The sequence below is a fragment of the Myotis daubentonii genome, chromosome 18 (genome assembly GCF_963259705.1).
Source record: "Myotis daubentonii chromosome 18, mMyoDau2.1, whole genome shotgun sequence".
In the NCBI taxonomy this organism is placed as follows: Eukaryota; Metazoa; Chordata; class Mammalia; order Chiroptera; family Vespertilionidae; genus Myotis; species Myotis daubentonii.
In genome coordinates, this window is record NC_081857.1 from 30,439,293 (window position 1) to 30,547,823 (window position 108,531).

The window sequence follows — 108,531 nt, forward strand, 5'->3', positions numbered from 1 at the left end:
TTGGGAAGAAGCGGGTGTCCTAGAAAGGTGAGAGGGATGAAAATGCAATGAGACATCTGAAATTCCAGTGAGAGTATGGAATGAAGAGACTCCATCATTCTAGACTGACCAGAGGAAAATTATCGCCTCTTCCAGAACAGGCTCCGTCCAGTTATGCACTCCCCTTTCTCCACTCCTAAGGTAAACATACCCTTCCCTATACACACCCAATACTTATTAATTTGCATAATGATGATACGTTATGGACACATCTGCCTTAGGCCGTTAGCACAATCAAAAAAAGTTATGTAGCTGAAACCAGTTTGGCTCAGTGGATAGAGCGTCGGCCTGCGGACTGAAGGGTCCCAGGTTCGATTCCGACTAAGGGCTTGTACCTGGGTTGCGGGCACATCCCCAGTGGGAGAAGTGCAGGAGGCAGCTGATCCATGTTTCTGGCTCTCTGCCTCTCTCCCTTCCTCTCTGTGGAAAATCAGTGGAATATATTTTTTTAAAAAAAAGTTATGTAGAACCTTTTTTATGGTAATGGCTTTTAACAACGTAATTCAAATATTTATTGAGTCTCCACTATGTGCAAGGCACTGTGCTCATTTACATTGGGGACACAAAAATGAGCAAGACATCAAGGATCTTACACTTTAGTAGAATACATGAAACTATATCCTATAAGGCAGAACTCACATGTGCAATGTGTTACAATAAGATATGGCTACGAGAACATAAGCTTGCCTGGCACATAGCACACCTTCCATATTTGTTGGATGAATAAGGAAATATTAGGAGAATGTGGACTGTTTCAAGAAAGAAGTGCTGTTTAATAAATACCTCTTATGATAAACACAAAATGGGGGCAGTCCCTGCTATAATCTGACCAAGAAAATCCTCCATTCAAATTCCTAACATTGTGGCACCTGGTCTACATATTCAAAACGTCTACTGTCTAAATTGTGTCTGTTAGGTCTATTTATAAATAAACTAGAGGACCAGTGCACAAATTCATGCATCAGTGGTATCCCTTGGCCTGGCCTGAAGAGATGGGGCCGAAACCGGCTCTCCGACATCCCCCGAGGGGTCCCGGATTGCGAGAGGGTGCAGGCCAGGCCAAGGGCCCCCACCAGTGCACTGGGGCAGGGAGGGACCGCGGGAGGGCTCCAGGGCATGTCTGTCCCATCTCACCCAGTCTGGATCGGCTGAACCCCAGCAGCAAGCTAACCTACCGGTTGGAATGTCGTAGTGACTGGTTGGACGGTTGGACACTTAGCATATTAGGCTTTTATTATATAGGATATTACAGTCAACTTCTCTGTCTCCTCACTAATTTCTGAAGTCCTCAGTTTCTAAACAGGTGGAGAAGAGACATATTAGAATTATCCATCTCAAGACTAGAAAATCGACTCCTGAAACGGGAAACGTCCTAACTAGCTATATCTCTTGGGGATACCCTGGGTTTACAGTTGAAGATTTAGGCCTGGGCCTAGGGCCATACCACGGCCAAGCAGGTCTGAGTGTCTTGCACGCAGGACCAACAATACAGGTTAGCAAGTAGAGCCATTTGGCCTGAGCTTCAAGCATGTGAGGACCACAGATTTTGGCTACATCTCAGTGGCAAATTTGAGAAGGAGAATACGATGAGACTTGGTCATTTAAGTTGACTCTAATTGAACTCCATTGATCACACACCCCCGCCCCTTGCTAGATAGTCTGAGGTAGGAGGATAGATCTACAGATGAGAAGATTCAAAAATCTAAAGCTGTCTTGTTTTACCAAGGCCCTCCCAGGACCGGGTTATGCCCATCTGAGTCCTTTTAGTCTTATGGTGTTCAAAGGCATTCTCCACCCACAGTACAAGGCAGCCTTTTACTTCTGACAGTAACCACGAGAAGTTTCCAAATTTAAAAGCTGGTCCAAGTTGCTGGTCGAACTCATTTGTGACCACACTTTACAGACTTGCCTGAAAATGTAGGGGCCAGGAAGTGATGGGGTTGCAGTTGCTTTGTGCCTGTTTCTTACTCTGACCATCCACCATTCATTGTTGTTTGTGCAATTGCTCAATGGACTGCTTGTTTGGGGTCAGCCGGGGCTGTGTGGGTAGCAGTGTGGTCAGCCAGGCTGAAAGCCAGGCCACCTGGGTTTTGGTCCCAGCTCAGCCAGCCCCTAATCCATGAAGTGAATCCCTTCCTATTCCTCTGTGTTAGTTTCTCTGCCTAGAAACTGGGGACCTCTTCTGTAGTGATGTACAGCCATTCAGGTTGTCACTATGCTAAATGCTCAGTAGTTGTGATGTCATTGTCGGCAGCCAGAACACAGCCGATTATTATTATTATTATTATTATATTTTTATTTTTATTTTTATTTTTATTTTTTTGCTGACAGAAGAATAGTGAGTGGGGAAAGTAAAAGCAGCAGAGAAAATCCTACCAATGTACTTAGGACCACACACCCTCATCTGCCATTCGGTAGAAAGTTCTTTTCCACCCTGAAGGCCTGTTTTCATTTACTCATTTTAGCAATTCTAAGGTCTGTAGCAAGGAGCTCCTTGAGCTTTCATTTCACTTTAAGCAAGAGCACAAAAAATAGCCTTTCATTTCACAAGAGAAACTTAAAGGAGAGATTATTTCAACACTGGGGCTAATGCAGAGAGTAGGGGGAGACATTCAGAGAAAGCTATTTTTGCAGATAACCCAGGAAAACACACACACAGCAATTGTTTGCATTTATATGCTTTTGTGGTGGAAAAGAAAACCAAACCAAAATAATTTCCTTTCCACTACCACCGCTATAATTTAGACCAGTGGTTCTGTCAAGTTTCAGAAATTACATACTGTCTCTGCCTAAGACTCAGACTCACTAACTCAAAATTCTTGGGACTGAGGACCATGAATCTCTGTTTATAAATACCTGACTTTCAAAAAATAAAAAAATAAAAATAAATAAATAAGTAAATACCTGACTTTCGCCTTTCAGCCTCCAGAAGCTACGGCAACAGCAACCCCTGTGCCCGGGGTGAGGGGGGGGTGGGGGGGTCTCCGGGTTCCAGCCAGGCTCACCCGTCCAGTGGGCCATGGAGCTCCAAGCAGTGGATGGAGAGCATCCTGCACGTCCCAACCTGCCCACCCAGTGCCTGGCTCCCACTCCTTCCCAGCCCTGGAGATAGCAGCCCTCCTGCGGCTGACAGCAGTGACAGCATGAAGGCTCAGGGTCGGCTCCTGCTCTTCATCCTGTGCTCCGTTGGCTTCTCTGCTGCCTGTATCCTGCTATGCTGCTGGGCCTGCCTGGCCTCCTGCCTGACCCCAACCTCTCCAACTCCAGGCCCCTGGCACCAGGGCCCCTGCACTTCAGTGGATATAGCAGAGTGCCAGATGGGAAGCCACTGGTCCGAGGGCCATACTGCAGTTGTGCCATGGTGTCCAGCTCCGGCCAGATGCTAGGCTCTTACCTGGGCACCCAGATCAACAGGGCTGAGTGCATGCTGTGCATGAACCAGGTGCCCACCGTGGACTGACTCACTATGATCCTTGCCCTGGAGCTATGCGAGGAGATCGTGGTCTGTGGAATGGTCAGCGACAGTGACTGCAGGGAAAAGAGCCACCTCTCAGTGCCTTACCACTACTTCGAGAAGGGCTGGCTGGACAAATGTCAGATGTACCTGGCACACGAGCAGACACCCCGCAGTGCCCACCGCTTCACCACTGAGAAGGCCGTGTTCGCCCGTGGGCCATGAGGAGGCCCATTGTTTTGCCTACTGGTCCCGGAGAACCCAGTAGCCCCACTGCCCAGCCAGCTGCATTGCCTTCACCAGGCCTGCTTTCCATTCACACTCAACCAACATCATTTAATTTGTGGATCCTGCCCCTGCCATATGCCAGGTGGACCTAGGGTTCTTTCCTGCCCTACCCTGGGGACACTTAGAGCCATCTCAGGCCTTCGGACTTGAAGGGGAGAAGAGGGGGCCATGGTGACTTTTGTACACCCCTCCCCATCCCCGCTCCCTGACTAATCTGAATCTTAACTTCGGGGTTCATCCCGCCTCAGGTTCTATCCAGTGGCCTTTGCCTCCAGGGCTGAGGTCCCCCACTCACCAGCTTTGTGACCTTTGACCTTGTACCAGCCCTGGTCCTTCCTCTCTACACCAAGGTACATGCCCTTGACCAGAATTGAACCTGGGATCCTTCAATCCACAGGCTGACGCTCTATCCACTGAGCCAAACCGGCCAGGGCCCCATGATTTCTTTATAAGTGTAAGTTTGTACCTTTTGCCAAGACTGATGTGAAGGAGTTGACTGCCTATGTTTTCTTCTAGGAGTTTTTTTGTTTGTTTTGTTTTGTTTTGTTTTCTGACTTCTAGGAGTTTTATGGGTTTTTAAAAAATATTTTTTTATTGCCCTTCCCGGTTTGGCTCGGCGGATAGAGCATCAGCCTGCGGACTGAAGGGTCCCAGGTTCAATTCCGGTCAAGGGCATGTACCTTGGTTGCGGCCACATCCCCAGTGGGGAGTGTGCAGGAGGCAGCTGATCGATGTTTCTCTCTCATTGATGTTTCTAACTCTCTATCCCTCTCCCTTCCTTTCTGTAAAAAATCAATAAAATATATTTTAAAAAATATATTTTTTTTATTGATTTTAGAGAAAGTGAGATGGAGAGAGAGCGATAGAAACATCAATGATGAGAGAGATCATTGATGGGCTGCCTCCTGCATGCCCCCTATGGGGATCGAGCCCACAACCTGGGCATGTACCCTTGACTGAAATCAAACCCAGGACCCTTCAGTCCATAGGCTGACGCTCTATCCCCTGAGCCACACCAGCTAAAGCAGGAGTTTTATGTTTTTATGTTTCAAGTCTTTAATCCATTTTTAGTTAATTTTTGTATATGGTGTAATACAGTAGTCTAGGTTTACTCTTTTGCGTGTGGCTATCCAGTTTTCCCAATACCATTTATATGCTTTCACCATTGTATATTCTTGCTTTCTTTGTCATAGATTAACTGGCCCTATATACATGGATTTATTTTCGGTCTCTATTCCATTGATCTATGTGTCTGTTTTTATGCCAATATCATGCTGTTTTGATTACTATAGCTTTGTAATATATTTTGAAATCAGGAAGCATGATGCCTCCAGCTTTGTTCTTCTCTCTCAAGATTTTTGGGGTTATTTGGCATCTTTTGTGATTCCATACACATTTTAGGGTTGTTCTATTTTTGTGAACAATGTCATTGGAATTTCTATAGGGATTGTACTGAATCTGTAGATTGCTTTGGGTAGTATATACATTTTAACAATATTTATTCTTCCAATTCGTAAGTACAGAATATCTTTTTCATTTATTTGTGTCTTCTTCAATTTTATGTATTAATGTCATAATTTTCTACCTAGAGTTCAAAGCCCAACCTATATTATCTCCTTTTAAGGACTTCCTATAAAATCCTAAACTATAAATACCTTTATCAATCAATTGGAACCTAAAAATTGCCTCAAAATTATTTTTCACAAGTATTTGTTATTAAGCGAACTATTTAATCAATTAATGAAAAAATCTAGGAATAATAAAACAGCAAGGAAGAACAGTTCAGTGACACCATTTATGTTCCTGTATCTTGTAAAGGGGTTCCTAGGATTAAGCATTAGGGGAACTTCTAAATAGAAAATCCCGACCTCCAGGTCTGTAAACACTAAAAATCACTGGAGGTACTTTGCTGTAAATAGGACTTATCAGCTCTCAATTATTGCAAGTGCTAGTCCCCAGGAGAGCTGTTAGGACATTAACTAAAGGACTCTTGGCAAGATTGCGCGTTTCTGCTCTGGCCCTGACAAATCCCCCGAGGATGTAAGAATGGGCTTGTAAGGCCCTCAGACACCGAGCAACATGTAGGTAAGGAAGAGAAGCTGGGTCCTGCGGCTTTGCAGGGAGCAAGTGCTACCTTACCTAACTGGAATGCCAGCCAGGCAGGTCAATTTCATCTCCACCTCACAGGTGACACACCCTCAGGTTTGGAGGAAAAGCAAACAATTAGACAGCCAACACATTGGCTGGGACAATGAGGAGAGGCCAGGGGAATGGAGTGACTAAGTCACTATGTCCCCTGACCAGCTCAGCACTGGGAAGCGGGCCAAATTCAGGCTATTGGAAACCGACAGAGCATTCAGGGGACAGAAGAGGTGAGACTGCACTAAACTCCCCCTTTTCACGTGACTAGTGGCCCATGTTGAACTCTATAGGTACTGCACACTAAGAATGTTTTCGAAATTATAAATATAGTTTCTTTTCCTACTGCAGGGAGCTCGGAGTTGAGTGACTCTATCTAATTGGCGTCTATTAGAGCCTCTCTCAGTGATGTGCCCTCTGACTAGTGCTTTCCCGGTTACTGACCTGATCAGCATTAGGGTTATCCCATGTGGCTTATGGTCTGTGAACAAGCCTGCAGATCACAGCGACACAGAGAAGTAAATGGAAGACAACTTTTTCAGCTGAAAAAAAAAAAAAAAAGCTAGAATTGAAAAGTGTTACCATTACTTGGGTCACCTTAGATTACACTTACCTAATGTGTTAGGTAACCTTCCTAGTTCAAGAAGAGATGGATTGCTGAGGGATCCACGGATGAATAAAGTACTCTAGGAGCACCCAAGAGAAAAGTATAAGACCTGGGGGACATTTAAAAAGAAAGCTTTGCCCGGCCGGCGTGGCTCACTGGTTGAGCATTCACCTATGAACCAGGAGGTCACAGTTTGATTCCCAGTCAGGGTACATGCCCAGGTTGCAGGCTCGATCCCCAATAAGGGGCATGCAGGAGGCAGCCGATCAATGATTCTCATCGTTGATGTATCTATCTCTTTCTCCCTCTCTGAAATCAATAAAAAAAAAAAGTGAAGCATTGATATGGAAACAGAGGAAGGAAAACTGAGGAGCTGAATCACGAGAAGTGGCAGAAGAATCTCACACGTGCCAATTAGGAATGCTGCCCTGCCACAGTTTCTCAGTGTTAGCTCCCCACCAGGTGTGGCTGCCCTTCTCCTCTCCTAGGTCAGAGATCACACATAACTGGCAGCTCTGCTCCTGCCAGTAAATTATACTGAATATGGCACCAGACTGCTTGCCTCCTTGTCTAGATCCACTACAGGAGCAACAAAAGCTCAACAAAATGGGAATTGACACAATTCAGCAAATTCTGTTGATATTTTTAAGCTCCCACCCTGTGTAGGGCATACAAAGATACAATCATTGCCCTTAAGAAGCTTTCATGAGCAAGACTAGGCACTAGAAGTTCAAATGCTTCTGAGCTTGACACATGTCCTTCACCTTACCCAGGAAAGAACATGGAAGGTGGTGCAGACCATAAAAGGACAATGTGGTCTCCGACTACTGACATTTATTTCTGGAAGAAACTGAAAGGGTTGATTCTTACTACCCATACAGTACATTCTGTCATTGATTTCCTGCTTCCTACAACATGTTCCCTTTGATCTTTAGTGCCCTTCTCCCCTCCTCTAAATGAATAGTGTTTACAGACCATTATGCAGCAAACAGCATCTAACACTCAGAAAGAGAGCACTGAAGCACAGCCCAGTGGTGTTGCTCTGGCCTATTCCTGTGGGATACCCTCACCTGTGGACATACACACATCAGTTAGATTATATTGCAGATTCAGTTGCTACTAGTGTCCTTGCTTAAACCTAGGTGTTCTTTTTTTTCCACATGTTTGAGTGCATTGTCAATACCTCTATGCTGAATCATTATGTCTATTTCTTTCTCCTAATTACCATGGCTACAGTCCTAGCTCATTACCTCTGACCTGAACTACTGTAAAATAACTCTGCAACTGGCCTCTTGCCTTTAATCTCTTTCTTCTCTTGCTACCCCTCATGCCTTGCCTAAAACTAAGGTCTGGTCACATCATTCGCCTGCTCAAAAACCTTCAGTTTTCCTTGAAGAGAAATAATATAATTATTATTATTATTATAAGTATAGAACATTAAATAAAATATTATATTAATTATACGAGGCCTGGTGCATGAAATTCATGCACGGGCGGGGGGGGGGGCAGGATCCCTCAGCCCAGATTGAGGGAGGGTACAGGCCAGGCTGAGGGACCCCACCGGTGCAGATTGGGGCTGGGGAGGGACGTGGGAGGTTGGCCAGCCACGGAGGGATCGTGGGAGGGCTCGTGGGAGGGCTCCAGGGCATGTCCGGCCCATCTTGCTCAGTCCTGATCAGCTGGACCCTAGCAGCAAGCTAACCTACGGGTCGGAACGTCTACCCCCTGGTGGTCAGTGCACATCATAGCAAGCAGTTGAGCAGCTTTAGCATATCATTAGCATATTATGCTTTGATTGGTTGAACAGACCGGACACTTAGCATATTAGGCTTTTATTATATATGATGATTATTTAAAATATATAATATGCTATGGTATATTGCTTTATTATTATATTATAATAGGCTTATAATAAGAAGTATTTTTTTAATGTGGGTGACACTATACATCCCTGAAAAAATAAAAGAATTCAGAGATCTCACAGATTGCTTTGGGATCATTGTGTAAACTGAAAAGAAAATATGGTCATTTAAAACCCAAACTGACAATAGCTGCTTTTAAAGGAGATAATGTAATTCCTATAGCAAAGAAAAAATTCTTCACACTGCCTCCTCCCCCTCACAGAATTGCAAAAAGGGAGTGGTAGCCAACAGAAGTCTCTGTTGGTTCTTCTGAGGCTCAGAATGGGAACTGGAACAGATGATCCATATTTTAGCAGGACACATTCATGAGTCCTTGGCTATAATAAAATAAGAAAAATATCAAACAATAAAAGGGGAGCCCTATGGAAGGGGGTCAGGAAAATACAGAACCTTTAAAGGAAGAGAGAGAACCAAGCAACATGGCAATATAAAACTTCGCCATTGCCTCCATATCTGCAGCAAAGCCTAACACATACACAAATATCCTGTGTGAGGAATATTTTCTGGGGGCAATGAAATGAGTTGTTTCACGTCTTGGGGCAATGTTGTGCAAAACAATAACAGCACACTAGAGGTGGTGACATGATCCAACCCTTGAACCAATCAGTAACAAAGAAAAGCATTGGGCACACCCCCACCTCCAGAATTTCTAGGGGGCTCTAACTGTACAGGAGAATGGGCTTAAAGATATTTTGTTTGAATCTCACTGGTACCTTCACAGAAATATGGGTTACAATTTGATAAGAGGTGTGCATTCAATCCCTTTTTGCTTCCTTTCCCTGTGAGTCCTACAGGGGGCCCCATGTGGCACTCAGTACTAAATACATAAGTACTTATGTGATGATCAAGTTGACCTTCATTTTTCATTTTCCTTTCCTTTAAAATGGTCTGCTCAGAGGCCTGGTCCATCATGCGTTTTTTGCTCCTCCAGCGGTGGCCAGGAAGCTGTGTTCCCTCCATCCATCTGAATGCTGCTGGGGCCAGTGCCCTTCCCTCGAACTACGGGGTTGGAATCTGCCACAACCCGGAGATCAGTGGTATTCTGAAGGCCTTCTCCTCAGAGAAAAGAAAACACCAAGTTTCTTCCCCAGACTTATTGCCACCCACGCTCTTCCTTCCCTGGCAGGCCTCCCAGAGGTAAACTCTGCTAATAAGAAAGGTCCCAGATAATTAGGAGAGGAAATTGGAATCAAAGAGAGAAATAATGGAAGACACCATACGTGTGTCCTAGTTAGTAAAGCTAGTCTCTGAGCAGAACAATAGGTAGCTTCTGTGTGTTCCGAGGGAAGACAGTTGGCAAGAAGAGGCAGAAGAGGACTGAGGATTAGTAGTAGAGTAGGAGTTATAAAGGGTGATTCCCAGCTGCCCAATCATACCTCTCTCAGGCCCAGCAAGGGACCTCTATGTGCTGAGCCCTGAATTTGAAAAATCAGCCCAGCCAGTGTGGCTCAGTGGTTGAGTGTCCACCCATGAACCAAGAGGTCACTGGTTCATTTCCTGGTCAGGGCACATGCCCTGGTTACCCAGTAGGGGGCATGCAGGAGGCAGTGGGTTAATGCTTCTCTCTCATCGATGTTTCTATCTCCCTTTCCCTCTCCCTTCCTCGTGCTTTAAAATCAATAAAAACATTATATATATATATATATATATATATATATATATATATATATATATATATATATATATATATATATATATATTACCATTCTGACTCTCCTCTGGCTATATCTCTCCCCAGAGGATGAGGAGGCTATGGAATCAGGAGGCATACATATCTGGAGCCTGGGACCACCACCTTCCACCTCTCCCCCACACCTATACACATACTTCTAAGAGAGCATCCTCTGAGTTCCTGGGAATCTGGAATTCCCAGCCCAAATGTCCTGAGCCCCCTTCTAGGGCTTGTGTGGGCCTCTTCACAGGGTCCAGATTCCTGAGAGTGAACACCACCACTGATGGGCCAGCTCACCTCATTCCAGGCCACAACCCATGAGTCCAATAATTCTAAACTTGAACCTGGCCTTTCAAGTTGTTATAAAAGTATACTTGTCAAGGTAGAAGGATAAAATATATTTTATCTAACAACTTGTTAGCTTTATGAATAACTTAATTATTTAGACATATGGTGTATGGGTCTTTATTTGTACTTTGTCCCTAAGCCCCACAAATGCTAGGGGTGGGTCTATTTAAAATAAAAAGTGCTTGGGACTAGAGAACTGTGTATTTAAGGGACAGTATGCTTCTCTGCTAGTGATTAAAAATCTTGACTACAAACCTAGCTTTTTATTTACAGCTAATGATTTATCTGGAAATTTTTCTCTAAAGCCAAGTAGACCCCTATCAAATAATTATCTGTGTCTAAAAATCTCATTTTCATAACAAAATAATTATTGGCAGTTGTTGATTTCTTAGTTTTCAAACAAGGGTGTGGATTCTGGCCTCTGGTCTGCCTTATCTGGCCCAGCTCTGGCCCCTGCTGGGGCTGCCCCTCCCACCTCTTCTCTGCTTAGCTTCAGTCTCCCTCCTTCCATTTTCATCAGCCATTCTTCTAATAAAATAAAAGAAATATAATTTTTCAGTACACAATTTAAAATATATTTTTATTCAATAGCAAACAAACTGACTCATATTCCTTTCCCTCAAAAGGAAAAAAGCCTAACAATTTTTGTTAAGTGACTCAGATTTTCCCCCCTTTTGGGTCATATACTTTTAGTAGGAAACATGTTCCATTTTGCTATATCAAATAGTATATTGTTAAGGCTTTTGATGTCTGATTTTTTTCCCAATGGGGGTGAAGAGGAAGGGAGGCTAGTCTTTGGCAGGGTTCTCCAGGCTGGAAGGACTTGAGCAAGGTATTTACTCACAGCAGCTGGGAGGGAATGAAGCCAGAGGGTGGGTGTAAAACTATATTTGGGGAGGTGTGGCAGGGGTTAAGTATTATTCTAGAGAAGCAAAATCTTGTCATCAAGTCCGACGGGCAAATTCAGAGTCAAAAATAGTAGATGAAGTCAGAGATCAGGAACCCAGTAAACTTGAGTACAGTGAGTAAGGCAGGTATGAGGTGAAAGGGTCCAGGGCTACAGAAGGAAGCAGATGGTCAGAGCTCCGTGTATGGGATGAGCAAACATGGGCTAGGCCCAAGGTAGGTTTAGTGAGAGAGACATGACAGCCAGCCCAGTGAACCCAGACTCAGTGAATACCTTTCAGATGATGAAGTCGATTTACTAATTAGGAAACAATATTTATGAGGAATATATAAGATTTATTACAATATGCATATTGTCAGCAAACTCAGCATCTTTCCTGAGGCAGAAGGGAGAAAAAGGTGTGAATGTGGACATCTAAAATTCACTTGCATTGCAGGCAGAATGGTTACTCTAGACTTTCTCTTGCTACCAGATACAACCATCTAACCCAGTCATTTAGGAATACAGTTTTTTTATTCCAAAATGTAGAAAAATCTAACTCCCTTCTCCTTCCCCTCTTCCCACTCCCACCTCATAATCCTGCTTTCCAGCCCCAGAATCTGGAACTCAGAATGAGAGTAATGATGAGTCAGGGCAATGATGAGTCAGGGTTAGTTCCACAGCTTTCATCTGAAACAAATACTGTAAAGTCACATGCCTTCTTCTGAAGCAGCTGATCTGGCTGAGGGAGCAACTCCAGCCCCTTGTAACTGGGCTCCTCTAACAGCCACATCCACACGTGCTCACCTGAGCAGAGCACGTACTTCATGTGGTTCTCAGACCAGCAACAGGACATCAGCTGGGAGCTCACTGGAAATGCAGACAGCAGGCTTGTGGGGGTAAAGAGATACCACAGGCCACATAATGACATCTTATCACCGTATCGCTGAAACGGGTTCTGCAAACCACCACCAACAGATGGGAGCCTATTCTCTGGGCAAGTCAGTCAGAAGTCACACTCCTTTTACCCTGCTTATTCAACTCGCTAATGTCTCCCTGAATTCACCTGATATGTCCAACAGTATATATTTTTAAGATCCCAAGAGAAAAAAAAATACATGTCAATGTGCCCTATTACTAAAAGGTAGGAGGTACTTCTACTGAAAGACCAGTACATTATCATCAGTAGCATTAGCAGCTAAGGACATTGGCATCCAGTAAGATTTTATTGTTTGCCATAGTTGTGGCAAAACGTTTATCACAGTTAAATGGCCGTGGATAACCAGGCAATAGGAAAGACAAGGAAAATCCTCTTACCTGGTAAATATTCTGAAAGTAGAATCAGGAAGTCGTGACTTTAAATACAAAAAGGTACAGTAATACTTCCTGCTTCTTCCTACAAGTGTTAGTGGTTAATGACAGAATTTAACTACTTTGGCCAAGAGCAATTCTATTTCCTTTCTAGTTTGTTTTTATTTTTTTTTAAGAGTGGTTGTTGTTTTTTTATACATTTTTTAAATTATTATTATTGATTTCACAGAGGAAGAGAGAGGGAGAGAGAGATAGAAACATCAATGATGAGAGAGAATAATTGATTGGCTGCCTCCTGCATGCCTCCATCTGGGGATGGAGCCTGCAACCCAGGCATGTGTGGCCGTGACTGGAATTGAACCCCGGACCCTTCAGTCTGCAGGTGGACACTCTATCCACTGAACCAAACTGGCTAGGGTTCCTTTCTAGTTTTGACAAGTGCTCAGGGATGTGAAAGGCAAATATTTCTCAATGGAGCCCTATTACTTAGCATATTTTTAAAAAGGTACCTCTTGCTGAAACCGGTTTGGCTCAGTGGATAGAGCGTCGGCCTGCGGACTGAAAGGTCCCAGGTTTGATTCCGGTCAAGGACATGTACCTGGGTTGTGGGCACATCCCCAGTGGGAGATGTGCAGGAGGCAGCTGATTGATGTTTCTAACTCTCTATCTCTCTCCCTTCCTCTCTGTGAAAAATCAATAAAATATATTAAAAAAAAAAAAAAGTACTTCTCACACATTTAGCTGCACAAGTTAAATCTGGTCCCTGCTTAGCTTTTCTAAGCCCCTATGGTCTATTTTAGATTATGAACTATAATTCTCTTAATAGAGCCACTTTCTTTTCTTTTTAAAAAAATATTTTTATTGATTTCAGAGAGGAAGGAAGAGGGGGAGAGAGATAGAAACATCAATGATGAGAGAGAATCATTGATCGGCTGCCTCCTGCACCCCCCCCCCCCTCCACTGGGGATCGAGCCCGCAACCCCGGCATGTGCCCTAGACCGGAATCAAACTTGGGACCCGTCAGTCCGCAGGCTGACGCTCTATCCACCAAGCCAAACCGGCTAGGGCAAATAGAGCCATTTTCATTTTTGTTGTGAAGGATGAGGCCAGGGTAAATAATAATGGCTGAGGTAACAATTTTTCTGGCAGGAACTTGTCCCTGATTATTGCTCCTGCACTCTGGGGAATAAAGGATCTCACAGGCTTATGTGGGGACATTAGCTTAAGTAGGAAGAGAACAATAAAGAGGATAAGGGATTTGAGTACAAGGAGACAGCCTAGGAACAGATGGCTTTCTAAAGAGGGTTAAAGATAGTGATCATATGCTGTTTCCATGTTCTTCACAAAAGATAGAAAAATTATTCTTGAGCTTTTGGGAGTTTAGCTTGAATGACATTCTATAACAAGAATTGTAAAGACATAAATATAGATATTTGAGAACAACTATCTCAATAAATAGCAATAATTGCAGCTACAAATTTAGAGTACACTATTTGCCAGGTACTAAAGCTACAGGATTGGTGATGGTTTTGTCATTTAATCCTCTCAACCAAACTTCTTTTAACCCCAAATCCTCAGTGCAGTTTTATAAAACACCACAACCTGATCTGAGCTGAGTTATGCAAGGTAGAACATATGATGGACTTCAGGAAGAATTGACTGAAACCCAGGACTCAAATGTTTCCAGGATTCTCAGCAGCCTTCATCATGACTTCTTTCTACATTTGACCCTTACTCTCTCCCAGTACAGACTGGCTTCTTTCAACCAGAGAAAAGAACAGCTTCAGAGCCTCACATCTCATAATACTCAGCGCCGGAGAGGACCTGAGAGCAGCTTTCTCTGTCCAAGTTAAAAAATCTGGAAGAAGGGCTCTGATTGGACCATATCGGGTCAGGTGCCTATTATCAGACCGATAAATTATGTCTAGTGTGGGGGATGGAGAACTATTGTACTGGGGTCAAGTGTCCAGCCCTAGGCCAATGACTGTGGCCAGGAAATGGAGTCTTCTAAGAACATGGAGGCCTCCATAAGCATTACATGCTTGAAGAAGGAGAAGTGGTCAGGGCTATGCTCATACTTGGGACAAAACAGTAGAGGGGAAGCAGAGCTGGGAGAATCTGGTTACGGGGCTGCAAGGGACTCTAGAGAGCTGTGGACCAAGAGTGAGGCCTTGCGTGAGAACCTTCCAGTGTTCTTCAAAGGGAAGAAGAAGGAATGAAGACGTACATGTCCCCTCTTTTCAAAACATTTCCTTGAACTTGCACACAATATCTTTGCTTACATCTCGTCCAAAACCTGGTCACATGACCATACCCAGCTGCAAAGAAAGTCATATATGTATTATTTATTCTGGTTGACCACCTACCAGGTTAAAATTAGAGATTATTTTACTAAGGAGGAAGGTCATAAGGAATATTAGAAGAAAACTAGCAAAATATGTCATAAACTATACAATGTATGTATTATTCTTAACCATACTTATCTTCTTTGGGGCAATATTTCTCTCCTTCTGCAACCATGTGATTTTGAAGGGACTTGCCTTAAGAGTATTCAACTTCCCTGATCATAGAGATGAACTGACACAAGCTGTCTCAAACATAACATCCCCATCCACCTTGACCTCAGTGATTAGTGCAAAGATAACACGTAATCCACATTTCACCTACCCGAGGCCCTTGCTGGGATTTTCTGACTGGATTTTTCCCAGGTTGTGAGGTCATAAAGATATAAGCTCTGGGCTATTTATGGCTATTGTTGAAATACAGTGCAGCAACTTAAAAGATTAAAACCAACACACACAGAGAAGCAGACATGAGAAGAGAGAAAAATGAGGAGATTCTGAATGATATCTGAGCTCTTGGAGCCGTCATCTATAAGAACAACTCTACTACTGCCCTTTTTGCAGTTTGGCAATATGAGCCATACATCCCCACTCTTGCTTAAGTTCATCCCATTTGGGTTTCTGTAATTTGTAGTCAAAAGTATATTTATATTTTAAATTTATATAAATGTGTTTATGTTGAATTTATATAAATACACTTTTATATATTAAATTTATATATACTTTTGATTACAAATTTTAGAAATCCAAAGGGAACAAACTTAAGTAAGAAGCAGGGATATATAGCTCATATTTATATTTTAAATTTAAATAAATATTAATTTTTTAATGTAAATTAAATCTTTATATTTAAAGTGATGAAAAGCAAGGACCTACAACCAAGACTACTTTACCCAACAAGGCTATCATTTAAAATTGAAGGAGAAATAAAGAGCTCCCCAGACAAGAAAAAGCTAAAGGAGTTGTTACCACCAAACTAGTTTATAAGAAATGTTAAAGGGCCTGCAAGAAGAAGAAGAAGAAGGAGAAGAAGAAGAAGAAGAAGAAGAAGAAGAAGAAGAAGAAGAAGAAGAAGAAGAAGAAGAAGAAGAAGGAGAAGAAGAAGAAGAAGAAGAAAAAGAAGAAGAAGAAGAAACAACAGAGGAACAGTTAAAATAACAAAATAACAATCAATACGTACCTATAAAAATAACTTTAAATGTTAATGGCTTAAATGCTCTCATCAAAAGACATAGGGAAGCTGGATGAATTAAAAAAAAAATAAAATAAAAGGCCCATATATATGCTGTTTACAAGAGCCCCACCTCAGAATGAAAAATCCACACACCCAAAAGGAAAGGGATGGAAAAAGAGATTTCATGCAAATAGAAATGAAAAAAAAAAAAATCTTGGATAGCCATACTTATATCAGACAAACTAGACTTTAAAACAAAGGCTATATTGTAAGAGGCAAAGAAGGACACTCCATTAATATAAAGGGAGCAATCCAACAAGAGGATGTAACCCTTGTAAACATTTATGCACCCAACGTAGGAGTACCTAAATATGTAAAGCAAATCCTGATGGACATAAAGGGGGAGATCAAAGTGGTTGCCACTGGTATAGAAAAACACCTGTAATTTTTGTATTTGACTTGTCAGCTCTGATTGGTTTCAATAGTTTGCCCCTTATATTCCTTTCTATGTAACTCATCATGGCATCTTCAAATAAAGACGGTTTTCTTTTTCCAGCCCATACACCTCATATTGTTCTCACATTCATGCATTGATTTGATTTGCAATAAACGTTAAATAGTAGTGATGAATTCACTTGTCTGGAAGTTCTTTTAAAGTTGCACCATTAAGTATAATGTCTGCTTATACATTAAGAACTCTTTTTTTTTAAATCCTCACCCAAGGATATGTTTTTATTGATTTGAGAGAGACATCAATTGGTAGCCTCCCATATGTGCTCCAACCAGGGATCAGACCTACAACCCTTTGGTATATGGACAACACTCCAACCAACTGAGCCACTCAGCCAGGGCTATATATTTAAGAACTCTTTATCAAGTTAAGAATTTTTTTCTATATTTCTTTTTTTATTAAGTATTTTATTATGTAAAATACTGCATCAAATGTGACCACCTTGTGTCAAATCACCACCTTGTACACCTTAAACTTTCACAATGTTATATGTCAATTTTATCTAAATGAAACTGGGAAAACATAATAAAGCTCTCCCACTTTAACCTCTCAAGGTACATAGTATCTTTTTAAAATATATGTATTTTTATTGATTTGAGAGAGAGAGAAGAAGTGAAGGGAGAGAGAGAAACATCAATAAGAGAGCAACATCAATTGGCTGCCTCCTGCACACCCCTACTGGGGATCCAGTCCACAATCTGGGCTTTGTGCCCTGGCCGGAAATCGAACTGGTGACCCCCTGGTTCATGGGTTGATGCTCATCCACTGAGCCACACCAGCTGAGTGGTACATGGTATCTTTTTACTGGTAATGATCATATTCTAGTATTCCCTATCTCCCTCACTAAGTTATAGGCTCCTGATATGTTTTTTTTCATCGTATGCTTGATTGTGCCTAACAAGGAGTAGTCTAATGAATATTTGTTAAATAAATGAAAGAAAAATGTAAGTGGTATGAAAAAGCACTGTGCACCAGATGAGGGTTGAGACCGGGCCCAAACAAACCTTTTCTCCAGCGACAGCCATGCTCATTTCACTCCTCATTAACCTAGTCGGCTGTTTTTGGCTCAATGCTCCTCTGCTGTCCCACAGAGCCTGTTACTGAAATGCTCTCCCTTCCACCTCCATAAAATTTACTTGTCCTATTTTTTTTTTCTTCATTTCCTCAGGGCCTAGGTTTCAGCCAGCAAATCAGACAGACTAATTTTCAGTAATAGAGAACAGTAATTGGAGAAGCCAAAAGGAACACATGCCTAGGCAATAAGTGTGTGCTGCTAATAAACCATTGTGCTTTTTCTGATTATAAAATACATTCGTATTCGAGAAAAAAATTAGCCACCAAAAATAAAAGGAAATCCACCACACACACAAAAAAATCTCAGACAAGTCCTAACCTTTTGGTTTTAATATAGCACGGCAGTTAAGAGCCCAGACGCTACTGCCTAAGCTTGAATCCCATCTCCATACTTTCTAGTTGTGTGGCCTTGGTCAAGTTACCTAACCTCTCTGTGTCTTAGCTTTATCATCTGTAAAATAGGGGTCGTGATAGCATCTATTATTGCCCTGAGGATTAAATAAGTTAACATAGTAAGATACTTAAAACTTAAGATACTTACCCTGGTACATAGTAAGGTGTATGTTTTTGCTATTATTGTTTTGGCAAAATAAGACTGAAAAACTGACAGGCAGGCAAGGGATACATCTGTAAACACACATATTTAAAAAAATATTGGAATCATCCTTTACCTACACTTTTCTTATGCTTAGAAGTGCACCATGAATATCTTTTCACATTTTAACAGCAGGTGTTTCAAGCTGGTAAATCTGGGCAGAATTCAGATTTTTGCCATTTGAATTTTAATGCCTTCAGGTGGAGCATGAACTCTACAGTTTACCACAGTCCTCATCACTCACTAGTGTCTTATAGTCAGATGCTTTGCATATTTAGTTTACTTGCTAAGCACCTGTAGGCATTTGCATTTTTTATTCCAACATGATTATTAGTAATTGCATATTCTTTCATTCTGTGCCTAGGCCATACTTTACTTAAGCAATTTCTATTGTTAGGCATTTATCTGTTGTTTCTAGCTCACTATTATAAATAATGCTGTGAGGAACATAAACAAAAAGACTTTTTTATATACATCTCTGTCTCTTTTCCTTAGAAAAATTTCCTAAAAATAAAAATGCTGGGTCAAATTCTTTATTACATATTACTAAATTGCCTGACCACCCCCCCCCAAATGTACCATTTTAAATTTCTTTTTTTTTTTTTAATCCTCACCCAAGATATGTTTTTGTTGATTTGAGAGAGGGAGGAAGGGAGAGAGAAACAGAGAGAGAGAGAGAGAGAGAGAGAGAGAGAGAGAGAGAGATCAGTTGCCTCCCACACACACTCCAATCAGGGATGGAACCCACAACCTAAGTATGTGCCCTGACTGGGAATTGAACCTGCAACCTTTTGGTCATTGGGACAGTGCTCCAACTAACTGAACCACCCATCCAGGGCCCATTTTACATTTCTACAAACTCATTTCTTTGAACAGTTACTGATACTGGTATTTATCACCTATTAAACTTTTAAAAGGTCTAAAAATCAGTAATATGCATCTTTTAAATATGGCCTTTTAAGGACAAAATATTTTTTCCTCCAACCTCCCAATCTCATTCTTTTTCTGATTTCCAGATAACTAAGTGAAATAGTTGGGGGAAGATAAGAATCTTAGCTATGGCCTTAAATGATATCTAATATTACCAACTGTCTCTATGCCTCAAAGAACTTGCCAGTGTAAATAGCAGGAGTAAGCTATGGGATATCTTTAGTCTCTCCTAACCTCTATCATTAAGGTATGAAGTTCACATTACTGTAATTATTATTGTAGTAGTAATAACAGCAGCAGCTATCAGCCACTGCACACTTTATTATATTCAGGCACTGTAATAAGCACTGTACTTTCATTAATTCTCACAGTAACCCATGTGATAAGTATTACCATGAATATTATAACGGACAAAACAGAGGGTCACACAGGTTAAAGAAACTTGTTTCAAGTTACATGATAATTAGTGGCAAAGTCAGAATTTAAGCTTTGACTAATCTAACTCCAAAACCACAATACTAAAACGTCTCTAAGCATATTATCATTAATGATATATCTCCTTTATTTAATTTCTCAAAAGGCTTTCATATGCATAGTTTTGCTGCTGATAATATGTCTGGGACATAATAAAGAGGTATTGTACTGGGGCAGTCTGTCGCAGTATAATAATAAACACAAAAATCTCACGTGTCTATTGCTATCCATTAAGGTCATAACCGGTACCATACTTGCAGTTAGAACTTAAAAATTACTCACACAAGCACTTTGAGTTAGATTAGATGACAGCCCTATAGATTTCCCACACACGTAGGCTTCTCCTAGCTCCAGCAGGAATGCCAATTACAGAATTATGACAGGAGTTCTGGCCCACTCCAACCCATCCTCACTCAGCAAATTTGTTCTTTTTCTGTTCTCCAGCTGACAGAGCTACTTTAAAAAAAGAAATCATTTCTGCAAACATTTGAAACAGCTCATCCCTCTGGCTTTTAGCATAATAAGACTATCAGAATAATCTAGAAATCTGTCTTCCAATACTTGAATAAAAGTTCTTGAGTTTTTAGTATGAGTTGTTTGGGGTTGTGATGGCATTAGAATTAGGTCAAAAATATAAATCTAAATGTTGGCTTTGAGTTATCTAAAATAGCAAATTTTGAATACTGCAGTATTATTTTGTATTTGCCTATGCGCCTCTTGAAAACTAACTGCAACTTTAAGCAAACATCGTCAGTTGGGAGGGTCTATGGAAGAAGCTAGGTGTGGGAAGCCGCCGCATGCCAACACTGCCATGAGGGCGCACCAAGGAACACAGGAGGCCTTGAGTGTTAGCAGGGCTGCCGCTAGGCACTGATTGTTCGTGTTGAGATAGCGGTGGCTCGAAGCAATTTCCTGACCTGGCAGCCTCCGAGGAACTATTTACTGGACCTTACTGACCTTTACTGACCTTTGAGACTGTCTGTCTGCTATGTGCCTGCCTGAGGGCAAGATGTGTATCTAAAACGGAATAAAAAGCAGACAAGGCCAGGACTCAGTGCGCCTCTTCAGGAAAGAGGTTCCACCTGGCCCCACAATGCCTTCTAAATTCATATTTCTGGTGTAGCATTTTCATTTGTGCGTCGGCCCCTCCTTCAGATCCTGAACCTCGCCATGCAGGTCACGGCAGCATGGGCTTCTGAAGCATTGGGAAGCTGTTAAGAATACAATGGCAGCCTGGCCAGCATGGCTCAATGGTTGAATGTCGACATATGAACCAGAAGGTCACGGTTCGATTCCTGGTCAGGGCACATGCCCAGGTTGCAGGCTCAATCCCCCTGGTGTGGGTGGTGTGGGATGTGCAGGAGGCAGCCGATCAATGATTCTTTCTCATCATAGATGTTTCTCTCTCTCTCTCTCTCTCTCTCTCTCTCTCTCTCTCTCTCTCTCTCTCTCTCTCCATTCTTCTCTGAAAGCAGTAAAACTATTTTTTTTAAAAAGAAAACAATGGCAGATACAATTTTTCCAGAATTTCTAATTTTGAAAAATTCTCAGATTTTATCATTGGCAACAAATGTAATCAATTGTTTTCCTTGAAGTGATAGGCTCACTTTGTCCATTTCTGAGAAAACATCTGCCATATACCTATGCCTCAATATTCATAGTTTATCTGTTGGTTGTTCTGTGGCAGGCAATTAGACAGACATGAGCAGAGCAAGGGCAATGGGTCAGGTTCAGAAGGTCACCAGGGCAGAAGCCTCGGGTGCCTAGCCAAGGGCAACCTGGGAAAACAAGGACCTTGCCCTCAGGGTAACCTTTCCTTCCCTAACACATCACGGGTCATGCAGTTCAGAACCTCCCCTGACCTTTCCGCCAGGGCCCATTGCTAGCCATGCGGGTTAGACCCCCTGAGAGGGGAAATGAACAAGGAGGCCGGAGAATAGCCCTTAAGCCTTAACCCCCAGGACAAGGAGGTTCTGAACTGTATCAAATACATCTAGGCCTCGATTGTGTTTCAGCTCCAGGCCCAGAAAAGCAGCAAAACCAGAGAGGTGATGTCTTGACCAGCTGAATTGATTAATGACTCCCTACCATGGGGTGGACCAATCAGTGGAGGCCACAACCCTGAAAGGACAGACCTGGCAAGCTGATGAGTATGCTACTGAGACCCTCCCCTGGGACCTCCCCTAAGTCCACCGCCCTTAAAAGCCCTTAGGGAGGAGGACCCCACGCCCTCTCCCTCCCAGGAGCAGGTCTGTGCCTTTCCTGTGCTCCACTTCTTCCCCCAAGCACGTTACCTTTACATTTCTCTCCTTCTGTTAAGCTCCAAAGGCCCTTCCTTTGCCTCTGTAACTTGATTCCTGAGCCCATTTCTTCTATCACTAGCTTCTTCTACCTCTGTGACTTTCTCAATAAATGTTCACTTACAGTTTGAGTCTTGGCTCTGAATTCTTTCTTAGCCAGAACTCAAGTACCAAGGTTGCTGAACCAAGGTCCAGTCCGTCTGACCACACCGATCTAACACCTGGTGCCGTTTTTGCCGCTGCCAACAGTCTTTCCAGTAAAAATGGCATTCCACATCCAAGAGTGGCTAGTTCCGTTCAGAATTCAAACAGCTGCACAGTTGCTTTCCCACTAGACAGCCACCATACTTTGCTATGTGGCATATGTTCTTGTGTGTATTTATTTCATCACCCATAATATCAAAAACACATGTTCTCAGGGTTAGACAGCAGAGGGCCCAGGCCCAGGACACCACAGATGCTAGATGGCCAAAAGAAATGCCAGATAAGGTGACATCAAAAATGTTACCACCCCTCCACTCCCTACTTCAAAACACTGCAGTAGGTGATTTTATCTTCTAACTGCCTGCTTCTTTGCAGATGTTGAAACTACTAATTGAATGCAGTCGATCAAGGTGTGAATGCTATATAACCTCTCCTGGCGGTAATCTAACACCTTGGCCCTCACGGCACAGAGGCAAAGAGAGTTACTGAGCAACCTGACTGAAGAAGGAAATAGCTGGACCCTAACCCTCCACAAGCCGGCTTGTCCCCAGCTTATAAAGCCACTCAACAACCCCTGGTCAGAGCGCATACAAGAATCACCCCATGAATGCATAAGTAAGTGTAACAACAGAAATCTATTTTCTCTCCCCCCCCCCGCCCTTCTTCTCTCTGTCTAAAAAATCAATCAATGGAAATAAATAAAAATAAAAGCACCCTAACAGAGCCTCTCAGAGAGCAAGTTCAGATTCTAGAAAAGAGAAAAAAACAACATGCCAACCATACCCTTAGCACAGGGGTTACCATATGTGTATGTTTCTACCATCTCCCTTAGGTTTAAGTTTTTTGAATGTTACCAATATGTGCTGGGTAGGGTTGGTTTAATTATTATCTTCACAACAAACTTGCAGAATAGCTAACAGTGTCCCCATTGGACAGATGGGAACACTGAGGTCCAAGGAGTCAAGCCACACAACTGGTGAGAGGATAAAGCTGAGGTTGAGATCCTGGCTGCTTTGGGTTCAAAGTCAGTGTCTTTTCATGATATCACACTGCCTTCCGGATGAAATGTCTTTGCCTGATACTTGCTCATATATTGTTCTCTTGTGAGACTTTACCATGTTACTATGTCTTTCATCATTGTAATTATTATGATGGCTTGACATTCCAAGGAGTGAAGCCATTATTATGTAATCATTGCTGAAAATTTTATGATTATTAATAAAGCTATGGTGAATATAAGAAAAACTATTTTAATGAAATGACCCACAAGGAAGTAAATCCAGAAATAAAAATTATAAAATTAAGATGTGCTTTAAGGTGATTTTCATATTAATTAAAATCATTAATTTATCTTACTTAACAAAACAAGTATTTTTTCTCACAGCAAATTAACAACAGCACCAACAAAAGTGAATAATTTGAGCTCATTTACATCTTTTATTCATTACTAGAAATGAATTATTAATCAGGTAAGATTTAAACTGAAACCACATAAACCTCTGTGGTCCAGGCCTTTAAAAATAATGGTAATCTGCTCTTCTACTGCTCATATTCATCCTACAAACTGTAGTTCTTTTTAAAGACTATTTTAAATCATACATGAAAAAACAAGAGCTAGCAAAAAATAGATCAGATATAGTCCAGACAACTCAGCAGTTTAACTAATGAAAGTGATACTAAAGATCAATTTCCTAAGAAAGCAGGCTAGCTTTCTTGGTAGATCTCAAAATGTTCAAGAAGTAGCACAAAATAACACCCCTTCTTTCTAAAATAAATAAATAAAAGCTGTTTATCTTATTGCTCATTCCTTAATCTGAAGAAAAAGACTATTTATAGCCTTGTGTAAACACCACTAAAATGACAATAAAGGCATATACCTCCAGGAACAAATAGAATGGGCAACAGAAACTGGAAAGTCGGCTAATATGTAACTATTTTAGCAGAACTGACACTTTTTCACAGATTTCAGGCCTTCTCATACATCCCTTTCCCCCCTTTTATTTTTGCTTTAAAAAGTACATGAATTTTTGCTAGTTATGAAAAACTCAATACTCTGGTATTTGCTAGAGTATATAGAACACTGTTCTTCTCTTACTACATCTGAAGTTTGCATCGATTCTCTTTCATAAGCCAGATCCTGTTACTGACTCATAGCTAAGCTTATAGTCCTTTACCTAAGAATTGTTCTTAAATCAGATATTCCCCATACTGAGCCTACTAAACTAATCATAGGATTCCATACATTTATCCATTTTAAATTATACTTGTTTTTTAAAGGGTTTAGATACCTTGGATACTAATGCTTTCAGATACAAACACACACACCACAAGCTGTTCCCCATTATCCCTTTTCCCCTAGTGTTCCCCTCAGGTCCAGCCATAGGAACAGGCGCCTCCCACCTCAGTGGTTTTGCAATTGCTCTTCCTTTTACCTGGGAGGTTCTTTATTTAGATACCATGTGGCTTATTCCTTACAATTCCTTCAGGTTTTTGCTCTCAGTGAATGATTCACTGACCACCCAATTTATAACAGCAAACCTTACACATTCCAATACTCCTGCCTTTCCCTTCTTTAAACCTGTTTTTTCTCTATAGGATTTATCACCACCATAACATTTATTTTGTTTGTCTGAATGGCTTCACTAGATTGTAAACTCCATGATTAGGAATTTTGTCTGTTTTGTTTTAATGTTGTATTTCCATGGCTAGCACATAGTAGGTGTTCAATAAATGCTTGTTGAAAGAAAGAATACCCTCTAGCAACCAGTGTCAGGAACTAGATGTCTAGATAGGTGACCTAGACACTTTCCTCTAAGAACCACATAGAGAAATGACTTTGTGAAAGTTAAGTGTCAATTTTGATGTTTTAACTCAATTAAAAATAGCGGCATTAAATATTCACATAGCCCCGACCGGGTGGTTAAGTGATTGGAGTGTCAACTGGCACATCTAAGGGCCTTGGGTTTGATTCATGGTCAAGGGCGTGTACCTGGGTTGCAGGTTTGATCCTGGCCCCCATCAGGGCATGTTTATAAAACAAGTATAATTTAAACTCTCTTTCTTTCTCTTTACTTTTACCTCTTTCTTGTCTTAAGCCTTGATGCCATCACTTTACTTGCAGAAAGGATTAGTCCCTAAATACTCCACAGGAGAAAGCAAAGAAACATTGAAACATTGAGGTATTCAGCCCTTACATTTATGTACAGTCTTCCCTCAAAAAGTTGATAAAATCCACACCCCTCCACCAGGAATTAAAGAAGGGAGATATAGCCTTCTTCTTCCCCCACTTAAGGAAATGCTTGAACCAAAATTAAAGAAGGAATAAACAAGCTATCCCCAAGAACCTATTCATGGATAGCGAATAAAGGAGAGCCTTTCTTAAGAATTGTCAAAGACAAATGATTCCTGACCTTACACCATTTTGGGGGCTCCAGACAGCGCTAAAGCAGATCATGACGTTGTTAGATTTATATTAAGACTAGAGGCCCCACTGGTAGGGTCCCTAAGTGGCTGCTGGCTGCCGGCCAGGTACTCCCTCCCTTCCCGCCCCGCCCTGTCGAAGTGGTTAGAGTGTCAGCTGGCACACACCCTGGTGTCCCGCCCCCTGGTCGAACTCCCAGTGGAGGGGACAATTTGCATACTACGCTTTTATTGTATAGGAGGATGCTGCTTTCAGAAATTGAACAAGACATGTACAGTATGCAGATACAAAACAAAGAGAATGACTTCTCTATACAAAAAAAATTAACACTCATAGATTTATGAACTGGGGTTTTCCGGTCCATTTCCTTCATTTGAAAGACAGAGTACTAGTGAGCATAAATCATTTCTGAAGTTCATGCAGATATTAGTAGTAAAATATACTATAAATCAGATTACCTGGCTCTCACTTCCGTATTCTTTCATTCAATCAAGCTCCTCTCTAAACTGAGTGTTCCTCTGACAGGGAATTGAATCATTCTATAGCATCTGCGTTTAAATTATTACATCACCAGGAAGGAAAAAAACCTAATTTCCCAATATTATTCCTAAATTAGCTGTGGTGAGTCTGGATGTTATTTTATCCTTTCATTAGTAACTGAAATTTAAAGAGAAAAAACAATTTCACTATTAATTATATAGGGTGTTCCAAAAAATGCATACACATACTTTGAATAAAGGCAGTGTTTATTAAAATACATTTCATTTTCAAGATTGAGCTATCAGCTGTTAAAGTGTACATACATTTTTTGGGGGGGACACCCAGTTATATTTTGTCATAAACAGAAAACTGCCATTTGAAGTATAGTGTTCTGGGTATAAGCATAGATTCTGGTGTTCAGAAATGAAAAAAAAAATGATAATGCAGTCTCTTTATGCAACAATTCAATAAGACTTAAAGCTAAGAAAAGGTTAAACTTGATATTAAACAAACATGTTCTAATCTATTTTGGCCAAAACAAGGTATTTTCCCTTATTCATGTAACCATTACTCAGTGAGCCAGCAACCAGTTACAAAGAGCCTTCTTGGTGGTCCAAGGACGCCCTCTATCAGAGTACTGAAAAAATTCAAGTGTAAATGAAATACTTTCTAAATCGGATGCTTTTTCAATAAATTCTTACTCAACAATTCTACAAAATTGATCCTCTCTTTAATCACTACTAGCAGATAATCAGAAAAAACAAATGTCATGCTATTTGTTAAAAGAGCACTAGTAACAGTCAAGTCCACATTCCTATAATTTACCTAGGAATTTGGAAAGAAAACCCATGATATTTCTCCAGAACTTACTCCATATTATTCAATAAAATGATTGGTGTGAATCACCTAGGTAAGTATATTGATCTCTTTGTTTGTTCTGTGCATGTAAAACTCTATGCTTTATTTAACATGCCATTGTGGCAGTTTGCCCAGTAATGAGTTTCACCAACATTAAATATTTATTGGGTATCTTCTATGTGCAGGGCACTGCACTAGTGAAAAGGATGGGAGGGAAAAAACAAAAACACCACATTCTTTCTCCTCAAAGAAGTAACAATGTACTTTTTTTAAAAAAATATATTTTATTGATTTTTTACAGAGAGGAAGGGAGAGGGATAGTTAGAAACATCGATGAGTAGGGGATGTGCCCGCAACCAAAGTACATGCCCTTGACCAGAATCGAACCTGGGACCTTTCAGTCCGCAGGCCGACGCTCTATCCACCGAGCCAAAGCGGTCAGGGCAACAATGTACTTTCTAAAAAAATAGGAAAACAATCTATACAAAGAAACATATGGTGAAATGCCCACTGAAAAAGATGTGCTTTTCTTTATTGGCTATTTTCTGTCACCTCATGAAAATTACTCAACTTCTTGGAACTCCTGTAATATGGAGGTAATACTCACCTCAAAGGAAAGTTACAAAAGTTAACTGAGATATTTGTCAAAGGAAAACAATTTTATTAAAGTCCAAATTACAGGTAAGAAAACTGAAGTCCAAATTACAGGTAAGAAAAAACAAAAACCCAGTGACAGGTGAATGGAGGTGAATTTTCAAATATCAATAACTTAAAGAATTCGCAGGTGTTCCATTTTTCATTAGCATTGGGGTTTTCTGTTTTCTATAATATATGAACATTTTAAATGAACAATGTGCCATGGTAGCAGTTTACCCAGTAATGAGTTTCACCAACATTAAATATTTATTGGGTATCTTCTGTGTAGATTTAGATTTTTTCTCATTTGTATCTATTTAAAGATTCATATCTTCATTTTACTAGAGCTCCTCTTTCAAAACAAATGTAAAAAAAAAAAAAAAAGCCCAATGGGAAGTTTTACTTGGTAATAAAACTTACTCCAAGTTTTACTTGGAGAAAATAAACACCTTCTTCACAATCTCAGAGTGACAAAAATCTATATTTCAAGTGGCTTCTAATTTGCCTTAAAGGATTTGAAAATTGTGTATAACGTTTTATAAAGCAATCTTTTAAAAACATATAGATATATATTTGTATTGATTTCAGAGAGGAAGGGAGGAGAGAGAGAGAAGCATGAATGAGAACCATTGACTGGCTGCCTCCTGCAGGGCCCACACTGGGATCAAGCCCCCATCCTGTGCCCAGACCAGAAATCAAACCGGGACCTCCTGGGTCACAGGTTGTCACTCGACCCCTGAGCCACACCAGCAGGGCACGTTTTATAAAGCAATCTTAACAGCCAGATTAATGTTAACGTGCTCTGGATCTAGTTTTAATTGCATACTCCTTACAATTCAATGAAAGGATGTCTGATTTGGTCATTTTGAACCAACCTATTGATTACACTGACCCCGACAAACACTGGTCATTGTTTTGGTGGAGATATTTACAAGCATTTATAGTCGCTGATTTCTCGCAGTTGTTTCTTGCTACCTCTCCCGATTTCACAATTCCCCCGTTTAGGTGCGGGGAAACTAACATTTACCCTCCATAGGGACAAACGGTGCGGAGAGAATACCTGCGGGATATAAACCCAAATGCGGGTTTTGTGAAGTTGTTGGCGTTAAGATTTATTTTGCTGTCAGGTTTTTGTCGTTTCTTAAATCAAAATGTGTGAGTTTTCCCTTAAAATCCCAACGCTACTTCGTAGCCCCAGCGGATACGTGCCGCCCCCGCCACCCCCGCCACCCCACCCCCGCCCCGGCCCTCTTTCCGGCCGGGATCCGGGGCGCAGGTCCCGCTCACCCCCCGCAGCGGGAGCCGCGATGTCCAATTGCCTCGCGCGCGGACCCCCGGGGTCGCTCAGGGCTCGGCTGCGCGCGCGAGTGGCGAGTCCCCGCGGCCGACGCCAGGGCAGACCCTCCTGGGAGATGAGGCCTCCCCCAAACCACCCCGAAAGGGCGTCCCCTTTGTTCATTCATTCGTTCATTCATTCATTCATTCTACGAGCATTCGTTCCACTTCAGATGCTCTCCGTCCTCGGAACCCCAATCCGGGCCTCACTTGGCTGGGGCACTGTCCTCGCCCCAAGGACCCCGTGACGCTGAGATCCGCCACCATTTAGCAAGCGCCGTGCCTCCGAGTCCCGAGCAGCCGGGAGCACAACGCCATCTCCCTTCCCCTCGCCCTTCACTGCCATCCAAGGCAGCGTTCATGGATGGCGAAGAGTAACCACCGCCACGCGCCGTTCTTGCCTCGGAGGTGGCCTTATGCCAAGTGCCCTCACCCCGCGAGGCGCCCCCCTCCCCCCTCAAGGCAGCAGGAGGGCTCAGGCCGCGGCCCGGACGCCCGTGGTCTGCGAGTCCAAGTCTCCCACACCCGCAGGCTGCAGGGGGGTCAACAGCCCCGTCAGGGCCGGGCGGCCCCAGCGTCTCCGCCGGGCTTTTCCGCGGGGCGCGCAGGCCCGGTGCTCCCGACCGCGCGGCGGAACTACAAGTCCCAGCAGCGCGGCTGCCCGGACTTCCGGAAGCCGAGGCTGGGCGGGGAGGAAGCGGCGGAGGCCTGGCGGAGAAGCCGGGGGTTCATGTAGCCAGAAGAAAAGGGGGCGGGAAGGGCTGTGGGGCTCACCTGTCAGTTCGCCACCATGAACGTGGTTCTGGCTGTGAAGCAGTACATTTCCAAAATGATAGAGGACAGCGGGCCGGGCATGAAAGTGCTGCTCATGGATAAAGAGACGGTGAGTTTGCTTCTGCTCAGGGTTCGTGCGGGAGTCCTCCCTCCCTGCCGATAGCCGGTCACATTCCACCGGAGGATTTGGTATTCAATTAAAGATTTTTAAAGGAGGGTCGGTTCTGTACGGAATTGAAAGGTTGTATTCAGCTTGCCCAGTCGGTTTTCAGACTAAATGGCTTTAACCACTGCCAGAGACTTTTTTTTTTTTTTTTTCTCTTTGGGGTGATCCTGTTATTTCTACTCAACACTGTGTTTTTATTTTTATTTTATTTTTTAATGATTTCAGAGAAGAAGGGAGAGGGAGAGAGAGATAGAAACATCAATGATGAGAGAGAATCATTGATAGGCTGCCTCCTGCACTCCCCCTACTGGAGATCAAGCCCGCAACCCAGGCATGTGCCCTTGACTGGAATCGAACCCAGGACCCTTTGTCCGCAGGCGGATGCTCTATCCACTGAGCCAAACCAGCTAGGGCAACACTGTGTTTTTAAAGTAAAAATATTGGAGCTCAAGCTGAGATGACAGGTTATTTATTATTTGTTAATCGCAGTGTTTTTTTTAAACACCTCTTTTAAGGTGATAGAAAAATGGAGGGAGGCATGTATGGATTGTCCACGTTTACAGAGAGCATTCTGGTACATTACATACATGTTTGGATGCTCAGTAAATATTATTACATATGTTAGTACTTAAGGTATCCAGTTAAATAGTAATGAAAAAAAAAGTTTAAGCCTTAGGGTATTGTTGCTTGTTTTTATTATTCTGGACCATCATAATATTAGTAATTATTTTTTCTTTACAGACTGGTATAGTGAGTATGGTATACACACAATCAGAGATTCTTCAGAAGGAAGTGTACCTTTTTGAACGCATTGATTCTGCGAATCGGGAGGTCATGAAACACCTGAAAGCAATTTGTTTTCTTCGACCTACGAAGGTACTACATACTGAACTGCCATCTGCCCAGGCAAATACAGAACGCTATGATCTCAAGGCATTAAGAAGGCAAAATAAATTTGTATTATCATTTGTGGCATCGTAATTATCCTGGTTTATCAGAGTTAAAATCTTGACTCTCCTCCTTCCCATATCTCAGTTTATTCCTTACAGCCAGTGTTTTCCTTCAAAATGTCTGTTAGGTTCTCAGCTACTTTCAAAGCTACTACCCTCACAGAGACCCACATCACTTTATTCCTGGATTAACCTCCTCTCACTAAATAGCATTGCCACTTAATCTTATATACTTATATCAGTGTTTTGAGTTTTTATCATTTTCTTCACATCTATGCTCAGAAACCTGTAATGGCTCAATTTTACTTCCATGATTAAATCTATATTTAGTAGCCTAGTCCGCAAAGCACTCCTTAACTGGTCTGGTCTGCCCTTAGGTATCCAAACTCCAGTGTCCCACCTCTGCTCCTCCACTATAGCCACTAGGCCTTTGTATCATCCCTCTGTACTCTCATTTCTCTTTTCTTGCCCTCATTAGAGATTCTTTAGCCTTCCATCAGTCTTTGTCTAACATCTAAATCTTGCTTAAGTCCTCCTTTAAAAACCCTTAACTGTTTCAATCTTATTTTGTATACGCTCTTACTTTATATTCCTGTTCTTCAATATACTCTTTTACCATGCTTGTACATTATGTATTTTCCAAAATACAAATCTGATCATGTTCTCCCCACTTGGAAACCTTGAATGACTTCTCATTACTTTTACAATAAAGACAAAACTCCTAATTGTGGTCTGCAAGATCCTGTGTGGTCTAGTTCCTATCATTTCTACAGCCTCATTTCAAACCATTCCCCCTTCTGCTCTTAGTCACACTAATGTTTCAGTATACTATATTCCATCATGCCACAGGACCTTTGCACAGGCTCCTTCTCTGTTGGGAACTTCTTCACTGCAAGCAAAACTTCCCTGGCCTTGCTGACCAGGTCAAACCCCTTCTTATAAGCATTACAGCACCATCTTCCTCTTCCTATTATTTGTCATGGTTGAAGTATTATATTTTCTGTCTGATTAATATCTATCTCACCTACCAACAGTAAGCTTCATGAGAATAGAGATGGGTCTGTTTTGCCACACTATTATGTCTCCAATGCCTGCCACATGGTGTATACTCAATAAGCCATTCCTGAATGAATGAATACTGTGTTATAATAGTTTCCAGTTGTTTCATATTTGTAAATCTTAGTCACAACATTCAGGTTGTGAGAAGGATCTTAGAGATCACCTAGTGCATCATTTCCTAACATTTTTATTGGAGAACCTCTTTCAAACACACACACACACACACACACACACATATATGTGAAAGTAAATGTATATATATGTATATAGTCTCTCATACTCAATATATGTTCTTAAAAGCAGATTTTCCTTAAGATTCCATTATAAGGTTACTTTTTAAGATATTTTTAATCTAAATGACAATTTTCAAAATATTTTTTCCACTTAGCAAGCAATGTGCGTTGCTTACATTACTTTTAATTCTATAAGGAAACTGGTTTTTTTAACATTCAAAAATGGTATGTTATGTCATGTATAGTTTTGGGGACCAAATTTATACTGAAATTTAACCCTGTATTATAATATCAAAAATAGATAAGACCTGCATTATGATCTTATATAATGGGAATTATAATGTTTTGACCATATAAAAATCAATTGTTTTACTTCTAAATTTCATATTTTTTTAAAAATATATTTTATTGATTTTTTACAGAGAGGAAGGGAGAGAGATAGAGAGTTAGAAACATTGATGAGAGAGAAACATCAATCAGCTGCCTCCTGCACATCTCCTACTGGGGATGTGCCCGCAACCCAGGTACATGCCCTTGACCGGAATTGGACCTGGGACCTTTCAGTCCACAGGCCGACGCTCTATCCACTGAGCCAAACCGGTTTCAGCTAAATTTCATATTTTACTTTAAAATAATGTAATTATAAAAAGGGTCTTAGCCTACTATTTGCAAATACTTCCCAAACATTGAAACTGTGCAGTCTTAGGTCCCAATAAGTTAAAAGCCAAATATAATTAGCTATATTTTATCTTGACTATGGGCTTTAAAAGGACTAGACATGTTTTGATACTCTATAACAGGGGTCCTCAAACTTTTTAAACAGGGGACCAGTTCACTGTCCCTCAGACCATTGGAGGGCAGGACTATAGTTTAAAAAAAAAACTATGAACAAATTCCTATGCACACTGTACATATCTTATTTTGAAGTAAAAAAACAAAACAGGAACAAATACAATATTTGTATTTGCATGTGGCCCGCAGGCCGTAGTTTGAGGACCCCTGCACTAGACTCTCAGTACATACTTAAATAAATCAATAGATGATGTTTATTAGCTCTTCACTGGAGCAATTTTCATATTTTATTTGTTTGTTTGTTATTTTCTAGGAGAATGTGGATTATCTGATTCAGGAGCTCCGAAGACCCAAATACAGTATATATTTTATTTGTAAGTATGTTATTTCACCTATTCAATCATATAACTATAACCTAGCTAGAATGTTCTGTTGGTCTCTTTGTATCATCAATAAGTTAATTGAATCTTTCACTAAAAAAGTCTGTTTTTTTTTAATGTTCTTTCAAAATTTAAAAGTCTTTTAACATTCTATTTCAGAAAGCTAAATGTGATTTCCATTCACCATTAATTGCTTGGGTAAAAAAAAAATTTGTTTAACTTTGCCTTTTAAAATTCTTTGTAAGGCAAGAAGTCATAAGTACTAGTAGCCAATTTTCACAAAGTGTATTCTTATTCCTCTTTTACACTTTTATGAACTGAGGCATAGAAGCTAATTTGTTTACTTGGAGAGAGGATATACTTGAGTTTGTTGGAAAGGCAGAGATTTACTTTACATACCAGATAAAAACATTTCAGTCTTCGTTGCTACTTTATTTAGTACTTTAAGTACAAGTCATCAGGTAGATATCTCTTATGTGCCTAACTTTGGTGGTGGTGGGTGGAGCCAGGGATAGAGAAGTAGAGGCCTGGAAACAAACTAGTTTTGTGGTTACTATACCATTAATACAGATTTGATTTTTTTTTTGATGTAATACATTCTGCTTTGGCAGTTACATGGATTCTCCTCTAGATGTCGTTATTGATCTTTATAGTTTATTTGTGCCATTTCTAAAACCAAGGACAAAACTTAACAGTATGTAGGGCATTTGAGAAGTTGAAGACTTTGGAGTTTTAGGGTTTAGACTATAGTCTGTGATATACATACTTTCTTCAGCATATACTACAATTTAACAATGGTACCAAAAATTAACATTTGTGATAAGAGTCTGTATTTTATAAAGAACTTTCTTATATATTATTTCATTTGGTCCTTAAAACAACCCCAAGAGGTAAAAATAGGTAATTTTACTAGTTTCAGTGTTCCTACTTTTGTTTTGGTTGGTTGGTTGGTTGGTTGGTTGGTTGGTTGGTTGGTTTTGACTAATAGTCACAGGTTTCCTTTTTTTTTAAAATATATATTTATTCATTTCAGAGAAAAAGGGAGAGGAGAGAGAGAGATAGAAACATAAATGATGAGAATGAATCATTGACCAACTGCCTCCTGCACGCCCCCTACTAGGGACCCAGCTTGCAACCCAGGAATGTGCCCTTGACCGGAATTGAACCTGGGACCTTCAGTCCACAGGCTGATGTTCTATTCACTGAGCCAAACCACATAGGGCACGGGTTTTCTTTTTTAATGAAACATTTTATTTTGAGAGAACTGTAGATTCACAGCCTATATAATAAAAAGCTAATATGCAAATTGACCAAAAGGTGGAACGACTGGTCACTATGATGCGCACTGACCACCAGGGGGCAGACACTCAATGCAGGAGCTGCCTCCTGGTGATCGGTGTGCTCCCACAGGGGGAGCGCCGCTCAGCCAGAAGCCAGGCTCAGGGCTGGTGAGCACAGTGGCGGTGACAGGAGCCTCTCCCGCGCCTCCGCAGCAGCGCCTCCCGAGGGCTCCCGGATTGCAAGGGGGCGCAGGCCAGCCTGAGGGACTCCCTCCACCACCGGGTGCATGAATTTCATGCACTGGGACTCTAGTATAGTTATAAGACTAATACAGAAATCCTGTATATCCTTTGCCTACTTTCCCCCCATGTAGTATCTTAGGTAGCTATAATACAGTATCACATCCAGAATTTTGACATTGATACAGTCAGGATACAAAGCATTCCATCTCCATAAGGATCCCTTGTATTGTCCTTTTTTAGACACTTCCCTTCTGCTCCACCCCCTCATTAACCCCTGGAAACCACAATCTGTTCTCCATTTCTATAATTTTGTCATTTCAAGAAGGTTAAGTGGAATCATAGAGCATATAAACTTCAGGGATTGTTTTTTTCTTTTTTTACTCAGTGTAAGAGGTTAATTCAAGTTCCATCTATCAATAGTTTTTATTACTGAGTAGTATTCTGTAGTATAGATGTACCACAGTTTGTTTAACTATTCACTTCTTTTTTAAAAAATATATTTTATTGATTTTTTTACAGAGAGAAAGGGAGAGGTATAGAGAGTTAGAAACATTAATGAGAGAGAAACATCGATTAAGCTGCCTCCTGCACACTCCCCACTGGGGATGTGCCGGCAACCAAGGTACATGCCCTTGACCGGAATCGAACCTGGGGCTCTTCAGTCCGCAGGCCGATGCTCTATCCACTGAGCCAAACCTGTCAGGGCAGCTATTCACTTCTTGAAGGACATTTGACTTGTTTCCAGTTCTACAAAGAAAGCTGTTAAAAACATTTGTGTACATGTGTTTGTGCGAACATAAGTCTTCATTTCTCTGTAATAAATAATGAACCAGGAGAGCAGTTGCTGAGTTATGTAGTAGCTGCATGTTTGATGTTTTAAGAAACTGCCACATGTTTTCTAGAGTAACTATACCATTTTACTTTTCCACCAGCTATGTACAGGTGATCCAGTTTCTTTGTGTTCTCACAAGCGTTTGGTGTTGTCCCTATTTTTTATTTTAGCCATTTGATAAATGTGTAGTCATTCCAGTATTTTTTAGTCTTATCACAAGCTAAATACTTGGGAAAGTGTAGATACTTTGTACTCAGTGATAGGTAGATGATAGATAGATAGGCATAGAGACAGAGAGGTTGATTCCTTGTGCTACCAAATTTAAAGGTAAGTGAACATCTAACAGAATCACTCTTTTGCTGTATCACTTAGCTAAAAATGGAATAGGTCATGAGGTAAAAGGCTCCTTTTTCCTCTAAAGAGAGTTCTTTGATGCAGCAATTAAGATTAATAATGAATAATAAATCTAATATTTACTTTTCTGGTTCTAAAGATTGATTTGAACTGTAAATCTATATGAAGTAGAAGAAAAAAATTACATAACATATATATTAAAGTGGTTAGCACTAAAGCCAATTGAAATTTCCTGGGTGAAGCAATCAATTTCATAATTTTATTTAGTTATTTAGATTGAAATAAATGAAAATGTTTGTATATAGTAATTTCATTTATTACAAACTTTCATCAAAGTTTATTTTAGCACTTAGCTTGCCTTCTCATATTATTTTTTATAATTTTAATTTTCTATAATTTTATGTCTACTGAATAAATATCTTGTATAACAAGCTCCTTTCAAAGTATATATAAAAGTAGACAGATTAGTATAATAAATTCCAATGTACCCATCACTTAATTTTCAATAATTATTGTGCTATGGCGAATCTTGTTTTAGCCTTACTACCACCTACTCCCCCACCAATATAATTTTGAAGGAAATCTAATATATAATATGACTTTATCCATACTATTTCATTATGCATCTCTAAAAAACAAGGACTTGTTTTTAAAAACATTACTAGTATACCCAAATAATAAAAAAAAATTTGTTTTTTAAATATTCATTCAGTGTTCAAATTCTCTCATGTCTTGCCCCCTCCCCATCCCCCCATGGTTTGTTTTAATCAGGATCATAGTAAGGTCCACACATTGCTATTGGTTGATAAGCTGTTTAATTTTCTTTGCTCTTTTCTTGGTTATCTCTCCCGTGCAATTTATTTATTGAAGAAACCAGGTTGTTCTGTTAAAGTTTCCTATAGCCTGGATCTTGCTGATTGTATCACCATGCAGTTTATTTTTTAAAAAATATGTTTTATTGAGTTCAGAAAGGAAAGGAGAGGGAGAGAGAGAGATAGAAACATCAATGATGAGAGAGAACCATTTATTGGCTGCCTCCTGCACGCCCCCACTGGAGATCCAGGCATATGCTCTGACCAGGAATGGAACCATGACCTCTTGGTTCATAGGTAGACGCTCAACCACTGAGCCACGCGGGCCAGGCTCTTTGCAGTTTAAAATATTCCTCTCTCCTCCAGTTTCTGTAAGTTGGTACCTGGATGTAGAGGTTTAATTAGACTCAGATTTTATTTCTTTTTGACAAGAATACTTCATAGGTAGTGTGGTGTACTTCCACTGATCATCTCTTACTGTGATATTAGCAGTGGTTGATGCTCAATGCCTAGGTCCAACCATTGATTCATTAGGGGCTGATAAAAATATTGTTTTAGCCGAAACCGGTTTGGCTCAGTGGATAGAGCGTTGGCCTGCGGACTGAAAGGTCCCAGGTTCGATTCCGGTCAAGGGCATGTACCTGGGTTGCCGGCACATCCCCAGTGGGAGATGTGCAGGAGGCAGCTGATCGATGTTTCTCTCTCATCGATGTTTCTAACTCTCTATCTCTCTCCCTTCCTCTCTGTGAAAAATCAATAAAATATATTAAAAAGCCCTGACTGGTTTGGCTCAGTGGATGGAGCGTCGGCCTGCGGACTGAAGGGTCTCAGGTTCAATTCCGGCCAAGGGCATGTACCTTGGTTGCGGGCACATCCCCAGTCGGGGGTATGCAAGAGGCAGCTGATCGATGTTTCTGGCTTTCTATCCCTCTCCCTTCCTCTCTGTGAAAAAATCAATAAAATATATTTAAAAATATATATATATATTAAAAAAATATTGTTTTAATTCTGTCATATCATTATCATTCCTTCTTTATTTTTCAGCTGGAATATTTCTATAAAAAGAAATTTCCCCTCATCTACTATTTGGTTATCTGGTGATACAGTTTATGTATAAAAGGATAAAAGCTTACTTCTTTCCCTTTTTTTTATTACCATGTTACCCTTTCCTTCTATTTTCACCATAAGACTTGGTTCCCTACCATCCTACAATGCTTACAATGGTGGTCCTTTTTTTAAAAAAATTACTATTATGAATCTATGGATTTAAACATCTTTGTGCTGCTCATTCCAATTTGAAGGTGTTCATCTTTGACATCTACTACAATGTGTACTAAACTTCCCTTATTCATTAGGCTTTAACTGTCAGGCCCATTTATGTCTAATTGCAGCAACGATGATCTCCTTCTAGTCAATAACAACTCATATGTCTGTTTCAGATTTCAGTAATGTGATCAGCAAGAGTGATGTGAAGTCATTAGCTGAAGCTGATGAACAGGAAGTTGTGGCTGAGGTTCAGGTAAACATATTGGTCCTCTAACTCGTCTCTTACATTGGCCCTTTTTACTAAAGATTTGAGTCTAAAAGTAGGGAAAGTGCTGTCTCAAAGAATGGAGGCTACTCATCAGACACAATCAATGTGCATTGCACCAGACTATACTTATATTTAGAAAGTTTGGAAGATATATCAAATTGGATGGGAACAGATTAAAGGAGTTAGTGGATCCCACTATTAGTAGGAAGAGTTTCACAGGGTTGGGGACAGAATCAAAATGTCCTATGACAGTTTTATGAGCCACCCTATAAGAATGTTCATCTAGCCCTAACCGGTTTGGCTCAGTGGTTGAGCATCAACCCAGAAACCAAGAGCTCATGGGTTCGAGTCCGGGTCAGGGCATATACCTGGGTTGTGGGCTTGGTCCCCAGTAGGGGCATGCAGGAGGCAGTTGGTCGATGCTGCTCTCTCATCACAGATATTTCTCTCTCTCCCTCTCCCTTACTCTCTGAAATCAATAAAAATATATTTTTAAAAAAGAATGTTCATCTTTAGGACCAAGTTTAATTGGGATAGAATAGGAAGTAAAGGATGTGAATGGGGTTTGTTGAAGTTCTGTTTGTGGTTATCTTGCTTTGGGAATAATAAGCAGACATTTGTCATTAGGTTAAAATTTGGAAACTCGTAAATATTTATTCTACATGCTATATAATACATCACATTAGAACATATCATGTTACCCTTCTTAAATAGTTTAGTGTTCTCCAATACATTTATCACAAATGTTTGAATACATTTATCAGCTAATTGCAGAATATTGTATTCAGGACCACAAATAAACAAGTTTTGGACATTCTAGATGAAAAATGAATAAAAAAGAATGACCTCTTTTGAATCATATTCTCTCTCATGAGAATGCACTGGAAAGCAAAGTTCTTTTTCGTTTGAGTGTAACATTGTATACCCTATAGCAATATTTTATTTTTACTAATTGATAAGTCCTAGAGGTCTCCAGGCATATAATATGTACACTTCTATAACTTTTGTGGGTTTTTTTTTTAAGATTTATTATTGCTGCTGTTTTATAATTATTTTATTAATTTCCCCACATTGACTTTTTGTTAACTTTTAATTGATCAATTGTTCTATCTTTTACACTTACATTTCCTCAAATTTGAGTATATCACATGTGAAAATATTGCTGCATGATATAGTTGGAGTTTATGGAATATAACTGGCTGATCTTGGTGCTTTATTTGCAGGAATTTTATGGTGATTACATTGCTGTGAATCCACATTTGTTTTCCCTCAATATTTTGGGTTGCTGCCAGGTATGGAAGGAAAGGATTTTTTTTTTTTAGTTTATTTATCAGGTGGGAATTAATTCAGCGAATAAGAAAAAATTTAAGTATTTTCTCTGAATATTTAAAAAGGGTCGAAATTGGGACCCAGCCCAGCTGTCCAGAACAACTCAAGGGCTGACGGCTCTCCTTTTATCCCTGAAGAAATGCCCTATGATTCGTTATCAGCTTTCATCAGAGGCAGCAAAGAGACTTGCCGAATGTGTTAAGGTATGGCATTCCCTAGCCTGGTTCCAAAACATCAAGACCATTCATTTCCTCACCATATTTCAAAAACTAAAGGAATATTTATCTACAACCAAGGAGATGAGGTGTTAGATTTATTGGCAAAGAAGTAGGTCTTTGTAATTCAAAACCAAAAGTAACAGTGATGACAACAAAAAAAGCAACAAATTAAAGTTAAAATTCTTAGGTGTAACCTAAGAAACATTTCCAAGCTATTTAACTTAATTTGATCCAATCAAATCACCTGTGAAATAGAGTTTCAAATTCTATCCTCTTAAATAGAATGTTATTAAACTTTATCAAGTTTTTTTTTTACGGAAGGCCATGAAGGTGCAAAGAGCTTTTGTTAAATGTAGTTTTTATGTATTAATTTACTATTTATATCATTGCTATCTGCAACTAATTGGTTGACCAAACTCTTTCTCACCCACAGCAAGTCATAACTAAAGAATATGAACTATTTGAGTTCCGGCGGACTGAGGTTCCTCCATTGCTGCTTATTTTAGATCGCTGCGATGATGCCATCACCCCATTGCTAAACCAGGTGCAAAAACCTTTGTTAGAATAACATAAGGATAATTGCAAGTGCTGTTCATCAAAATGCAGATGTGGAAATGAACAGGATGGCCCATTTATTTGCCTCCTAATTTTCAGCTCTTGTTTTTGCCTTATATTTCTTGGTTTTTTGATATCACTATTCTTCTAGCCACAATAATCCTTGACTCTTTCTTCTGCCTCATCCTTCCTGTCCCTTTCTACCACCACCCCAACCCCGAATCAGGGCAACTTCTAGGTCCTATAGACTCTACTTTTCCAGTGTTTGTCTGCTCTTTTCCATTCTACTGCTGTTACCTTGATGTAGACCCAAATCATTCATGGGAATACTGAAATAGTCACCTACTTAATCCCCACTTTACATTTCATCCCACTCTAATATATTCCACAGACACAATGTTGTTAAATTAATTTCCCCAAAGCACAGTTCTGATCCTGTTTACGGCTGGCTTAGAAATCTTCATTGGTTCCCATTTGCCTACTGAGTTAAATACAGACGCCTGATCTTGACATCCAAGAGCCTTCATAATATGGGCCCAACCTTGTACAAAACCTACAGCTCACGACTGTGCAGATATGCCACACATGGTTTCCTGCCATCATTTTATTCATGTTGTGACCTATCTTAGCTCTGGAATGTTTGGAATACTTTGTCTTCCCAACTTCACCTATCAAAGCTCTTCTCTTTAAAAATCACTCGAAACATCTTGAAGCCTTTTTTCTTTTAGTCAGACATGTCCTTTTTTCCCTAAAATTTCTGGCAACTTTGTGTGTCTCATGTGTCTCGCGCTGCACTCACCATGCTGAACCTTTGTTTTCACACTCTCCTAGTTACATATTCCTTCAAGGCAGACTGTCTTGCCAGTGTTTGCTCTAATGCAAGTACAAACACAGAGCCTTGCACACAGTAGATGCTTTTTTAATAGTGATTTTGAATGTGTAGGGAAAGGCACAGTCTATATTTCAGTTCCTTCCCAGCTTATAGGTAATAATGTTAATGCTGGGGAGATCTGCGGCTGTGGAATGCAACTGCTCTATGATGCAATAGGCTTATATTCCTAAAATTCAAAGTAATATTTGTTCACTAAATAAATTTTGATAATATAAAAAATTTAGAAAGAAAAATGATTGCCTATAATTCTATTTGCAAAAGAAAAGCAACCATTCATTCAACAGATTTCACTAAGGACCTGTTATGTGGCAGGTACTGTATTAAGTCCTGGCGATAAAAGGTTAAAAAATCTCTTCTCTCACAGAACTTGTGGTCCAATGGAGAGAGAAGAAAAGAGATAATTTAATTATAGAGTAAGTGCTGATGGCAGAGCATGCACAGGATGCTGTCTATGGAAGCATAAAACATTTGGTTGTGCTTATTTTAAGTGCCCTAATGAAATTGGCTGTTTTTAGGATTCATCTGGCAGATATTTTAAGAAATAAAACATCTTTTATAACCTCAAGTCATTTCTTAATAAATCTAGATTTTTAAAAGGTGGGATATACATATGTAAATATTTCTAGTATTAGATTCTAGATTTAGAGGGTAATTTGCTGGAAAATATTTAGTTTTGTCCAATGGGCCTATGATTAAAAGTAACCCATTCTCTATAAATGGCCAGAAGGAAATATTTGGGGGTTCTCTTTTCCAGTTTTACCAAATAAGTTCACATTTGTAAGACTGGAAACCAACCCTCTTCACAATTCATTTTAAGTAAAAATATAAAGCTTCTGACTATGTGTATTTTCATCAACTCACAAGGGTTTTTTCTGATAATATTAGTGTTCCCAGGATAAATATAGCACCACTCAGACCTGCAAGAATACACTTCTCATGCTGCAGAAAACCACAGAAGCGTACAGGAAATGGTACAGCTTGTAACTGCAGTACCAATATAGCCCTATCCGTGAAGCCAAAAATATACCCTTAATTCACAGGCCAAAATTGGAGCTAATGATAGATCTAATTTTCCTTTTTATCAGGAATATTAATCTTGCCGCCCTTCTTTCAAAGTGTGAAATCTAAAAGTATTTTGACATTTGGATGTTTAACCAATTAAAATGACAATCTTAATATTTAGTATAGCACAAAATACCAATAAAACTTGAACTAGAGAATCTCCATGTAAAGAAGAGTAATTACTAAGAATAAGTTATTCGTTTTTGTTTTCCTAAACATTTGCTATTTCCATGTGTTGTCAATTACCAAATTTTTTGTCACGATTCTTTATTTAGTGGACATACCAAGCCATGGTCCATGAACTTCTGGGCATAAACAACAATCGGATTGATCTTTCCAGAGTGCCAGGGATCAGTAAAGACTTAAGAGAGGTGGTCCTATCTGCTGAAAACGATGAATTCTATGCTAACGTAAGTGGTTTTTAATTGAGTTTAGTTGTTTTTATGTAAGAAGGTCAATATTGACTTGTGAGAATTCATGTGAAAGGATGATGGAGGCATCCGATGTGGATAAACTGCATCTTAAGGGAAGGCAGAAGACTTGGATTCTGACCCCCCTTTAACAATATTTTTTTCATAGAAATCACATACTTGGTTTTCCACTTTTAAAATCAGAACCCAATTTACTTACTTCCCTCCCTCCCATAGCCCTTTGTGAGAATACTACTGGTATTCATCACCAGTGTCCTGACCAATGTCCAGACTTGCTAGTTATAATGGAAGTTTCTTACCCTTTAATTCTAACTGTGCTCAGAATTCTTTTTCATTTCTTCTTTTAAACTGTCTGAACGTCAGACTAGTTGATAGAACTGTGTTTCCAACTTCCTTTTTCACAGAACATGTACCTGAACTTCGCTGAGATTGGTAGCAATATAAAGAATCTCATGGAAGACTTTCAGAAGAAGAAACCAAAAGAACAGCAAAAACTAGAATCAATAGCAGACATGAAGGTAAATTGAACATGGATGACTAACATGCAAGTTTGAGAGCTATTCTATTTCTACCTTAATTCATTTAGTTTGTTTTGAGGTATTTTCTGTAATATTTCTCTTTAGAAAACAATATAGTGAAAACTTCGTAATAAGCCATAAACTTCTTTCCATTCTTCAGTCACCTTTGTACTATTAAAAGACTCAGTCTGCTTACATATACCAGTTCTTCTCTTTCTAGGCATAACAAAATGCCAGATGCCATGTGATTGAAAGCTATAGATGCCCTTTTCTTGGCAGAACAATCCCTGATTTTTTTTTCTCCTTCATACATGCCTATCCTTGGTCAAGAAATAACAGAACCCCCAATTGATGTTTTTCCCGTGGCAGGCCTTTGTTGAGAATTACCCACAGTTCAAGAAGATGTCTGGGACTGTATCAAAGCACGTGACAGTTGTTGGAGAGCTGTCTCGGTTGGTCGGTGAGCGGAATCTGCTGGAAGTTTCGGAGGTTGAACAAGAACTGGCCTGTCAAAATGACCATTCTAGTGCTCTCCAGGTATCTATTCAGTCCCATTTGATGAGCACCTACTATGTGTAAGGCACTGTGCCAGGCAGAGCAAGAGATACTAAGGCAAGTAATCCTTCTTCACCAACATGGAATTTACAGTCTAACGAGGAGTTGAGACAAGTACACAGTTTAATATTAAGATAGATACATGATAAGAGCCACAAAAGAATAATGTGCAATCAAAGGGTTCAGGCAATTAATTGAATATTTAGGAGGGTAACCTGATCTACTAGAAAGAATACTAGACTAAAATCAGAAGGTCTGGAATTTAGTTTTTGGTTTGCCACTTACCGGCTTTGTGACCTGGAGCTTTTGGCTTAATCTCTGAACTAGTTTCCTCATTTGAAAAATAGGTATAATGATATTTATCACACGGTGTCGTTAGGAAGATTTTAAAAGATATAATAAATTAAAATACATTATCTCAGTTTTTCATTACTGAACATCTGTTTTTCATTCCATAAATACATGAATGTCCGCTACACGTGCATGGTGCTATGAGGATCTACAGGTACAAAATGCAATATAATAACTTTTTTTTCCTCAAAGAGTTCACATGATAATAGGGAAGAGAAAAATTTAAGCCAGGATTTATAATACTGTGCAATAAGTGCTATTCTAGAGGTATTTCCAACGGAATATGGAAACACAGAAAGGACAACAGTTTTCCCTAAAGTTGAGGCTTCTTAGAGCTTCTTAGAGAAGATGACATTAGATGTGGGTCTGGACAAATAAATAAGGAGGAGGAGTGTACCAACCAGAGAAAAGGGGGGAAATTCTCAGCAGAGAATGCAGGCATGGAGATGTAAAAAAATATATATACATATGTAGGGGGGAGAGAATAATTCAGTGTAGCTAGTGCAACAATTAGTGTTGCAACATAATATTTAAATCAAAATTGTGATACTGACGATAAGATTTGCGGTTATTAGGAAAAGTTTCTGAGAGAAGGTGCCATTAAGATAGTCTATAAAGAATGAATAGAATCTGGAGGAGGATTTCAGTCAGGAATAGCAGCAAAAGCAAAGATGCAGAAGTATGCAGAAAAGAATGAACAGTGTCACCTGTTGAAAATGGGTGTGGAAGAGAATAGGAGATGAAATTGATTTGGTAAACACGAAGCAGTTTATGCAGAAGCTTATAAGAGGAATTTATACTTGCTGAGATAGGCAAAGAGATCCAGTGTAGGGTCTTATGTAGAAAGTTGATATGATAAAAGCAGTACTTTAGGAAATGTAATCTAGTTAGGATACTTTGGAGGTAAAAAAAAAAACAAGTCAGTGAGGCTAGTGGACTCATAGCAATAGTAGTAAAAAATGTACAATAAGAGGAAAGCTAAGAGGCATTTCAAAGGGAGAAAACAACAATTTAGTGACAGATTGGATATAAGGATAATAAGAACAAATCAGAGATAATTCCAGGGTTCCTGAGAAATGGCACAGTGTGATGTCACTGACAATAAGTTAGCTTGGGAATAAGTTCTTTGGGAGATAGCCATTTCTAAGCTACTTAAAATAAGAAGCACATTTCCATATTGATAAGGACCCAATATTCTAAAACTTAGTCTCTTTCTTTTCCTGCTACAATTTTACTTTATAAAATAAAGCCCGTGTGGTCTAATGGAAACAACACAGGCTTTGGAGCCAGACTGTCCTGGCTGATAGCCTGTCTCTACATACCACCGTTTCTTTGGGAAAATTATTTACTTTGCCCAAGCCTCAGGGATAATGATTTCAAACCTTTAGATTGTTATGAGGATTCAATGAAATATGTCAGATTATTCAGATATGATAGGTGATAGGTGCTTTGTAAATGTAATCAGATATGATAGGTGATAGGTGCTTTGTAAATGTTGGTTCCCTTCCTCTAAGCATTCTTTCTTTTTTTTAAAATATTTTTATTGATTTTTTTTACAGAGAGGAAGGGAGAGGGATAGAGAGTTAGAAACATCGATAAGAGAGAAACATCGGTCAGCTGCCTCCTGCACACCCCCCACTGGGGATGTGCCCTTGACCGGAATCGAACCTGGGACCCTTCAGTCCCCAGGCCAACACTCTATCCACTGAGCCAAACTGGTTAGGGTCCTCTAAGCATACTTTTAAAAATATCTGTACAAGCAGAAGAAAGAAATGCACCCACCTGCGGTTGCTCTAGTTATACCAAGGTCTTTACTGGGATAGGTAGTTGTTGGCCTTTACTTTTTTAAAATGTTTATCAGAATTTCCCCTGAAAACATCAACATTTTGAAAATCATGAAGATGCTATTTGCTTTATATTTCTGAAAAGTACCTATATCATCACTTTTTAAAAATATGTTTTATTGATTTTATAGACAGAGGACGGGGGAGGGAGGGAAAAAGAAACATTGATTGGCTGCCTCCTGCAGGCCCCCTACTGGGGATCGAGCCAGAAACCCAGGCATGTGCCGTGACCGGAGATTAAACCCCTGACCTTTCAGTTCATGGATGACACTCAACCAACTCAGCCACTCTGGCCTTTAATTTTATCTCTATGTTCTTAAATCTTCACAAAAAATGTAGGCGGACTTTATTATTTTTTAATTGTCTTAAATTCTGATTCTTAAATAAGATATATTTAAGAGATATTATAGTAAAAGCTGAGTTTGTTACTAGTTTCAGTTATTCTGTATTTGTGCAAGCCTGTTTGGATGTGTATATCTCCCACTCTTTTTAAATTCAAATGATACCATATTGTACATAATTCTGCATTTACTTGCTCACTTAACTATGTCTCTCAGGGATGGCTTCAGATAAATATCTAAAGACTCATTCTTTTTACCATTTCTTTGTAAAGTTGTATCACAGTCTATTTAACTTGACCAACTTACTTTAAACAATATGACTAAAGACAGTTTTAAACAACACTACTAAAGTCTATTGTTTCATGGGCCTAATAGAAATATTTCTATGAAAACTTTTTGTTTTTCTCAATAAAATGAGTTTTCTTCTCTTCCTAAATAAAAACAAATTTTGCCCTATAACTAAATTTAAATTTCCTTATGTTTATCATTTTATTTTTCCTTTAAAACAATAGAACCAAACATAATCACTAGCCAAATTTAATATCTTTATTTGTATCTCTCTACCAAATGGTAAGCAGTTGGAACAAAATTACTGTAATTCCTTGCCTGAAATATTTTTGGGGGGAGGGGTTCACTTTAAAAGAAAGATAGTACTTTTAAAATATGAATTCCATTTGTGATCCACTTTACATTTTTTAAAGGTATCTTTTGAAGGTTTTCTTGCCCATGGTATTAGGGTTTTACAGTGAGCAGTTGATTTGTACTCCCGCCATCATAATGGATTTCTTTGGCAACATGACTTAAATAGTCTATAAAGGGAACTTCTGTTTGATAATGAGTAGATGCCAGGGGCCTGACCCCTAGATGGGTTATAGCATTCCTTGGCTTGACCCTAGATTATAATACGTCATGAAGCAATGAATTGAGGGTTGTTTTTTTTTAGTACAGATGGGGTTTGCTTTATTGAATAGTAATTGTAACATGGTGAGAGAGAAAAAGCTCATATATTGCCAAACATTAACCTATAAGCCATTTCTAACCAGTTATTCTATAGTCTAACAACATTTTTTGTTTAGAAAGAATTTCACTAGAACCAAGCTATTATATACTACCCCCGAAGCATACATATCCATAGCCTCAGAAAAGACTCGTTTGATTAGAAGGAAGATTTTTTTCATACCATGAAGAGAAACATCTTCAGAAAGTAAACAACACCCCCCCCCCCCCCCATATTGTCATATCACAACTTTTTATTTGGAAGGAGGAACTAGTCTATTTTATGTCTTTCTTTCCTGGTAATTATACTATTAATAGCACATAGTAGAGACTCAATAAATATTTGTTAGAAAAATGAAAAGAGCTCTATTTGAAGCAATGTGGAGTAGTGGTTAAGAGTTTGGGCCTTTGATGGCTTGAGTTTAAAAATAGTCTTATTCTTTTTATCTGTAAAATGAAGAAAAATAACTATTTCATAGATTTTTGTGAGGATGCAATATGCTAGTACATGTGAAGCACTTCATATGGTGCCTGGTATGGCACCATTCAACAAGTATTAGCTATCACCATTATCAGTGTTATTATTTGGTGGTACATTCTATGTTCTTTATGGCACCCAGGACATATTTTTTTACTTCAGTCATAACCTTGGATCTCTCCCTGGTTTCAGAGGGTTTTTTTGTTGTTTTGTTTTATTTTGCTTTGCTTTGCTTTTCATTAAAATCATGAGAAAATTGTTTGGGACACATAGAGCTGACAATTTTACTTTGCTCAGTTAGAAGTAAAAATGATCCTTTTCTAAACCAGTATTTAGTGTTTCAGAAAGAGTGTGGACCAGAAGATCTGCAGCAAAACTGAATTTTATGTTAGCTAGACTATTTGCCAGTCAGTGGAATTGGGTCCTACCTACTGCCTATTATTTTTCCTGGATAGAGCTCTTTATATCCCCAAATACTGTTCTCTCAAACTATTAGATTAGACTCATTTTTTATCATATCCGCATGTTGAAGGTTTCTGCCAATTCCATTTTGCTATTCCCATCTGCTCAATGAATAATACTATTTATTTACTACATTAATGTGATAGTGATAGTATACAACAAGGTAGAGCTCCTGTTCTTTAGTTTAAATTAAAGCAAATAATGGGACAGTCTTTATTGACTGACTTCATCTGTAATGTGTACAGTGGTTTAAAATGTAGGTATGTTATTATTTTCTCATTGTGCTGCCTCATCAAAGTTTTGATAGAAAAGTAGTCATCCCAAAACAATGGAAGAAGCTCTAAATATCAGAATTGTTTTTTATTAATGTCTTTTGAGTGACTGTTAGCTTCTTTTTGAAACCTGATCTTCAACGACAGTGTTTTTGCTTTGCTTTTCCTATTTCCTGATTTGGCCTACACAAATTCAGTGAAAGATCTTTGAAACTTTTCTCCTTAAGAGAACAATAATTTTGTCTTGCTCTTTATTTAGCCACTGTTCATGTGACAGTATGCTTTTCTCTCTTTATATCCTCAAAGCTTATGGAAATTTTAATATGAAAAGAGAAACCAAAAAGTTTATTATAAAATTCAATCATATTTCCAACATATAAATGCCACCATGTAGCAAGCACATACCTACTATGTAATTAGAAATCTCTCAGATTCCTTTTTTCCTCTTCTCTAATCAGTACCCTGAAATCTCAGTATACCACATACCACTGTAAGTAAAATTAATGAGTCACGTGGTCGTGAGGGAAATAGTTCAAAAGTCAAAGAATAACATGGGATCCAGGCAGGCAAAAATGCCTTGTTTCTTCAAGGACTTACATAGCTGAAAGAGAAAAAATAACTCAACTCATACCTATAGGTTTCTTTCTTTTTAAAAAAAAATATTTTATTGATTTTTTACAGAGAGGAAGGGAACGGGATAGAGAGTCAGAAACATAGATGAGAGAGAAACATCGATTAGCTGCCTCCTGCACACTTCCTACTGAGGATGTGCCCACAACCAAGGTACATGCCCTTGACCGGAATTGAACCTGGGACCCTTCAGTCTGCAGGCTGATGCTCTATCCACTGAGCCAAACCGGTAAGGGCTAGGTTTCTTTTCTTGATGAAATAGGTAAGTCTAGCTAGAACACTGCCCTGACCACGGTTGGGTCCTAAGGGCTCCAAAGTAGTCTACTCAAAGTAATCCTGGTTCAGCTCTGGACCAAGTCCTTGAAGGAGAGCTAAGAGTCAAGCCAGGGACTCTAGATACCAGGATCAAATCTCAAGGAATAGAAGTGGATTCTGTAGTAGGAAACAGAGAGAGCCAAGTCAAGATTCAAGTGAAGGTAATTAAAAGGTAGGAAGGGTAAAAGCTAATGGCTACAAATAGTCTTTTACTGTCCCCATCGCACTTATGTGGGCATATGGTTACTTGAATATCTCAGATTTGTTTAAAAGTACAGAGACAGGTCAGCTAGAAATGGAGTAGCTATCAGGTAAAAAGAGTGACTGCAAGAGCAGAAAACGAAACATTGTGCCTCTAAGAAAAGTGACAACAGAAATCCTAGATAAGTGTTTGAAATTTATGCCAAGGTACTGAAATACATATGAAATTATATGCTTTTAGTTGATGATCATTTATACCCTGAAATTTCTTCATGTTATAGTAAAAACCAGGGGAACATTTGAACAGATATTCTAAATAGGCTGTATTCAGTGACTGCTCTGTGGAAAAGGTACCACAAAATGAAAAAAGTAAGGAAATTCTTATCCTGCAAGGTTTAAATCAATGAAAGAGAAATATCTTTCTTTTTGATCCCTTAAGAATCATGGTAGTGAAATGTTGACCCAGAAAAGCAACAATAGGAATCTTACTTGGAGAACTTTATACTAGAGAGTTCCTGGGAGAGTCCTGAGACATTAGACCTGATTGTTGTGAAGGACTAAGAAGGTAATGTATGTGAAAAGCATCTTATAAGTTGTAAATTACCAAATAGATGTTAGTTGTTACATCCTCAGAATCCAGGGCCCTCCAAGGCGCTTGACAGTCTTTCAGTCCAACCCATTTCTTTCTCTGATTTCCATATTCCTATTAATAGCATCTTCTCTTTCAGTCTCTCAGACTAATTCTAACATTCTTTAGGGCATTTTGCAAATGTCATCTCCTTCATGAAGTCTTTCTTGATTCTCCAGCAACCAGATGTACCTCACTTTGTGTCCTCTTCCTTCCATTGCACTCATTTTCAGTTTTGGGTTTTTGTTTTGTTTTGTTGCACACATATGTTTCTGTTATAATGCCACATATGTGCTCCTATAAAGCCTCACATTCTGCAAAATTATGCACTAAAAATAAACAAGAGTTGTAGGAAAATAGGGTTATAGGCAGATCACTTAAAGTCTATATAACTAAAAAAAAAAAAGTATGTAACTTTGTAAGCAGATCCCAATAAAAATAATAACAATTCTAATATAAACACTAGCACTGTTAAATCTCCACTGACATTTGCACCTAGAAATATAATCAGTCCATCCTTTGGGGCCTCACGTTTTATTCTTCAAAATATAAGGTTTCAAAAACATTTGCTTCTCATAGAGACTGTTTTCATCAAAATTAAAAATACAATAGGGGGATATCAGTTAGTTTTGGGTTGTTGTTTTGTTTTGCTTTTTAACACAGAGGATTATCTTTGCATCCTTTTCATCTGCACTTGCCCTTTCCCCAGTAGCTTAGCATAGTGAAAAGCACAGCAGTTCTTAAAGCTACAAAACCAGCTACTTCTTACAGAAAACACTTCTGTGAGATTTTTATGATTTTTTCCTTGACATCTTCCTCTTTAAAGAAGAAGCTTGTCCCCAGTCTCTTCTAAATATTAACATACTGGAAAAATTATGTATAAACCAATATGCCTTCTGTGTTTAACTGATACCATTTCCATATTTATCAATCTCACTGAGCTAACGTACATTAAAGACACATGCTTTGTAGCAGAATGGGCTATACTTTTTTATCCCCTAAACCCCATTATCTGTGAACTCACTGAGAACAGAAACTGTTTCTAATTCATCTCTGCTATCCCCTCCAGTGGCATAGTGTCTTACACTTAGATAGGGCTCAAAAAGTATTTTTTGGCTTGAATTAATTTGTTCTGCGTAATAAATATAAATCTACATTTATCCCTTACTGTGAGGGTTGACAAAACAAACATGATTTTGTCCAGCTTTCCCTGCTGTCAGTACCTGCCCTATTAAGATCATAAGTATTCAATTTAAAGATTACATGCTATTTACATACTCATATCCCTGTAAATAATGTTGATACATATTGATACATCTGCTGCTTCTTAGCAATTAAGCCCAGTTCTCCATTGTAAAATTCTACCAATTTGTCTCTTTTTTTCCCACTGCTCAGTCACTTAGAGAAAGCAGTAGCATTTTGCAAGTCAGCTGGTCAGTTCTGTTGTGTACTGTAATGATTGAAGTGGTAGAAAGAGTATATGTTGTTCCTTTCCTGCATAAGACCTTGGACCATCTCATCAAAGGAAAAAAAAACACAAAAAACTATCCATAGTTAATTCATGTTTGTCCTAAACAATTACAATGAGAATTTATTTCCTTATTTAATTCTTATCTTAGGCAAAATACATCTAATATTCTGTAGTTGAAACAGTTGCTGAACCTATTAACTGTACATTGCCGTAGTAGTCATCTTAGTCATGAACTCAGATGTATCACTGCTATTGAGTAATTATGAGATCTGAGATATTATACACCATCACTCAAGTGAAGGGGGGTTAAATGTCAGTTCTCTCTGTCTCTCTTCAGAATGTAAAGAGGCTCCTGCAGAACCCCAAAGTGACAGAATGCGATGCTGCCCGCCTGGTGATGCTCTACGCGCTGCACTATGAGCGACACAGCAGCAACAGCCTACCAGGGCTAATGATGGACCTCAGGAATAAGGGTGTTTCTGAGAAATATCGAAAGGTAACCACATGTACACGTTAATCCCACCAAACAGGTCTTCATTTCCTTAATAAAGTTATTTTCTTGTGAAATGAGTTTCCTGATCCCCAGGCAATAAGAGGATGTTCTCTCTCTCTCTCTCTCTCTCTCTCTCTCTCTCTCTCTCTCTCTCTCTCTCTTCTCTCTCTCTGTCTCTCTCATAGCTCGTGTCTGCAGTTGTTGAATATGGTGGTAAACGGGTCAGAGGAAGTGACCTCTTCAGCCCTAAAGATGCTGTGGCTATTACCAAACAGTTCCTCAAAGGATTGAAGGTATGACATCTCTGTGCTGTCCTAAATGAACAACAGTTGAAACCCCTGAGTCTGAGAGTGAATGAATATGATCAAAGTAACTCCCAGATGGCTGCTGATTTAGAACTATGTCGATTAAGTGAAGTTAAAGTCGATATCCTCCTGAAAGCTTTTTAAAAAATGCATTCTATACTGGAGCAGCATCAGCATTGGACCAAATAGCTGAGCGAGATATTTCCAGGAAAACCCAAGAGTGAAAAGACAGACGGTTCTGTTAGTCATCACTATTTCACTCTACGTGTTTATAACTTAAGATTTGTTAGGTAGTTTTTCTTTGAAGGAAAATAAAAATGAAGCAAACAATTATAGATCTTTTAAAAAGACTGACCTATTTTCTTAAAATGGTCAGAAATGGGTTTTAATCTGCTACCCTTTCTAATTCTGCGTAAATTTTTTCCATTTTCCTGAGTGTGTCTAGTCTATTTTTCTACATAATCCATTCCTTTTATTTGTTCTACTTGTCATGTAACAGTTTCACAAAAAGATGATAGTTAGTGAATAGATGCTAAAGGATTTAAGCAATTTCATTTTTAAAATTCCTTTAAAGTAGCTAGCCTTAAATTACAGTGTTAGTATGAGATTGGAACAGTTCTAATTGATGAATATATTTTTAAAAATTATCTAACCATAAAATTCCTATTTGAATCTACCTCATGAAATCTCTATTGAGTGCATATTCTTTTCTGATAAGAATATCATAAACCAGTATATTGCAAGTTTTCAAAAAATGACAAAAGAACTATTTCCCCGTCTTAGGGAATAGAAAACGTGTATACTCAGCATCAACCTTTCCTACATGAGACCCTGGACCATCTCATCAAAGGAAAGCTTAAAGAAAACCTGTACCCTTATCTAGGCCCCAGCACACTCAGAGACAGGTAAGATATAAAGATATTAATAATAAAACTAAGACAATAGGACATTTAGAGTAATGTAAGGGACTACAACTCCAATCATATCATTCTACCCCTCCTTCCCCTATTGTTTCAGTTCTAAGACTCTTTTGGTTTTAATGTGTCAAGGTTAGATATAAATTCACCAGCTACACCTGAAATATTACTTCTTTTGGAATAAAGAAACAGATGTTTTGGAACAACCCAAATACTTACATTCTGTTCTTTAGTCTCAGACCAGTTTGCTTATGCCATTTAAGGTTCAGTTCCATGGCATCTAACATTTGGAGTTTCAAACATTAAAGCCAAAAATAGATTTGCTGCTTGATTGCCAGCTAGAGCAGGTGGTTACTATTTTTGGTCAGGACTGAACTTTGCCAAATGTGGCCAGCATACAAACTGAGACCTCATTAACAAAGGCCATTTGTTACAAAGAAGAAAAGGATGGCTTTCTTTTGGGGTATTAACTGAAGGAAGCAATTAATTGTCATTTTAATCCAGTGGTCTATTTGTTTTAATAAAGACAAAACTTGTCCAGGACAACTTATTTATTCCACCCTGGATTTTTAAATATATACAAATTCTACCTAGTTATAAATTATATTTTTGTGTATTTTTTTTATTGGGACCACATGTTATAAAGAACCTAATATGTGTAGCTTAATCCTATTAGATGGGATGATGTGAGAATTGTTACTGTTGGTCTAAGGCTTCTATAATTTTAGCTACTCATAATCTAAGAGCCTTGGAAGAATAGTGTTTTAGAAATATAATTAATTTCTGGGAGGAGAAAAATGTTTTGAGGCACCTAGGTGACTGTTTTAAATGATATATTTTTTCACTTTATTCTTTAAAAAAACCCTCTATAATTTGGTATCAGAAAAAAAAATCTTTTAAAATATCCAAGGTGAGAGGCAGAACATCTGGGGTTAAATTCAGAGAGTACACTCATTCAGATAATATAGCTAACAATCTTGGCATCAAGGTTCAGAAATGTCAGCTAAGTGGGAAGAATCAGAACCAGCCAAAAGTCATTCACCTATCATAGAGGCTTTTTGAAAAACAGCACAAAAAGAAAAGAAAAACAGTATAACTCTATTAAATAGCCTTCTGATTGCTCTGATAAAAGTAAAAATATTGATTTTCTTATGAATTTTACATCAGGATTACTGAACAAAAAAAAAATAGCTGTTTATTACTAAAGGGACACCATAGATCACCAGACGAGTGTGTTGTATATGATTAGATTATGACAGGAAACCTTTCTAATCTGGGTGATTCATTTTTCCAACTAAAGCTCAAAATGCACATTTGTTGTCAGCATCTGTTAGCATTTGTCACAATTATAAATACATATATAGTTAATAATTCAATTGCTTCATCCTTTTATATAATGAATATTTATTGGGTGTCTTCAGTATGTCAAGAACTATTGTAGATGCTGGGGAACTAGAAGTGACAGAACAGATGGGCATCTGCCCTCAAGGAACTTACATGAAGGAGATAGACAGTAAACTAGTAAGCAAATAAAGGATATAATTGGAGTGAGCTAAGTACTGGGGTGGTGAACACATAATACAATATACAGATGATTTATTATGAAACCTATGTAATTTGATTAACCAGTGTCATCTCAGTATTTTCAATTTTTTAAAAGTTTATGTTTTTCTGCTTACCATGTATAGAAGTAATGATTTCCAGAAATACTCTATATGAAAAAAATTTTGTTTATTTTTCTAATAAGATGTAAGTTGGTTGGGTTCTCAAAGTGTCCTTGTTTATTTATATACAGCATGAACTGGCTGCTGCTTTCTAATGTTGGCTGTCTGCATTAATCAATGCTTTTGGTTGCTATAGAGAATTACAGAGAACAGGAAGATGTGTACAAAGAATTGAACTTGCGTATCCCACTTAGCTTCAGCCATCATAAAAATGTTTTGCTATATATTTTACTATTGGCCTCTTCAGAACATCTACTTTTAAAATTCATTGGGAAAGAGGCCGCCCCCGCCATCCCACTCCCCTCCCTGCCGCTTCCCCCCTCCACCCTCCACCCCCCCATCCCCTCCTCCCAGCCAGGCCTGGGCTACCCTCCGGGTCCCCAGACCCCTCCGCAAAAAAAAATAAATAAATAATAAAATAAAATAAAATAAAATTCATTGGGAAAGGAATGAAAAGGATAAATGTCAGGGATATTTTTAAAAAATTTTTCAGTCATGTCTTCCTTAAGCCAGCTTGAATGAGTAGTAGGAGACTCAGGAAAACATTAATATTTTCATAACCAAATGTGACCGTCATCTTTGTTAGGGACACACACAGTTGAGTCAAGCACTAAGAGTCTATCCCAATGTCCAGGTTTTGTCCTTACATTAAGGTAACCTACACCCCCAGTTAGCATCTGTAACATGTTTTCCCTCTCTGGTCTTGTGAAAATGCGCTGGCACCCTGCAATGATCAGACTAAAGGATCGTGTTCTCTGGCTGTGCTAGAAACCCCTTGAGTTTATTCCTTCCCAATTCTTGCCCCTTTGTTCCAGAAGAGCCAGATGTGCTCTGAGGCAGGTGATGGGCAGAGGGCAGCTATAGAGACGCAATATCATTTTCCAGGATGATCCTTACTAGTCTGCTCAACTGCTTTTCAAATAATTGATTTACCAGATCAGGAACTCAAAACAAAAGGGTTACTGTCTGCTTCCTCTCAACAGTCACTGCGCCCTGGCAGGGAAGAACTTCCCTCCCGTCTTCCTAATGAAACAATCTGTGCAACTCATGAGTGTTTATTCAAGATAAACTGCATAACGGTTCTTAGGCTAGAGTTGTCCTTCAATGTAAAGAACACTGCATATAGAATCTTTCTGTAAGAAAAAGACTCATTTTCTGAAAATACAATTTTATTTTAGTTTTGAGGATTTTATTATTTCTTAAAACTGAAACTGTTTCCCCACCCTATTTTCCACGTAGGCTGACCCCCTAGATCAGTGGTTCTCAACCTTCTGGCCCTTTAAATACAGTTCCTCATGTTGTGACCCAACCATAAAATTATTTTCGTTGCTACTTCATAACTGTAATGTTGCTACTGTTATGACTCGTAATGTAAATATCTGCTATGCAGGATGGTCTTAGGTGACCCCTGTGAAAGGGTCGTTCGACCGCCAAAGGGGTCGCGACCCACAGGTTGAGAACCGCTGCCCTGGACAGTTCAACACAAACCAAACTATTATTAGCGTGTCCTCAATCTCCTTACGGGCACCTTCTTGTAACACTGGATTTTTTCCCCCCACAGAACTCATCCTTTATCAGTTGTGACTGTTCTTAAGAGGCTATTAATTATTTCATTGGTACTTGTAGTACCAATAAAGTGGAAAGAATTACAAATTTACTTCCTTAGAAATGTAATGTTAAAAAGAAATTGTGTAGTGCTCGCTTTGGCAGCACATATACTAAAAATTGGAACGATACAGAGAAGATTAGCATGGCGCCTGCACAAGGATGACACGCAAATTCGTGAAGCATTCTATATATAAGAAAAAGGAAAGAAATTGTGTATAGTAATGAGGGTAATACTGTGATAAAAGTTATAGAGTGTTGTGTTAGTTTTTAAAATTACAGCCAACTGTAATTTTTATTCAATCCCCTTTCTTATGAAATATGTTCTACATCCTGACAAGAACTGAATTTGAGTATTAGCTGTTCACATTCCTCTTGCCCTTCTGTAGAAATAGTAGTAAGAGTTGAAACAACACATATCAGTTGGAGAAAAAGAAGAGAACCTGTATTTTGCCTGAATATTCAGTCCCCAAATAATTGAGAGTTTATCATACTCGGTAGAAAAATATTCCCATCGTAATCATACAACTCTTCCTAAGCAGATGACCTTCCTCAGCAAGAAAAAAACTGGCCAGTAACTGGAGGCAAGGACTCGAAGGGCAAAACCTTGATAGTGTAGAACATTTTAGTTATTCGTGGACAGTGGTGGTAATGTGTTCCTGTAAGTTTATGAAGAACCTCTGATATGTAAAACACCAGATTAATATTGGATTAACAACTTAGACTTGCCTGGCTGGCATGGCTCAGTGATTGAGTGTTGAACTATGAACCAGGAGGTCACAGTTCGATTCCAGTCAGGGCACATGCCTCAGTTGTAGGCTCAGTCCCCATTGTGGCATGCAGCAGACAGACAATCAATGATTCTCATCATTAATGTTTCTTTTTTTAAAAAATATATTTTATTGATTTTTTACAGAGAGGAAGGGACAGGCATAGAGTTAGAAACATCGATGAGAGAGAAACATCAATCAGCTGCCTCCTGCACACCCCCTACTGGGGATATGCCCGCAACCAAGGTACATGCCCTTGGCTGGAATCCAACCTGGGACCCTTCAGTCCGCAGGCTGATGCTCTATCCACTGAGCCAAACCGGATAGGGCAATGTTTCTATCTCTCTCTCCCTCTCCCTTCCTCTTTGATATCAATAAAAAAATATTAAAAAAAATAATTTAGACTTAACGTTCACATCTTCTTCTCTGAGCTACTAGAGGAAATCACATATAGATCAGAGAAATTTAATTGCCATATATATGTGTATTTATATACAAACAGATAATATTTCTAAAAGGATACATAAGAGACAAGAAATGTTTGCCTCTAGGGAGAAACAGGTACAAGAGGACTAAAGTGAGAGGGAACGTTTTTAAATAGACACAGTGTTTGATTCTGTTTCCAAGGAGTCCAACAGGAACTAATATTCTCTCAGTTAATTCCTTCAAGGTTTTGTTGTTGTTGTTTAGAAAGAATAGAGAAAGAGATAAAACAGAAAAAAAATGTAGACGAACATGACTTATACGTAAGCATTATATCCTTTAATTAAAGATGTTTCTATTTAGTTTTGTGCTGTAACCTCCCAAATGGATGCCTCTGCTTGGTGTAGTTTTAAATAATGTCCAGGAAGTGATTTAACAAAATTAACTGCTGACTAAGGTTAAGTAATTGTATCTTCTTTTGATGGCATGAGAGAATAAAAACAAGGCAAACTTTAACAGTTTTAAAAATAACATGATCTCCTCCTTGTTGCCATCTACAGAAGGAGCTAAGAGGAGGACCTATCCCTGTTGTTATGAAGCCATTTTGATAAAAATTGAAACACCGTAAAACTGCACAGAGCTTCCCAAAGGAGGCTAGTGACTGAGCTGATGTGTCAGCATGTCCAGTTTCAAAACAGCACTCAGGGGCTTTTTGGTTTGTTCGTTTCCATGGTTTCTTTTCCTTGGTTTATCAAAGGATTGAGGAACAAAGACTTTAAAAAGAGGTGGAGTTCCTAGAAGCATCATTAATTTCTGTGTCACATTCTTTTTTTAGTCTCAAAATACTAAATGTTTCTAGTTCCCAAGTTATGGGACATCCAAATATACCAGTGGTTTCCAAAACACTTTGAGGTCCTTGGACAGAGGCCATTGTAATGACACTGTACTAAATATTTGACAAAGGTCTTACACATGAAGAGAGATGTGTAGTACAAGCATAAATTACCGCTATATTGATATCATGCCATAGTGAAGTACTCTGCAGCCTCTTGAATATAAAAGAATATTTCTACATTTGGTTCCAGCAAACACTATTGTGCTATTCTGAAATCCACAGCACAGAAATTATAAGACATCCGCTCATAAACAGAAAGCAAATCACGATTCAGCATTTCTTGCTCTGTTTCCTGCCAATTTCAGATAATTAAAACTTTTTTTAGACCTTTCATTCTGTTCTGCTTTAATTATGCTTCCTCCACCAAAAAGAAAGATTCAGAAATTAAAACTGTATATATCATAGTAACAACAAATATTTGCCATCCCCCTTGTCCTGTGATATTAAATGTCTTCATTATTTCAGACCTCAGGATATCATTGTGTTTGTAATTGGAGGAGCCACCTATGAAGAAGCTCTAACAGTTTATAACCTGAACCGGACCACTCCTGGAGTGAGGATTGTCCTGGGAGGAACCACAGTGCACAACACGAAAAGGTAAGGGAACTGCTGAAGACCAAAATACATCATCCGTTCATAGAATAATGTAGAGTTTGTGTGAGATGAAAGATCTATACTCCATGAGGTTCATAAATCACTTAATTAAGTCAAAGACCTGAAAAGCAAGGACCTACCTGACTTGTTGACAATTCATGTTTCCTGCCTATGTTCAGAGAAGGAGAAATCTAATTGCCACTTCGAAAATACCTAGACATAATGTTGAATTCTGTGAGTTTCTCTATTGTGTTAACTACAGTCATTCAATAAGTATTTAGTAGGAAGAATACAAAGATGAATAAGATAAAGAGCCTATCTCAAATAAGTCATTATCTGTAAGGAAAGAAAAAAATGTAAAAAAAAAATAAGAAAATAAGTGCCTGGAGAGTCCGATGAAAGAGCCCTGGATTCTCTGAGTGGCTAAAAGGAATTAGCAAATGCTTCATGGAGAAGATGGTTTATATGTTGAGCCTTGGGTAGGAAATGGAGAGCACATTCTAGGCAGAGTTAACTACATGAGCAAGTTGCAGAAAGCTGTTGGTAACATACATAGAAAAAGAGCAGCAAGCAATCATATTTCTGTTATACTTTCTATTTCTGTAGTTGGTTGTAAGGTAAATATGCCCTATTCTGTTGGAAAAATGGCTTTTAGTTGTATAGCCAAAGACATTAGGTATCTTCTTGTTAATCCTTAAGCTGTTATTCTACCATTAAATAAGAGGAGTGTGTGTTTTTTGGTAAAAATTTTGACATTACCTGCTGAAGCAACCACAACTTAGAAAGATAATGTCAAAACTAAGGTGATTTAAAAAAAAAAAATATCCAGCCCTGGCCAGGTGGCTTAGTTGGTTAGGGCATCATCCTATACACCAAAAGGCTGTGTGTTCAATTCCCAGTCAGAGCACATACCTAGGTTGGGGGTTCGATCCCTAGTCAGGGCACGTATGGGAGGCAACCAATCAATGTTTCTCTCCCTTCCTCTCTCTCTCAAATCAATAAAGTCAAAACAGAATAACCAAACAAAACAAACAAAGAAACACCACATATCCTCAGGTTATAATTAAAAAAGAAAGTTGACAAAAAAACAGAAAAGAAAAAAGAAAAGAAAGAAAGTTGTCCAGCCAGTGTGTCTCAGTTGGTTGAGCATCATCCCATGTACCAAGAGGTCACCAGTTTGATTCCTAGCCAGGGCACATGCCCCAGTTGTAGGCTCCATTCCCAGTAGAGGGCCTGCAGGAGGCAGCCAATCCCTGTTTCTCTCTCATGGGTGTTTCTATCTCTCCCCTCCCTTCCTCTCTCTAAAAAAATCAATAAAAAACTTTTTTTTTTAAAGTTAATGTCATGATTGTGGAAGGCCTTGAATTCCAGGCTGTGGAATTTCTACTTTCTTCTATAGAAAATGAGGAATCATTGAAAGTTTAAGCAGTAAAATTATAAGAGGATCACAGTATTTTAGGAAGATTAATTTGGGCGTTAAAGGTAGAACAGATAGAGGAAAAAGAGTGGACTAGAGAACCACAGCATGAGAGTTGAATTTAATGGTTGGGAACCTTGAGAGAGCCATACTGAGCCATACTTGGATTCATTGAGAATCATTTTAGAGGTATTTCTGTATTTTTTCACTTTGTATTATTATTTGACTTTTTAACATAATTTCCCTTTATTGTGGAAGTAATATATACTTATTCTGAAAATATTTTAACTCAGAAAATATAAAATTCAGTAAAATTTGATAACTGTGCAAGGAAAAGAAGCTTATTACCTCCTTAGCAACATTCGTAATAAAATTGCCTTCTGAATAAAGAGAGGCAGTAAATATCTTCTTCTCTCTCCATAGCCATATAAAATGTAATATGAATTTTTTATTGTTTTTCCTTCTCCTTGGTACATAATACAAAGAAATAAAAGGTAGTGACTAATTATAGGGACTTCATTAGGGATAACTTTCATGCTTTTTTGAAGGCAGAAAAGGTGCCCTGAAAAAGGATCTGGTAATGGATTCAGTAGTGTCTGCCCTAAGCACTTCGTCCATTTCTCTCTGGGGTACATGCAGGTTTGCAGTGTGCATCGTCTCCTGTGTCAGTATTTGCACTTCTTAAGGAATTGCTTCTCTCCCTGCTTTTTTCGTTTGTCTCATTAGTCATTCTGGCCTAATCTATCCTAAATTAAGGAGGAAAGTCAGACTTTCATTTCTAGGAATCATATATGCCATGAATTCTGTAGCACCACAAATACTTTCACCAGCATCTATGTGGAAGAATCAAATCGTATTGCCTAGTTATGAGTTCTAGAATAGATGAATAAATATATATTTGTTGAATGAATCAGAATAGCTAAAGTCAGTAATCAACTTACGCATTCTTCAGATGTTTACTGAGGCATTAGGATACCTCTGATTAAAATAAAGATCCTAACCCTCATGAAGCTTACATTTTAATGCAAAGGGAGACATAAATAAACAATAAACTTAAAAAATCAGTAAATGTGATAGCAAGTCAGAAGGTGATGAAACCATGGGAGAAAGAAACAGAGCAGTGTAAAGGGACGCGGGTAATGCATGGGGGCAGCGGCAGTGATTCACACTACTCAGTGTGGTGTTGGGAAAGGCCTCCCTGAGAAAAGATTTGAGCAAAGACTTGGAGGAAGCCAAACACATGGGGGAAAGAGTGTACCAAGCACAGCAGAGCTGTGTCCCAAAGCAGGTTCGTGCAGTGTGTCCAAGGAGACTGGAGAGTCTGAGGGGGAGTGAGCCAGAGCACAAGGTGAGGGAGATGCAGTCAGAGGTACCGGGGCCTGGTCGTGGAGGGCCCTATAGACTTTGTGAGGACCAGTCTTCACTCTGAGTTAAAGGGCATTGTAGGATGTGGGTCTTTTTAAACAGCTTTGTTGAGATAAAATTCATCCCTTTAAAGTATACAATTCAGTGGTTTTTAGTATATTCACAAATATATGCAACCATCACCACAGTCAATTTTGGAACATTTTCATCACCTCCCCCACCCAGCCCTAAGCAACCACAAATCTACTTTCTACCTCTGTAGGTTTCTCTGTTCGGGACATTTCATATAAATGGAATCATATAACATAGAGACTTTTGTGAGTGTCTCTTTAACTTAGTAAAATGTTTTCATGGTTCATCCATGTTGTAGCCTATATCAATACTTCATTTCTTTTTATGGCTGAATGATATTTCATTGTATGCATACACCATATTTTCTTTATCCATTTGTCAGTGATGGACTTCTGAGTTGTTTTGGCTGTTAGGACTAATGCTGCTATAAACATTTGTGTACAGTTTTTGTATGTATTGTAGAGTTTGGAGAAGAACCATGACAGTCAACTCATATTTTAGCAAGATCACACTGGCTATCAAAGCTAATATGAATTGAGAGAAGTATGATTTCTCTTAAATGGTCAAAATGAGCCTGCATTATTGTAAAAAATTTTAAAAAAGCAAGTTCCTAGATATATTTAAATGAACTGTACCCATTATTTATTCACCTACAGTAGACTGAGCAGTTACTCTAGTTGTGTTTCTGATGCACATGATCCTACCTTGCAAATAAATGAGCATCCTGGTTTGGGTTTTGAGCTAGCTTACCTATCACTTCACAAGTTAATCAATATTAAAGAGTTCTAGCCCCTGCTGGCAGCAGTTGACACGTTAAGTTAGCTGTGTGAGCTGAGAGGCCAAGAAACAGATCCATGTGGATGGAATTGTTCTCCCAGTAGAAGAAATCCCTCTGCCTCCTCGAAATCCAGGATAAAAGTGGAGAAGAAAAGGGAGGCGAGGTGACTGTATTAGCTAACAGCGTGGCCGTGGCCTGGGCCCCGCCTGAGCTGTAGGTGAAGAGAGCGCCAGACGTCAGGGCTGTCAGTTCAGTGCTTCTTAAGACTTTTGACAAGGAGGTGGGTGGATCCTGCTAGATTTAGAAGGTGACTCCAGATCAGCAGTCCTCTCAGAACAGATTCCTGTCAGGCCAGTAATAATGACTATACACAGTCGGTTCTCTGAAATACTACTGGATTCAGTAAAACCCTCATTAGCTCTAAACCTGCATGCACAATAATGGTCCCACTTTTTCAGTTATTTTCTCTCTAAGTAGCAAAGGCAAATGAAGAAAAAGAGGTTTTCCCCCAAGTAATTCACGTTTATTTTATTTTAAAAATTCAACATAAAAGTTAAAACCACATAATACCACAACTCAAAGTTTACCACTGTTACTGTTTTGGCATATTTCCTCCTAATGTTTTTTTCTTTACCTAAAGGTTTCTGAGTTTTGTTTCATGTTTTTGGCATAATTAGGATTTCAGTGTCTATACAGTTTTGTACTTGTTTTTCTCACTTTGAATTATATTGAGAACATTTTCCCATGTAATTACTAATTATTTAAAATAATCTTAATGGCTATATAATTTCATTTTAAGGATGTCTTTAACCATTACTATTGGACACATATTATTTACAATTTTGTTTGAGATAAGTAATGGTGCAAAAAACATTTTGTATATTGATAAACCCTTGTCCCATCTCTGATTATTTCCTTAAGATAAAATGTGCAGTGAGGCAGTCTCAGACATTGCTAGTAGATGTATAAATTGGTAAAATAACTTCTGGAAAGCAATTTGACACTATGTATTCAGAGATATAGGCTGGCATCATGGCTCTTACTGCTGTTGAGGTTTTGTTAGTTTCTTGATTTTTAAGAAGTCCTGGCTCAGGTGATTGAGGAAGTGGTTAAATGACTGTAAACTTTTATCAGAATCATCAAATGATATACTTAAAATTGGTAAATTTTATTGTCTAGGAATTATATATCCATAAAAAAATTAAAAATTAAGCCCTAGCTGGTTTGGTTCAGTGGATAGAGCGTCGGCCTGCGGACTGAAGGGTCCCAGGTTTGATTCCAGTCAAGGGCACATGCCTGGGTTGCGGGCTCAATCCCCAGTAGGGGACGTGCAGGAGGCAGCTGATCAATGATTCTCATCATTGATGTTTCTATCTCTCTCTCCCTCTCCCTTCCTCTCTGAAATCAATAAAAATATATTTTTTAAAAATTAAAAAACACTGTAGTACCAAGTGTAAAATTATATAATTAATAATTTTTTTAAGTTGATAATGTTTTGGATAAATGGGTTAAATTAAATATACTATTAAAATTAATTTTACGGCCCTAACCAGTTTGGCTCAGTGGATAGAGCATTGGCCTGCGGACTCAAGGGTCCCAGGTCCAATTCCGGTCAAGAGCATGTACCTTGGTTGTGGGCGCATACCCAGTGGGGGGGGTGCAGAAGGCAGCTGATAGATGTTACTCTCTCATCGATGTTTCTAACTCTCTATCCCTCTCTCTTCTTCTCTGTAAAAAATCAATAAAATATATTTTTTTTAAAATTAATTTTACGGCCCTGGCCAGTGTGGCTCAATTGGTTGAGCGTCATCCAGTCACCGAAAGGTCACCAGTTCAATCTGGTCAGGGCACAAGCCCAGGTTGTAGATTGATACTCTGATTGAGCTGGTTGAGGTGAATGTAGGAGGCAACTGATCGATGTTTCTCTCTCTGTCTCCCTCCTTCCCTCCCTCTCTCTCCTTCTCCTGCTTTCTCCCTCTCTCTTTCTCTCTCTCTCTCAAATCAATAAAAACATTTTTAAATTAATTTTATGTATTTTTACCATTTTAATGTGGTTATTGAAATTACTTAGCAGCTCACATATGTGACTTATTTTACATTTCTATTGGGTAGTGCTTCTTTAACCCAATCAATTTTGTTTTAATTCTCATAGCAAGGTGAATATTTTTATTATTATCATCAACCTAATTTTTCAGATGAGGAAACTGAGGTATAGAGAAGTTAAGTACCTTGTCCAAAGATCGAGAGCTAATAAGTGGTAAAGCTGAAACTGAACTCAGAACGTCTGTTTCTAGTCTCCAGGTACCTAAGCCCTCAGTTGAAATACTACTTTAGGAGAATTTATCTAGCTATGATTTTTTAGAAGTCCCTTACTTATAAATGTTCTTACCAAGTGGCCAGTATGTGACACTTCCTGGCTACTGGGAAATACTGTAAATCAAAGCAGGAGAAAAATAGTACGAAAGGGAGGAATCATTTAGTTTTAAGATTTTTGCCATCCAAAGATAATTAAGAATGAGATTTAAGACAGTGTTGCTCTTTGAGTAAAAATTAACTTGATTAACTAGTGGCAGCTGTTAGTTTCATCACTACCTGAGATAATACCTAAGTGTTACAATAAGGCAATTCCTACAAAGTCAGTCACATGAATGTTTTTGTAGAGAATACAGTTTAGAGCTTAGAAAACAGTTGGAATTTTGGATTTCTCTAAATACATTTGAAGCTGGGAGTGGGCTGATTGATATTATCAACAGGTACTTATAGATTTCTACCTAAAGAGGTAACATTAGAAACTTGGACCTTCTCCTGTAACCACGAGTTGGTAGGATCTCTGAATTATTTACAGAAAAATTGGGATCCTATGACAGAATTTGCATTTCAAAGGAAGAGGAATCCGGAGGAGACCCTTCTTCACTTATGGGCATTTCAGGATCAGTCTTGAAACTGTTGGAACCATCACCATCTTTGTAGAAATTTGGGGGGCGTTGACTTTCCTCCTGTAACCGAAGTATTAGGCACCATGTCAAGAGCTGTGATGAGCGCATCCCCCGTCGCTGGCGAGCGTTCACCGAGTGTGATTCCATGTAAGGTTCAGTGCACGGTGCTAGGGAGGTGGAGACGTTTTCTAGATCTGTAAGCATCAATGTCTGATGGGGAAATGGGTATATAAACAAATAATCAGGTGCTTCTGAAAAACTGAATTTAACCCATTCAAATATACATGCCCCCTTATTGTAATTTATTTGTGCACTTGAACATACAGTTTTTTATTAAAAATAGTTCTTGTTACAAAATCAATGCATAGTCATTGTAGGGGAAAAAATTAAATACAGCTAAGCAAAAAAGATGGTAAAAATATCCAAGCTGCTGTCATCCCACCATAGGAAATGTCACCATCTTGATGTACAGCCTCTTAGACCTTTTTCTATTAATGTATACACACATATCTTAAATCAAAGGGAATATTCTATTCATGTACTTTCAATGAAGATACTTATATATGTCATGTTTAATAACTGAATAGTATTCTGTTGTCTGATTGTGCCACAATTTATTTAACCAGTCCTGTTTGTTGTTCACTCAACAAACACTTGAGTACCTACTGTATTCCAAGAGCTATTTTGAGACAAAACAGATATTGTTTGATATTCATTGTTTATCATTTTTCTCTTACAAATAGTGCTGTAATAAACATCATTTACATATATATTTACATATACATTATACATATGTTCAATTGTTCAGTTGTTCACTTGTCCAGTTCACTTGGGATGATAATAATAATTGAGCATATTCTGTATTTCAGACAGTCTGCTGGCTTTGTTACATATATTACCTCATTTAAACTTCATGATCCAAGAGGTGATATTGTTTTGATCCCAATTTTCAAATGAAGAAACTGGAACATGGAGAAATTATGTAATTTGCCTGAGGTCATATAGCAAGGAAGTGCAATATGACTGGAATTCAAGCTAAAATTTGGCTGATCCCAGATTTCATGCACCACTAGCAATGTTGAGATGAAATTGCTGCAACACTTTGAAGATGCTACATGACTAGTGTGCTAGCCAGAAAACTTTTACCAGTTTATACCTTCACACCATGCCCTTGCCAGCACTGAGGTTAGCTGCTCCTGATTCTTAACAATAACCATACATTTAAAAATCATCAATTTGTATGGAAAAGTTTAGTTTAAAAAGTTTACTTCAACTCAAATGCAGAGAAAAAAAAACACACACACCAGATAAACAGCGTGAAACTAAAAGAAGAGACCAATAAATAAGAATCAGAAACAAAGAAAAGAGTCAAAGAGGTAGATTCTGTCTGGTTTCAAAGCAGCCTCCAGCTCCAGGTTGCAGGCCCTGTGAGGCACTGACCTTCTGCTTCCCTTAGTTCAGTGACAGACCCCAGCCCAACCGTCATTCCATCTAATATACCTTTTTCTTTCACTTACGCTGGTTTAAATAGGCTTCTGTTTCTTGCAGCCAGAACATTGCACTTTAGGAAAATGTTCTCATCTCTTAACACGTTTGTAGGATACGCCTTTTAGTCTGTAAGACCCAATTCAGCATCTGCGTTTTTGTTTCAGGTTCTGTTGGGTTAAACATAGTTAAAAATGGAAGGAGAAGCTCCAAAGTGCTGTGTAGTGATACAGAAGTGACTCATTTACTTTTTTATTTCCTATATTATCTACATTCCTATGTTTTTTTATGATCACAAAATATGTTCTACAGATTTTTAAGTTGACAATGTGATGCCACTGAGATTATTAAATAGTAAAGTACTGCGTTGATTATCCTCAGCACAGCCCTGGGTTGCCGTTCTTCTGCCAAAACTGTATTCCCTTCCCCTGCTGAATGATGCATCCGTCAGGACGTATGCTCTTCCACTCGGGTTATCATGAGAGCTTTGGGCTCGAATGGGATGTTATTTATAAATCACCTTTCGGTACTCTTCAGTCTTTTAACCCTTTTCGGTCCAATCTCAAGGCTGACTCGACAGACCAGGCGCTAGGAGCAGGTCCAACGTCAAGCAATAAGAACATTAAAAAGTTCAACATTCAATCCCGTCAATTAATTTGGACCCAACTATTTGAATTCCAAAAATAACATTGGACCGCAAAGGGTTAAGAGGCAGTGCACCATAGCAGTTCAGAGCACGGGCTCCAGTTTTGCCATGTGTCTACTTGTATGACCTTAGGCAAATTTCCCTGTGCCTCAATTTTCTGTAAAATGGAGGCAATAATAGCTTCTATTGTGATGTTTGGAATATATGAAAAATGCTTAGAGACGAATCTGGCACAGGGTAAGCACTCAATAAGACTACGTGCTGCTGCTGCTGCTGCCATCATTATCACATCTGGGGGCAATAACCTACAAGAGATTGGATATTCGTCATCAGTACCTGTGTCATCACTTTCACATAATTCAGGAGCAGAGTTATATTAGTGTCCTAAGTGGGAATATACTGGGGCAGTGATGAGATTTGCTGTGAAGGTAGTCCAATTGCCAGATGACGTTCATGATCTGTGAGGAGAAAAGCTTTTAGTAGCTCAGTTTCCACTTGTGCTCACTTATAACTTCCCCTTTGAGGCCCCCAGAGTCAGTGCCTCCATAATTCATAGACTTGCATAGAGTCATTGGCATCCAAGGCTTTCTGCAGTTAGGTTATTGGGGGCTTTGTTTCTTGAATTTTTTTTATGGTGGTTACCATTCTATTCCTGTAGTTGCGGTTGCTCTGACAAATTGCCATGGTCTCAGATGTTTCAGTGGTGAGAAAGTACATCTGTAGCTCTTTATTCTCAGACAATAATCTCCTTTCAGACATCTGTGTAGCCAGTAGCACAGGCGGTTTACACCGAGGAATGACTCTTTTGCCCTGTGGACTATGAGGATAAGCCTTTCTGCTCACGTGCTACCCAGTGAATGTTATATGCACAGTGCTGGGTACATGCAGAATCCTATTGGCTGCCGTCCCCCTGTTCTCAGTCGGAGAGGAAATAGGGCCGAAGGCTGTGTTTGTTTTTTCAGGCACCAGTACTAAGGTGGGAACTGGGATGGAGCAGCCACATTTCCTAATAGGCAGTTACATTGTTTGTAGGAAAGTGTCATAGGATAAAAGAACCTCAGTGAAATTGTTTATAATCAAGGAACTGTTTTATATCTTAATCCAGACACAAAATGAACATGATAACATCTTTTGGAGTCTCCATTCTCCCCAATTAGTTGAAGAGATTTTCAGAGAATTAAATAATTTAACTCATAAGTACCTTAAAATATGTTTATCTCAAAATTTAAAAGCTTCCTTTATAGAAAAGTAAAATAGTTTTTAAAACAAAATAACAGACCACAAAGAAAGATGTAAGCTGTGAACCAATTTGGACTCTACCCTCAGACTAATAAATTCACTCTCTTCTGTTGTTAGGGGGGTTTTAGGTGCAAAAATTTGAGAAGTGTTAATATATGCCAGTTAAATAAAATGTGTCCTAAATAGAAATTATTAATTCTGGCAGAGCATTCAGGAAATGCTACACAGAGGAGATAGCGTTTGAGCTAGACCTTAAAGAACACGTTGGATTTCCATAGGAAGAAAGCAGTCAGGGCTGAGGAAACAACAAAGTTAAGGACAGGAGGGAGGAAATGGTACCACGTACTTGAGAAATAATGGGAAGTGAAGTAGAAATCCAGTGAGGAGCCGGATGACCTCTCTACCGAAGCCGCCCCGAGTGTTTTCAGACATAGATGTCGAATGCCAACCTTCTCCCTTGTTCCTGGTAAAATTGCTGTCAGTTATTTAGGAAAAGTTAGGTGACACTTAAGCTGGGGTCTTAACCTCTTTAAAAAAAAATCTGATCCATGTATTCATTCATCAGATCCTTAATTCAACATCTAGTTTATACTGAGAGTACACAGATCCAGGAGATACCACTCAGGATGTGCAGTAACTGTGAAGAGACGCCATTAGAAGAGAGCTCCAACAGCTCCCCCTTCCGCTACTGCCCTCTGCCTTCCATTGGGTCACAGTGGATGAACGCTTCCAGCAGAACCCGGCCCTTCCCCTGGGCACCTACTCCAAGATGTGACTCCAAACCTGCTCCTCTCTCCTGAACCAGTTTTCCTCACTCTATCTGATCATTCACACAAGGATAGAAACATGCTGTTTCTCCCCCATCTTTAAAACCCCTTCATTAACGGTGTTCACAGCCCCTGTTGCTCTCTAGGGCAGCACCGCCTCTATCTCACCCAGCTCCAGTCCAAGGAAAAGGGGGGGAGGGGGCGGAATAAAGACGTCTCTAGAGCAGTGGTTCTCAACTGTGGGTCCCAAAGGGGGGTTGAATGACCCTTTCATAGGGGTCGCCTAAGACCATATATAATTACATATTGTTTTTGTGATTAATCACTATGCTTTAATTATGTTCAATTTGTAACAATGAAAATACATCCTGCATATCAGATTTACATTACAGTTCATAACAGTAGCAAAATTACAGTTATGAAATAGCAATGAAAATAATTTTATGGTTGGGGGTCACCACAACATAAGGAACTGTATTAAAGGGTCGCGGCATTAGGAAGGTTGAGAACCACTGTACTAGAGGCTCAGTGCACAACATTCGTGCACTGGGGGGTGGAGCATCCCTTAGCCAGGCCTGCGCCCTCTTGCAATCTGGGACCCCTCGGGGGATGTCCACCTGCCAGCTTAGGCCTGATCTGGACATCCCCCAAGGGGTCCTTAGCACTGCTGTAGAGGCTCCTGCCACTGCAGCTGCGCTCACCAGCCGTGAGCCTGGCTTCTGGCTGAGCGGTGCTCCCCCTGTAGGAGCGCACTGACCACCAGGGGGCAGCTCCTGCATTGAGCGTCTGCTCCCTCGTGGTTAGTGCATATCATAGCGACCGGTTGTTCTGCCATTCAGTCTATTTGCATATTAGCATTTTATTATATAGAATTTTACTTATTTTTTATCTTCCCTCCTCCCCCATTGGAATATAAATTCCATGAGGGCAGAATTCTTTTTACTTTATTAGTATATTCTCAGCTTCTAAAACAGTGTCTGGCACATAGTAGGCATTTAATAAATATTTGTTGATCAAATTGTTATCTCTGGGGGGGAAATGGGGAAAAGAAGAATTAAGGAAGACTTGATCTCTGTGTGTACTATTTTAAGTTTTTACAAAAAGAATGTATCCATGTAGTGCTTGTGTCCTGGAAAAACTCATAGGCTTAAATGAAAAATGGACATGTAGACAAGTGAATTCCTTAGGGGAGTGGTAATCCTATATAATAAAAGGCTAATATGCAAATTGTCCCTACTGGTGGGAGTTCAATCTACCAGGAGTTAGATGTGTGCTGACCACCAGGGAGTGACGCAGAACGTGGCGGGCGTCGGCACCGTGGTGCTGGCAGTAGGTGGCAGTGGAGGTGCTGCCGGCCCCCGATGGGCCCCGACAAGAGCAGAACCACAGCGGGATGGTGGAGCAGGTGAGCAGGCAGCACCAGGCCAAGGCAAGTGCGAGCGTGGGCCCTGATCACCCTGCAGGTCGCTCTGTAGATCAGCCCTGATTGCCAGCCAGGCCTAGGGACCCTACCTGTGCATGAATTTCATGCATCGGGCCTCTAGTGTAGAGATAAAAGATGCAGAGTTTCACTAATAAAGTATCAGAGGGATGTGGCAGCCTTCTAGGCAGGGGGAATAGTTATGTGCAAAAACAAAGAAATATGAAACATAGTGGCTCTGAAAACTGGAAGGAGTGGAAATTGAGAGTTTTCAGTATTTAAGTTATGAAAAGTTTTATCCTCTCCTTCACTCACCCACTCACATATTCCAGTATCTCTAGCTAAGTATTTGGTTGTAATTTGAAGCCTCATTACTCCATTAAAGCAAATATCTTGAGTTTTTCTTCTCATTGTTTTCCTGAAAGTCTTTTTCTATTTTCCTGCTTCTCAGAAATTCTCTTTTTTTGTCTTCTTCTTCACTGTAGCACTATTCAGATTTGAGTCTTGATTCCTTTGGTATCTTCAGTATAATAAGAAACTCCATGTAATTTCTATCTGTGGAATATGGTGGAGGAGGGAGAAGAGGAAGAGATAAGACGTAATTTTGTCTTGTTATAATATATAGCTTTGTTTAGGGACACCGTTGTTCAGCTCAATTACTTTAGTAATTAAATTTTAAACTCCGATAAGTGTTAGTCTCTAGTCCCTTACGAAGACTTAAAACTGAAACTTGTTTTTCCATGTGTGATGCAAGATTTTTTTCTGAGGTTGACTTTTTAAAATCAGGGCTTTTGTCTGCCCACCTTCCTTCTTTCCATCTTGTTGGGAAAGCACCCTTAATGACAGCACAAACCACGACAAGCCATAGCATTGGTCCCCCAGGAGAGCTCTTGGGCCATCTCTGATGGTACCAGGCCTCACACTGGATGCGGTTGTGAATCTGTCTCTGACTCAGAGCCCCTTCAAGGAAGCAACCACAAGTGTTCATTCGTCCACCTTAGCTCAGTGCCTCCTTCATAACAGATGCTCAGGACACACTTGTTAAATTGAATTGAGTGGAATTGAATTGGATTTCAGTACCACAGGAGAAAGGACTTTCTTTAGAATTTTTTTTTTTAATTTTAGAGAGAGGAAGGGAGAAGGGGAGAGAGAGACAAGGGGTGGGGGTACGGGGGTAGGGGGAGAGAAAGAAAGAAAGATTGATTGCCGCCTGTACGTGCCTCGACCAGACATAGAACCTGCAACCCAGGTATGTACCCTGACCAGAATTGAACCCATAACCCCTCGGTGCACAGACGGTGCTCCAACCAACTGAGCTACACTGGCCAGGACAGGAAAATGGGATTTTTGAGTTTGCTTTTTTAAGTGAGACTGATTTAAAACAACCCTGGAAAAGAAAATCATTTTTGTTGTTGTTTTTAAGCATAGTCTAAATTTGGGGTACAGAAAGCAATATGTTCATCGCCTGTAATTGTTAAAGCATTCTGCAGTGACTCATCAAAGTCCCCAAATAGATACTTTTTAAAAAGCTACAATGGCCCTAGGAAACAAAATTAGGCTTAGAAAATATAAATTATGTTTTCTCTGCAGTCAAGAATGTGGGGTCTTGTTGATACAGAGGAGGATCTGTAAGTATAATTTCAGGAATGCTACTCCTTTCCTTTAGACTTGCGCAGAGTCTGAAGTGGAGCAGAGATCACCTAATAAACTCCTCCAGTGTTTCCCAGCACGTCTGTTTCATTCTCACTCAAAGTCATTTTCTGACCTCCAAGCGTCTCTAATCCAGCTGGCCAAAAAGCCAGGCCAGAGATGGTGCCTGCATTCAATAGAGAAATAAATAAATTTAGCTTCTACTCCTTTCCCTCTGCTTCACCATTGTTTTCCTTTTGCAAACAAGTTTAGAATTTAAATCCTCTAAGGTCAGAATCTTCCAGGTTTAAGACTACAAACCAATGATAATAATAAGATACCTGGTCATTCCTCCAACCTTCCGTCTGCTATAGATGTCTCCTAAGTGTGAATCCCACACTCTTAAAAATACTGCCCCAAAACTCGTATCATAACGAAGGCTCTCTTGCCAATGGGTAACGATTTTAATTCATTTCTTCAGCATACCTTTATTGAGTACCTGCTAGGTGTCAGCCGCTGTGTTAAGCCCTGGAGACCCACGCCGAACAAGTCTTAGTTCCACCCTAAGGAACAACAGTCTCAACCTATTTTGCTAACAATGATATGGAGAGTACCTCGTTCATATTAATACAGTGTTAACATAGCACGAGGGCCAAGTGATCATGATGGGCACGATTAGTTCCGCATGAAGGACTTTGGGAAGGTCTCACAGAAATGGTGACCTTTGCTCCTCAGCCTTAAAGGATAATAAGGATTTCATCCAACAGAGAAGGATAGTCTATCCTTTTGGACCTGGGATATAATAAGAGCAAAAGCATAAAGGTACGAAAGCTCATGACATGTTCCGGGAACAATGAGAGGTTGGGCATGGACGGACGTAGGCCACTCGGTGGGAGATGGAACCAGACATGGGGGCTGCTCCCTTCCTTTTTCCTTTGAGTAACCTCCAACTTGCTCGTCAGTTTCCTAGAGGAAGTTCTGTCTTCCGGGCTGCACAGCCGGAGCAAGGAGAGCTCTCAAGTCACCTCCAGGTCAGCAAGCAGAAGGTGAGCCGGCGATGGAGAGGCGAGGAGAATGGCGCAGCTTCCCCGCGTGCCTGGCTGCAGGCTCTCCCGTTGACCAGGAGCGTCGGAGAAGAGCCTTGGGTTTTGTGCTCGTTCTTATAACCCATCTCCAGGTGGCCTGCTAGTTCCTGAACTGTTGGCACAGACACCAAGACTCCCAGTGACGAGTTGCGAATTAAGTCTGAGCTCTTCCCAGCCCACTTTTCTCATGGTTTCTTTATCAAATAAATAAATGTATTCCTTGTATTTAATAGTACAATCACTTCTGTTTCTGATGAATTTTGTTGGATTTTACTTGACAAAAAGGGTTGTGAGAGCTTGGAGGAGTTTGTAAAAGTAATCATTTGGTGTACACGCTGCACACTCTCTCTCCTCTTGACCCCTTTTAGTTTTCATTAACCACATTCCTGCACAAGTCATTTCTGAAAACTCATCATGTTTTTGTAGAGAGCCATCCAAAAATTGTCCCTACATTGCAATTTCCTGTGGCACTGAGAAACCATGTATGACTGCAATAAAAAGCCATTTTATGAAAAGATACAAGTGATTTGTTTTTGTTTCTTTGGGGTTAGTAACTATGTGTGGGAATTCATAAGATGTGGCATGAGCTCGCTTTACACCAAACATGGAGAAGGTGCTGCCTCTACACAAAGCATATTTAAAGTGTGTCAACGCAAATAATAAATTCTGGGGTCAATTTCACTTCTCTTGAAAACAATGGAACGTGATGCTGTTAATGCCAGGAATTATGGCATCCTCAAACCACAGCAAAAATACCACAGCATAACCCCTCCCTGGTTCTCTGTAAGTCTTTTATATTTTTTTCCTTTCCTTTACTTGATAAACATCCCCAAGCATCAGATAGATAGCCAGCACTCAACTCTGATTCACAGTTATGTGGCTTTGGGAATGTCATTTAGTCTGTGGCTCAGTTTCCTTATATATAAGACAGGGGTAATAAAGTACCTTCCTGCCCTGGCCGGTTTGGCTCAGTGGATGGAGCGTCAACCTGTGGACTGAGGAGTCCCGGGTTCAATTCCGATAGGGGGTGTGCTGGAGGCAGCTGATTGATGTTTCTCTCTCATCGATGTTTCTAGCTGTTATCTCTCTCCCTTCCTTTCTGTAAAAATCAATAAAATATGTTTTTAAAAAATAAAAATAAAAAAATAAATAATAAAGTACCTTCCTCATAGGATTGTAAGGATTAGATGAGGTAATACATTTAAAGCACTTAGAGCATCTAAACACTGAATGAAATTAATAATAGTAAATACAATAGGTTCTTTCTCAAAATTGGGGGTACGAAACCACCATACAAAATCGTTGACAACCCTCCCACTGCACCAATTAGCAGTTTCTTTACCTTACACTCCTGTGAAGCCCTAGACTTTTAAAAAAAATCCATATTATAGCTAAGAGCTAAGATCTAAATTGTTTTGTTGTTGTTGCAGTTTATTTAGATACTTTTAAAAAATTCTTCATGCTTTTTTAAAATATATTTTTTACTGATTTCAGAAAGGAAGAGAGATAGAAACATCAATGATGAGAGAGAATCATTGGTCGGTTGCCTCCTCTCCACCCCCTACTGGGGATTGAGGCAGCAACCGAGGCATGTGCTCTGATGGGGAATCGGGAATCAAACCGTCATCTCCTGGTTCATAGGTTGACGCTCAACCACTGAGCCACACTGGCCCAGTAAGGTCCTATATGCTTTTAATGAGCTCTCTTCCATAGTCAAAACCCCTATGTCCCATTTACTAGTATCCTACAAAAGCCAAGGTACTTGTTTTATCTAAACAAATGTTTTGATAATAGTTCCTGTCCAGTAAACTTGCGGGCAGCAATTCACAAGTCCTTATCTTGGATAGCTCCCTTCTCCCTCCCTTATGTGGAGTTACTTATACAATAGTCAATTGAAGAATAAAGCTACTGGGAGTTGTGTCTTATTCATGGTGTTGCAGTTAGGGAGGTAACCCCATCGCAAGTCCTCCCAGTATCTTATCTCCACTGAAGAAAAATTGGCTTGAGTTATTTTTGTGGTCTGTGTGTGTGGTAGTGCTGAGCTCACTGAGGAGACGGTGCTATGGATATGCGTAAAGGAACCCATAAATTCTTTCTCTCAGATTTCTCTCTTAAGAATTGGTCTTTGGGCCGAAACCGGTTTGGCTCAGTGGATAGAGCGTCGGCCTGCGGACTGAAAGGTCCCAGGTTCGATTCTGGTCAAGGGCATGTACCTGGGTTGCGGGCACATCCCCAGTAGGGGGTGTGCAGGAGGCAGCTGATCGATGTTTCTCTCTCATCGATGTTTCTAACTATCTCTCTCCCTTCCTCTCTGTAAAAAATCAATACAATATATTAAAAAAAAAAAAAAAGAATTGGTCTTTGGAAACAGTCGCAATTCATAGATCCCAATTCAGGTGCCATGAGGTTTACCTGGTGAGAGAGAAGTCAGCTTGAAGAACGGTTCAGAGAAGGGTATGGAGTATGGAAAGAGGGACGAGTAACAGGACAAAGGGACACAGAGTAAGGGAAGGTAGGGGCAGAATAATGAGGCAGGTTAAAGAGAGAGAGAGAGAGAGAGAGAGAGAGAGAGAGAGAGCAGATTTATGTAACATCTTAAGGAGCAGATAGGCAGGGAAGGCTCTCCAGCCCACATGCATCTGCTCTGGAATCTGAAAATGACTCGGGAGGGTGTTGATATTTTGGCCGTCCCTCTCTCTGGCTCATGTTCCACAAAGCTCCCGCTCCTGTCTTATGCAGCATCTCAGGACCTGCGGGCCTCACAGATAGGAGGCACTCAAATATTAGTTGACTAAAATGAGGGCAAATAAGAAGATAGGGCAAGTCATGAATTACGTTCCGCCCATAAACCAGAATCGATTCAAACTCTACATCTAGACCCCTTATACCCAGGCCTCCAAAGGTCCAGGTTCATTTTCTCACCCATCACTGGGGTATGTTGCTTCTTCATTTATGATGACCTCCTGGATCTTCCCATGCTTTTAAAATCACTTTGTAAAATAGAAAGTGGGAAAGAGATGATGGGAAGGGGGAGAGGATGGTGGGAAGGAAGGAGGTTGTGTGTGTGTGTGTGTGTGTGTGTGTGTGTGTACACAAAACCTACACAGACTAGATTTTAACCCATTTAGCCAGTAACTTGCTGTGTAAACTTGGGCAAGTCAATTGATTTGCATGTCCTTATTTGTTCCATATGCCTCACAAGGTAGCACTAAATATTTAAAGAAATAACATATAAGAGCACTTTGAAAGGATAAATTTCTCTATCAGTCTAATATAGAGGAATTCATTAGTACGGCAAATGGAAAGCAGTTACGGGGGATAATATTGGACTAGAGGATAAGGGAGTATTGGGAAAAGAGAGAAGCCCCTTCCTTCATTTGACAGATACCAGAAAAAGCCAAGACCTAGCCACTTCTCAAACCACAAATGTGCCAGCCAACACTTTTATCGTGAGACCTGTCTGGGTAAAGGGTTCTCCCCCCCCCCATCCCCCCCCCCACCACCTCTGTGCCAGGAATTGGTATTCATTTTTGTGGTTATTGTGTGCCTGCCATATGCCAGGCAATGTGTTGGTTAGCTTATTGTTATTCAATGAGTAGCCTAGAGGGCAATCTTTATATGTTCAAAGGACTTTCACAGGTCATCTCATATATTGTCCTGACTTTCCTGGTGGATGGAAATGACATTTCATCCCTCACTATTTAATATGTGGAGGGACTGAGGCCTAAAGAAATTCAGCCGCTTGCCCAAAGGCCACAGAGCAGCGATGAAACCAGTACCCAAACCTAGGTTTCCCGGCTCCCTCGTCCCATTAACCATGTACTGGGAAAACCATGAAGTTACTAAGAAGTTGGTCTGTGGGCTCTGAGGCAAATCTGATGAAGGAGGGAGTCCCAGGCAGGGCATCCTGGGGACCGGATGGGACTTTTCCAGGTGGGTGCAGCAGGAAGAGAGCCCCGGGTATAGTGAAAGCCATCGGACGCAGGATTACGCGTGAGAGACCATTATATTCCTCCCGGCACTTACAGTGTGTGTCTGCAAATCGTTCAGCCATTCTGACCCTCACTTCCCTGTGTGCACTGGAGATCGTAACTGACTTAGGGTTATTCTCCTGAATACCAGGCTCACGTCAGGCCTGAAGCTTTGTAAACTGGAAGAAGTGCAGATTGCTATTAACTCTCCCACAGCGGGCCCCTGCACACGGATATGGAGCATAAAACTTTTCCCCGTCCTCTGACCTGTCCGGGCCTCTCCACCCCCCGGGAAGTGTGATGTGCGGGGGGGGGGGGGGGGGGGGCCAGCGGCAGGTGACGCGCCCTCCCGGCTGGAGCGCTTGTTTTTGTTTGGGGTTGGGAGGGAGACGGTCTAGATCTGGGTGATCCCCGTCTCCACACGCCTCTCGGTCTCCATTCCCCGCTCCGACCGTCTCCCACGCCAGGTCCGCGGGTCTGTCTTTCCCGGCCCCACCTCTCGCTCTCCCTTCATTCAGTCCGAGTCCGGTCCCCGGGTCCCCGGCTTCTGGTCTGTCTTCACCCCCCTCAGTGAGTCAGAAACAAAGGGAGGCGGGGGAGCGCACCAGCTCGGGCTCCGCGATTCGCCCTTTATTTTGAACTCGCAACGTCAGCGGCCGCTGGATCGCTGGATGGCACCGCGGGGCGCGGGCCGGGCCGACCACCACGCGCGGGGCCAGGGGAGCCGGGGGAGCGGCGGGGCCCGGCGGGAGCTCGGGGGCCCGGGCCGCGTGGGCGGCGGGATGGAGGGCGCCGAGGGGCGGGGAGCAGGCGTGCGCGTGTGTGCGAGCGAGCGGGGAGGCCGGCCCCGAGTGTAACCGGAGCTACAAAGGAGGCGAGTCCGCCAGGGGGAGGGAGGGCGGAGCGGCGGCGGCGCCGGGGGCATCTCCGCCACCCTCCCCGGGAAGAGGCCCCAGGTCCCAGCCCCGGGCCCGCACCCCGGAATGATGAAGAAGAACAATTCCTCCAAGAGGGTGAGTGCGCCCGCCGGCCCCGCGCCCGCCTCGGAGCTTGGGGGACCCCGGCCCGTGGGGGCCGCGAGCGGCCGCGCGCTCGGCGTGAGCCCCGCGCACCCCCGTTCCCAGCGCCCCGCGCCCGCTGCTCCCGGGGGAGGGGGCTTTTGTTTACTCGGGTGTGGGTGTCACTTGGCGATGCGCCCCACCCCAGCCCGCGTCCCCTGGGGCCGGCTGCAGGGTGCATGGGCTCTGCGCGGCGGGGAGACAATGAGAAATAAAATAAACGCCGCTAACCCGGCGCCGCGAGGACCGGCTGGGGGAGGGGGCGGGACCCGCGCGCTCGGAGGCCCCTGGGCCCAGGCCCCTCTCCCGCCGCTCGCGGTTCATGTGGGAGAAGGGGGAGGAGAGTCCCCCGGAGTGAGCACCTCCGAGGGAGCGGACGCGGGTCCGGGACTCCGGCCTCCGCGGGGCGGCCCCCCGAAAGCAGGGTCTCGGGGCTCCGAGTGGAGAGAAGGAAAGAGCTGTGATCACCTAACTGCCCTTCCTCTCCTGCCCCGGGGCAGGGGCCTCAGGAGGGAAACCATCCGTCTGCACCGCCCGAGAAGGTCGGCTGGGTCCGGAAATTCTGCGGGAAAGGCATTTTCAGGGAGATTTGGAAAAACCGCTACGTGGTGCTGAGAGGGGACCAGCTCTACATCTCCGACAAGGAGGTAGGTGCCCTTAGCCCCGACTCCCTGTCTCCTCATCTTCCCCACCTTGTCTCTCGGGGGGCGGGGGGGGCCTTATCTGCCGCTCATTTCCCTTACCGAGCCCCCCACTTCGCTCCAAAAGCAAGTTCAGCGCTCCCCACCACTGCTCTCTTCTGGGAAAGGTCACCCTGGATTTAGCGAGGAGACCGGAGTTAGAAGTTGAGATGGCATCTCATTTCATGAGTTTTCTGGGCGAATAAATGTCTCTCTGACTGCGGTGATACCCCGAGATGTCCCAGGAGTTCTACGTGTCCCCGGGTCCCCGGCCCTACCCTGGTCTCTGGCTGAAGTGGGGGTGCTTCTCTTTGCTGTCGCTGCCGAAACAGACGCTCTGCGCACAGCGGCATATCCGCCGCCCCTTCCTGTCCCCCCATCCAGCCCCGCTGCCCCCCCCCCCCTTTCCTGTCTCTCGCAGGAACATACGCAGGTCAGAGCAGCACAGCTGCCGGGAATCGTACACACACACACACACACACACACACACACACACACACACACACACGCAGCCCAGGGTCAGTCTTAGGCGATGGAGGTGGAGGAGCATCTGCGAGTGGCAGACCGTTATTTCTGTTGAAGCCAATGAACCATACCTCGCTGTTTCCCCCTCCCGCCCCAAGTCCACTAAAAAAATAAATACATGTAAAAAAAGAAGCAAGGAGCTCATTCTTCACCCTCTCCCAGCGCCCCCCCCCCATTTGTATCAGAAGGGAGACCACTGTCGCTATGAACTCCCGTATCTATGTCTTCAGTCCTACCGCTAAAATGCAAACCGCAGCCCACACGGGGTAAACACCTGAGCCAAGACCAGTGAATCCAGACTCTTCTCCCTTTTATCTCTCGTTCTTGGGGTTAATAACACGAAGTCATATTGAGAAACTAACATTGCCTTCCGCAGGTTAGAGGCACCCCCGTCCCTGCCTTCGGGGCTGTGTCCGCACAGCCTGGGAGACTGTCCTGGGCTCCCCGGCTAGGATGGCCCTTCCTCCCCCGATTTCATGTTCCCTCATCAGGGGCCAACTGGGAAGTCCTCCCTGAGTTCTAACCTCTTCTGCTTTCTGCAGTCGACTATATTTAGGTAAATAAGTCCTTTTATGGTATTGAAACAGCCACACACGGTCCTGTAGACTCATCTGAACCGAACAACCACTGAGACAAGGGGTGCTGGGGCCAAGGACACCCCTCTTCGGGTGGCTAACCCTGCTGCTTACAGCCAGCTGAGAACTTGGTGAGAGAGTGAGGTGCGAGAAGACTTTGACAAGAGGATTTTTTTAAAATATTTTTATTGATTTCAGAGAGGAAGGGAGAGGGAGAGAGAGAAGCATCAGTGACAAGAGAGAATCATTGATCGACTGCCTCCTGTATGCGCCACACTGGGGATCAAGCCCATAACCCAGGCATGTGCCCTGACTGGGAATCGAACCGTGACCTCCTGGTTCATAGGTCGATGCTCACAACCACCGACCCACACCCGCCAGGCAAGAGGATTTATTTTTAAGGGTCCCCTCTGCCCAACTCCAATCCTACAGAACGTTATTGCACAATTTAGCGGGTTTTCCAGTTAAAAAAAAAAGCAAGTGTCAAAGTATCTCCTGTCGCCCCCGAACTTCATAATGGCAGGAAACTGCAGTGAGCCATCAGGGAGGGCTTCCCCCACGTCAGAGAACCTGAGGACAGTGAAAGGGCAGAAGGAACAAGATGTTTTTCTTGTTTGTATTTGTCCAAAGAACAAAGCCTGGGGGTGAAAGAACATGGCTGAGCCTTGTTTGGGGAGGAAGGGGTACAGTGATGGGAAAGGATGGAATGACCTCAGCCTAGGGTGTGCGGTGTCCTGTGAGTCAGGAGCATCTGACTGGTCATGGGGCCAACTGCCCCCTCCCGAGAAGGGCTAGGAAAAGGGAGAGCAAGCCGATTGCTATTACTCTTCTTTGGAGCCAGTTTCCATGCTGCAATGGGCTATTAAAGGTGAACCTGTCAGAGGTTCCCAAAAGCTCCAGAACAAGTAGATTCAAGATTTTTAAAAAGAAATGCCAAGTAGAATGTTTGTAAGTTACGCGTTAATGTAAGAAAATTCCTCCCTCCCTCCCCTAGAATTTGCAACAGGCTTTTTTGGTTCTTCCCCTCATAAAGGCAGAGACTCCCACAGCTGTTTCCATCAAAGAAATCCTTCTATTATTTGTTGTTAATTTTTTCCCTTTCATTTTCAGTCAAAGGGCACCTTGTGGTCATGGGGCTGCTGTACAGGAGCAGAAACTAGACCTGAGAGAGACCTCGTAGTGGAGGGAATTCCGTTCAGGGCATCTTTTTTGGCGAGCATGGGAAAATCCCTTTCTGTGGGCCAAGGACAAAGAATCGGGGGGAAGGAAGGGTTAAGTTTGTTAGATGGGTAATTATCAATGAGACTTCGGGATTTAGAGGGGGGAGAAACAGTACAGTGGAGAACAAGGGTCTTGGAGCTGTCCATCTTCCCGGGGCCTGGAATATACTTGTCCTAACGCTTGTGTCAGCCATCTCCTACCTCTCCCCACCCTACCAAGCGCTCATCTCTGTCAATGTGTCTCCTGCCCTCCAGAGCTCCTTATCAGCGGAGTCAGCCAGAATACCCCCTCCCTTCCCTTCCCTTCCCTTCCCTCCTCCCTTCCCTTCCCTTCCCTTCCTTCCCCTAAGGAAAACAGAACAAGTAACTCTCTTCCCCTGGCTACATACACACACCCAGCACTTTCCTCTCCAAGATTTCTGGCCTTTGCTGATAGCCTCAGCTCTGAGGAAGGAGGGGAGAAAAGGAGCGATGCTTTATCCCGCCTCCCTGCCCATGTTTCTGGGAATTGTTCTTGGATGCTCCTTGCCAGCATCTTGTGTACATCTACCCATAATCCTTCAAGGCCTCTGACCCCTTCCCAGCTCAAAGCCAGGACGCCCTAGAAAAGGGAGAGCCCAGGAGGGGCCAAGCCCTGCAGAAACGGAGTGGATGTCCGAGCAGCCGTTCACCTGACGGGCTGTGTGATCGGCTCTCGTCACCGACGTCGGCCCCCTGCGTCCAGCGGCAAGTCAGAAGGATGGGCAGGTGCAAGACCAGAGATGGGCTGGGGGATAGAAGAGAGAACCACTTCCCTGCTTCAAGGCTGTTGAGAACCAAGAGGATAGAGGAAGTCACTGCCACACACACACAATTCCTGTTTCAGAGCTTGACAAGCGGAGACTCTTGTGAAATAGTTCCAGTCAAGGAGAGCGGATGTCTTCCAAGGAAGAGATGCAGCTACTTTTATCTGTTTGTTTAGTTTTAACAAGACAAGTGCTGGTCTCTCTTCCCAGACAACCGGGACCAGCTCATTGCCAGGGTCTGCTGACCCCAGACTCCAACAGCAGAGGGCGAATGGGTTCTGATCACAGGTTGTTTCATCTGGGCCTGCAACGACGTCTCCTCTCCTCTCACAAGCCCAAACAACCCCTGAGTCACAGCTTCTGACTCCCAGGGCTGTGGGAAACACCTCAGGGGGCAGGAAGAACAAACCCCGAGAGGGTTAAAAAGGAAGAAATGCTAATGGAATTTGCTTTGTGGAACTCGGAAAATGCTGGTTGGGGTTGCAGGATGTCGATAGAATTGTGGTCTCTGGTCAGACGTTTTGCAAGAGACTTAAGAGCCAACTGCTGGATAGATCTGCAAAGGGTAGAACCAGGGTGCAAGATGGATAGTGCACTCAGGAAAGGCTACGTTTAGACACAAGGAAGAACTTCCTGGCAGGACGGGGGCTTGGGCTCTCAAACTGCAATCCTGGGAAGAGCTGGCAGAATACGTTTTTCCAAGTCTGGAATTCAGTCCTCCAGGGAGAGTGTAAGTGCAGCTCTGCCTGGAGAGAGGTGGCAGATTGGAATGGCTTCTCAAGCCTGAAGAGCTAGGTTGGGCCGGCACAATACGTGAGGGGAGGAAGGAGGGTTGGGAGCCACAGGTGTATTTTTCAGCTTACCTGAACAAACTGAACGAAACTCCTGAAATGAAGGAGGTAGATGACTCTATAATAGCATATGTTGGGGAGTGAGCCACGTAGGGTAAAGAAAGCGACAACAGGACAACATAAACCTGAGATGGGGAGGCCAGGGGCAGCCCTTCGTGGCCTCCAGACACCCTCTGACATAGGCCCTGCCGTCACCTCCTCCCGCTGGACAGTCCAGGGCTCTCCGGGCCGTGCTTCCGTGGGGATGACAGGATGAACCTGGTAGCTGTGTAAGCCTGTCCTTCGAAGGAAGGACAAAGTGGGAGTCGTGGACAAGGGCGACCTACTGGGGTGCTTGGCAGAGGACAGTCGGGAGGAGGAGCTTGAGCAGAAACCCACTGAGGAGTCAGGACGTGGCTGCCCCAGCGCTGTCCCCCACTGTCGGCCTTTGTGGGATAGGCCTTTCCTGTCCAGGACGTGGCTGCCCCAGCGCTGTCCCCCACTGTCGGCCTTTGTGGGATAGGCCTTTCCTGTCCTGTCGTCCTTCCCTCTCAGGCTTCCTCTGTCCCCAAGGCTGATCTAACAAGTGGGGGGAAGAGACTAAGTCATTTTATCTTCCTCACCTCACCTCCAACGCCCCCCCTTAGGTGAAAGATGAGAAAAATATCCAGGAGGTGTTTGACCTGAGTGACTATGAGAAGTGTGAAGAGCTCCGGAAATCCAAGAGCAGGAGCAAGAAGAATCATAGCAAGTTCACTCTTGCCCACTCCAAACAGCCCGGGAACACGGTATGTTCTTCCTGCACCACGGCCACAGGAACACTGACCAGGTCAGGGTTTCCACACCTTTGACGCATTACAACCCTGCCCTCAACTCTGCTATCGCCCAGGGCCAAGAATCGCATCTTGAATGAGGTCAGGGCCTGGCAGGGGGGGAGAACACCTGTCCCCTCCAGGGTCTCTCCCTCAGCCTCCTGGCTCAGAGGCCCTGGATTACTGCTCTCCTGTCAGCCTTTATTATTTAACCTGAGAATATTATGGCCATTCCTTGCCCTCCAGGCAAGCCAGCCTTCAGACAAAGGTCATTTCTCTCTCTCTGCCCCCTCCTCTCCCTTGCATACGCACGTATGCGGGCACACACGCACGTCGCTTGGGAGAAAATCACTTTTCCCTGTATCCTGATACGTGGTTGAATTTATGAATCTAATGTCTCCTGGCTGAGGGAAGCCACTCCTATCACATTCTGTTTCTTCAAACAGTTAAAAACCTTTGTTTTAGCACTGTCCTTTAGCAAACCTCCTCGAATTATTTCCACATTAATATCCAAGACCCTTCTCAGCTCATCTTTGGTCCTTTCTAAAAACAGCTTGCAAACTGTGGCATTTTGCAGGGGTAGAGGCTGGTTTCTTTAAGTTATGGATGACTCTGAAGCAGACTCTCTCTCCTTCCAGGAGCTGGGTCTCAGAGAATGAGACTATAATTTCTTCTTTCTTCACTGTCAAGGTGAGACACCACCTCTAAAAACCCTCGCTGAAACAAGAATCTTCCCTCACAGGCACCCAACCTGATCTTCCTGGCAGTGAGTCCAGAAGAGAAGGAATCATGGATCAATGCCCTCAATGCTGCGATCACCCGGGCCAAGAACCGCATCTTGGATGAGGTCAGGGGCTCATTGTGGGGAGAGGGGCGCTAGCAGGGGGAGCTGCTGGGGCTCACAAAAGAAGGAAGGTTATGGCGACCCCCGTTTACTTGCTCCCTCACCAGCTCCCTTTCGAAAACCCTTTTTCTCTTTGTACCCTCTAAGTCAGGGGTCCTCAAACTTTTTAAATGGGGGGACAGTTCACTGTCCCTCAGACCGTTGGAGGGCCGGACTATAGTTTAAAAAAAAAACTATGAAAAAATTCCTATGCACACTGCACATATCTTATTTTGAAGTAAAAAAACAAAACGGGAACAAATACAATATTTGTATTTGCATGTGGCCCGCAGGCTGTAGTTTGAGGACCCCTGCTCTAAGTCTTTTAGCTAATTCCCCCTCCCCCGCTCTGTGAGGCCGGGGCCAGCCTTGGGCTGGCTTGAGGAGCCCCTTCCTATCCAGTAAACCTTGCCCTTAGATCTGCTCAGAAGCAGTTCATGGGTAGGTCTATTTCCAAGCCCAGGCATGTTTAGGCCTCAGGGGGTGCGGGGTTGGGACAGATTCTCTGAAGAGCAGTCATAGCCTCACAGTGCTTCTCTTCAGGTCACGGTTGAAGAGGACAGCTATCTCGCCCACCCCACTCGAGACAGGGCAAAAATCCAACACTCCCGCCGCCCACCGACTCGGGGACACCTCATGGCCGTGGTATGTCAGACGTAGAAAGTACAGATTGCCCAAGGGCCAGTTCCGCGTCAGTCCATCTTAGCTAGGACCGTATCTCAGAGATCCCACCGGAGGCATTTGTGATTCCAAGGTGAAAGGCTGGGCAGTCCCTCTACCCCACCCCCCTGCCTGACTCCTCCAGTTCAAAATATTTGTTCAGCACCTACTATGAGTTCTAAGTCCTTGTCCTCAATAAATTCATCATCCTTTGGGGGAAAGTGACAAAGGCAGTATAAGTTACTATCTTATACTTATATGGTGGCCAGCTGTCCTGACAGGTAACAGCGTTAGGTTCCGCAGGCTCAGAGGAGGAAGGATCACAGTAACAACCCCCCCCCCCACCCCCTCAGTAACATACAAAGTGGCGCTTCTCTCTGCGTCCAGGAGGAGGGGCAGTCAGGTAGGAGGAACGTAGGCTCTTGAGTCGGGCAGACCCGGGTGGGAACCCTGCTTTGCAAATCAGCTCACTCTCTGGTTCCCGGAAGCTGCGTGTCTCCCACTGTAAAGTGGGGCAGTAATCGCCTGCCGTGAGGGGCTGCTGTGTGGGAAACCACGTTTGCATCCACGCCGCTGAGGCACTGAATACCCTTAGCACTTCTTTCTCAGTTAGAGTATTCCAGAAACAGGAGAACACGTTTGGGTGGAAGGCAAGGGGTTCTGAGTTCCGGGTAGCAGAGGGGCTGGGGTGTGGCTCCCAGGAGGCAGGTCCTGTGCTGTGTGGGGCGTCCTGTGAGCGTCAGACCCAACGCGCTGCCTGGAGTCCACGATGCAGAGGAAGACGACACTTTGCAGGAAGCTCTTGGCACAGTGGGGAATGTGGGAAACAAGCATGAGAAATCGCTTTTCATCACAGAAAAGTAAAAGGACGAAGTCCAGCTCAGTGTCAAAGGCAGCAGCCAGAGGGCTCAGCCGGGAGGGCGGGCTTCTCATCAGGGAAGCTGCTGCGGAGAAGAGCGAGCACAGCTTGCATCTCTCGGGCAGCCGCTCCTGGCATGCCCACCGACGATGGCTTACCCCTCCCTCCCCGCCTCTCCCTCTCCAGGCTTCCACCTCTACCTCGGACGGGATGCTGACCTTGGACCTGATCCAGGAGGAAGACCCCTCCCCTGAGGAACCGACCTCTTGTGCTGAGAGCTTTCGGGTTGACCTGGACAAGTCGGTGGCCCAGCTCGCAGGCAGCCGGCGGAGAGCGGACTCAGACCGGATCCCGCCCTCCTCCGACCGGGCCAGCGGCCCCCCTCGACCTTGGGAAAAGCCAGGCAAGGGGGCCACCTACACCCCCCAGGCACCGAAGAAGTTGACCCCCACAGAGAAAGGCCGCTGTGCCTCCTTGGAGGAGATCCTGTCTCAGCGGGACGCGGCCCCAGCCTGCACCCTCCAGCTGCGGGCCGAGGGGCCCCCACCCCTCGCCCCCCCACACCCGGGGCAGCTGTCCCGGATCCAGGACCTGGTAGCAAGGAAACTGGAGAAGACTCAGGAGCTGCTGGCGGAGGTTCAGGGACTGGGAGACGGGAAGCGAAAGGCCAAGGACCCGCCTCGGTCTCCTCCCGATTCTGAGTCCGAGCAGCTGCTGCTGAAGACGGAGCGGCTGCTGGGAGAGGCGTCTTCGAACTGGAGCCAGGCGAAGCGGGTGCTGCAGGAGGTCAGGGAGCTGAGGGACCTCTACAGACAGATGGACCTGCAGACCCCCGACGCCCACCTCAGACAGACTGCCCCGCACAGCCAGTACCGGAAGAGCCTCATGTGAAGGAAGGGGACAGGGTCTGGAACTTGGGAGGGTGGGGGCACAGACTCTGATCTCCAAGTGTTGCAGGAGAAAGCTTTTTTATTTACCTCAGTTAAAAAAAGAAAACAAAAACACAATCAAACTTGTTGCTCTTGCTGATGCTCGGCCCTCCTGCAACCTTCCTTTCCCAACCCCCTTCCCTTCCGTACCCCCTCTCAGGTTTGAGGAGGGGGTGACCCCTGGGGCAGCATTAGGAAGCTTTGCCCAGATGAAGAGAGAGAGAGGGTAGCAAAGGCACAGTCTGACCCTTCACACACGCCACCCCTCTGAGACTGGGGAATATGCTCCCAAGGTCACGTATAGGCTTTAAGTTGGAGGGTGGGTTGCAAGTTTTCAGTCTGAGGGTGAAATTTTAGCTGCCCAGCCCTAGCTCCAGGGATGTGGAAGCCAGAGCCACCGGCCACGCACAGAGAAGTGAAACTTATCCCGGGCCCGAGAGGATCGGGGGATTAAAATCCTCCCTGTCAGACACTGGCTTCTCACTCCCAGCGAGAGCCCCGACTGAGATTGAGCTGCCTGCCTGCCTCTCCCACAACCCTTCCCAACACCGATTCAGAGATACGGTGGGTGGTGGGATGGGTTTGGTCATTTGACTAGAGCAGCGTCTCAACCTGTGGGTCGCGACCCCTCTGGCGGTCGAACGACCCTTTCACTGGGGTCGACTAAGACCATCCTGCATATCAGATATTTACATGACAATTCATAACAGTAGCAACATGACAGTTATGAAGTAGCAAGGAAAATAATTTTATGGTTGGGTCACAACATGAGGAACGGTATTTAAAGGGCCAGAAGGTTGAGAACCACTGGACTAGAGGGTCCTAGCACAGAGGAACCAGGGCCAGCTGACCTCAATCGAAGAGCCAAACTAAGAATGAAACTGATTTGTGATGCAAGCTAGGTTGGATGAAGGGGAAAACCAAACATGTGCCCAGGTTCCTCTTTTGGCCACGCTAGGTTTCCTGTAGCCTCCCCCTCCTTCCTTAAACCTCCGCCCCACACTCATCAAGCCCCGACTTTAGAAAAACATCTCAATGCTCACACCTCCCAGCTAGTTCCCTCGCATGCTGGCCTATGGCAGGTCCTCCACAACTCGTTTCATTTTGTTTGCTTCTTTCCTCTGAAGTTTCTCGGATCAGGTTTAGTAATGAGTTTAGGTCCAGAGGTGGATTGTGAAGGCGAGAAATGAGCGATTTTTGGAAAGAAGGACAGAGCCTCATGGACCAAGTAAATGGGTTGAAAGGCACTTGGTCTGCTTCCCTAGATCTCACTAGAGCCAAGACCGAGAGCTTCACTAGGGATGGGAGGGGAGAAGGGGGCGAAAATGGGGACAATGGCTGGTAGGTCCTGGCTATGAGGCTGCCCCAATGTGACTGACATTCAGGAAGATAAGGTAGGAGGGAAAGAAGGTAAAACCTGTGGATGAAACACAGACCCTTCGATTCCCATTCTGCTCAGACATTATCACTCCCACAACCCGTGTAAGCAAGATGGGGAGTCTCTCCAAGTTAAAATATCTCTAGGAAGAGAGTTCTGCTTTTAGTCTCTGCCACTCAGAGTCATGATTTCCCTGGCTCTGGCCTGTAGTTTTCTACATTAGTCTCTTCCCTGGGAACATATGCCTACAGTGGGGAGGAGTGCACCAGAGTGCCACCTACAAGTCATCCCCAGAGTCTCCCGGGGCAGCAGGTGAGGGAATCTGGGTCTCCAGACTTTGTCCTCCAAGCAGGCGTCACTTTCCTAAACTCTAAGCATGGACAGCAGGCCCTTGTCACAAACATTGGACGTCTAGGTTAAAATACTTTTGCCCTGACTGGCATGTTCAGTGGTTAGAGCATCTGCCACCAAAGGGTTGCAAGTTCAATTCTCGGTCGAGGGCATGTACCTGGGTTGCAGGTTCAATCCCCAGCGCCAGTTGGGGTGGGTGCAGGAGGCAACCAATCGATGTGTCCCACGTTGATGTTTCTCTGTCCCTCCTTCCCTTCCACACTCTAAAAATCAATGGAAAAAATACCCTCAGGTGAGGATTAACAACAATGAAAAAGATACTTTCTTTACATAAGTCTCCATCTTTGTATGAATTTTATGTTCCCTCTTTCCTCCTTTGTCGCTCCCACATAATGAAGAAAAAGACGTAAGCAAGAATGGCATGTATAGCTCAACATGTCAATTATCTGTGGCTCCCAAGGGAGCTAGAGGATGCAGGAGACACTGGAAAGAAGAATGACAGGTGAGGGGAAGCAGAAAAGAAAGACTGGGATGGAGATTTAATGGGGGGATGAGGACACATTTGTAATACCTTAACTAATAAAGAATTAAAAAAGAAAGAAAGACTGGGGACCCCGGGCCACCAAGAGCTGGGCACTGAGCTCCTGGGGTCTTCAGGCACCAGAACCAGGTCACAAGGTGGCAAAATGAGCCCAATTTTGGAGCCAAACAGATGTGGGTTCAAATTCTGACTTTAGTTATGAGGCTCCGGGCAGGCCGCAAGCTTTCTGAGAGTCAGTGTTCTCATCTGCAAATGGAGAGGTGTTGTTGGATGGGTAAAGACAACCTATGGGAAATGCCTGGCTGTTGATAGATGGCCTCTGGCGCTCGGTGAGGGGCAGCTGTGGCTGCTGCAGCTGCTGCTATCAGCGTGACTCAGTGGCTAGAAGAGGCAGCTCAGGTGGCGGGAGTACGACTGGAATGTGGCCTGGGGCAGGGGTTAATCACTGTCACTTTGTTCTAGTCCGGGAACTGATCCAGTCCACAGGCTCTGCCCAGAGCCCCCCCTTCTTCAAGGCGAGAGTGCCAGGAACTGTGCTGAGGGCCAGAGGCAGAAAGAATTTCAGGGCTGAGCACAAAGCCAAGCTTCCCGCCAGAAAAATAGCTTCAGGTGTACCCTGATGGTGGTGCTGCCATGATTTCTGTTAACAAGGAGTGAGCATGGGCACTCTGACTGGGGACGATAATGCTGTCACTCTAGGCCCCCCCCCCCAACACACACCCAGCACCTCTCCTTCCTCACTCCAATGTCTTTACCTGCAGTGGTTTCTTTACTTCCTCCAAATCACCATATTCTGGGGTAAATGGGTAGATGGAGTGGGGGGGATGTGGGCAACTTGCCTACTATAGAGTTGCCAGTAGACATTTTTCAGGATGAATATTTATTCTTTCTCCCCCCCCCCCCCCCCCGCCCCTGCGCTTCCTCCCAACAACTTTGTTACATTCTATTCTTACACAGTTGAACTGGAGAAGGGAAAACCTTTTGGGGGGCCCTAGGATGGGGCGATGAGGAAATCCAGGACAGAGAGTTCAAGTGGGGTGAGAGGTAGAGACAGGGAAAGAACTGCATGCCATTTCAGATTGCAGTGGCATTTCCTCAACTTTTCTTGTTCTTCCTCTTTAAATTGTTAAGGAGGTGGTTGGGGGGACAGATACGGGTCTGGGGAACAGTCCAGGCCTTGCTCCATCAGGAAGACTGCCTGAGGTGTTGCTCTGGAAAACTGATGAGTCAATTTGCATGCGATTTCCCTATTTCCACAGCATTGTTATGGGTTGTTCAGGGTGAAAAGAAAAGCGGGGGAGGCCCAACGAGTTTCTCTAACTCCTGCTCCAGCCTTCAGGAGCCAAGCTGTGCTAAGCCTAGAGCGCTGACCCCTCTCCAGCAGTAAATTTTGCCTCATTCTCCCCACAAACAAATCCAGTCCCAAAGCCCCTCTCCTTTTCCTAAACCTCACAGGCAAGCAGACCCAGCCCCACTCTGCATCCTCAGGTCTCGACTACAGCTGCCTCCCTCCTCTCACCCCCTTCCTTTGCCTGGTTCATTTCTTTCTCTGCTTTCTTCCTACCTCCCGGTCTCCCAACAACAGCAGCCAATCCCCAGCTCGGTCTAGAGCCACACCATATATGGAGCGATTGGAAAGCAACCCGAGTAAATACGGGAGGGAACACCACACACACACACACACACACACACACACACACACACACACACACACATTTGAATGCCTTTCTGCATGTGTCTATTTGTCTGAGTGCATGACACCAGTCCCACCCTTCTCTGTCCCTGGCTCACCCCACCCACAGAATGTGGAACCTGTTTGCTATTCCCTGCCTGTATTTTTGCCCCTTGAGACCATCACTCCAACCAGTTCCCTCTGACCTAGATTCTCTGCACTAATTACAAGCTTAACGAGATCTAACAAACACCCAACTTAGCACAGCGGAGACCCTCGAGGTCAATTAGTGCAACCTAGCTCAACCAGGGACGGAGAGAAGGAGCCAGAAACTCCTGTACATGCCGAACCCCAACCCCAGTCCAACCCTGGGTTTCCTTGCCTGCATGGAGAGAATGCAAAAATTAGCAGGACCAGTTTAAAAATAGGATCTTGGAGAATTAATAAGTGTGGGAGAGCTGTGTTAAGGTTGGGGAACTCTTGGGGAATACAGACTCCCAGCTCTTCCTGGGCTATTAGGAGGGTAAAGGTTGGTGCAGCTACAAAAATGAGGGACATAGACACTTTCCATTTTCACAAAGACTAGAACTCTTGATCTGCATCAGTCTCCAACTCCTAATCCTTCCTCCTCTTTGCTTCTTTCTTTGGACAAGTTGGGGCTATCTCCCCTGTCTTTCCTGCTGGCTTGGAAGAGTTCTGAAATCATCTTTCTTTCAGAAATACTAGATTCAACCTCATTCCTGCTTGTCCATGACAGCAAATGACTCCTTCCTCCCAAGAAATACAGAAAAATGTAAACTAGGGGTGATCAGGTTTGGGTAACAAAGTACTGTCGGACACTTTGGGGTGGTGCTCAAATAACTGTGTCATAGTGAGAGGAAATGGTTGGAACTGGTAGCAAGGGGAATCTGGTTGCTTTTGCAAAGCTATCCTACCCAGCAGCAAATGCAACACAACGAAAAGAAAGTGAAATAGGGCCATGTGCCTTGGAGTCCATTTTTCTGGGTTTCTTTGTTAGGTGGTGAAATAAGGCAGAGAATGGTTTCCCGTCCTACGTCTTCCGCGTGCAGGCCAGTTGTCCTCATCTCATCCCTCAGTCTGTGGCTGTATGGAGATGGGAGGCAGGGGGGAGGGCCAGTGGAATGCTCTATGCCCAAAGGGGAAGTGGAGCCACCGCAAGAACATGACGTTCTTCTACCCCCAGCCTCCACCCAGCTCTGGCTGCAGAGGCCGCAAGCACTCGGCCTCGTCCACAGCCCAGACTTAGGTAGGAATCGGGAACCTGGAGGGCAGGAAGATCCACATAAGCATTAGGTCTATATGTTGATGACTCCCAAACTTACTTCCTTGGCCTGAACCCCACCCTGGGATCAAGTCACAGCCAAGTGTCTATTTGACATCTCTGCCTGGGTATTTAGCAAGCATCTTCAACTTAACACAGTAAAGTGGACCCTTAAATCATGGTCCCCAATGAATCAACCTCCCTGCATGCTCTTTTCCAATGTGAGTTTACTGCTCCTCCCACTTGAAAGGCATTGCTATTTCTCCAACCACCATTTGAAACTGGACTTGCTTTGACCAAGTGTTAGGATATAGGCCATTGTGGAAGTTCTGGAGCTTAGGCCCTAAGAGGCCTTGCCGTTTCCTCGCTGACCAGCTTAAAATCCAGCTGCATGTAAGGGCCTGAACTGACATCCGTGAGGATGTGAGTCCACGTGGGGAAAGAGGCCCTGAAACCACACGAAACTACCCCAACATCCAAGCCTCCAGGCAAACACAAGTTGAATGCAGCACAACAGACAAGACAAGACGACCAGCCATCCAATGAATCCACAGAATTGTGCGTCATGAAGAAACCATCATTGGTACATGGAAATGGGATATTGCCATAAAGCACATGACATTGGCATTGGGACCAGGCAGCAAGGAGACTATTAGTAGAGGCTGGACGAGCGGGGAGGAAATTGTTGGAGAAAGAGTCACTGAGTTATGTAGTGGGGGAATGAAACCATTACCTGTGGTACTTGGAAAATAGAAAAAGTAGCTAATGAACTTGTTGGAGGTGGTCAAGGAGATTTCCAGACAGAATGTTGAAAGTACCAATAAGTTTTTCTTAGCTGTAAAGGATAAGGTACTGCAAGAGAAAGGAACTAAAGAAGGAACCATTCAATTTACAAACTCGGAAGGAAAAATAATAGAGAGATAGAAATGGTCCCCAGCCAAAAAACTTTTCACCAGGTGGTAACTTAGGAGAATGAGCTGATGGAGAGGCCCACCCTGGCCAGTGAATTATTCAGGCATTTGGAAAGTACAGGGGAACAACTCATCCAAGGACAATGGAGTTGGCTGATTGCTGCTAAACTGCACTGGCATTTTCCAGAGAGAGAAGGAAAAGCAGTTACCAGATAATTTACCAAACAATTGAAACTGAGTGTGAAAGCCAGAGGCTTATTTGGGAGCTTACAAAGAGGTCCTTAGCTCCTGCAGTAGGAAAGCAGTAAATGAAGATCCAACTCAGAAATTAATACAGTTGCAGAGCTTCAAAGACTGTCACCTGAGGCAGGTAGCTGGGACCTTCAGCCAAGGGAGATCTGTTATGCCAAGGTCAGGGCATTGGTTGAGAAAACCTAGACTGGAACCCTAATGCCTGGCATGGGACATCTGGCAACCTTGGATTGTGAGTGTCCCTGATGATTTTGGTTTTCCATACAAAGATGGCCCCCCTTCCCCATTAAGAGTTAGCAACACCTGCCCCCAGGAAAGACAATGCAAAGGCTCCTCCCTAAAAAGTGACAGGGGTGCCAGACTGGAGTGGCTCAGTGGCTGAGCATCTACCTATGAACCAGGAGGTCACAGTTCGAAACCCAGTCAGGGCATATGCCCAGGTTGTAGGCTTGATCCCCAGTGAGGCTGTGCAGGTGGCAGCCAATCAATGATTCTCTCTCTCATCACTGATATTTCGCTCTCCCCCCCCCCCTTTCTCTCTGAAATCAATAACAATATCACTAAGTTCAGAGGTGGCTCACCTCTTCAAGCCAGGGATGAAGGCAGGAGAGGTAATCACAGAGCTAGAATTGTTCAGAGCACTCATCACCATCAACAGAGAGAAGGCAGCAATAATAGGAGCTAAGAGTCAAATTATCTTAATGACCAGCCTGGTTGAAGGGCCAGCCAAGGGAGCTTGACCCACAGAGATCTGAGCTGGTTAATAGAACACAATGTCCCGAGGAATAAAATAAATGGGCAGCACATGAGAGCGTAGTTTGATATATAATCAAAAGAATGCAAGACTGGATGAGTAGGAGGCTGAGCACTTGATTATATTCCTTGATGTGGAGAAATTGGAATGCTTGTGTACTGTTCGTGGGAATGTAAAATGGTGCAGCCACTTTAAAAAACAATATGGCAGCTCCTTATAAAAGCAGAATTATCACATGATGCAGTAATCCCACTCCTGGCATATTTCCAAGAGAATTGAAAGCAGGATCTTGAAGAGATATTTGCACACCCATGTTCATAGCAGCATTATCCACAATGGATCAGAAGTGGAAGAACTCCAATATCCAATAAAGGGTGAATGTATAAACAAAATATGGAACATATACAATGAAATATTATTCAGCCTTAAAAAGGTAGGAGATCCTGTTATATACTACAGATGAATGAACGTTGTAGACATTACGTTAGGGGAAGTAGGCCAGTCACAAAAAGACAAATACTGTATATTTCCACTTATATGATATATTTAAAGTAGTGAAATTCATAAAAATTTCTGGAGCTGGGATGCACAACATTGTGAATATACTTAACACTACTGAACTGCACATTTAAAAATGGTTATAGGTGATCAATTTTGTGTGTTTTTTACCAGTTAAAAATAAAATATTTTAACACTTTTTAAAAAATCATGATCCCTTGCCCAATTCTAGACCTGAGATTGTTTTCAGATCTAAAATATATTGAATAAAACCGTGGCTGAGTCCCCGAAGGAAGGACCCTGCACTACCTCACCAAGTATATACTGTATTAATTCCACCAGTCTTTCTCCCATGGGGACTCACAGCCATTTACTTGGTGACTGTAAACTAGGGGAGGGGAACATCCAGTAGGACACTGGATCTGAAATGACACTGAGTTCAGAGACCTGAAACGTCACTGTGGACCCCCATTAGGATGGGATATAAGATATAAGCCAGGTCAAAATGGAGTCTTGGCTGTAATCCCTCTTAAAGTAGATCCACTGGGTCCACGGCCCCACCTGGTAGTCACTGCCCCAGCCCCTGAATGTGTAACTGGGATGTATAATATATTTTGCAGTTAGGAAAGGCCCCACATTGGGTCATTGGTTTATGTGGTAAGAGCTAGCAAGTAGGGAAGGTCATTTCAACACCTATGAAATTGTGCCTCTCTCTCCACTCCCCTAACTCCCAGACAAGATGGTAAATAAAATGATGATATCCCATTTTGGAGGGAAGACAGAAATCAACGCCACCCTTAAAGATCTCAAGGATGCAGGGATAGTGGACTCTATCATTCGTCTGTTTAATTCACCAGTGTGGCCCCTGCAGAAAACGGATGGATCCTGGAGAAGGACTGCTGGCTATTGTCAGCTCAGTGAGAGGTGATCGCATTGCTAGAACATACAGATATGACTTCAAGTACTGTACACGACATATAGCCAATGAATTCTTCTTTACTCCAATCAGAAAAGAGGCTCTAGAAACAGCATTCACGTGAACGGAACAACAGCATTTAGCTTTTCCCCAGGCTCCAGTAACTCTCCCAATCTATGTCATGATACATTCAGAAAAGATTTAGACCAGTGGTCGCCAACCACTGGTCCTCGGACCACTGGTGGTCCGTGAGGTCCGGAAGGTTGGCTACCACTAATTTAGACCATCTGGACATCACACAGAACATCACTGTGACCCATTGCATCGACGACATTATACCGATTGGGGAGAAAGAGCAAGAGGTGACCGGCACCTGGAAGCCTTGGTAAGACACATGCACTCAAGAAGGTGGGACAAAAACTCTATGAAGATTCAGGTAGCTGCTCCTTCAGTAAAGATTTTTGGGTCCAGTGGCCAGGGGTGTGCTAGGACATCCCCTTAAAGAAAAGACAAATTGCTGCATCCACAAAGAAGTAAACACAATGTCTGCTGGACCTCTCTGTTCTGGAGACACGTGTGCCACACCTCGGATACTGCTCCAGCCCACAGACAGCATGACTGGCAAGCTTTCGACTGAGCAGGGCCTGAGGCAGGGGCATTGAGCCTGGTCAGCAAAAGGAGGTAGAATTGCTACACAACAGGGCAGGGGTATGTGTGGAACTCGGGTCATTCATTGGGCCACCTCTTGGCACTCTGTTGCCCAATTGTGACGTGAATGGCAAGCGCGCCCCAGTCTGGAATGGGTGGGGTTCTCAGGGGTCAGACCTCCTCAAGAGTAAGGGTTCGGACAGTGCCTTGGTGGTCCCGGGTCTCTCTTGTTTCAACAGTGGTCTCCGACCACCCTTGTCTTTTCCAGTCAGAACCACCTTCAGAACCACCACCGAGACCAGCCAGCACACTGGTTTTTTCTACCTTCACTCCTATTGCCGAACAACCGTGAGCCCCCAAATTCGTGGGAATTGTTCCACCGGCTGGAGGCTGCGGTCGACCGCCCGCCCGGCCAGCCCGCACCTGCGCGCCCGCACCCACCTCTGTCCGGACGAGGTGGCCCGGAGGGCGGGGGCGCGTCCTCCTCGAGTTGGTGGAGAAGCACGAGGGCGCCCGGCGTCTTCAGCTGTGAAACCGGCGCGGGGGCGCCTTCTCTTCCAGGACGAGCTGCCGCCGCCCGAGAGGAGCGGGCACAGCTCAGGGCGCCATGCGAGCCGCCCTGGCCTCGGAGAGGAGCTGAGCCCGGCCCTTCTGGGCCCGCAGGCCCGCTCCCCGCAGACCCTCCGCTCTGGCTCCTGCAGAACCGCTTCCGGGGAGGAGGCGCCGCTCATCAAGAAGCCGGGCCCACCTGCCTCCCCGCCACCTGCCTCCCCGCCACCTGCCTCCCCGCCACCTGCCTCCCCGCCACCTGCCTCCCCGCCACCTGCCTCCCCGCCACCTGCCTCCCCGCGCCTGCGCCCCGGGCCGGGTGAGTGTCTCCCAAAGGCCCCTCCTCACCGCCAGGCGCCTCTGAGCCCGGAGGCCGGTGAGGGGCCGCTGCCTCCCTGGGGCCTGGCTTCCCTGCGCCTCTCCCCGGACCCCCATTCTGTTAACCACCTGAGGCCTCTCCCCGGACCCCCATTCTGTTAACCACCTGAGGCCTCTCCCCGGACCCCCATTCTGTTAACCACCTGAGGCCTCTCCCCGGACCCCCATTCTGTTAACCAGCTGAGGCCTCTCCCCGGACCGCATTCTGTTAACCACCTGAGGCCTCTCCCCGGACCCCCATTCTGTTAACCACCTGAGGCCTCTCCCCGGACCCCCATTCTGTTAACCACCTGAGGCCTCTCCCCGGACCCCCATTCTGTTAACCACCTGAAGCCTCTCCCCGGACCCCCGTTCTGTTAACCACCTGAGGCCTCTCCCCGGACCCCCATTCTGTTAACCACCTGAGGCCTCTCCCCGGACCCCATTCTGTTAACCACCTGAGGCCTCTCCCCGGACCCCCATTCTGTTAACCACCTGAGGCCTCTCCCCGGACCCCCATTCTGTTAACCACCTGAGGCCTCTCCCCGGACCCCCATTCTGTTAACCACCTGAAGCCTCTCCCCGGACCCCCGTTCTGTTAACCACCTGAGGCCTCTCCCCGGACCCCCATTCTGTTAACCACCTGAGGCCTCTCCCCGACCCCCCATTCTGTTAACCACCTGAGGCCTCTCCCCGAACCCCCATTCTGTTAACCACCTGAAGCCTCTCCCCGGACCCCCGTTCTGTTAACCACCTGAGGCCTCTCCCCGACCCCCCATTCTGTTAACCACCTGAAGCCTCTCCCCGACCCGCCATTCTGTTAACCAGCTGAGGCCTCTCCCTGAACCCCCATTCTGTTAACCACCTGAAGCCTCTCCCCGGACCCCCATTCTGTTAACCAGCTGAGGCCTCTCCCCGGACCCCCATTCTGTTAACCACCTGAGGCCTCTCCCCGACCCGCCATTCTGTTAACCACCTGAGGCCTCTCCCCGAACCCCCATTCTGTTAACCACCTGAGGCCTCTCCCCGAACCCCCATTCTGTTAACCACCTGAGGCCTCTCCCCGGGCCCCCATTCTGTTAACCACCTGAGGCCTCTCCCCGGACCCCCATTCTGTTAACCACCTGAGGCCTCTCCCCGGACCCCCATTCCGTTAACCACCTGAGGCCTCTCCCCGGACCCCCATTCCGTTAACCACCTGAGGCCTCTCCCCGGACCCCCATTCTGTTAACCACCTGAGGCCTCTCCCCGGACCCCCATTCTGTTAACCACCTGAGGCCTCTCCCCGGACCCCCATTCTGTTAACCACCTGAGGCCTCTCCCCGGACCCCCATTCTGTTAACCACCTGAGGCCTCTCCCCGACCCGCCATTCTGTTAACCACCTGAGGCCTCTCCCCGAACCCCCATTCTGTTAACCACCTGAGGCCTCTCCCCGGACCCCCATTCTGTTAACCACCTGAGGCCTCTCCCCGGACCCCCATTCTGTTAACCACCTGAGGCCTCTCCCCGGACCCCCATTCTGTTAACCAGCTGAGGCCTCTCCCCGACCGCCATTCTGTTAACCACCTGAGGCCTCTCCCCGGACCCCCATTCTGTTAACCACTTGAAGCCTCTCCCCGGCATTGGACCAAATGAAACAATAACGCTTTTTGCAGGGGAAAAAAAAGAAAAAAGAATAAGGGTTTGGGTCACGCCACCAGGTAAGCCATTAGGACCAGCAGAGGTGACAGTGGAATCATCTCTAGCAGAGGGGAGAGTGGAATTTAGAGCAGGTAATGGTTACCAGGTGCAGCCAAGACCAAGCACAGCACAGCCTGTGGTCATTTCTGGAGCTCTCTAAGTCCCTACAGAGAGCGAGCACTGGAATCCTGGAGGAGTTACCCCTCACACGTGTATGGAGAAGTGGATCCACATGGTGGATCTACAATAGGTACGGGGTGGCTATAGTAGTCAGGGAGCTGCCCCACTTGGTCTGTCTTCAAGAAAGAACTTGCTCATCAGCTGCAAGAACTGCAGAGAGCTGTCAGCCTCCAGCTGTTAGCACCTTCAGGACTGTCTCCATTTCTCAGCCAATGACTGAGAGCAGAGTGAGGGGTCACGAGGGCCTGGCTATTTCTGCCCAATAGGAACTCTTCTCATGAGACTTCTTTGCTCTGGAGTTTCCCAATGGTTTGCCCAAGATGGTATCTGCATTTCAAGCTGGGGCTCTCCCTGCCCATTCCTGCTTCCTCTCCCCTTTCCTTTCACAGGCGTTACCCCCTCTTATACCTCTCACACGCCTGACTCCTCAACACCTGCTTCCCAGAGGACCCAACTGACACACCTTTCTTCCTCTCGCCCTCCCCAGCGCCAATATCTAACCCATCAGCAAGTCTCTTGGGCTCTACCTTGAAAGTATATCTGGAACCTGACCATTTCTTGGTCTCTCCTCTGCCAGGCCCCCATGGGAATCGTCTGCATAGTCTCCTGCTGACCTCTCTCCCTACTTCCCCATGAAGCACTGGGATGTCTTCTTACAGCACCTCATGTCACTTGCCTACTGAAAACCGTCCAAATTTCACGTCCCTCTTAAAATAAAACGCCAAACTCCTTTCCCTAGTAAATAGGGCCCTTCATCGTCTGACCCACGCACCTTCTGTTGTGCTAATGCAGCCACAGAGACCTCCTTTCTGTTCTTCAAACACACCAACCTCTCCCACCTCAGGGCCTGTGCCTTGCTGCCTAAAATACACTCTAATTCTCTTCCTTAAAACATTTACTCAAATGTCAGCTCCTCTGAGAGCTCTTTACTGATCACTCTGTCTTAAGGAGCTCCCCTTCCATGGAATTGCTTCCGACCACATCACTCTATTCGGTTTCCTCACAACAATTACCAGTCTAATTATTGGTCTCGGTTGCCTTTTTATTCTCTCTCTCCCTAAGTAAAATATAAGCCCCACAGGGGCCAGGTCTTGACTTGTTCGCTATTATCTCCTCAGCACTCAGTCCATAATACAAACTCGATAATTTTTGTGTAATGAGTGATTAAATATGATTACCTAACCTACTCACACCTCCGCCTACCAATTAGTTCTGTTGTAATAACATTAATATATTTTGATGGCCCATTACAGTTTTTAAATAGCATATTCTTATTTGCTATTAATAGTTTCTACACACATTGTTTGTTTGTCTTTTTATCTTAACAATGACCCCCAAATTAAGGATAAAAAATTGAAGCAGAGAGAAGTAACCAAGCTAGAAAGTGCCAAGATCTTAATCCAAATTCAGGTTTTGAGAAATGCCATGATGTCTGACACCAACTGCCAGAGTTAGGCCAAACTTCACAGGTCAAGGGCACAGTCCTCCATAAGGCTGTCCTCACTTCAGACACCAGTCCCAAGTTCAGGTCCCAGATGGCCTCCAGTTCCAGTGGAGGTCGGAACTGATATGGCATGTTCCCTATCATACGTCATATTGTTACACTGTCCAATGGCCAGACCCCACCAGGCAAACAAAGACACTCATGTCAGGTAGGACATTTTCGGGGCCTAGAGATCACCTTCCAGCAGCTGAGGGCAAAGGCCAAATCTCTCTTTGGGTAAAGTTAATTCTTCACTATACAGGGGAGTTTTATTCTTTCTTTAAGTTCCAAATCTAGTGCCCTTGGCACACTGTTTAATCTTTGTTCTCAACGTTTTCCAGTCTGCTTCAGGTCACAGTTGCCCTGTGGAATGGAGAAGGTTGAGTAGACCAACAACCAATCATGGCCTCAAAAAAGCAAGAGGACAGAAGGAAGCAAAATTCTTATTATCAAACAAGAAATGTGCTGTTTACAAAGGAAATGATTACAAATTCTCTTCTTTTTTTAACATCATGTTGAAATATGATCTAGTGACTCTATCTGTTAATAAGGAAAAGACCAAAGCAATGCCCAGCAGTGACATCAAAGTAATATGACACTGTAGCCTACTTGACATTTTCTGATGATCTACTCCAACACTGTCGCCTATCATTTCCTACAGATTAACATGCCAAGGAAATCTCAGTTATTCATAGGAATGTAAAATGCAACGATTTACTGATGTGGGGGGTGGGAGTTACACACATGTATGTGTGGCTTCTTTCTCCCATTTTTTTACAAGCGTCATCACGATTTACTAACTTTTGAGTAACAGGTGTCATCATGCCATCATTAAGTATCCAAATTTGCAAATTTGAACAAAAAATTGAATATTTGTCTTTGTAAACATTTGTTCACTTGCCTTTCTCCCAAATGTAAAGAAACTTGGTAATATTTTCCTAAAGGGAGGAACTCTCAGGACTGGTTCCAAGCAAGCACACAGGCTGAGGCTGTGGGAGGCTGACACTGGCAGGCACATCCAAGAGAGAGCAGAAAAGGCCTCACTGCCATGAGCTGGATCCCATATTGCCTTACAAACTCCATTCCAGCAAGGCCTTGGGAAGAAGCAAAATGAAACGCAGGCCCTTTCACAGGCATTGGTTTATTAAATCTTCCCAACACTTCCACCAACCGGGAGTCAGTATGCCTGTTTCACCGATGGGGGAACTGAAACTTGGGCATGTGGAGACTGTCCCAAGATCATGCAACTGGCAAATGGCTGCATTTGAAACTAACTCTTTCAACATCCATGGGGGAGGACAAAGTGTGTTTTAAGGAAAAGGAGGAACTAGTGAATGGTAGCCTTACACAAACGGCCCATTTCTCATTCCTCCCTGGCACAACTTCCTATTCAAGCCATTAATATTATATTCTGGCTTTTACAAATACTCCATGTCTCTGAATACGGCATAAGACAGCAAGTCGCCCTAACCGGTTTGGCTCAGTGGATAGAGTGTCGGCTTGCAGACTGAAAGGTCCCAGGTCCGATTCCGGTCAAGGGCATGTACCTTGGTTGCAGGCACATCCCCAGTAGGGGGTGTGCAGAAGGCAGCTGATCAATGTTTCTCCCTCATCAATGTTTCTAACTCTCTATCCCTATTCCTTCCTTTCTGTAAAAAATCAATAAAATATATTTAAAAAAAAAAAAAAAAAGACAGCAAGTCTATTGAGGACACAATGGGGTGGCAACCATGGATGGGCAAGAAGGCATTTCTACGGCAGGGGAGTATCGCCAGTGTTCACAGCTGTGGAGCATCCTCCCCAGAAATATCTTTAATTGGTGAAGAAGGTGTTATGGCCAGCTTCAGTCCATCCCTGTTAGAAATACCCCATTCTTAAGTCACATCCCAATTCTACACAGACTTAAAGGTCTGCAGAAACACCCATTACTCTCCCACTTCCACCCTCATAAATACGGTCACCCTAAGACTTAGGCAAGTCAAGAGTAAGTAGTTCCCTGATCACCAGGGGTCCCTGTTTATGTATAAACCTTTTTTTTTTTTTTTTACCACCGAGAATTCTTTCTTAATTAATTTATGTTTCTTCTCTTATTTAAAAATCTAATTCAAGTACCAAAAATTGGAAACAGCCCCAATGTCCATCAGTTTGGAAACTAATTTAAATAAATTATTATAACACATTCATTTAATGGACTATTAAGCTATCATTAAAAAGAATAAAGTAGATGTAGCAAGACTGCCAAAATATAATGTTAAGTGAAAGGGAAGAGCAGGGTGTACAGTGTGTTCCCATTTATAAAAATAAAAGTATTAAATATGTTAACACTTATTTTAGTAAAATAATTAAATTTAAACTTAAATTTACAAAAAATTTCTAGAAGAACACATAGGAAATATTAGAAGTGTTTGAATCTGGCTAATGAGACATACTTTTCATTGTATATCTTTGGCTGTTTGAATTTTATCATGACAAGTATTACTCTTTCAATTAAAAAAACAACCTTAAAATCTTTTTCTCTCAAAAGTTTTCCTTGCCCTGGCCAGTGTGGCTCAGTTGGTTGAGTGTCGTCCCATGCACTGAAAGGTCACTAGTTCAATTCCCCGTCAGGGCACATGCCCAGGTTGTGGGCTAGATCCCAGGTTGGGTGCGTGTAGGAGGCAGCCAATCTATGTTCTCTCTCTCTCTCTCCCTCTCCCTCTCCCCTCCCTCTCTCCTTTCCACTCTCTCTAAAATCAATGGAGCAGCTCAGTGGTTGAGCTTCCACTTATGAACCAGGAGGTCAAGGTTCGATTCCTGGTCAGGGCACATGCCTGGGTTGCAGGCTTGATCCCCAGTGTGAGGCATGCAGGAGGCAGCCGATCAATGATTCTCTCATCATTGATGTTTCTCTCTCTCTCTCTCTCTCTCTCTCTCTCTCTCTCTCTCTCTCCCCCTCTCCCCCTCTCCCTCTCTCTTCCTCTCTGAAATCAATAAAAATATTTTAATATAAAATAAAAGTAAATAAAAATCAATGGAAAAATATCCTCCCATGAGGATTTACAGAAGAAGAAGGAGGAGGAGGAGGAGGAGGAGAAGGAGGAGGAGGAGGAGGAGGAGGAGGAGGAGGAGGAGGAGGAGGAGGAGGAGGAGGAGGAGGAGAAGAAGAAGAAGAAGGGAAAAGAAAAGAAAAGAAAAGAAAAGAAAAGAAAAGAAAAGAAAAGAAAAGAAAAAGAAGGGAGGGAGGGAAGGAGGGAGGGAGGGAGGGAGGGAGGAAGGAAGGAAGGAAGGAAGGAAGGAAGGAAGGAAGGAAGGAAGGAAGGAAGGAAGGAAGGAAGGGAAAGAAAGAAAGAAAGAAAGAAAGAAAGAAAGAAAGAGAGAAAGAAAAGAGAGAGAGAAAGGAAGGAAGAATTACACCTGGTTATCAGGAATATTTAGTTAAATTGGAAGCTATTGGAGGGCACATCGCCATTTCACACCTGTTTGCAAGCCATGTCTTGAATTACAGCATTCAATTTTGAGTGGTTTACCCTGAGCGCCAACATTGTGATTCACGGTCCTGCCTCTGCAGGTTCAGGCCATCTACCTTTTCTCTTCAGCTACTGCCACAGTCCTGTAATGAGTCTCACCGACTCCACTGTTTCTCATCCTCCCTCTCCCAGAATCCATGCCCACACTGCAATCAGAGTGATCTAAAACTTAAATTTGATAGGCATGCTCCCCGTTGCTCTTGAGTTGATGTCTGCTTCCTTTAACAGGGTTTACAGAGCCCTCTGGGTTCTTTAGCCTCATCCTCCCTTTTCTCCCTCTCCTTACTGGGTGCCTCAGCACCTGGCCCTCTGCTCCAAACTCCAGCTAAGCACTGAATTTCCTGTTCCCACTGCTCTCTCTGGCGTCTAACTCTCATTTGCTGCTTGCTCTTTAGGGACCCCACTCCCAAACTTGACTGTAGAGCTGTGACCAGAGTATATGCTCTGCCACGGGCTTTCCTCGATGATGCATACCCTTCTCCTGTTGGAACAAGCACCCTTTCTGTTGAAAGTAATAAATCTCCTATTCAAGTGGCAGATGGTTAAGATCGTTACTTTTGCTTTCATCAATCTTCTAAAAAGGGACAGGAAACGTCAAAGCATAGCAGCGGTTCTCAACCTGTGGGTCGCAACCCCTTTGGGGGTCGAATGACCCTTTCACAGGGGTCGCCTAAATACATCCTGCATGTCAGATATTTACATTACGATTCATAACAGTGGCAACATTACAGTTATGAAGTAGCAACGAAAATAATTTTATGATTGGGGGTCACCACAACATGAGGAACTTATTAAAGGGTCGTGGCATTAGGAAGGTTGAGAACCACTGGCATAGAGGGTGAGAAGAGATCAAATATTAAAGCCAAGAACTCACGGCTAGCAGCCAAGAGGCATGGGGAGACTCGGGTTCCTTACATCAAGACCTCCACAAGGGCCCCTCCTGTCATAGACTCAAAGCTCTAAATCTAGACCAGCCGTGGGCAAACTACGGCCCGCGGGGCAGATCCAGGCCGTTTGAAATGAATAAAACTATTGAAAAAAAAGACCGTACCCTTTTATGTAATGATGTTTACTTTGAATTTATATTAGTTCACACAAACACTCCATCCATGCTTTTGTTCCGGCCCTCCGGTCCAGTTTAAGAACCCATTGTGGCCCTCGAGTCAAAAAGTTTGCCCACCCCCGATCTAGACTCATCCTCACATGTGTGATGACCTTTCAAAGCCTACTCAGAACGCCGTGAATCACTTGAACTCCACTTCCCTTTCCACCCCCCAACCTCCCAACCCCTGCCTGGCTTTTATTTTGATATTCACCAAGGGGACTTCCTGGGTGCACATGGTCCAACAGAGAGCACATGTAAAGGCTTCACACTTGGACAGAAGACCATGAGTTTGTTCATGTATGTTCCCCCACAACACAGAACAGAGACTGGGTTTTTCTGGTTCTTTTATAATGCTCACACCATACCCATTCTTCAAAATCTGTCCCAGTTCCAGATAACTCCAGTTAACAATGAACTCTTCCCACATGAAATGGCAATGGATTACTCAGCTTACCCTTAATCATGTATTGCCTGGGTTTGTTCTCTAACGGTTACAAGGCACTTTCGACAACAGTCGAATGGAAAAATATGACCCTGGGAGTAAAGAGGTCGAGCCTGCAGTCGAGAGTCTGCCACTCTCGGCGTCATCCTGGGCAAGTCACCTTTCTGGGCCTCCGTGTGCCTGGCAGAGTGAGGGTAGAGTGCTGACCTCTAAGGGCCTTCCACAGTCTGTGGGTCTCTGACTCTGAGCTCCTCAAAGTTTGGGAGCACCAGCCACATCCTCTCTCAAGGCTAGACACATAAGGGAGCTCTGTTACTACTTAAATGAAAACCGCTGATAAAGAGGTTGCCGGGCCCCTGACCTTCCAGCCGTGGGCAAACTACGGCCCGTTTGAAATGAATAAAACTAAAAAAAAAAAAAAAAAAAAAAAAAAGACCGTCCCCTTTTATGTAATGATGTTTACATTGAATTTATATTAGTTCACACAAACACTCCATCCATGCTTTTGTTCCGGCCCTCCGGTCCAGTTTAAGAACCCATTGTGGCCCTCGAGTCAAAAAGTTTGCCCACCCCTGCTCCAGACAAACCAACAGGCCACAGATGATGGCGTCTTCCCTGAAGAGCTCTCTCGAAGTCTACAGATGAGTCCACTTCACGGCTACACATCTAGTAACTTTCAATATCTTGTTCCACTAGAAAGTTATTCCTCCACATAAACTGAAATCTCTCCAGATCAATTTCAAGAAAACAGAGAAGCCTGACCGGTTTGGCTCAGTAGATAGAGCGTCAGCCTGCGGACTGAAGGGTCCCGGGTTCGATTCCGGTGAAGGGCATGTACCTTGGTTGCGGGCACATCCCCAGTGGGGAGTGTGCAGGAGGCGGCTGATCAATGTTTCTCTGTCATCGATGTTTCTGGCTCTCTATCCCTCTCCCTTCCTCTCTGTAAAAAAATCAATAAAATATATTTTAAAAAATTAAAAAAAAAGAAAACGGAGAAACTATCAGTAATGATGAAATCATCAGCTTCCGATTTGCCTTATTTCGTCCACCCCACTCCTCCCTTTTGCTGCAGCACTGAGCTTCCAGTTCAGAAAACAAACACTAGTGCTGAGCCACTAATCTGTGGGGGACACTGCTTCAGCCCTACTGCCGGAGCCCCAGCGTTCCCACCCGTAAGCCGAATGATTGGGTAACTCACTGACTGACACCCAAAGGCAAAGGAGAAACAAAAACAAACACCTTTTCAGGAATGCCACTTAGGAAACCGTATAACCGAGGAAAAAGAAAACTATCTTTTTAAGCTTTAGGGGACGCTGGGGGTGTGGGAATCTTGCGGGCTGGTTTCCGAAGGGCCTTGCATACCAGACAATGTGGCACAAGAGCCTCTGGGGTTCTGTGTCAATGGAGCCTTTCAGGCCCACCACACTGCTTCGCTTGTTCCCCTAAAGTGGCGCTTTCTGGAAGTTAAACTCTCAGCTGGCGAGAAGTGAACCCTGTGCCCTTTGTCCATCAAGTTCTTTACAAAGAAAAACCTCATGTGCAGTCGTCTTGCCTGGCATGTTCTGGTCTGTTCTCCGGTACACATAGTGACAAACGGAGGAAGCAAGTAGGCTCTTTAAAAATGACGAAGAAAGAAGAAATTTAAAAGCGCCCAGAAATCTCTGCGTTCAGCTACTGGAGAAAAGTTTGCAGCCCATAGAAACCAGCATTAATTA

The 108,531-nt window shown here is 42.8% G+C and overlaps 2 protein-coding genes, 2 long non-coding RNA genes and 1 other non-coding gene across 8 annotated transcripts; 3 read left to right on the forward strand and 2 right to left on the reverse strand.

Annotated features, from left to right (window-relative positions):
* The first annotated feature begins 29,688 nt into the window (after positions 1–29,688).
* On the forward strand, positions 29,689–75,045 carry VPS45 (vacuolar protein sorting 45 homolog). Of its 2 annotated transcripts, XM_059673968.1 has the most exons (15): positions 29,691–29,883; positions 30,682–30,816; positions 33,288–33,348; positions 38,315–38,394; positions 39,633–39,701; positions 39,804–39,941; positions 40,390–40,500; positions 42,741–42,875; positions 43,301–43,414; positions 43,784–43,951; positions 52,296–52,454; positions 52,637–52,744; positions 53,540–53,661; positions 59,556–59,687; positions 74,401–75,045. In XM_059673968.1, exons 1-15 carry the CDS (start codon positions 29,791–29,793, stop codon positions 74,486–74,488), a joined length of 1,713 nt encoding a protein of 570 aa, XP_059529951.1. In that variant the 5' UTR covers positions 29,691–29,790; the 3' UTR covers positions 74,489–75,045. The 2 variants fall into 2 exon arrangements, with proteins under 2 accessions (XP_059529952.1, XP_059529951.1); XM_059673969.1 differs by lacking the exon at positions 43,784–43,951 and having other exon boundaries at positions 29,689–29,883.
* Positions 49,370–53,973, reverse strand: LOC132220653 (uncharacterized). The gene is made up of 3 exons (XR_009449835.1): positions 53,893–53,973; positions 50,464–50,816; positions 49,370–49,775 (listed from the first exon to the last, which is right to left on the reverse strand). It is a non-coding gene; the product is annotated as an uncharacterized LOC132220653 (long non-coding RNA).
* Positions 57,092–57,199, forward strand: LOC132221496 (U6 spliceosomal RNA). Its single transcript, XR_009450025.1, has one exon. It is a non-coding gene; the product is annotated as a U6 spliceosomal RNA (small nuclear RNA).
* LOC132220652 (uncharacterized) lies at positions 65,550–68,070 on the reverse strand. Its single transcript, XR_009449834.1, has 3 exons — positions 67,770–68,070; positions 67,030–67,214; positions 65,550–66,462 (listed from the first exon to the last, which is right to left on the reverse strand). It is a non-coding gene; the product is annotated as an uncharacterized LOC132220652 (long non-coding RNA).
* Positions 75,046–79,246: 4,201 nt separating the features above from the next.
* On the forward strand, positions 79,247–88,393 carry PLEKHO1 (pleckstrin homology domain containing O1). 3 transcript variants are annotated; one of them, XM_059673971.1, is made up of 6 exons: positions 79,247–79,507; positions 80,062–80,199; positions 84,815–84,955; positions 85,722–85,826; positions 86,406–86,507; positions 87,568–88,393. In XM_059673971.1, exons 1-6 carry the CDS (start codon positions 79,478–79,480, stop codon positions 88,270–88,272), a joined length of 1,221 nt encoding a protein of 406 aa, XP_059529954.1. In that variant the 5' UTR covers positions 79,247–79,477; the 3' UTR covers positions 88,273–88,393. The 3 variants fall into 3 exon arrangements, with proteins under 3 accessions (XP_059529954.1, XP_059529953.1, XP_059529955.1); XM_059673970.1 differs by having other exon boundaries at positions 79,256–79,507; positions 80,053–80,199; XM_059673972.1 differs by lacking the exons at positions 79,247–79,507; positions 80,062–80,199 and adding an exon at positions 83,137–84,067 and having other exon boundaries at positions 85,670–85,826.
* The last annotated feature ends 20,138 nt before the right edge of the window (positions 88,394–108,531 follow it).

Coding starts and splice junctions, on each gene's coding strand:
- VPS45 (XM_059673968.1), top strand. CDS start 29,791: ATGAACGTGGTTCTGGCTGTGAAGCAGTACATTTCCAAAATGATAGAG. Junction 39,942..40,389: donor GACTTGCCGAATGTGTTAAG/GTATGGCATTCC, acceptor TCTCACCCACAG/CAAGTCATAACTAAAGAATA. Junction 43,952..52,295: donor ACCATTCTAGTGCTCTCCAG/GTATCTATTCAG, acceptor GTCTCTCTTCAG/AATGTAAAGAGGCTCCTGCA.
- PLEKHO1 (XM_059673970.1), top strand. CDS start 79,478: ATGATGAAGAAGAACAATTCCTCCAAGAGG. Junction 80,200..84,814: donor TCTACATCTCCGACAAGGAG/GTAGGTGCCCTT, acceptor GCCCCCCCTTAG/GTGAAAGATGAGAAAAATAT. Junction 86,508..87,567: donor GGGGACACCTCATGGCCGTG/GTATGTCAGACG, acceptor CTCCCTCTCCAG/GCTTCCACCTCTACCTCGGA.